Genomic DNA, 106,440 nt, shown 5'->3' with positions numbered 1-106,440 from the left:
CGGTACTGGGCAGGGCTAGGCGCCGGGAGGACTGCGCGGCCTTCCCAGCTGTGTCCGGCAGTTCCAGCCAGCGAGGCCCCGGGTTTCTCCAGCAGTTTCCAAGACAACGGCGTGGGAGTGGTGATGGGGTTGCCCCGGATGAAGAGAACTGCCTAGGCATTCCTTCACCGGGTCCATCACCGCCACTTCAGTGGAGCGGGACCCAACCCTTTCCAAGTTCCCCGAAAACCCTCTCAAACGAGACGTTCAGCCCCCGGATCTATTTCCTTCCCCGCTCAGGCCCCTCCTACCATTTCTGTTTGCCTGGTTGTCTGGGAGACGGCCAATTTCCGGCCGGGAAGTGGTGGGCGGAGCCAAGATGGCTGAGGAGAGACTCGCGACGGTGAGTTTAGAGATTCTCCTTAGGGTCCCGGCCGCTAGGCGGGGCAGGGCCGGGACGGGCGGAGCAGAGTGGCGAGTTAGGCTTGCGGGCGACCCGTGTCCCACGCAGCTGCCCCTGGGGAAGTGCGGAGCCGGCTCTGGAGCTGCTCGGGGTGCGCGGGGGCGATACCGACTCCCTCAAGGGAGCTGGTCCGCCTGGGACAAGGCTGAATTCTTTGCAGTGCTGGGCCTGGGCTAGGATTGTAGTCCTTCTTGGGGTGCGCCGGACGGAGAAGGGAGATATTCATCAGAAATGGGTCTTTTGCTAGTCCCATCTTCTCTGTCTCACGAGGTTTGGAAAGGAAGCACTACCATTTGTGCAGAGACAATTTTGTTAATCCCTTGGATTAGGGATTGAATATGACCAAGCTTCGAAGCTTTCGGCGTCACTGCCTTCTGCCGGTGGGTCGGGACCATGTTTTCTCTGTTGTGATTAAGTTTAGGAATAGCGCTGTTTGGGGATTCAGCTGAGGCTTGAGTTAAGGCATTGATTAAACTCCGCAGAGCTGCTCTTACAAAGTAACCCAGATGAATGCGGGATCACCCAGTGGTAGTTGTTTGTGAGGTGTATATATTTATAATTTGATCTGATTTCTGTAAAGTTAGCGTGAAACCTTGTCTACTTTGTTTTAGCGTTGGGTTTCAAAGCATGGTCCTCGCATTTGTTAGAATGACTTTATTTATTTATTTATTCTGGAATTTACTGCCCTTTGAAGAACGCCCTGGGAGACGTGGGAGACAAACATAGCAGGTTTTGGCTGAATGTTTTACGATTTGGTTTTGGCTTTTGAAGAGCAAGACCAATGTTGTCTGTCAGGGGGACTTGTTTTCTGTTCTCATTTCTAGAGAAGTCAAATTATTTTTAGTGTAATCGTACAACTCAGTACAGAGAAGGAGGCCCAAGGCAAAGACTTTTGTTAAGCCTCAAGTTAAAAAGAAAAAAAATTCAATAGCATGATTAGTGTTACTAGGTTTTAGATATTAGAAACATCAAAGGAAATACTTCACCTACATAATCTTAAATGTAAGGTGTAATGGTAACACGACACTGGTACAAATAGAGTTTATTCTCCAGTGTTTGTTGCAGGTAGAGAGATTGGTGCTCATAAACAGAATATGAACTTGATTTCTGTGATTTTAGAATTTAGAATTTTAGAGTCTATTAGTGTTTTAAAGAGAATGGCTGTTTCAACATGACTGTAGCACTTGAGCCTGAAGTTAACTGATTATTTTCATTATTGTCAAGTTTATTGCTAGCAGTGTTATATTTGTACTAATTTCATCTTTTCATGTTACCACTGCATGGAAATTTGAATTTCTGGCCTTTTTGGAAGTGATCTGATATGTTGTAATAAAATTAAAAGGGCCCAACAGTCTCATTCACTCAGTCAACAGACCTGTAACCCATTGAAATAAAAGCAAAACATAAGCATAAACCATTGCAGTATTGTTTACAGTGGCAAAATACTGAAAACAAGGTGAATGCCCATTAATAGGGTAATAGATGACTTCTGATACTTCCATTCTGAGGAATATACGTTTTTAAAGTTTTTTTTTTTTTTTAATTTTTTTTCCCAACGTTTATTTATTTTTGGGACAGAGAGAGACAGAGCATGAATGGGGGAGGGGCAGAGAGAGAGGGAGACACATTATCAGAAACAGGCTCCAGGCCCTGAGCCATCAGCCCAGAGCCCGACGCGGGGCTCGAACTCACGGACCGCGAGATCGTGACCTGGCTGAAGTCGGACACTTAACCGACTGCGCCACCCAGGCGCCCCAAAGTTTATTTATTTTGAGAGACAGAGTGTGAGTGTGCAAGTGGGGGAGGGCAGAGAGAGAATCCCAAGCAGGCTCTGCACCATCAGTGAGGAGCCCAACGTGGGGCTCCATCTGAGGAACAGCAAGATAATGACCTAAGTTGAAACCAGGAATCCAAGGCTTAACCGACTGAGCCACCCAGCCCCCTGAGGAATATTATGCAGGCATTAAAAAGTGTCAGAACCATAAGGGTGCCTGCCTGACTCAAAGGAGAGTGCAGCTCTTTTTTTTTTTTTAAAGTTTATTTATTTATTTTTGAGAGAGAGTGTGAGTGGGGGAGGGACGGAGAGAAAGAGGGAGAGAGAGAATCCCAAGCAGGCTCTGTGCTGTCAGCTTGGAGCCTAGTTAAGGGCTCAATCTCACAAACCATGAGATCTTGATCTCGGGGTCCCGAGTTTGAGTCCCATGTTGGGTGTAGAGATTACTTAAATAAATAAAACTTAAAAAAAGAACTATATATGTTGACATGGATGCTATACATTTTTCAAAAGCTAGATGTGGAGTGCAATGTTAACAAAATTTAACTGAGTAGACTTCAAAGGTCCTCCTATTGGCTTTATTCAATGATTCATGAATCAGGTGGCATTCATTCTAGCAGACAGGAACTCCGAAGAGCTGTACAAAATGAAAGGTTTTCATAGGTAGAAAGGAGTGGGAATAAGGAGGTTATACTAGACAAGAAGGTTGGTTATTGCAAGATCACTCTCCTTTAGGTGATGGTGGGGGGAGGGGGGAGGGTTGTCTATCAGGCATATTACCTCACCAGTACTGATTGGGCGATTTCTGATTGACTGGTTTAGGATTCTGTTCCTGGGAGAGGCAGAAAGAATAATTAAGTCTTGGTTTGTTGACATGGGACTTAATGTAAACAACTCCATTTGGGGCCTTTTTTTTTTTTTTTAACAGGTGTATAGTGTGTGATCTTAATTTTGTGACACAAAGAAAAACTACATAGATCTGTAGACACAGATATATAGATGTGAGGGAGAGAAGACTGAAAGACTTAACAGAAGTTTGAACAAATGCATAAGTAAAAATCTAAGAATGCTGTTGTAAAGGCCTTGAGGCCAGGAGACATCCCACTAAAATGGAGTAAAACTAGGCCAGTGTGGGACACACAGAATTTCGAATATGCTACCTAAACTACCAAAGATTATTACTAGTTCCTTAGGAAAACTGGGGACTGGCATTTGTATTTTATTTAAGATTAGGGGTGCCTCAGTGGCTCAGTCAGTTGAGCCTCCAACTCTTGATTTCTGCTCAGGTCATGATCTCACTGTTAGTGGGATTGAGCACGGACAGCACAGAGCCTGCTTGGAATTCTCTCCCTCTCTCTGTCCCTCCCCTACTTGCACGTGCATGTTCTCTCTCAAAAGAAATATCGTTCCAATTTTAGTATATGTGCTGCCGAAGCGAGCACTCTCTCAAAAGAAATAAACTTTAAAATAAAACAAAAAGTAAACATAGCTTTGTTGAAAAAAAAAAAGCTTTGTTGAGGTATAATACACATACCATAAAATGTACCCATTTTAAGTGTACAGTTTGATCAATTTTGGTAAATTTATATACTTGTACAGCTGTCACCACAATCCACTGACCTCCATCACTCCAAAAAATTCCCTTGTGTCCATTTGCAACCACTTTCTACTCTTCACCCCAGTTGACCGCTGATCTGCTTTCTGTCTCCAACGTTTTGCCTTTTCTGCAATTTCATGTAATCACACACTATGTAGTCTTAATGTATCTGAGTTTCACTTAGCATGTTTTTTTTTTTTTAAGTTTATTTATTTTTGGAAGAGAACACAAGCAGGGGAGGGGCAGAGAGAGGGAGACACAGAATTTGAAGCAGGCTCCAGGCTCTGAGCTGTCTGTCCAGAGCCTGATGTGGGGCTTCAACCCATGAGTTGTGAGATCATGACCTGAGCTGAAGTCGGATGCTTAACTGACTGAACCACCTAGGACGCCCCCACTTAGTGGGCTTTTGAGGTTCATCTATATTGTACATTGCAATTGTACATTGTATATTGGACATCTTCAACTTCGTTACTTGTGGGAAACTCGCAGGTGGTTATAACAATTTATGCTTCTACCATCAGTTCCTGTTGCTTACATCCTTGATATTGTTATAGCTTTAAATTCTGTCAGTATAGTGGAAATGAAATTAAATCTTAATGTGATTTTATTTTATTTAAAGGATTTATTTATTTATTTATTCATTATTTAAAAAAAATTTTTTTTTAACGTTTATTTATTTTTGAGACAGAGAGAGAGAGCATGAACGGGGGCGGGGGGTGTCAGAGAGAGGGAGACACAGAATCTGAAACAGGCTCCGGGCTCTGAGCGGTCAGCACAGAGCCCGACGCGGGGCTCGAGCTCACGGACCGTGAGATCATGACCTGAGCCGAAGTCAGCTGCTTAACCGACTGAGCCACCCAGGGGCCCCTATTTATTTATTTTAATGTTTGTTTATTTTTGAGAGAGAGGGAGAGCGTGAGTGGGAGAGGGGCAGAGAGAGAGAGAGAGAATCCGAAGTAGGCCCTGCATGACAGCAGAGAGCCCAATGTGGGGCTCAAACTCACAAACTGTAAGGTCATGACCTGAGCCAAAGTCAGATGCTTAGCTGACTGAGCCACACAGGTGCCTCGTAATGTGATTTTAACTGACATTTACCTGATTGTTAATGAGGTGGAGCATCATTGGTTGTCTCTTTTCCTTTTCTCTGCAGTGCCTCTTTCAAATGTTTTACTTGTTTTTCTACTTCACTGTTTTTCTCATTTTTTTTTTACTCTTTTATTTATGTATTTATTTTTGGTAGTTATTTCTAGTTTCTGGCTGTTAATCCTTTGTCTTTTTTTTTTTTTTTTTGGTTTTGTATTGCATATATCTTCTCTTAGTTTTCTATTATCACTTCCTTTTTGAAACAGGATTTCTTAATTTTAATGTAGTGAATATTTAGATCTTTTCTCAATTGGGTTGTGCTTTTATATCTTATTGAAGTAATCCTTCCCTATCCTATAATTTTTTCTAGAGGTTTTTTCCTAAAGGTTTTTAAATTTGCCTTGTCCATTTTAAGTTTGTTTGTTTTAATTTATTTTGAGAGAGAGCACAAGCCGGAGAGGGGTAGAGAGAAGAAGAGACAGAATCTCAAGTAGGCTCCACACCATCAGTGCAGAGCCCGATGTGGGGATTGATCTCACAAATCGTGAGATCATGAACTGAGCCGAGATCAAGAGTCAAATGCTTAACCAACTCTGCAATACCTAGGCACCCCTTGCCTTGTCCATTTTAGTCTTCCATCTATTTTAATTCATTTTCATTTTCCTGCGAATTCATTTCCTCTTTTCTGGGTGGGTGGGTGGGGGGGGAGATGAACAGAGGAAGACAGAGAATCCCAAGCAGGCTCCACACCCAGTGTGGACCCAGTGTGGTCTCCCAACCACGAGATCATGACCTGAGCCAAAGTCAAGAGTCGGACACTTAACTAACTGAACCACCCAGGCACCCCTAAAACTTTTTCTCTTGAAGTCTGTTTTGTTTAATGTTAATATTGCTACTTTAGCTTTATTTTCGTTTCTATTTTCCTAATGTATCTTTTTGCTTTTTCTTTGCCTTTATGTTTTATTTTTTAATTTTTTTAAAAGTTTATTTATTTTGAGAGAGATCAGGGGAGGGGCAGAGAGAGAGGCTCCGCACTGTCAATGTAGAGCCCGACACAGGGCTTGAAGTCACGAACTGTGAGTTGGATGCCTAACCAACAAGTGCCCCTTCTTTGCCTTTATGTTTTAGATATGTCTTTATAGAAGTAGCATTCATCAAGATTTTAAAAAACATCCATCCTGATCATTTAACTGGAGAATTTCATTTTTTCCCTTCATTTTCTTTTGTTTGTTTTTTTTTGGCTGAGTTTCTTTTTGTCTCTCTCATTTCATTACTTGTAGGTTATATACTCTATTCTTTAGTCTTCCTTTAGTGAGTACCCATTTTTTAATACATATTTAACTGAAAGTTCAAACTCAAAACTGAATAATGTAGGGATTATCAAATGCATTATTACCCATTGCCTTCTGCCAGTTCATGTTATTGTTGTTCACAGATTATACTTTTGTTTGCTTTATTCAAAAGTCAGTAGATGTTTAGAATACTTATGTATTTTACCAATTCCTTTGCTCCTTGCACCTTTTCATTATGGGGTTATTGTCCTTTTTCCTAAAATTATAAAATTTTTTTAAATATTGTTTTTTTTTAAGCAATCTCTATACCCAGTATGGGGCTCAAACTTACACCCCCAAGATCAAGAGTCTCATGCTGTACCAACTGAGCCAGCCAGGCACCCCTTAAAGTTTATTTAATGAGTCTAAAACTCTCAAATTTTATTTGTCTGTAAGTCTTTATTTGCCATTGTTCTTGAGAGTTGTGTTTTTTTTTTTAAGTTTATTTAGTAATCTCTACACCCAACATGGGGCTCAAACTCATAACCCCGAGATCCAGAGCCACATGCTCTTCCGACTGAGCCAAACAGGAACCCCCAAAATTAGTTTTGGTTTTTTTTTTCCAACGTTTATTTATTTTTGGGACAGAGAGAGACAGAGCATGAACGGGGGAGGGGCAGAGAGAGAGGGAGACACAGAATCGGAAACAGGCTCCAGGCTCTGAGCCATCAGCCCAGAGCCTGACGCGGGACCGCGAGATCGTGACCTGGCTGAAGTCGGACGCTTAACCGACTGCGCCACCCAGGCGGCCCAAGGAACCCCCAAAATTAGTTTTGAGGTGTAAGAGTTTAGATCTGAGTTGGCAAACTGTTTTTGTAAAGGGCCAGTAATAAATATTTTGGGCTTGTGGGCGAGGCTCTGTCACAAGTTAACTCAGTTATGCATTTATAGTGTGGAAGCAACCATAGACCATATATAAACATGTGTGTGTGGCTGTATTCTGATAAAATTTTGCTTATAGACACTTGAATTTGAATTTTATGTAATTTTCAGGTGTTACAAAATATTAAAAAATTTAAAAACTATTAAAAATGTAAAAAAAATTCTTAGTTTGTGGGCCATATAAAAATGGGCTGGATTTGTTTGCCCTGTGGGCCATAGTTTGCTGACCTTGTATTTAGATTAACATTCATTTTACTTAGCACCTGAAACATGGGAGTGATTTTTCTTATAATGTCTTTATGTGATATTATTTCCCATTTTTAATTGTTGAGACATCAGCTGTCAATCTAATTGTCCTTTCTGTGTAGGTTAGCTCATGATACTTTTTTCCTTTGGTTGCTTTTAAGAACTTCTTATTATCTCTAGTGCAGGTCCTTGTGATGTATACAAGCGTGGATTTATTTTCACTCAACCTGGTCAAGATTGGTTGAGCATTCTGAATCTAAAGATTAGTATCTAACATTACTTCTGGAAATTTTCTCAGCCATTGTTTTTGCTTATATCTTACTATATCATATATAATATAGGAGGTAGGTAGAAGAAAAATCCATCTGAATATTTTCTGCAAAGTTATGGTATAAGACAGTATTTATTATGTTCAATAATGTCGCTTAAAAAGAAAAAAAAAACCTTCCTCCTAGAATCGGGTGCTAGGCAATTTGTGTATAGATAACTGCATAAACTTCCTTTTGTCAAAGTTACTACTATTTTGTTTTGGTTGCTAAGCTATATGACGTTAAGTATAATCCTAATGTGTAGTGTCCAGAGCTTAGTACATTTATTTGTGCACATTTTATGCATTATAATTATACATCACACATTAAATATGCATTATAAATATGCATATGTGTTATTAATAGTTTGGATAGCAAAAGTTATGACTTGACATTTGTTTTTTAAACTGCGTTAAAAATTCTTTGTACCTGTATGTAGTTAAGGGATTAATTGCATGATTGGAGAGCTACTGATAATGGTTATTTGAATGCTTTTTTAAGTTAGCAAGGTTTATGGTGGTGCTTTAACATAGATTTCTTTCTTTTCAGAGAACTCAGTTTCCTGCATCTGCTGAATCTCAGAAACCTCGACTGAAAAAAGGTTGGTGTGCAGTTTCACTGTGTGTGTATATTTGCACAGATTTTCTATTGATTCTTCTATATGCTTAGAGCTTTTAAAAATGAGTTTTGGGGGAAAGCAGTAATAGTCTTAACTATTCTGCCATATATAGCTTTTATTTTATGGAGTTGTTAGATATTATGGGATTGATTTTGTCTGTAAAATGTGTTAAATGGTGCCTTATTATTATGTAAGTGTGTATTAATTTTCTGCTTGTGGAAAAACCACTCTCAAGTTCCCAGAGTACCTATCAGGCCTCACATAATCTCATGTATATGTTAAATAAGTATGAGGTTTTATAAAAATTGAGTCTGTGAAGATGAAGTAAGGGTATATATACTGTAAAGAGCTGCATTTAAAAATCTGATAGAGATATGTTATATTTTATTTAGAGGAACAGAATTCCTTTATATATTAACTTACAGTCTTAGGAAGGTTTGCATCAGATTGTAGTTAACTATATTGGATATTCTCTCATGTTTAATAAACATATCTAATGCCTAACAAACTCATCAGGCATTAGAAAATACCCAGTCTTTTTATTTAGCGGAAGAGACCATCTATTTTATTATTTACTCATTTATTTATTATTTTCTAGATGAGGAAACCAAGGCTGAGTGGAAGGGACATGACTTTCCCAGGGTCATGGGTATAGTTCTTATCTGCATTATGAGTTATGGTTACCAGGCAATACATCCTTTTGCAAAAAGCGTTTTCCTTTTGTCTGCTAAGAATTTTAAAGTTCATTTTACCACAATATTGTTTAGTTTACTTGGGGCATTTCTGTTCCTCTCTGAAATTATAATATAAATTGTTGGAAAATGTGATTGCCTTCAGAGTTGGTTTTCAAAGAGTTTTTCCGGGATACATCTTTCATTGAAAGGGCAGTACATCTGTAATTTAGATTATTTGTGAAATTTAGGTGTTTATTCTAATATCTAACATAGTTGCTAAATTTTTTACATCATTTCTGGATGAGAATCATATTGCTGTGATGTCTGTCACTTTGATTAATCGCAGGGGGGATTTGGCTGGTTAGGTGGGGCTAGTAGGTATTGTGATGGTCTCTCCAGTGTTCTTTCCATGCTTCCTCCAGAGTCAAATTCCATGGTTTGACTGACTTCCAGTCCAGGAGAGCTGTAATTAGTATATACCAATCAAAAATTGGCACATAACCAATTCAGGCTAATGAGTTGATAACTGTGGGGCAGAGTGTCACATTTGACAGTGCTATAGGGTCCCTTGCAATCCTTTCTCCCCATTTTCTGGTTCCTATTACTAAAGTTTAGTTTTTCCTGTTCTTGAACGCCTCATAGGTGAGTACTTACTCAGTTCCAGGACCAGTGATAGGTATCTGGGATACAAAGATAGACAGGGCATAGATTCTGCCCTTAGGAATTGACAGTCTTCAGGGCATATAGAATATAAGCAAATTATTAAAAAAATTTTTTTTAATGTTTATTTTTTTTTGAGAGACTCAAAGCACGAGCAGGGAGGGACTGAAAGAGACAGGGAGACACAGAATCCGAAGCAGGCTCCACCTGCTGTCAGCACCGAGCCCGATGTGGGGCTTGAACCCATGAACTGCAAGATCATGACCTGAGCCAACGTCGGATGCTTAACCGACTGAGCCACCCAGGCGCCCTGAATATAAGCAAATTATTGAAATATAGTATATGCATTCCAGTTTCTTCAACTCTTTTTATGTGAAATATCTAGAACTCTTTTTCCATTATTGCTTTTGTTCTCTGGTGAAATTCATTGGCCCCTTGGAAATATGAAGTTCAGGACTAAATAGAATATATTAGGTGTGAACAGGGCCAAGTGAAACATCTGGAAAATAAAAATCTCTTCACCTAGATCTTTTATTTCTTTTAGTCCAGCTCAAAGTCGCATTGCCTTTTGGGCAACTATTTTACACGTTTGCAATACTACTATATTTTACAATTTCAGGAATATCATTCATGTAGAATACAATGACTACAATATAAATGATACCTTTGGAGTTGTGCAAAGTGGTGACACAGGGACCTAAAATAATTTTAAGGGTATAACCTCTTAACCTGCCCTTAATTTCCAGCTTCCACAACCCCAAATTTTATTTTGTCAATATGGTGAATTCCATCGATGAATTTTGGAATGTTGTTCCCAACCTTTGAATTCCTGGGATAGACCCCACATGGTTATGATGTATTAACCTTTTTATGTTGCTGGATTCAACTTGCTAGTTTTTTGTTACGAGGTTTTACATTTGGGGGTGCCTGGGTGGCTCAGTCAGTTAAGTGTCCGACTTCAGCTCAGGTCATGATCTCAGTTTTTGAGTTCAAGCTCTGCGTCAGGCTTTGTGTTGACAGCTCGGAGCCTGGAGCCTGCTTTGGATTCTGTGCCTCCCTCTCTCTACCCCTCCTCCACTTGCACTCTGTCTGTCTCTCTCTCTCAAAAGCAAATAAATATTTAAAAAATTTTTACAAAAAAAAAAAAAGAATTTTTACTTTTGTTCATGAGGATGTTGATCTATAGGTTTTTGTTTTGTTTTGTTTTTTTTGGTATCAGGGTTGTGCTGGTTTCAAAACAAGTTGGGACTCTTCCCTCTTGTATTTCCTGGAGATTTTGTATAGAATTGGTGTTATGTCTTTCTTAAATGTTTGCTAGATTGTGACAGTGAAGTAATCTAGGTCTGGGTTTTTCTTTGTTGGAAGATTTTTAACTACAAACTCAATTTCTTTAACAGATCTGGGCTATTCAGGCTATACATACTTCTTTAGGGAGTTTTAGGTATTGTTTTTCTTTCAAAGAAATTTATCCATTTCATCTCAGTTATCAAATTTATTGGCATAAAAGTCATAATACTTCTATAGTTTCCTTTTAATGTCTGTAGAATATGTAGTGCTATTCCCTCTGTTCCTGATTTTGCTGATTTATGTCTATCATTTTTTTCTTGTTCAGTTTGGCTAGAAACTTATCTATTTTATTGATTTTTTTCAATATCTTTTTTTCTTGATCAGGTTGACTAGAAACTTATCCATTTTATTATCTTTTCAAGAAACCAGATTTTGATTGTATTTTCTCTTCTCTATTTTCTGTTTCAATTTTGTTGATTTCTGCTCTTCTCTAATACTGTGTTTAATTTGAAGTTTCTTGTTTCTTTTTGCAGTTTCTTAAGGTAGAAACTTAGATCATCCATTTGAGATTTTTCTTCTTTTCTGTTAGAAGCATTTAGTACTTTACATTTCCCTCTAAGCAGTGTTTAACTGGTTCATACACATTTCAAATGTCATATTTTAACTTTTATACAATTCTAAATATTTTCAGATTTTCTTTGTGTTCTCCTTTCCCATGCACAATTAAGAAAGGTATTGATTAATTTCCAGATATTTGAGGATTTTTCCAGATTTTTTTTTCTTACTGGTTTCTAGTTTAATTCTAATTATGGTTAGAGACCATACTTTATATGGTTTGGTTTAAGGCCCAGAATGTGGTCTATGTTGATGAATATTCCATGTGCCTTGAAAAGAATGTGTATTCTCTTATTGGATGGAATAGTCTAGAAATGTCAGCTCAAGTTTGATAATATTGTTCTTCTGTGTACTTATTGATATAAATATTAACATCCTTACAAAGAAGATACTGATATTCATAATGGAAGAAAAATATTGAATTATGCACCTGTAATTATGGGTTTGTCTCTTTCTAGTCCGAGACCTTTACTTTGTATATTTTGTTGAAGGTCTGTTGTTGGATGTGTATACATTTAGGATTTATTAAAAATTCACTCCATTCAGAAGAGTGAAGTGACTGTTTTATCATTATGTAATGTCCCTCTTTTATTCCTGATAATATTCTTTCTTTGAAGTCAACTTTGACTAATGTTTTTGAGGATAATAGAGCTTGTATTTAAGTATAAAGTTCTGGGACTTTTGATAAGTGAAATTAGTCAAATTAGCCACCACCACCATCACAATCAAGATATAGAACAGCTAGGGGTGTCTGAGTGGCTCAGTCAGTTTAACATCCTACTCTTGATTTCAGCTCAGGTCATGATCTCATATTTTGTGGGATCAAGCCCCACATGGGGTTCTGCGCTGATGGTGCAGAGCCTGCTTGGGATTCTCTCTTTCTCCTCCCCTGCTTGTGCTCTCTCTAAATAAGTAAACATTTGAAGAAAGAAAAGGGGAAAAAAGGTGTAGAACAGCTTAATCACCCTCAAAAATTCACCTTGACTTTGTAGTAAAGAATGTGTTCTATGTTGGTGAATATTCCAACTTCTACTTCCAATTGCTAGCAGTCATTGACTGTTTTCTTCTTATAGTTCTGTCTCTTCCAGAATGTCATTTAAATTAATCATACATGGGGCGCCTGGGTGGCGCAGTCGGTTAAGCGTCCGACTTCAGCCAGGTCACGATCTCGCGGTCCGTGAGTTCGAGCCCCGCGTCAGGCTCTGGGCTGATGGCTCAGAGCCTGGAGCCTGTTTCCGATTCTGTGTCTCCCTCTCTCTCTGCCCCTCCCCCGTTCATGCTCTGTCTCTCTCTGTCCCAAAAAATAAAATAAACGTTGAAAAAAAAAGAAAAAAATAATAAATTAATCATACATTATGTAACCTTTTGAATGGCTTTTTTCACCTAGTATAATGTTTTTAAGATTTATCCATGTTGTCGTGTGTCTGAATTTCTTTTATTATTTATTTATTTATTTATTTATTTATTTATTTTTTTAAAATTTTTTTTTTCAACGTTTATTTATTTTTGGGACAGAGAGAGACAGAGCATGAATGGGGGAGGGGCAGAGAGGGAGGGAGACACAGAATCGGAAACAGGTTCCAGGCTCTGAGCCATCAGCCCAGAGCCTGACGCGGGGCTCGAACTCACGGACCGCGAGATCGTGACCTGGCTGAAGTCGGACGCTTAACCGACTGCGCCACCCAGGCGCCCCTGAATTTCTTTTATTGAGTAGTATTCAATTGTATGTTTATACTGTAGTTTATTCATCCATTTACCAATTGAAGGACTTGAGTTTTTGGCTAATACAGATACAGCTGTGAGGAGTGGGGCGGGGGGACAAAAAAACAACCCCAAAATCAAAAAAACAAATACAGCTGCTATAAACATTTGCCTAGAGGGTTTTGTGTAAACATATTTTTATTTCACTTATCAAGTGCTTTGGAGTGGCATATCTGGGTAGTATTAATAAGTATATGTTTAGTTTTATTAGAAATTGCCAAACTGTTTTCCAAAGTAGTTGAACCATTTTGTATTTCCTTCTACAAAGTATGAGTGTTTCTTATACATCATAAATGATTTGGGGAAATAGTCTCTCCTTTTTTATTTTCTGGAAGGGTTTCTGGAGAATGGACTAATTTCATCCTTAAATGTTTGTTGGAATGTTTCTGTGAAGCCACCTGGGTCTGGAGTTATCTTTGTAGAAATTTTTTCAACAACAAATTCAATTTCTTCAATAGAGATAAAGCTAAACAGGTTACCTAGTTCTTCTTAATTGAGCTTTGCTGGTTATGTCTTTCAAGGAATTTTTTTCACTTCATCTAAATTGTCAAATTTTGAAGTTCACTATTTATCCTAAGAAATATTAAAAATACTGGGAATGCGAGCTGGTGCAGCCACTCTGGAAAACAGTATGGAGGTTCCTCGAAAAACTAAAAATAGAACTACCCTACAACCCAGCAATTGCACTACTAGGTATTTATCCACGGGATACAGGTGTGCTGTTTCGAAGGGACACATGCACCCCCATGTTTATAGCAGCACTGTCAACAATATCCAAAGTATGGAAAGAGCCCAAATGTCCATCGGTGGATGAATGGATAAAGAAAATGTGGTATATATATACAATGGAGTATTACTTGGCTATCAAAAAGAATGGAATTTTGCCATTTGCAACTACATGGATGGAACTGGAGGGTATTATGCTAAGTGAAATTAGTGAGTCAGAGAAAGACAAAAATCATATGACTTCACTCATATGAGGACTTTAAGAGACAAAACAGATGAACATAAGGAAAGGGAAACAAAAATCATCTAAAAACAGGGAGGAGGACAAAACAGAAGAGACTCATGAATATGGAGAACAAACAGAGGGTTACTAGAGTGGTTGTAGGAGGGGGGATGGGCTAAATGGGTAAGGGGCACTAAGGAATCCACTCCTGAAATCATTGTTGCACTATATGGTAACTGCTTTGGATGTAAATTTTAAAAAATAAAATAAAAGAAATATTAAAAATACTGTGAAACCTCTATAATTAAAACAGTACAGTACTTGTACACGATTAGAAGCGAAACCAATGGAAAGAACAGAGAAAGTCCAGAAAGAGACTCAAATACATCTGTCAATTTAGTATATGATAAAATATATGGTGTCTCAAATTACTGGAGTAAAGATGTGCTTTCTTTTTTTTTAATTTTTTTCCACGTTTTTTTATTTATTTTTGGGACAGAGAGAGACAGAGCATGAAGGGGGGAGGGGCAGAGAGAGAGGGAGACACAGAATCGGAAACAGGCTCCAGGCTCTGAGCCATCAGCCCAGAGCCTGACGCGGGGCTCGAACTCACGGACCGCGAGATCCTGACCTGGCTGAAGTCGGACGCTTAACCAACTGCGCCACCCAGGCGCCCCAAGATGTGCTTTTTAAATAAATGGTTCTGGGACAACTGGATAACCATTTTGATAAAGAAAAAAATTAGATTTATACTTCACATCATACACAAGAATAAACTTCAAATGGGTCAGAGATCTAATCTAAATGTAAAATACATAACCATGTAAGTGCTAAAAGAAGATATTGCCAGAGGCAATAAAAATTGATAAATATTACCTCATAAAAATATTAACTCACAAATTTTTTTTTTTGCATGGCAAAAGGCACAATAAAGAAAGATAAAGAGAAATAATATATCGGGTGAATATATTTGCAACATATATCACATAGATGGCTAATATCCCTAATATATAAAGAACTCTTTTTTAAAAAAATTTTTTTTACATTTATTTAATTTTGAGAAACAGACAAAGCGTGAGCGGGGGGTGGGGGCAGAGAGAGAAGGAGACACAGAATTTGAAGGGCTCTGAGCAAGCGGTCAGCACAGAGCCTGATGCGGGGCTTGAACCCACGAACTGTGAGATCGTGACCTGAGCCGAAGTTGGACGCTTAACCAACTGAGGCACCCAGGTGCCCCAAGAACTGTTAAAACTTGGTGTGGGGGATAAAAGACCAAACACTTAATAGAAAAATTGATAAAACATAATCACAGTTTATATACACACACACAAACACACAATATAAGGATGACCTTTGGGCATATTTTTTAAATGTTTTTATTTATGTTTGAGACAGAGAGAGACAGCCTTATGTTTGAGCAGGGCAGAGAGTGGGGGAGACACAGAATCCAAAGCAGGCTCCAGGCTCTGAGCTGTCAGCACAGAGCCTGACGCAGGGTTCGAACTCACGGAATGTGAGATCATGACCTGAGCTGAAGTCGGATGCTTAACCAACCGAGCCACCCAGGCGCCCCAACCTTTGGGCATATTAAAAATGTGATAAACCATGGGGCATGTGGGTGGCTTAGTCGGTTGAGTGTCTGACTTCAGCTCAGGTCATGATCTTGCAGTCCGTGGGTTGGAGCCCCACGTCAGGCTCTGTGCTGACAGTTCAGAGCCTGGAGCCTGCTTTGGATTCTTTGTCTCCCTCTCTCTCTGCCCGCTCATGCTTTGTCTCTCTCTGTCTCTCAAAAATGAATAAACATTAAAAAAATTCTTTTAAATAAAAAATTTTGTATGTTTTAAAATTAAAGACCCTTGCTATGAAGGAAGTTATTAAGACATTTTTTGAAATTTGAATAGGATGGTAAGGTAGATAATAGTATTGTATCGATGTTAGTTTTGATCATTTTACTGAGGAGTAAAGGGGTATCATGCCGGCAACTTTCTTTTTTTAGATTTTTTTTGCTTTTTGCTTTTTTTTAATTTTAGAGAAAGAGAGAGTGTGTGTGTGAGTGGGGGAAAGGGCAAAGGGAGAGAAAGGGAAAGAAAATCTCTGCACTGAGTGTGGAGTGTGACACGGGGCTCAATTCCATGACCCTGGGACCATGACCTGAGCCAAAATCAAGAGTTGAATGCTTAATCAACTGAGCCACCCAGGTGTCCCTCATGTCTGAAACTTTCTGAAAAATATTTCAGAACAAATATATAGAAAGAATGATAAACTGGGGTAAAATCTTCATATTTGGGGACTCTGGGTGAAGGTTTTGTAGGAATTCTTTCCAGGTTTTTTTTTTTCAGCTTTTCTCCAGCCTTGAACGTATTTAAACTAAGTTTTTTAAAAGGAGTTCCCATGGAGAAAGAGCTTTCTCACTCTGATGAAGCAGCCCAAGATGGAGACCTGCCACTTCCTGGATCTGAACATTACCTGGTCAGGATGTGATTCTTAGAGCTGCTGTGTTCATCTCACAAATGTTAACAAGAGCTCCCCCTGGCCTCTAGGTCCTCTCCACCTTTCCTTTCTGCACTGGATCCTTTCTATCTTTGTAGGCACCACCTCCTCTACTTGAACCTTAATCTCACAGGGCTCTATTTTGGACCCTCTTTTCTTCTCATCATGAATCCTCCTAATTATATTTTTTCAAATTGTGGGTAGCAACTCACTGTCAGGTCACTGAATCAACACAGAAGGCTGTGACCAGCACTGGGAGAAAGAAAAGAGTATCACCGAATATCACATGTGGCAGATGTCCCCCAGCAGATGAGCAGATTCCTCATGTCATCAGCCCTTCTACCATCCATACCTTGTCACTGCAGAATGTCAGTTGTCACCTCACCCCCAGCCTGCCCCAGATCAGCTGAAAAAAGAACATGAGAGAGCCCCTCTGTGTGCTTTATATCAGGCACAGAACGAGGGTGCTAGGGACATAGCAGTAAACAAGAGACAAGGTAGTTACCATCCAGTAGGAAGGTAGATGTTGGACAAGTAAATCTCAAGTGTTGAGAGTTGTTATAAAAGAGAAACCCAGTATTTACCCAAGGAATACAAAAACACGAATTCAAAGGGATACATGTACCCCTATGTTTATGGCAGCAATATTTATAATCATGATATGGAAGCAGCCCAAGTATCCACCAATTTATGAATGGATAAAGATGTGATATGTATATGCAATGGAATATTATTCAGCTACAGAAAAGAATGAAATCCTGCCATTTACAACAACATGGATGGATCTAAAGGGTATAATGCTAAGTGAAATAAGTCAGAGAAAGAAAAATACCATATGATTTCACTCATGTGGAATTTAAGAAACAAAACAAATGAAGAAAGCAAAAAGAGAGACAAACCAAGAAACAAACTCTTAAGTACACAGAACAAACAGATGGTTACCTGAGGGGAGGTGGTTGGGGGATGGGTTAAATAGGTGATGGGGATTAGGAATGCCTGTGTTGTGATGAGTACCCAGGTGATGTATGGCATTGTTGAATCACTATATTGTTCACCTGAAACTAACATAACACTGTATGTTAACCAACTGGAATTAAAAAAGGAAACCTAGGATACTGTCTCAGACTTTCGTTGGGTCAGGAGAGTCAAGGATGGCACTCAGAGGATGGGGGGCTTTGAATGAGTCCTGGATAGTGGATATTCAGTGTCTGCCAGGCACAGAGGAAGAGTGGCTGGGAGATAACTTATTGATAGGGTGTTTTGATTACATGGGGAGTCAAAGGTGTGTCCTGGGTTTCTGGCTGTGCAGACCCTTCCTTATGGCTCTTTTGGTTGCTTCTTTTTTGTTTGTTTGCTTATTTATTTTTGAAAGAGCACAAGTGGGGGAGGGGGAAGAGAGAGAGGGAGACACAGACTCTGAAGCAAGCTCCAGGCTCGCGCAGAGCCCAGCACAGGGCTTGCACTCATAAACTATGAGATTATGACCTGAGCCGAATTCAGACTCTTAACCAACTGAGCCATCCAGATGCTCCCTCTTCTGGTTGCTTCTTTGTTTTCCTTACAAGACAGAACTTTTATTTTTTTTATTTATTTTTTTTTTTTGAGAGAGAAAGTATGAGCAGGAGAGGGGCAGAGAGAGAGGGAGACACAGAATCTGACACAGGCTCCAGGCTCTGACTTGTCAGCACAGAGCACGATGGGGGGCTGGAACCCACAAACCATGAGATTGTGACCTGAGCTGAAGTTGGACGCTTAACTGACTGAGCCACCAAGACTGAGAACATCTTGAGGGCAGGGATTAAATCTTGTTTATTTAATCTCTGGCATCCATTATAATATCTGACATATCTGTACTGAAAGAATAAATGAATTCGGGATGTGGTGGCGGGTGGGAGGGGAAGGAGTTCTCATGGGAGATGACATTTCCAAAAAAACTCCACAAGCATATAACAGATTGTTTATTTTCATTCACATATAATTGGCCTCTTTTATTTTTTTAACTATACAGTTCACCCAGTTAAAGTATACAATTCAGGGGCATCTGGCTGGCAAGGTCTATTTTTAAATGTACAATCCAGTGGCGTTAATTACATTTACAATGTGCAACCATCACGACTATCTCCAAAACTTTCGTCACCCCAAACAGAAACTCTGTACCCATTAAGCGATAATTGCTCCTTTCCCCTACCAGTCCCTAGTACCTTCTCTTCTACTTTCTATCCCAATGTAATTTGTGTATTCTAGATATTTTATATGCTCAGAATCATACAATATTTGTCCTTTTGTGTCTAGCTTACTACATTTAGCCTAATGTTTTAAAGGTTCATCTATGCTATAACATGTTATACAGAATTTCATTATTATTAAAAAAATTTTTTTAATGTTTATTTTGAGAGAGAGACTGAGTGGGGGAGGGGTAGAGAGAGAGGGAGACACAGAATCTGAAGCGGACTCCAGGCTCTGAGCTGTCAGCACAGAGTCTGATGTGGGGCTCGAACTCACGAGATGTGAGATCATGACCTGAGCCGAAGTCAGATGCTCAACCGACTGAGCTACCCAGGCACCCCCAGAATTTCATTATTTTTTTTAAGACTGAATAACATGCCATTGTATGTGTATCTCACGTTTTGTTTATCCATTCTTTCTGTTAATGGACACAGGTCATTTCCAACTTTTGGCCTTTGTGAATAATGCCGTAATGAACATTGGGCACAAATTTCTGTTTGAGTCCCTGCTTTCATTCCTTTTGCATATATATCTAGGAATGGAATTACTGCATCATATGGTAATTCTATGTTTAGTTTTTTGAGGAAATGCCACACTGTCTTCTATAGCAGCTGCATATGCAGGGGCTCCGGTTTCTCCACATCCTTGCTAACCACCGTTATTTTCTGCTGTTGCTTTTTTATTCTTTTAAAAATAGCTATCCTAGTGGGTATGAAGTAGTATCTCATTGTAGTTGTGATTTCTATTTCTGTAATGATGAGGGCTGTTGGCCATCTCTTTTCATGTTCTTACTAGTCATTTGTACATGTTCTTTGTAGAACTGTCTATTCAAATGCTCTGCCCATTTCTACATTGGATTGTCTTTCTTTGTTGAGGTTAGGCCTATTTTATAAATTTTGTGTTATTTTTTTTAAGAACTTTTTTTTAAGTTTGAGAGAGAGCAAGTGTGAGCGGGGAGGGGCAGAGAGCGAGAATCAGAGGTAGGCTTCTTGCACTGTCAGCACAGAGCCCAACGCGGGGCTTGATCTCATGAACTGCAAGATCATGACCTGAGCTGAAATCAAGAGTACACTGCTTAACCAACTGAGCCACTCAAGTGCCCCTATAAATATTTTTTAAATGTTTTGTTTATTTTTTGAGAGAGAGAGAGAACACGAGCGCATAAGCAGGGGAGGGGCAGAGAGAGAGAGGGGGACAGACGATCCTATGTGGGGTCTATGCTGACAGGCTGACAGCAGCAGGGCTCCTGTGGGGCTTGAACTCATGGACTGTGAGATTATGACCTGAGCATAATCAGGTTGGACTCTCAACCAACTGAGCCCCCCAGGTGCCCTGAGGTTAAGCCTGTTTTAATAGTGATTGATTCTTATCTTTTTTTTTTTCCTTTAAGAGATGTTTGCTTCAGTTATTTCAGGATTTTATTCAAAAATTTGATTCAGAGAACCTTATTCAGCAGCACTTAGTTTAAAAAAAGTCAAGACTTTTTCAACATTCTTTTCTCTGTCTTTAGTCTGAAAAGGAAGACAGATTTAAAGGAATCAAGAATCTGGTATTGATTTAATTTTGGAGGTAAAGTTTTAGCTAGGTATCATCCTCTTTTTCCTCTGTAGGGTTTAGAGAACTAAAGTGATGAGTAAGTTATTTATACTTAAAAATCATCTGGGCACTCTTGTATGCAGAGAAATATGCAAGTATGAATTGACACAAATGCTTTTGAGTAAAAGTTTGTCAGTAAATATCAGGAGCTTTAAAAGCTCAGGGGCGCCTGGGTGGCTCAGTCAGTTGAATGTCTAACTGTTGATATCAGCTCAGGTCATGATCTTGCCTTTGTGAGACTGAGCTCCTTGTTAGGCTTCGTGCTGAGCAGAACTTGCCTGGGATTCTGTCTCTCCCTCTCTCTCTGCTCCTTCCCTGCTTGTGCAAGCTCTCTCTCATTCTCTGTCTCTCAAAATGCATACACTTAAAAATAAAAGTTTATATTATTTAACTTAGTACTTCGTATTCTAAGAATCTGTTCAAATAAAGTATTCTCAACATTTTTTGATTTTTATAAAGCAAAGATATTCATTACAGAAGTATTCATTACACTATAGCAGTGATTTATTGTAAACAACTTACACATTCAGCAATAAAACAAAGCTAAGTAATTATTTATTCATGCAAATAAATACGAACCAGCTATTTAAATTAATGTTTATTAAAAAAAATTTTTTTTTTCAACGTTTATTTATTTTTGGGACAGAGAGAGACAGAGCATGAACGGGGGAGGGGCAGAGAGAGGGAGACACAGAATCGGAAACAGGCTCCAGGCTCTGAGCCATCAGCCCAGAGCCTGACGCGGGGCTCCAACTCCCGGACCGCGAGATCGTGACCTGGCTGAAGTCGGACGCTTAACCGACTGCGCCACCCAGGCGCCCCAAATTAATGTTTATTTTTAAAAAGCAGCATTGAGGAGCTCCTAAGTGGCTCAGTTAGTTAAGTGTCTGACTTTGGCTCAGGTCATGATCTCAGAGTTCATGGATTTGAGCCCCGCATTGGGATCTCTGCTGTCAGTCCAGAGCCTGCTTCAGATCTCTCCCCCTCCCCCTATCTATCAAAAATAACTAAACATTAAAAAAAAGATTTTAAATTGTCTGTAGATAAATATCTCTCTTAAAATGCACATATAAAAAGATTAGGAAGAAATATGGTAAATTAATAACCATGATTATCTGTAAGTATGTGAACATGTGAGGTTTTTTGTTGTTGTTCCTTTCTATATTTTCAAAACTTCTGTGGTGAGCATGTAATTTTTCTAAGTTTCAATATTTTGATTTTTTTTTTTTTTAAGAAGCTCTACACTCAACATGGGGCTTCAACTCATGACCCCCAAATCAGGAGTTGCATCTCTGCCAACTGAGCCAGCCACGTACCCCCAAGATTTTATTTAAGGTTTTTTTTTATTTTTTAAGGTTTATTATTTTGAGAGAGAGATAGCATGTGTGATTGGGGGAGGGGTAGAGAGAGAACGAGAGAGAGAATCTCAAGCCAGATTCTGATATGGTACTCAAACTCATGAACCGTGAGATCATGACTTGAGCCAAAATCAAGAGTTGGATGTCTAACTGACTGAACCACCCAGGTGCCCCGAATCTATTCTTAATGTAAAAAGTTTGAACAACTTCAAGAAAGCTAAATACTCCTTAAATCACCATCCAGTCCAGTGGTAATCATTATTTTCAGTTAATGTGCTTTATTTAGACTTTTATACAGTGTATGTGTATATGTGTATAGCAATATAAGTATACAGCTTACTGTTGTGTAAGTGTTTTATATAAATGGTAACTATCATGTATTTTTCTAGGTTGATATATCTTGGAGGGCTTTCCATGTCAGTAGGTCAAGATCACTTCATTATTCTTAACTATACTGGTTCATAGTACAGATATATTACAGTTTCTTTTCCTTTTCATAGCATTTAAATTGTTTCTGGGGCGCCTGGGTGGCTCAGTCAGTTGAGCATCCGACTTCAGCTCAGGTCATGATCTCGCAGTTTGTGAGTTCGAGCCCCACGTCGGGCTTTGTGCTGACTGCTCAGAGCCTGGAGCCTGCTTCAGATTCTGTATCTCTCAGTCTCTCTCTGTGCCCCTCTCCCACTCGTGCTCTGTCTCTCTCTCAAGAACAAATAAACATTAAAAAAAATTAAAAAGTTAAATTGTTTTTAATTTTTCACTATTTGGTATAATGGCCATCTGGGAAAAGTATGCACACTTAAAATTTTAATAATTCTGCCAAGTTGCTCTACAAAATTACCATTTATATTTTTACTATTAACATGAGTATCTACAGCATATCTCTCCATATTATTTTTATGATGTCCACAAAATAATAGCAGTAAGAAATATGTAATACAGGATTGTAAGAGGGATGGGCTCATCTTTTTCAGACCTTGTTTTACCTGAGTTGCTTTTAGCAGTAAATAACAGAAAATCCAACTCAGTGGCTTAAACAATAAGGAATTTTTTCGGTTAACATAAGAGGAAGTCAAGAATTAGAATGGGCTCTAGGGCTGGTCAAGCAGTTCAGTGACATATGAAGCCCTGAGTTCTTTCTGCCTCTCGTGCCTGTATTTTCCTGAAGTTAAAGCTGCCAATGGCATTCTGGATCCATTTTCCCAATGCCAGAGATATGGTCTGGCTTCCCATTGTTCTCTTTTAAAAATAAGAAAGGCCTTCTTTTCCCAGAACCTCTTAGGAATACTCTTTTCATTGGATCAGATTGATAGGCCTGCCAGTCTTGGACAAGGGAGATAGGATTACCATTGATTAGTTTAATCAGCTGATAGGGAGTGAATTTTGAGGAGTCCAGGGGTAATCAATGCTGGTTGCAGAGCACAGACGCTCAGAGAAGTTAAGTGGTGTATGGATACAGGAGCAAATACGAATGCCCAGGAAGCCGTCAGACTCCTCCCTTCAACACAGTGTTTTTAGAAATCAGCTGCTATGATTTCTTGCTTCTGTTTCTGTCATCATCTGCTCTGTCTCTGTTTTTCTTTTTGGGTCTATTCTGACTCTCTGCTTGTAGTGCTGCTATTGATTACTTCTCTTTTACTTTCCTTTGCCTTTTATGATAAAAACATTTTATATAGTGTAAATATCTGAATCACACATTTTACATTGTACAGGTTTGAGAAATGATTGTGAAGAATAGGATATCAGAAAATTGTTTTGTATAAAACTTGGTTTAATATTACTCAGTAATTTCTCTTGAATTCTGATGTCAAATTGGGCTGCCAGTAAAGATGGTACAGTAAACTCAAATTTTGTTCACTCCTACTCCAGATACAGAGCAATAAAGAATAAAATGTAAGTAGCAAGAATATACAAAGCCCACCTGAAGGAAAATTATTTTTAGGCAAATAGACTATGAAAGAAAAAGGAAAGGACCCTGGTTTTTATTTTAAAATATAAGTTTATGGTTTTCTGATGAGAAAATCAGTATAACTTCATCATAGAAATTTGGAAAATATAAGGAAGTATAAACAGGAAAAATGTCAACCTTAAGATTTAATGAACTTTAATTGGCAAATTAAAAATTAAAGTAGTATTTTGAACAAAAAGCTTTCACATTTCACTGTGAAGTCTTTAGATGTCTTATTAACCTGTAGTTCAGATATTCTCAACCTTGGCAGTATTGACATTTTGGACATGATGAGTTCTTTCCTGTGGGAGAGGTCCTATATATTGTAGGATGTTAACAGCATCCGTATCCTCTACCTAATGCAGGTTAGTAGTGCCCAGTTGTGACAACTGAACATCTCCAGGTATTGCCGTATGTCTCTAGGGTGCAAAATTGTTCCTAGTTGAAAATCATTGCTCTGGTTAAATAAATAGTATGACACTTGAAAATAGAAGGTAGGAAGTTAATAACTTAAAATAAGGAATTCACACAGAAGTTGGATTAACAAGCAGAAAGACTTCATCTGACCAAGCAGTAATTGAAGGCATTTTGACTGAGAAGCTCTGTGTCTGGATTTGGATGTTGTCCCCCAACCACACCCCTCAGCCTGAGAGGCTCATATCCTGGTTTGACTCTAGTCTTGAGGGTAGTGAGTGCCAACTGTGGAAAGGGTAAACAACTTCCTATTTGGGATTTTTGTCCAAATATATCTGGACTTTTTCAAGAACAAGCAACTTCTTATTTGGAATTGTTTATCAGAATTACTTGATGGTTCTGAGAAAATAATATCCTACATGGGGCTACTTAAGTCCTCTTCATTTCTCCTTATGAATGACCTCAGGTGACTTTCCTCTGGCTTTCAATTGAGGACCTTATCCATCATTGAGGTGAGTGAATTGATTTCCTTCATGGGTATATTTCCTTTCTTAGAGGAATTTCCATTGGAGACCTTTTCCATTTTGGGGTGGCTATAGCCCAGGATGAGTTTTGTCTGCAACCTGAGGCAATATATTTACTTGTGAGAAACTTAACTCAGCTTGAGGTTTGCTTTCAGAGTATTTTTTTAATAGAAGAAAAAAATTTTTTTATTGTGGCAAAAGATATATGTAACCATTTTTAAGTGTACAGTTCGGTGGCATTAATTATATTCACTATGTTGTACAACCATCACCTTCTATTTCAAAACCTTTTTCATCACCCCAAACAGAAACTATGTACCCGTTAAATAATAACTTTCCATTTCCCCCTTACCTCTAACCCCTGCTAACCTCTGTTCTATTTTCTGTCTCTGAATTTGCCCCTTCTAGATGTTTCATATAAGCAAAATCATACAGTATTTGTCTATTTGTGTCTTTTTTATGTTCTCAGGGTTCATCCATGTTGTACAGAATTTCATTCCCTTTTAAGGCTGAATAATATTCCATTGTGTGTATATACCACATTTTGTTTATCAGTTTATTTGTTGATGAATATTTGGGTGCTTCCATAGAGTATTTTTTTTTTCCAACGTTTTTTATTTATTTTGGGACAGAGAGAGACAGAGCATGAACGGGGGAGGGGCAGAGAGAGAGGGAGACACAGAATCGGAAACAGGCTCCAGGCTCCGAGCCATCAGCCCAGAGCCTGACGCGGGGCTCGAACTCACGGACCGCGAGATCGTGACCTGGCTGAAGTCGGACGCTTAACCGACTGCGCCACCCAGGCACCCCCCATAGAGTATTTTTAAGTTGTCAGTAATTCTTAAAACCTTAAGGAATTTAAAGGTTGTGGAGGTTGGGAATGTTACAGATATTCTGGAAATAGGTCATTTCCTATACTATGTGTAACAATTTCTTTTACGGACTAATTACTATCTGTATATTTGGTTCTCAGTAATGATTTTATAGACATGCTTTAAAAAATTTTTTTTATTAATATTTATTTTTTTGAGAGAGAGTCAGAGTGCAAGTGGGGGAGAGGTAGAGAGAGAGGGAGACACAGAATCTGAAGCAGGCTCCAGGCTCTGAATTGTCAGCACAGAGGCCAATGCAAGGCTTGAACCCACAAACCATGAGATCATGACCTGAGCCAAAGTTGGACACCGACTGAGCCACCCAAGTGCTCCATATAGATACATGCTTTTGACTTAATTAATACATTTCCCTTTTTCTGTGTTTTAGTTCTTGTGTATAGAGAGTTGTAGAGTTAGAAGGTTATTTCGATGTTGTCTAATTTAGTTTACAATCCGCATGAAATTGCTCTCACAGCATCTTTCATTGACAGTTCTCTCACTTTACTGTTTCTACTGTAACAGTGAATGACTTTTATTGATTTGCTTTTTGCTTTTTGAAGGGATAGTTCTCTTGTCTCCATGTATTCAACCCTGTTTTCCTAGTCTATTGTAATCTGGCTTTTGCGCTGCCACTGCACTGATTAAATTGAGCTGAGCATTGGCATCTTTTTTATTGTGGTAAAATATATAGAACATAAAATTTATCTTTTTTTTTTAATATTACTTTTTTTTAAAACATTTTTTTTTCAACGTTTATTTTTGGGACAGAGAGAGACAGAGCATGAACGGGGGAGGGGCAGAGAGAGAGGGAGACACAGAATCGGAAACGGGCTCCAGGCTCCGAGCCATCAGCCCAGAGCCTGACGCGGGGCTCGAACTCACGGACCGTGAGATCGTGACCTGGCTGAAGTCAGATGCTTAACCGACTGCGCCACCCAGGTGCCCCTAAAATTTATCATTTTAACCATTTTTAAATATACAGTTCTGTGGCATTAAGTACGTTCACATTGTTCTGCAACTGTCACCACCATCCATCTCCAAACTTTTCCATCTTCTCCAACTGGAACTTTGTACCCATTAAACAATAACTCTCCATTACTCCCTTCCCTCAACACCTGGCAACCACCATTCTACTTTCTTTTTCTTTTTTTCCAGTTTTATTTTATTTTATTTATTTAATTTTATTTAATTTTTAATTTTTATTTTTTTCTTTTATTTTAGAGACAGCAAGAGCACTAGTAGGGGAGAGGGGCAGAGGGAGAGAGAGAAAGGATATCTTAAGCAGGCTCCATGCTCAGCGCGGAGCCTGGCACAGTGCTCTATCCCACGACCCTGGGATCACAACCCGAGCCAAAATTAAGAGTCAGATGCTCGGGGCGCCTGGGTGGCTTATTTGATTAAGTGGCTGACTTCAGCTCAGGTCATGATCTCACAGTTCGTGAGTTCAAGCCCCACATCAGACTCTGTGCTGACAGCTCAGAGCCTGGAGCCTGCTTCAGAGTCTGTCTCCCTCTCTCTCTCTGCCCCTCCCCAGCTCTCTCTCTCTCTCTCTCTCTCTCAAAAATAAACATTAAAAAAAAAAAAAAGCCAGTCAGATGTTTGATTGAGCCACCAAGGTACCCCTTCCAGTTTTATTGAGTTATAATTGACATACAACATTGTATTGATTTTAGGTATACAATATGATGATTTGATAGATACGTATATTGCAAAATGATACCGCAATAAGTTTAGTTAAAATCTATCACCTCGTATAATTACAGAATTTTTGTGTATATTTGTGTGTGATGAGAGCTTTTAAGATCTCATCTCTTACCAACTTTGAGTTGAGTTACTTGAGTCACTATGCTGTACATTACATCCCAGAACTTATTTGTCATATAACTGAACATTTACACCTTTTGACTCTCTTTATGCGTTTTGCCCACCCTCCACTCCTACCTCTGGTAACCACCAATCTGTACTCTATGAGTTCAATTTTTTTTTTTTTTTTTTAGATTCCACATATCAATGTGATCATGCAGTGTTTATCTTTCTCAATGACTTTATTTGACTTAACGTGCACAAGGTCAATCTATTTCACAAATGGAAGAACTTTCCTTCTTTTTTACGGCTGAATAATATTCCTGGTGTGTGTGTGTGTTTGTGTGTGTGTATCACATTTTCTTTATTCAACACCATTCTATTTTCTGTCTCTATGAATTTGCTTAGGTATACCTCATATAAGTGGAATCATATAATATTTGTCCTTTGTGTCTGGCTTATTATATTTAGCAATGTATACCTTCAAGGTTCATCCATGTTGTAGCAGGTGTTGGAATTGTATTCCTTTTTAAGGCTGAATAATATTCCATTGTATGTATATACCACATTTGGTTTATCCATTCAGCTGTTGATATTTGAGTTGCTTCCACTTTCTGGCTACTGTCAGTAACACTGCTATGAACATGGTGTACAAGTGTCTGTTTGAATCCCTGTTTTAATTTCATCTTTCTTTCTTTCTTTCTTTCTTTCTTTCTTTCTCTTTTCCTTCCTTCTTTCTCTCTTTCTTTTCTTTTCTTTTCCTTCCTTCTTTCTCTTCCTTCCTTCCTTAGTCCAGCTTTTTATTGAATATGTTACAAAAAAGTTTAGTCAAATAGACCAAAGCCCATGTTATCAGACTCCTCAGGTTCTTCCCTCCTTGCTTCACTTCTCCTCAGCTGAGGCAGCAGTAGTGGAGGGGGCAGGGTTTCCTGCGGGGCAGGTCCACCACCCTTTCACTGCAGATGAGGCTTCCATGTTGACGATGGTGAGAGCCTCTGCACACAAGCCTGGTCAGAAAGGTCCAGCACTTACTTTGGCTGCATTAATGAGAACATTCATCTTATCTCTGTAACTGTTACCTCATCATTATGCAGGATGAGGGGCCAGTAGATGCAGGTGAAAGTGTTGGGCTGGCAGCTGGCGGCCAGGCTATTCACAGGATGAAGTGAGGGCTTTACCCCAACATGGCCTTAGCTTCCTTGGAAGGACCAAGCACCTTAGCAGCAAATGCAGAAACAGGCTCCCTTCTTTCATTTCTTTTGGGTATCTACTCAGAGTGGAGGTGCTGGACCATATACTGTTGTTTGATTTTTTTGAGGAACAATGCTAAGTTTTATTTTATTTTATTTTTTATTTTTATTTTTAAAAAAATTTTTTTTCAATGTTTATTTATTTTTGGGACAGAGAGAGACAGAGCATGAACGGGGGAGGGGTAGAGAGAGAGGGAGACACAGAATCGGAAACAGGCTCCAGGCTCCGAGCCATCAGCCCAGAGCCTGATGCGGGGCTCGAACTCACGGACCGCGAGATCGTGACCTGGCTGAAGTCGGACGCTTAACCAACTGCGCCACCCAGGCGCCCCACAATGCTAAGTTTTAAATGGAAGTGCTAATAAGATCTACAAATCTTAAGTGCCCAGATTTTGAATTTTTTTTGAAAATTTATTTATTTATTTTGAGAGAGAGAGAGGGAGAGAGAGAATCCCAAGCAGGCTCTGCACTATCAGTGCACAGAGCCTGATATGGGGCTCAAACTCAACAAACCTGTGAGATAATGACCTGAGCTGAAATCAAGAATTGGATGCTTAACCAACTGAGCCAGCTAGGCACCCCATTGAATTTTGACACATACATATACTCATGTAATCATCACTCAGATCATTTTCATCACCCAGAAAGTTTCCTCGTGCCCCTTTACAGTTAGTCCTCCCTTCAGTTCTCTAGAGGGGGGTATTCTGATTTCTGTCCCTGTAAATTAATTTTGTGTGTGCTTGAACTTCATACAGAGGGAATCATATGATATGTACTGTGTAGCTTTTGGTATCTTTTCCTCAACATAGTGTTTTTGAGATTCATCCATGTTGCAATAATGTATCAGTAGTTTATTTTTTTAAAGTACTGTATAATGTGTCAATGTATAAATGAATATACCGTTTTATCCATTCTCCTACTGGTGAACATTTGTGTTGTTTCCAGATTTTGACTATCATGTAAAAGCTTCTATGAACATTCATTTACACATCTTTGTGTGTGTGTGGTAGGTGTTTTCATTTCTCTACAGTAAGTACCTAGGGAATGGAATTGCTGGGCCATATATAAAGTGTATATTTTAATTTTATGAGAGACTGCCAAAGTGGTTGTGTAATTGTACTGTCCCACCAGCAATTATGAGATTTCTGATTGCCCTGAATTTTTACTAACATTTGTTACTCTCAGTCTTTTTCATATTAGACATGCTGGTAGATATGTTGTAGTATCTTATTATGACTTTATTTGCATTGTCCCTATGACTAAGTGAGTTGAATGCTTTTTCATATACTTGTCATTTCTTTTGTGAAAGACATATTAAGGTTTTTGCTTGTTTTTATTTTTAATTTTTTTTTAACGTTTACTTATTTTTGAGAGAGAGACAGAGCATGAATGGGGGAGGGTCAGAGAGAGGGAAACACAGAATCTGAAACAGGCTCCAGGCTCTGAGCTGTCAGCACAGAGCCCGACGCAGGGCTCGAACTCACGGACCACGAGATCATGACCTGAGCCGAAGTTGGCCGCTCAACCGACTGAGCCACCCAGGCGCCCCAATTTTTAATTTTTTTAAAATTTGTATTTTAATGGTTCTGTATTTTTTGAGAGAGAGAGAGAGCCTGAGCGAGCATGGGGTAGGGGCAGAGAGAGAGGGAGACACAGAATCTGAAGCAGGCTCCAGGCTCTGAGCTGTTATGATAGTGTAGAGCCTTACGTGGGGCTTGAACTCATGGACCGCAAAATCATGACCTGAGCTGAAGTCGGACGCTTAACTGACTGATCCACCCAGGTGCCCCTTAACCTGTTCACTGCATTGAAGTCCCTCTTTTGTAAATTCTCAGGTGGTTTTTATGGTCCCTTGTTAGACCCTGACTGATAATCACAGAGCTCAAGTTGATAGTAAAAAAAATATCTTACATTTACATTTGTTTCAAGATGTGTCATCTTTCTTTTCTTTTAATTCCAGTGTACATGTACAGTGTTAATGTTAATTTCAGGTGTACAATATAGCGATTGGACAATTCCATATATTACTCAGTGCTCAACAAAACAAGTATACTCTTGGTGTACCAGGGTGGCTCAGTTGCTTGTGTCTGACTTTGGCTCAGGTCATGATCTTGCAGTTTGTGGGTTTGAGCCTGGCATTGGGCTCTCTGCTGTCAGCGTGGAGCCTGCTTTGGATCCTCTGTCCCATTTTCTCTCTGCCCTCTCCCACTCTCACTGCCTGGCTCTCAAAAATAGACATTTCAAAAATTAAAAGTATTTATTTATTTAGAGAGAGAGCGTTAGTGCCAGCAGAGAGGGTCAGAGAGAGGGAGAGAGAGAATCCCAAGTGGGCTCAGAGCCTGACGTGGGGCTCTGTTTCACAAAAGATCATAACCTGAGCCAAAATCAGGAGTCAGATGCTTAACCAGCTAGGTCACCCAGGCATCCCAAGATAAATGTACTCTTAATACTCTTTACCTATTTCCCTATTCCCCCACCCCCTCCCCTTTGGTCTATCCATTTGCTCTCTGTTAAGAGTCTGTTTTTTGGTTTCTCTTTTTTTCCCTTTGTTTGTTTTGTTTCTTAAATTCCACATATGAGTGAAATCATATGATATTTGTCTTTTTCTGACTGACTTATTTCACTTAGCATTATACTTTCTATATCCATCCATGTTGTTACAAATGGTAAAATTTCATCTTTTTTATGGCTGAGTAATATTTCATTGCATATATGTACCACATCTTCTTTATCCATTGATGGACACTTGGGCTGCTTCCATATCTTGTATTGTAAATAATGCTGCCATAAACATAGGGATGCATATCTCTTCAAATTAGTCTTTTTTGTATTCTTTGGGTAAATACCCAGTAGTACAGTTACTGAATCATAATGGTAGTTCTATTTTTAATTTTTGGAGGAACCTCCGTAGTGTCTCCTACAGTGGCTGCACCAGTTTTTATTCCCATGAACAGTGCATGAGGGTTCCATTTTCTCTACATCCTCATCAGCACTTGTTTTGTTGTTTCTTGTGTTGTTGATTCTGACAGGTGTGAGAATATCTCATTGTGGTTTTGATTTGCATCTCCCTGATGATGAGTGAAGTTAAACATTTTTTCATGTGTTGGTTGGCCACATGTATGTCTTTCTTGGTGAAATGACTGTTCATGTCTTTTGCCCATTTTTTAAATTGGATTATTTCTTTGGTGTTGAGTTGTATAAGTTCTTTATGTATTTTGGATACTAACCCCTTATTGGATATATCATTTGCAAATATCGTCTCCATTTCAGTAGATTGTCTTTTAGTTTTGTTAATTTCCTTTGCTGTCCAGAAGCTTTTTTATTTTGATGTAGTCCCAGTAGTTTCTTTTTACTTTTGTTTTCTTTACCTCAGGAGAAGACTTGTTGTATCTTTTCATGTCCCAAATTGAGATAGTAAAGTGTTAGAAGTCCTGTTATAACATGAAGAAATTAACATTTATTGAATGGCCACTTTCAGATTTTTCGTAGTTTTCCAGTGAAAATTATAGAGGGAGAAATGGAGGCCCAGAGAAGTTAAATAACTTGCTGTAGGTCCCAGAGAAGGCTGGTATTGAATCAGGATGGGAATTCTACATATAAAAACCATGCGTGATGTGTCTGCTTATCCGGGAAGAGATCCTTTACCAAAGAAGTGTTCATTTATAATGTACTTCTAAAAGTCTTAGTTATTTTAGAAGATTTTTCAGCTAAGAATTCAAGGCACAATAATTTTCTGCTCAGCTTTCATTTTTCTGGTATGTTATTCCCTAGCACTGATCAAAGTTTAAGATAAAAATTTGAGTTAGGGCCATTACTAAGAGACTTTGGCCCCTAGGACAAATTACAAGGGAGAAGAATTCTTGTACTGTTATGTTTATTTGGTTGTGTGATTGTTTAAGATAGAAGTCTGGTGTATCCTTAGAGGGGAAAGAAAGAGGAGAGATGTCACAAAAGAGTAGAATGGGGGCAGGAGAATAGAAGGGCCAAGGGAGTATGGTTGCCAGGTTGCCAGCTTTCCACCCCTACTGCCTCAGTGATGGTGGAGGGGCAGGGTGGGAACTGGAGATAGGAATGAGGTGCAGCGGCTGAAAGGCATTACCTTGTCTTCATCTCATCAGCCGGCCACCTGACCTCTGTGATAATAGAGGCTCTTGAGGTGTAGCATCAGAGATGACTGCCCTGCTCTGCTGTAAAATAGAGGAGGCTGTGCTTTGCCTTTACATGTCTATCTTTTTTTAGAGGATCTTTCACATAGGTAATTGTCATAATACTTGGTGAAAGCATGTAAGAACCAGTACCCCTGTTTGTAGCGGGAATTGGAGTGAGCAATGATTTGGGATACAAGAAATTCAACTTACACATTTACAGGTAAAATTCTAACATAGACTCAAGACTTACAGACTCTAGGGATTTCTAAGGCATCCAGAATTCCCTCATCTTAGAAAATAAATAATAATGCAGATATTAAAAATAATAGCAGCGACAGCTAACGCTTCTGTAGGTAGAGCTTAACTATATGCCAGAATTTGAACCTCTTTATATATATTGTTATTCAGTCCTCACAACTGTGTGAGGATATTTTATTCCTTGACCTTCCTATTTAAATGTGTAACCCCTTACCTGTACTCCTTGTCCTTCTCTGCTTTTGTAGAAAAATATCACTCCTATAAAACTTCCTTTATTATCATCTGCCCCTTCTGTTAGCACTCTCTGACTTACCCCCAATCTTGTCCCCGCTGATTTAAGGCAGGAGGTCAGTTTGGTTCACTTTTGTATTGTCAATGCCTAGAATAGGGCCTGGTACATGGTAGGTGCTCAGTGAATATTTGTTGAATGAATGAATGAATGAGTCTCTATTTTATAGATGAGGAAACTATATTTCCCAAGATCACACAGTTAGAAATAGGACAGTGAAATTCCAGTCTTTGATGAAGCTAGAATTCTCTTAGCTTTTAGACAAATTATATCTCCAGGAGTGTGAAATGACCTTTAAGCTAGATTTGGCGATGGCTTCCCTTCTTTTAATCCCTAGGTTTGCATTTCATGGGCCTCTGGGCTCTTAAATTATCTTACAGATTGAATATTTTTTTCCTCCATTCTTTATCCAGGAAAAACAAAAAATTACTCATCTTTTATTGTGAAAATTTAAAAATAGCAAAACTCTGATTTACATTTTATGAATTTTGTCTATAGCCTGAAGCTGTAGAAGCAATGATACTTAGTCATATTTTAAACTCAAAGGTTTCAGTGTCTCCTTTCACTCTTTCCCTTCAGGGGGCATGTGACAGAGGAATAGGCCATACAAATGAGACTTGGCCCAAGATTACTCAGTAATCCACTTGCCCCAGAACTATTCATCATGGTGTATTTCTTTACCCACTTGACATGTGTGCACGAGCACCCACACCCATCTCTAAACTTGGTGATCAGTATGGCCTTTTGTAGGAAATTTAATTCTGGAAGTGGTTAGGCAGAACATGAAAGGCTAAGATCTGACAGTTGAGGGAGCTTAAGGAAAGAAGGAAGGAAGCAGAAGTCATCAGAGAATCTCAACTAGGAAGAAGGGCAGTCCCACTCAGAGTGTGGGTTTTTGGAAGGTGAAGAGTATAGTGCTGTTGAACACTTTACCTTCTTTTCCTTTTGGCATATGAAACCATACCCATTCTTTCTGTCACAATTTTACCTTATAAATTCCATTGACAATCCCTGTTCTTGGGAAGGACTAAGCAGCAATACTTTGTTATTGTGTTCTGACACCATTAACTCGGGGTCACAGGAAACTTCTTTTCCTTCCTGTTATATTATGGACCTATAAGTGTTAGCTTTTGCCTTGATGTATCTCCTAAGATTCTGGAACAGAATGATTACAAATAATTAGAAATCATTTCCATCTTGTTTCCTGCTATTCCCTTTCTTTTATGTTTTTAAAAGGGAATATCTCAAATATATATTAAAGTGCATTAAAAAATACAAACATCTGTGTACTCACTGGCCAGATTTAACAAATTAAAAAAATGTAGTTATGTATACTTTAGAGATTTTTATTCTTTTTTGAGAAATGAAAGCATTAATGAGCTGAAGTCCCTCCTTTTTAACTTTCCTCCCACCCCCTTCCTCACAACTATTCTGAGGTTGGTATGAACCCTTCTCTTTCTTTCATAGAAAAATAACTTCTTAATGAATTTTTACCCATATTTTTAATCCTTTGAATTCGAAGGATAGTAACTCATTTTATGGTTTATCATGAATCATTTTCAGTGGCTCAAATAGATTTTTTTGGTCATTGTTGCCTTCTCATTCCTGGACAACAGTATAATGTTTTACCTTGTTATTGCTAGGACCATATTTAACTCTTTTTGGTCCTCTGATCTATCAGATGGGATGTTAACTGTGTTATGTATTTTTTTGTTGGTAACATTCCTGAAATATTTCTTAGAAATTCTTTGTATTCACCTTCAGTAACCAGGGAGAGAGAGAGAAGTAACAAAAGAATTATTTTATTTTTTTCAGGCCAAGTTACCATTTGAGAAACTGACACTATGAGCCACAAAAAACTGAGAAGCCTATATTCAATGTGTAATAGTAGGACAAATATCTATTAGTTTAAAAACCTGTACATTCTTGTGGTCAACAGCATGAAGAATTTAATGCAATACTGCCATAGGCTTATGGTTAAATGTGAGCACGATGCTAAAGGAGAAAATCTAACAATGGCTATTATGTTTGTTTTGTCAAAATATGCTCACCAGCTCAAGAGTTTCCTATTTTGGAGAAGCAGAACTGGTTGATACATCTTCACTATATACGGAAGGATTATGAAGCGTGCAAGGTGAGAGATTGTAATGACAGAGACCATGAGAGGCAGGCTTTGGTTAGATAGCTAACAATTGTGGCTCTTAAATCCCACTAATAACGTATGAATTCCTGTTTCCCCACACTGTGTATATTGGTTAGCTTTTGCTAGGATAATGCTGTTAACAACCTCAAAATTTCAGTGGCTTCTAACAGTAGACATTTAATTATTGCTCATGGGCCTCCAGATTGGCTGTGGGTTGGTTGGGTCTGACTACAGGCTGGGGGTCAGATTCATGTGTGCTCCATGTGTCTTCTCATTTCAAGACCAGGGTAAAGGAGCAGCCACTCGCTGGGACTTGTTGGTCTCATGGTGAATGGCCAGTGTTCAACACAGCGTAGTATTTAACTTTCTCATCTCTGGATAGGTGAAAAATGGTATTTCATTGAGTTTTATAATTCTCTTATTTTGATGAACTTGATCATCATTTGTATATTTAAAAACGATTTGTATTTCCTTTTTCTCTAAACTATATCTTTGGAAACATACTATATATGTTATATACTTGCTGGCAGACAATAGTATTAACATGCAAAATATATCCTTGAAACTGTCTTATGGCATTTGGAACTTTGTCATGCTTCTAAGGTTATAGTTTCAAAGTTTTACCCGTGGCATTTGTACCTATGGCAATGTATAGAACTAGAAATGGTTAGTACCAGTATGAATCTTAAAAGGGTTCTTTCTTTCCTTTTGTGATATTACTATCCTTTTCTTTTTTCCCTTTTCCTGTTGTTTTTTTTTTTTTTAAGTTTATTTATTTTGAGAGAGAGAGGAGAGACCATTTTGAGAGAGACAGGAGAGGAGGGGGAGAGAGAGAGAGGGAGAGACAATCCCTTGTAGATTACAGCGCAGAGGCTGACCTGGGGCTCAATCTCATGAACTGTGAGATCCTGACCTGAGCTGAAATCAAGAGTCAGATGCTTAATCCACTGAGCTACCTAGGCACTGCCCCTTTTCCTTTTTTGACAACTTTCTCTGTTTCCTGTTTTTGGCATCTCTTCCTTGTTTATTTCTTAAGCATTGGAGATGTTCCTAGGTCCTATCCTTGGCCCCTTTCTCAGCTCATTTCACACACCTCTTCCTGATCTTCAAACTAATCTGATACCTACTAATGCTTCACAAGTATTTCAAATTCAGCTCTTCTGTAACTGAATTTATCTGCTTTCCTCCAAACCTATTCCTTCTCTTGTACCCTGTCTCGGGGCTAGGTACCATCATTCACTCATCTGTCTGTCAGGCTCCTCTGACCCATTTTTCCTAATATAATATAGATAATCATTAAGTTTTGGTGATCCTTGTTTACTATCTCTTGAAATTGTCCACTTCATTCCCTCTCCATGCCTTAGTTAATTCCCATAATTTTTGTTTAAATTATCACAGGAATTCTTATACCGATCTTGCCTCCTTTCCATCTGTTTTCATCAGTGCTTCCAAAATGACTTTTCTATAGAGCAAATTGAATCAGGTTACCTCCTGTTTAAAACTTACCAAGATTCTCCCATTGCTCTCAACATTTTTAGCCTGGTGTTTGAGGCCCTTCTCTCTCGGACTCTCTTAGTCATCTCGGCTTCTCCTCCACCGCTGCCAACACAGGATTTGAAACTGTTTACTCCAGAAAGCCTTCTTTGATTCTCTAAGTTAGACTCAGGTGCTCCTATAGCATCCCAAGCTTAGCCTGTCGCAGGAGCAAGGAAGAACCTGTGTTTTGCTCATCAGAGAGCCCCTAGCATCTATAATGGTGCCTGGAAATCTTCCTATTCCCCTTAGCTTGCCTAGTAAGATTCTAGACAGGGGTTGACAGACTTTTTCTGTAAGGGCCAGATAGTAAATATTTTGGACTTTGTTGGCCACAGTCTCTTTCATATTCTTCATCTTCTCTCTCTCTCTCTCTTTTTTTTTTTTTTTATAACCCTTTAAAATAGGAAAATACTCAGCTTGAGAGCTGTACAAAAATAGTCCGTTTGGCTCAGATTTGGCCTGTGGGCCATAGTTGGCTGACCCCTGTTCTATAGTAAGTAACCATAAAAGAGTTGAGATTTAAAAAAATTCCAAGTGAACGTTGTTAGTAATTATTTATATACTAGATTTCTTATATATGCTCCTTGTCCACCTCTACTTTTCTTAAAAACACTTTAGGACACTGGGGCGCCTGGGTGGCTCAGTCGGTTAAGCGTCTGACTTCAGCTCAGGTCATGATCTCACAGTTTGTGGGTTTGAGCCCCGCGTCAGGCTCTGTGCTATTAGCTCAGAGCCTGGAGCCTGCTTTGGATTCATTCTGTGTCTCCCTCTCTCTCTGCCCGTCCCCAACTTGCACTCTTTCTCTCTCTCAAAAATAAATAAACATTAAAAAAAAATTAAAACAAAAAATCCACTTCAGGACACCTAACCATGACTTACCAGTATTTTTCTTCCTCTTTCAGGCTGTTATCAAAGAGCAGCTTCAGGAGACTCAGGGGTTATGTGAATATGCTATCTATGTCCAAGGTAAGACATAGTTCTCTTCTTGCTAGGAAAATGCATTCTTGGCCTAGGTTTCAAAAGAAGAGCAAACAACTTATGAAACACTTTAAATTCAAATGTTCTACAAAGATCTTATTCAGTATTATGTTTTTTGAAATCAGAACATAATTCTTATGCTGGATTTGACCTCAGAAATGACTAGTTCTGTTAGAAAAAATTTGCTGCCGTTCTTTCCCCCTTTTCCAGTGTCTGGCTAATGTTTTCAGAATGGATGTTAGGGTTCCTGCCTCAGGCAGCAGCTTCAAGCCCAGAAGGGCTTTTGGAACTGTCCTTTGTAGTCAGGCTACAGAAGATGACGGAAGCCTTGAGGATTTTTTATAAGGGCGTTAGGATGAAGAGAAGAAGCCTAGAGGTATACAGGATGAGGTGGAAAGTAGATGAAATTCATCAGAAACCAAATACAGGAACCACTGACTCTTTGGTATAAATGAACAGTTTTGTTTACCATTCAGTGGATTGGTAGTCTTCAGATTAATATGTAATTTTATGACATTTGCAGGATACTTGACACATCTAGGACATCATGGCAAGAAAAGTGCTTTTTTATTCCCAGTATTACAGGTGCCAGACTCACAGTGCCTCATAATACTTAAACACGAAAATTCTTCTGAAAACTCAGGCCTGGGAAAAATTACTGATTCCAATAGGTTGCGTTACTGAAAATCAAGTCTGAAATATTAGTGCATTCTTGGCCAGAATCTTTTTGATTTCACTTGTCCTGTTTGGGTGTACTCTGGAAACTCCTAGATGGAAGTCTGAATTATGATAAATAGAGTGTTTGACAGGGAAGACCAGGAATGTTCTTATTATGAAGAATTTGTGGGATAACTTTCAAGGCACCTGACTATCTGCATGGTGGGTACTGGGTAGAGGGGCAGGTAGGTTTGAGATACCTTTTTTTTTTTTTTTTACTTTAAAAAAAAATTTTTTTTTAATGTTTATTTATTTTTTGAGACAGAGACAGACAGAGCATGAATGGGGGAGGGTCAGAGAGAGGGAGACACAGAATCTGAAACAGGTTCCAGGCTCTGAGCTGTCAGTACAGAGCCCGATGCGGGGCTCGAACTCACGGACTACGAAATCATGACCTGAGCCGAAGACGGCCGCTTAACCGACTGAGCCACCCAGGCGCCCCTGAGATACCTTATTTAAAAAGGTTTTAGATTGTCAGCAACTCTGCTACTTGTTTCAGCCTACCTGAGGTCTGAGCTGATTGTATTAAAGATACAATTATCCAAAAGATTTCTTTGGTATGATTTCTTACTCCTCCTTCTTCAGTTTTTCTGATACCAGACTCTGTTCTTCCTAGAATGTGATGAGTTTTTTCTGTGTTTTCTATCCTTGGCAGCATTAATATTTCGCCTGGAAGGAAATATCCAAGAATCCCTAGAACTCTTTCAGACGTGTGCTGTTCTCAGCCCTCAGTGTGCTGATAACCTCAAGCAGGTGGCCAGATCTTTGTGAGTATTTGTTGCCTCAGAAGTCCTGGGCACTCACAGAGAACGATGTAAAATGCGTTCTCAGTCCGAGCCTGCTTCTGACAGCCTGATCAACCTGATACGTAGAGGGAGAGTGGCTTAGTAGATATATGGGGATCCCCTTTGAAGAGTGGATTAATTTTGAAACTTGAGAAAATAAGTCAACAAGTATAAAGGAGTTGAGTATTTTAAACATTGTATAGTCTAGTTTGATGGGGGGAACACTGATACTGTTTATCATATAAATAGGGACATCTTGTGCCCTCAGTCCCCTAATCTTATTGGCAACCCATGGAATGTTTTTCATGTACTGTTCCAACACTTGGTATAATACTTGACATAGTAAGTTTCAGTAAGTGTTTGTTGAGTGAATGCCCTAATGGTGCCTCCATGCAAGCAACCTCCAAAGTCTTTCTAAGCTGATGGGTACACTATTTTTCTACTCTGGAGCTGTAAAGTGTCCCATGGGGTTTCTACCCCCACTTTCTTACCTACCTTGTCATTCATACTTGCACTTCCTTTGTATAGAGCCCGGTTTGCCTTTGCCTCCCTCCAGAATCAAGGTTGAGGAAAGAGATTTAGTCTTGGAAGGGAAGGGCATGTCCCTATAATAGACGGTGATAATAAATGATGGCAGCTCCTGTTTAACTGGTATATATACCAGTTTGTTTCTTTTTTGTTCTACATGTGTGGTACATTGTGGAAAATAAATTATAGAAGACTTTCACTAAAAGTGGTGTAGAATGAGGCCAAGACCCTGGAATAGCTATCAGTGCAGTCCCTACCAAAAGAGCTTCTGTGACTGATAGAGACCAGCCTCACCGGCCAAAACAGCACAGCCAGCTAATAAGGCAGGGGCTTCCAGATTTCTCTGCCGGATGGAATATGAGTCAAATGGGGGACTAGTGGAGTTAGTCCTGTAAAACTTTTAGTTAACAATTACAGAAAATGTATTTCTCCCATAGATTTCTTTTGGGAAAACATAAAGCTGCCATTGAAGTATATAATGAAGCAGCTAAACTTAACCAGACAGATTGGGTAAGTAGAGAACTTTAAAGTTCTTTGTTATTAGTGACCTGCTGATGGTTCCATTTGTCATATGGCTGTCTTGTTACTGTTACTGAATTCCTACATGCCCCAAATGTCTTTATTTTATCCTCACACTTGATTGATGATTTAGCTAAGTATAAGATCAAAAACCAAACCATGTTTCCTCATAACTTAGCAGACATTGCTGCATGGTTTTCTGGCAGTCTGTTACCAGTCTGCTACTTGTTGATTAACTCCACTTTCCTCTCTAGAAGCTTTGAGGATTTTCTCTTTATCATTGGAGTTCTGAAATATCAATAATACTTGTGTAAAAGTGTTACCCCTCCCCCCCCATCCCCATCTGTGGACACTTAGTTGGCTTTCACTCTGAAGATCCTTGCCCTGTTTTGGGTCAGGGACATTTTCTTTGAGTAGTTCTTTGATTTTCTTCTCCTCCATTGTTTCTTTGTTAGGGATTGTAACTGCAACAGAAATTTTGATGGAACATTGGCTTTGCCAATTAGGGGTTTATTTTTTGTCATGAAACATATACCAGGTAAGTAGTTGCCAACATTGACTGGGTGGTCCAAGGACGTCAAAGCTGAGGTTTTTTCTTCATGGTCATAAGACGTCTACTGCAGCTCCAACATCACGTCATCATTCCAGGCAGAGAGAAAAAACAAGCAACGAAGAGAAAAAGATATAGCCTGTATTAGGAAAGCACAGCTTTCCCAAAAATCCCCAAAATACTGCCACTTGTGTCATATCAACTATCCCCCTTTTAAGGAAGACTGGGAAATGTAGTTTTTTCGTTGGACACATTGACACTCTGAACAAAATTAGGGTCTGTTAGTAACGAAAATGAGGAGAGTGGGTATTAACGAGTGGCATCTGCCACACTGTTTTCCACTGTATTAAAGGTGTTCTGTACTTGTTCTCTGTGTCTCTTCACTTGCATCTCACATAGTCCCGCTTTTTGTCATTTTGCTCTACATTCAGGGACATTTCCTGAATCCTATTCTCCAGATCATTTTTGTTGTTAGCTATTCACATTCTGTTATTATCTTATCCATTCAGTTATTTTTTATGTCAGTAATTATATTTTTAATTTCTAAGAACTTTGTCTTTTGTCTTCTTGCAATAGCCTCTCCATGTCTCTGACTCTTGAAGTTTTGTTCTGCTTTCCAGAATTACCTTTTGCTTCCTCTCTTTATTTTGGTTCTTCTTTCTTGTGCTGTTGGTTTTTTCCCCAACAGTGATGATTCTTGGAAAGAAATATGTATGTGTGAAGGATTAGATTGATTCGTACGGAGAGTTAGCATAGATTTCCTCTGCAGTTCTTATGACACCATTATTTTCAAAAAATTCCAGTTTCTTGGTCACTTCCATAGGTCTGAAGACAAATGCCACCAACTATTTTATAGCTAAAGGCCAAAGTGAAGCTGCAGATGAAGGATAATTCATTTACTCCTTCATTTAGTCATTCTTTCAACACACGAATGTTTGCTACGTGCCAGGCACTGGGCTGGGTCTCAGAGACGCACAGGTGGATTGGTGGGTTATGGAACAATCAGCTAGAATAGGAAATACAGGAAGAAAGAGAGGAGGATGATAACCAAACAGAGCTAAATCCTGTCTTTAACATTGTAGACTTGATGAGTTTTTGCTTCCAGTAGGGCATCTAAATGGAGACATGTCCAGTGCATGGCTGGATATAGAAGTCTGAAGCTCCAGTGTTCTGGGCTAGAGATGTACATTTTGGAGTCAAGAGTGTAAAGGTAATGACTACAAGCATGAAATTGGATGAGATCACTCTTCGGAGAGCTGAGGGCGGAACCCAGGGAAAAGTGTTGAAGGGCTGAGCTGAAGAGGAAAAGAACCGATAGAGGAAGATCGGGACAAAGTGAAACGAGAGCTCAGAGTCACACAGGAGGAATGGAGAGTATCTGCTAATCCTTCCAGTTGGTTGAAAGAGCTCATTTGGTATTACTGACCACTTGGGATGACCATTCCATTGGCACCAGGAGAGGTAGTCATGCCCCGAGCTGCTCCTCTGTGTCCTACTTGCTATGTGAGTTCCTGTGGCCCTACTTTATACCACAGTCCAGCTGCAACAGGGGGATAATAGTTCCTCCTGCTGTTACCTCCTTTGACTTCTGGAACAGCTTTGTTAAGTAGGGAGAATTTACCCGATTGGGCTGAGGGAGTGAGAAGCTGAGGCTTTGGCTAGATGGAGTGACTTGTTCAAGGGGGCACAGTGAGGTGGTGGCAGAACCAGAGCTAGAATTCAGGCCTGGACTCTGAGATTCCTGGCTTTAGGCCTATCATTTTTCCACTGTACCAGCTGCCTTTTGCAGGATGTCTGCTGGATTCCCTCATTCTGTGAAACACATGATTTAACTATTATTCTGTTTTCCTTCTCAAATTTCCTTTGTTGTCAGTTTAAGGCCTTTTGCTGCTGCCTTCTCAAGTAATATCTATGGCAAATGATTTTCTACTTTCGTTTAAGTTCATTTTACTTATTTTGAGAGAGAGCATGGGAGGGGCAGAGAGAGAGAGGGAGAGAGAGAGAATCCCAGCAGGCTTTGTACAGCCCCGGTGGGGGGCTCGAACTCTTGAACCACAAGATAATGATCTGAGCCAAAATCAAGAGTCAGATGCTTAACCAACTGAGCACCCAGGCACCCTGAAAATTATTTTAAAGAGTTGGGGGTTAGTTAGCTTTCAGGACATTTAAAAGACAAGCACAGATGCATTTCTTCTTTTTCTAGCTCTGTGTGTACATTGTTACGTGATAAAGGGGAAAGTATGCAAGTTTTGTAGGCAAGCCTGAGTTCGGGTCCCAGTGCTTTGCCGTGTGTAGACGTTATTTGGATTGTGATTTAAGGGAAAAAATTGTGTGTTTGTGAGACATTTATGGGTTTTATGTTTATTAAACATAAATCAGTATCTGATATGAGCAGTTATTATTTTCCAAGTATGATAGTGGTATTGTGGGTAGTCAAAAAAAACAAACAACCTTATCCTTTAGAGATACATATTGAGGGGCTCCTAGGTGGCTCCGTCAGTTAAGCATCTGACTCTTGGTTTCAGCACAGGTCATGATCTCACAGTTCATGAGTTCGAGCCCTGTGTCAGGCTCTGTGCTGATAGTGCAGAGCCTGCTTGGAATTCTGTTTCTCCCTCTCTCTTCCTCTCTGCCCCTTCCCTGCTTGCTCGCTCGCTTTCTCTCTCTCAAAATAAATAAAATTAAAAAGAAAAAAAAGAAATACATACTGAAAGGTTGTAGATGAAATGTTATGCTATCTGATATTTTATAAACTAGTGGGGTAGATGGGAGAATGGGTTGGATGGTTGTTGGGACAGAATGAGGAGTCCATGGTGATTCTATGTTTTGTTGGTTTTTTTTTAATTTTTTTTTAATGTTTTATTTTATTTTTGAGAGAGAGACCTAAAAAAAGAAAGAAAAATCCTAGTGCTGACACCTCCTGACTTAAGTTAGGCAAACTATTTAACCTCTCTGAGCTTCAATTTTCTTATCTATCAAATCAGAATCGTTACACCTGTATTTCAGATTTGCTGGGAAAATTATAGTAATGCATATATGAAAACCATCTGGCATAGAGCCTGATGTGAAGTAGGTACTCAATCAGTTTTCCCTATCTTGTTGTTATTTTAAGAGACTTGGAAGCTATTAAACCATTTGTCTCTGAGCTCTGGGGTCCATGGTTCTTCAGACAGGGATGTTTCTGGGCCTGGATGTGCTTCCGCATCTCTCCACTACTAACAGGAAGGTCCTCACCTTTGCTTTCTCCTTTCTCTCAAGCTACTGTAAATAAAGGGGGATTCAGCATAAGGGAACTTCAGCGATTTTATGAAACTCAAGGTCAGGGAAACACAGGCTTGTCTTACAGTGAACTAGAACTGGAAAACTTTTAGTGACCAAGGTGGCTACTCTGCATTTCTGCTTCATTTTCTCTTTCTGTAGATCAGCAGTTGGCAGACTGTTTCTGTAAAAGGCCTAGTGAATATTTTAAGCTTTGTGGCTTCATATAGTCTCTTTTGAACTACTTAACTCTGAAGTTCTAGTGTGAAAGTTCTGTAGACAATGTGTAACAAGTGATTGTGGCTGTGTTCTAATCAAACTTTATTTACAAGAAAAGGCAGAGGATGCATTTGGTCTGTGGGCCAGGGTTTGTAGACTACAGCTGTCAGGCTCCAATTACATATATTCCGTCTTAGTGGCCTCCAGATGGTGCTGTTGGTCCTCAAGTCCACATCATGTAGTCAATTCTGGATTACGAGGAAAGGGACTCTGACACACACATATATTTATTTATGTATACATACACACAAATTTCCTTCGGGTGGAGCACGGGCTGTGGCAAGTCTCTTCTGAGAAGAAAAGCTTGGGGTGAGTGGCTCGGGTATGTACGTCAAACACCCAGGAAGATCACCTGTTTATTCTGCTTTTATCTCCTATAATCTGAGTTTTTAAAGAGTCCATTTTGTGTATTTAAGTGTATTTAAGTATGGGGATGCCTGGGTGGCTCAGTTGGTTAAGTGTCTGACTCTAGATTTCAGCTCAGGTCATGATCTCAAGGTTTGTGAGATTGAGCCCCATGTCAGGCTCTGTGCTGACAGCATGGAGCCTGCTTGAGATTCTCTCTCTCCCTGTCTCTGCCCCTCCCCTGCTCATGCACACACTCTCTTTCTCATAAACATAAAAAATGGTTTTTAAATGTATTTAGGTATGAAATACCTGTTGTGTCATTTAAAATGTAAGTTTTGCTGAACAGTACAATCCCCAGATGCCTGATGTTTCATTCTGCTGGTAACTGTGGAATTTACACCTATGATATTTTACTTTCTTTCATGTGTAGGAGATCTGTCATAACCTAGGAGTTTGCTACATTTATCTGAAACAGTTCAAAAAGGTAATTGATGGAAATGGTGGTGGTGGTTGAGTTCTCGGCTGAGGGCTTCACTGAGGGTTCGCTGAGGGTTTTGTATTATTTCTAGGAAGTGCTTGTAGAGATTTGGAGAAGTAAAAATCCAAAGTGCCATGTACATTTATCCCCATATTTATTCTTATTTTTCATCCATCTGTTTTTCCCCCCATATTTTAGCAACAAAATGACAAACTCTAGAACTGTTACTAGGGAATGGCAATCTAATTGCTTTTCTCTCTTCTTCTCCACCCCAGTTTAATTTACTAGTATAGAAACAAATGTTCAATAAAACTTAGATATCAAAAAGTGAACCCTTAAGTCTGGAAGTGTTAAAAGTGTTAAAAGTCTTATGCTCTGACAGCAACTGATTTTAGTTTTTGAGGTCATTGGAAATGAATTTTAGTTTTAAGTGGATCTGATTTTGAGTTTCTGTTTTTAATGTTATTTTCCGTGTGAGAACTTTTATTTTTAGTGGGTTTCTTCAGGTTTCCTGGGCAGAGCTACAGTGTTATATGCTTGGTTAGGAGAGTTTTCTCCTCAGAGAATATTCCAAGCAAGTACATTTCTATTCATCAGATTATTCTGAGCCAAGGGAGAGATAAGATTGTTCTTGGGTCAGACCTGTACTTAGGAGAAGGAGAATTATATTTAGATTTTACTATAAAGCTAACAGAGCAAATATAATACTTGACATTTCTGTAAATACTTGTTGAATCAATGAATGTCTTAAATGAAGCCCTTTATATCTGTTAGGATATAAACTCTTCCAGAGCAAGGGGTTTGTTTTGTTAGCTCTGGTATCCCTAGTACTTAGAACAATAGATACTTGGTGGATACATGTTGAGTGAATAAATGAGAACAGTCCATTCATTCATTTATCAAAATATTGGTGAGGAAAATGCAGTCCACCCTGGGGAAGGTAATGCAATTGGTCAGTGGTGCAGCTGGGACTGAGTTCAGGGCAGTGCTGTCTTCTGTACTAAGACATCCCTTTGACTTATGAAGGCATGAGTCATGGGTATGAATACCAAGATGGAGAAAACACTCAAAAAGGTTAATCATCTTGTATGAACTCTCCCAAGTGGCTCCAGAGGCAGACACCTCATGTTGCCAGCTGTCCTGTCAGCAAGCAGTTTTGGTATGTTTTAGTTTTTTGGGTAGTGGGGGCTGTTTGCTGAGATGTGATGTGTCTGCGTTAGAAAGGGGGAGCTCTGTCTTTACGTTAGCCATACGAAGACATTGTCCTTTCCTATAGTGATTTGGTTCTCTTTACTCCATCAATCTTGTTAGGCACAAGAGCAGCTGCACAATGCCCTACATCTTAACAGGCATGATTTGACTTACATAATGCTGGGGAAGATCCACCTGCTGGAGGGAGACTTGGACAAGGCCATTGAAATCTACAAGAAAGCAGTGGAGTAAGTATGTTTGTTTTCTTTAAGGCAATGAGAAGACAAATGGGAGCAGACATATGAACCCCCAAGCCTAAGATGGATTCCTGTGACTATTAGTTGTGTGAGTTAGAGTACAGTTCAGGCCAAGGTTAAAAGCTCCCTGTGGCTTGCTTACATAAAAAGACTTGTGCTTCTCCCCCGTCAGTATGGCCAGCCTAGCCTAGCTGGACAGCTCTGCTCCCCAAGGTCAGTCAGGGATCCAGGTTCTTTATTAACCCACCATTTCTTACATTGTTGTCTTCACCTGCGTGGTGAAGCTGACTTAATGTAGCATCCATGTTTCAGGCTATGGTGAGGGGTGGTGGTTTGTGAGGGTGAGGTGGCCACTAGCTGCAAGGGAAGTGGGTACACATGTGCTCAGGAGGAAGGAGCACATAGATTTTGGAGTCAGCTGCTACTCTGCCATTGTGTTTTTCACTTCTATAGCAGATCTTTTTCCGGGGACATTGGGGTCAGAAATCTGACTCACTAATAAACATCTGGCCTTTATTAGCATGAAACCAATATGTTTTGTGGTGTTTTTTGTGTTTTTTTTTAAGTTTGTTAGAGAGAGTAAGTAGGGGAGAGGGAAAAGGAGAGAATCCCAAGCAGGCTCTGTTCTCCCAACACGGGGTTTGGCCCCATAAACTGAGATCATGACCTGAGCCAAAACCAGGAGTCAGACGCTTAACCAACTGAGCCACCCAGGCGTTCTCCCTACCCCTTCCCCAATATCTTGTGTTCTTAAAACATGATTAGGGTAGGCCAAACCCCTGTTGATAATGGAACTGACTGGCTTTCTCAGGATGCTGTTCCATATTTCTTCTCTAGGGACATGTACTATCTTGTCTTTTTTGTATAGGGTCTTGTTTGTTTTAAGTAGGATAAATGTAGCAAAATGTCATGTTTGTTTGGTCACTTAACAGGAAGCATGGCCACAAAGTCTATTATTCCTGATAATTAGTCTCTGAACTAAACTTAGATTTCTGTTAATTACCTTTGCCTTCTACCATGATAGTCACTTTTCTGGTTGTATCAGTTAAACACTCTCTGAATTGTCTTCAACCACATTTTATATCTACAAAGACATAAAAGTCCCTTGGTTTTTTAAGCTACAAAAGACTTTTGTCATCAAGAAGCTAAGTTTACAGGGATTAGAGGAAGGAGCCCACATAGCTTTTTTTTTTTTTTTTTTTTTTTTTTTTTTTTTTTTTAAGAGAGAACACCAGCAGGGGAGAGGGGCAGAGTGGGAGAGAGAAAATCTCAAGCAGGCTCCATGCTCAGTGCAGAGCACGTTGCAGGTCTCAATCCCATGACCCTTAGGATCATGACCTAGGCCAAAATCAAGAGTCAACATTCAACTAAGCCAGCCAGGCACCCCTCCCCCCAATCCATGTAGCATATTTTAAGCTTCTGTGGGGCAGGGTGGAAGCCTTGATCCCTGACTTCTGCCTTAAAAAAATTTTTTTTTGTTTAAATATTTATTTATTTTCAAGAGAGAGAGTTGAGGAGGGGCAGAGAGAGAGGGAGACACAGAATCTAAAGCAGGCTCCAGGCTCTGAGCTTTCAGCAGAGAGCCCGACTCGGGACTCGAACTCACAAACTACAAGATCATGATCTGAAGAAAAGTTGATGCTTAACTGAATCACCAAGGTGCCCCGCTGACTTCTGCCTTTTAAAGTTGGCTCTTTGAGATTAGCTCACATAAATCTTAAGGGTGATATTCTTCCAGTGGCTCGTCAAGGACTGAAGTCACCAAAATTCCCAAGGGAATAAGGGGACAGCTTGAGAATTTGGAACCTGAGAATGGAGACCATTGTCTGTGACTCATAGCTTTGGAGATGGTAGTCATGTTTTGGTGGGGAGTTCGGGGGGAGATGCCACCAGAATCATGAAAGTTACATAGTTGGTTTGTGGGAGGGAGGTGATCAAAATGGATATTTATTATGGCAGAAAGTGAAGGGCAAATATCCATTTGAACTGAGTAAGCTCTGTTCAGCTCAACCTTCCTCTAGTTGAGGATTTGGCCCCTCTTGTTCTGGTCTCTCCATGGGACCAGTGCTGGAGACAGTTCCTTGCCTTTTGCCATTTTCACTGTTGAAGCTGCTGATGGTCCTATAGACAGAACATCTCAGCTCAGTGTTGTTTAACTTTTGCGATAAAGGCAAGTGTCAGTGAGGGATTGGGAAAGCAAATAATCTTTTACTTAAGTCAGTGTTTAGTCCCCAAAGCCAATGGCTAATTCTTTCCTAGGGCTGGTGAGTATCTTCCTTCTTCTGTTTAGTTTGGCTCTTTAGTATGTGTTTTTGTTTAATACGGAGAGCAGAGCATTAGGGCCGTTGGGATCCTAAATTACACAGAGAACCCTGCTGGCTGGCATTGTCAGTACAGTGAGACCAGAAAAAAAAAAAAAAAAAATCCTACAAGAGGGAACTGGCTGTCGCTGTGTTGTTTTCTAGACTGACTTGATTTATGGAGAATCGGTCTTTAATTATATCAGTATAATCAGGACCGTCACAGAGAATATTCTATAAGTTCTTCTTAGGACTTTGGCCCTAAGGAGAAAGATCCTGAAAGGAGTCTGGATGCTAAGTCCCATTTCTTTCTTGCTGAGCAGTCCACCCTGTAGCCAGGGTTGAGATAACCTACTTTAGAAGGAAATTCCCAAAGGACTTCGGGAATGGTCATGGGGAGGAGGAGGCAAAAAGTGTCCGCCACTGCTCGTGAGGGCACGTCACTGTGCAGGTGTCCTGGTGTGTCTTGTACGCATCTAGTTTCCCTCTGAGCACCGATCTGTGTTGCAGGTTCTCACCAGAGAATACAGAACTTCTTACGACTTTGGGATTACTCTACTTACAGGTAATGAGAACCCTTTACTCATTCGTGCACTGGTGTTAGAAATGCTTTTGGATGTGTGTGGATTGTGGTTTCCCTGAATTTTGATTTTACTTTAACACATCTTCCTAACGGTCATGTGAACCTTACTCTCTGCATCTGATATTTTTTATCTGCTTAAAGGAAGTACTTTTCTGCATTCAAATCAGAAGCAAATAAGCCTGCTTGAGGCTACTTACCCATTTAAGGAAAGAGCATTTATGAGAAATGACCGGTCAGTGGGGCCGGCATGGTGTTGCTGGGGGGAGAAAGCCTGATGCAGGTTGGCGCTGGCCAACGGGCTTTGGGGCAGAGTCTGTTTCCACCCCTCCTTCCCAGCCGGATCTTACAGGAATGAGAAGGCAAAACACTGTCTCGAATAAGAAGTCTCCTGTCCCCTCCGTGTTTTCCTGAGCACAAATGGCATCTTTTTAGCGCCTCCACTTCTCTGTATCAGCCTGCGGATCCGAGGCCCAGGGATCCCTGAGGGTCTGTCCCTGTCCTGCCCCCATGAACTCCCCAAGTTCCCTGCTCAGCTGCTCCTCCAGCTATGCCTCTGTGGTGGCCTTTCTGGCTGTTTTGTTTTTCTTTAAAAGGAATCAGGAGCTTAACCCTAGGCCTTCCTGGCTTTGGCTTGGGAGGTTGGCCCCAGGGGAATGAGGCTAACCAGCCCCTTTCCTGCCAAGAGGCATTAGTGTGCAAAGCATGGCAGAGGTGGTTCCTGGCAGATAGATACTTTGACCTTATCAGGGGACAAATCAACAAATAAGGGGATTTTTAGTTTTCTTTTTTTATCTGGTATCTGTAGCTGCTTTTTTTTTTTTTTTTTTTTTTTAATCATGAGAACTCAGAATGTCAGTGTGTTTCTGTTCAGGGTGTGGTTGGCCAGACTCCTTAACTGCCATCTCCCCCTGATGTAATTCTCTGGTTTGCTTTTTCTCCAAGCTCGGCATTTACCAGAAGGCATTCGAACATCTTGGAAATGCACTGACCTATGACCCTACCAACTACAAGGTATTGCAGGCCGTCAAACCCCAAAGCCTTTACTCAGATGCTCCCACTGCTGCCAGGGGCGATCTGGCCCTAGAGAGCATTTTGGATACCTGAGAAACTACCTTTTCCTTAGAAAAGTTTTAAATAGATATGGCCCTTCTTATCTGAAGATGTTGTAAAACGTTAGCGCTCTGCTTTTGTTTTCTAAAAGAGCACGTGTTATAACAGGCCTGTAACTTCTGCAGAGAATGAGGTCGTAGTGCTGGTGAGGTTTGTGTGCTGCTTAGGGAGTGAGCAAAGCCTCCACGACTGCCGTCAGAGGTCATTCTGGTGACGTAACTTCTGGATTCTTAATGGACTGGCGATGACAACTCTCGTCCAGGTACAACTCTGGAGCTGAGAAGATCGAGTAGAAGATGAACATGATGGAGGGAGATGCAGCTGAACGGGTTTGATGTCAGACACAGACTCGTCCTGTCTGAGAAATCATAGAAGGCGTGTTAACTCCGTCAGCTACCCACCTTGACACCTTTCCTTGGACAAATGCAAGGGCCAGCCTGATGACGCCTGAAGCTTGCTCATCCTGTCCGGTGGCCAAAGGAGCTGTACCTTCAGTGGTCAAAGACAGGAGTTTCTGAATTGTCTAGAGCACTTGGGGTACCACGTAGGGAGTTCAGGGGGCAGATTAAAGGCTGTTTTTCCTCAAAGGGCTTTGACTCTGAAATGTTGACTTCCTTGACCAGAAGTAGGAAACAAATGAGCCAAGTAGGGTCACTGACATTTTCTCTTTTCTTTTTCTGGACTGTGCTGGAGAAAGCCACGGTGAGGTGCAGGGACATTCCTCATCAGCATTTATCCCAGTAGCTTAAATATACCTTTTGTGTCCCTGGAAGAAGTACCCTGTTGAGTACCTATACCCAGAATGTCTGCTTCACCACTATAGCCTTTTGGGAACGGCTGAATTACAAGTTGTCCATGTCCTGTGTTTGCAGGCCATTTTGGCAGCAGGCAGCATGATGCAGACCCACGGGGACTTTGATGTTGCCCTCACCAAGTACAGAGTTGTAGCTTGTGCCGTTCCAGAAAGTCCTCCACTCTGGAACAACATCGGAATGTGTTTCTTTGGCAAGAAGAAATATGTGGCAGTGAGTGTCTCCCCACCTTCCTTGTTCATGTTCATACACACAAGTTACTGGGTCTGCTGGGCCTACCCTGGCCTCTCATCTCGTGTCCCATCTCTCCTGCAGGCTATCAGCTGCCTGAAACGAGCCAACTACTTGGCACCCTTTGATTGGAAGATTCTGTATAACTTGGGCCTTGTCCACTTGACAATGCAGCAGTATGCGTCAGCTTTCCATTTCCTCAGCGCGGCCATCAACTTCCAGCCAAAGATGGGGGAGCTCTACATGCTTTTGGCTGGTAAGAGACACTTAGATGGAAAACCCCCTCCGTGGTTTGTGAGGAGGGAAAATGACTTAGAATCATAAGAGGCCAGTGGTTAAATGTCCCATAGAAGCCACTGCCTCACAGATCCCACAGGAATTTAGATTAGTGTCCTAAAGCCTGAAAAAGATGACAGAATAGCTAGTTGCTTCTAGCCTGCAGGCATTTCACTCAGAGACCAACAGGTTAAATCAAGATCATCCCTAGTTCATCTGTTACCAGTGGTTTTCCCTTGGCTGACAATTCATTTATATAAAGAGGAGGGGTGGAGAAAAAGAGTGAGAGTCTAGCTATAAATTCCAGATACCATCTAGTGTTAAGAGCTTGGGCTTTAGGAAGGGTCCCATTTCCACTACTTACTGGATTTCTAGTAGAGAGGGAAGATTATGTAATAAATAACCAGTGACTAGTAGCTATTGGTTTTGTTGTCACTGTATCATTGGCCTATTATTAATGTGAGTGTTACTATAACGTTGAAGTACTGATAATATTCTTTCTGGGGGTATTTCTCCACTGGACTTACTAAGTGTGAGCCCAAAAGCAGTTTCCTTATTCCCGTTGACAGGTGGTGGTGGTTGTTATTATTATTGTGGGGAACTTATTTATCAGAGAACGGTTGCAAAAGCAAATTGAATGGTGGTTAATTGGGGGTTGCCTGAATACAAAGCGAGCTCAGTTCTGTGAACAGACAGCCCTACTGTAAGGCATGAGCGACACTTCTAACTCCCAAACTAGAGCTGTCCTTCACGCTGCAGTTTGAAGGCTAAGCTGGAACTCACTGGCTCGGCCGTCGTGGGAACAAAGGCGTGCAGCCATGGCTGCACCATGTGTCCTGCGGCGAGTAGGCGGTCGTGTTGTGTGGTGTAGTGGGGGAGGAGTCAGGAAAGCTGGTCTAGGGCCACATGAAGTGGGGGGCGGGCAGGAGAAGAATGCTGGCACTCTGGCCTTTTATCCTAGAGGCCAAGGTTTTCCAACCGTATTCCTAGATCTTCTCTTAAGTGTCCAGGAGAGCTGAGTGTGTAGCTTGGTGGGGAGGTCGGGTGGGCCTGGCTTTCAAAACAGCTCTGTTTTTCTTTGTTTTATACATCAGGTTTCCAGAAAATGCTGATTACAAAGGAGAGTGTGTTCTGTTGCTATACAAACGTTTATAAAGATCATGGTTGTGGGTAATGGATTCTTAAGTAGGGTGGTGTGACACAGTCAGATTTGTTTGTAAGGCAGGAAGACTCCTGGCAGCTTGGTGGCAAAGTGGATGGAGGCAGGTGGGGACATTGCTGTGGGGAAGAAATGGAAAGCCTGAAACAATTTGCATCTGAACAAGGGCAGTGTCAGTAAAGAAAAGTACAAAAAACAGGATTTGCAGGACTTGGCTACTGACTGTGGAGAGACACCATCGAAGCAGGTGACACCGGGCATCTAAGCTGAGTGACCGAAGGTGGTCGTGCCAAGGAGCCGAGACGGCAAAGGAGGAGTTCAGTTTGGGGGTTGAATGAACTGTGGTCTTGAAACATTCCTTTTGTTTTCCACACGGGGCTCCCCAGTCACAGTGCCCACTTTCTTTGTTGCAGTGGCTCTGACCAATCTGGAAGACCCAGAGAACGCCAAGAGAGCCTACGAGGAAGCCGTCCGCCTGGATAAGTAAGCTGCTCCGTCAGGAGTGGTACTGGGGCGGGTCGGACTCTCAGAAGCCACCAGGTGGCGCCATAGCCCAGTTGGGGCGTGCGGGGCGGTTGTGCAGCGGCCCAGATGCCTGCTCTGGGGGTCAGTGGGGGGGGCCTGACTGCAGAAGGATGTGGTCCTTAAGCACACGGTGGCTCAGCGGGAACAGACACTGGCTCTTTCTGAGAAAATGTTTCCAGGAGCTGGCAGTGGGCTTCGGGTGCTGATAGCCATGGGCTAGCTGGAATATCAGATAGGACTCTGGACTTAGTTTAAGATCAACTTAACTCTCCTGGGATTTATTCTGCTGGCATCTGCCAGGCAGCAGGGTAGGGATCCCCTTTTCAAACCTGACCTGGTGGCCTCCGTTGAGGGCTGAGACATCACACTTGGTCCCAATACCTCTTGCTCTGCTGGTTGGGCAGTTACTTCCTTGATGCTTCTCCAAAGGTCCACACGGCACGCGTGTTCTTACCTTGCTGTGGAATAGAGAAATGTCTATGTAACCAGTTTTTGTTTTTTGTGTAACGAGAGGGATCTCTGAATGACCACTGGTTGCAGAGCCTGAGCCCCACGGAATCCGTTTGCCACAGGTGTAACCCGTTAGTAAACCTCAACTATGCTGTGCTGCTGTACAACCAGGGCGAGAAGCAGGGTGCCCTGGCTCAGTATCAGGAGATGGAGAAGAAGGTCCACCTGCTGCAGGACAGCAGCTCTCTGGAATTTGACGCCGAGGTATGTCTTTTATTAGCTCCTGGGAGGCTTCTGAATGAAGCGCAAATAATCCAGATATCAGGTATTCTATAGGTTTATGGCCATTTTGGCTCTGATGTTCCTGGCAGCATGAAATCTCCAATTAGGAACATCCTGAGAAAAAACTTCCCTAGAAGAAAATAGTAAGAGGAAGTTCAGGCTTACGGAGTTATGTTATTGATAATACAACTGATGTGAGGTCTCTGTCTCTTTGCAGCTTCTCCTCACTTCTCCTCATGTGGGAAAGGCAGGAGTTGAGCTCTGTAAGGCACCAAACTTGAATTGTTAGGTTTTGAGATCCTATATGTGCTCCCTTGCCGTCCACTAAGGGCAGTCTGTATTCTCTGCTGTTTGAGAATGATTTCCTTGCAATAAATACTTTCTCTCTCAAATACTAGTACCGTTAGACATGATTTCACCTGCACTCCCTGGTGGAAGAGGTGGGTAGGCTTCACTCTGCCGGTCCTCTCTGTGACTCTTTTTTCTTCCCATGTGGGGACAAGATGGTGGACATGGCCCAGAAGCTGGGAGCTGCCCTCCAGGTCGGGGAGGCACTGGTCTGGACGAAACCAGTTAAAGACACCAAGTCAAAGCACCGGACCACTTCAACTAGCAAAGCTGCCAGTCTCCAGCAGCCTCTGGGCTCTAATCAAGCCCTAGGACAGGCAATGTCTTCAGCAGCTGCATACGGGAAGCTCCCCTCAGGTAGGAGGCTGCGCACAGCTCCATGGAATCCTCGTGGGTACAAGCTGCATGTGCCAGCGAGAGATGACAGCTTTAAGTGAGGCTGACACTTCTCAGATTCAGAACACGTCCAAGTAGTATTCCTAGAAGGGGAAGAAGCCATATGCTGGCCAAATTGGCACTTGCTTCCTTAAGGCAAGTTGTGTCGGAGGGAACAGGCTTAGTCAGAGGTTTACAGTATTCAAGTTTAGAAATACATGACAGCACCTTCTGTTCTGCTAAAGCAGTGACAATTAAAGCAAGATCGCATAAGTCAGCATGGTGCAGGTAATTAAAGATTTTTTCAGTGAGTCATTGAAGGCAAACTTGACCGTTGCTTTCTTAGCGATGGTCTAACTTCATAGCTGCAAAGATACGTCACAGTCCCCGCTGGTCCTCAAAGATACAGGGTTTCTTTTTGAAATTTGACAATGTGATTTCTTCAAGAACCGTGGAACTGAGAATTCAAGCTGTTTGTTTTGTTGCTAGGTGCTGGAGGAACATCCCATCTCACAAAGCCACCATCTCTGCCTCTGGAGCCACAGCCCACTGTGGAAGCACATCCAAATGAAGCATCTGCACAAATAAGAGAAAAATAGGAGTAGGATGACCCCGGACTATAGGTTTCTCTGGTGAGGATGTAGCAGATTAGGAAAGGTCACGCGACACAGGCAGCACGGACACCAGTGTGTTCCCTGGGCACCAAGGACCGCAGGATGTGTTGTGATGACCCCAAGGAGCCTGAGGCCTAGCAGCTTCTCATCAGCCCCGTCAGCCGGGACCAAAGAGCAGGGCTCACGGCTCTGTGTTTGTAGCTTCAAGAGCCAGCAGGGCACGTGATGCTGTTTGCTTCTGAAATGACTGTCATCTCCTGGATGACTTCCTCCTTCCTTTGCGGAAGGAAAGTCTGAGACAGACCTCTACTCATTAGCTCTGTTATGATGAAGCCTTGGCTTAGCTGAGATGGTCTTCAGACTGGGGGGCATGGCAGCCTCCAAAGTAAACAAATCTTGGATTAATAATCCAGCTCTAACACTCTAAATTTAAGGGGAAAAATGATGAAAAAAACCTCTGTATATTGAGGTTGAATATTCCAGCTATGCTTGTCCAGGGGAATCCAGAACAAGGCCCTGTGGCTTGTTCTTGAGTGAGGTCAGAGTGTGGAGTCAGATCATGTCACTGTGATAAGTAGGAGTGAAGGGCTGGTCTGGTATCAGCACCAGCGATTAAAAGGAAAAGAAGAGCTTCTTAACTAATTTTTATTTAAGACCATCAATGATACTACTGGCCAGATGCTATCAATTCATTATATGTCCTTTTTAGAATAAAGATTATGTATCATCATCCCTTTGGGAAAAGTTGTTAACTTAGGTATAAAAATAAGAGATCACAATAAAAACTTCTTAAAAGAACCTATGATCACAGTCTTACTTCCAAAACTAGTTTGAAACTAGAGAAGGAACCTCAAGGCCAAGTTCCTGTGTAGTACGAACATAGCTTCTGCTGCAGCAGCCCCGACGGATGGTACGCCAGCAATTTGCTTGAGGGCCAGTCCCCATTTTGCACTTGAAGTGTCCTATAATTACCATAATTTAAAGGTGAGGACACCTATTGCCAAACCAAACTATGGAGTTTTTTATGTTATGACTCTGTCTGTTTTGACATTGAAGCAGCGGCTAAGTGAGCGGGGAAACTCTTCAGTTCTCGTATCTCAGAAGTAAACACCAAGGTGTCAGAAGCAATGCCCTGGCCCACGCAGCTGGTATGTGGAAGAACCAGGATTTATACCATGAGCAGCTGAGAAAGCTCACTTTTGTATCAGTGTGTAGTCTCTTGTGCCCATGAATGAAAAGGTCTTGGTGAGAAATGATTAGGGTATGAACTGAGAGATGGAGTAGAGGTGAGGGGGCTTAGAGTTTAGGAAGTGAAATCAGTAGAATACTATTGGGGACTGGATGTAGCAGGTTAAGAGGACTGTCAGAAGGGCATCCACTGCTGGGAGAGTTCCATAAACCAGGGAGGAGGAATACGGGGGACACCAGTGGAGGCTTATGGGGTCTAGTTTTAGACGTGTTTATCTTTGAGACCTCCAGATGGTGACACTAGACACTGGAATAGATTTCAGATGTGAAATCTGGCTTGAAGATCAAGGTGCAGGAGTAATTTAATTTGGGCTCTAGCTGAAAGCACAGATTTGAAAGGAGCCCCCAGGGAAAGCGAGGATGGGGGACCCAAGATGGGAAACCGTATTGTGACAGTGATAGAAGAGACAAAGCCAGGAGAGTGGTGTTGGGGAAGGCCAAGTAAGAAAAGGTTCAGGAAGGGAATGGTCACATGGAACCCTTCCAAGATACTGTCATCCCCACTCCATAAAGGAGGAAGCTGAGGTTGGGAGATGCAAAATGAATTTTCCAAGGTAAGTGGCAGGATCAGGATTTGAACTCCGATGCAAAGCTCCTGCTTTTTTTAAGCGTTATCCATGCCTTCGTGGCATACCTTTTTCTTTTTTTTTTTTTGATATTTCTAGGCTACATGGTTCATCTAAGTTTTCTCAAATTGCCATAAACCTCAAAAAAAACCTTTCCAATGTATTTACTGAAAAAAAAAAAATCCACATGTAAGTGGACCTGTGCAGTTTAAACCCAAGTTGTTCAGGGGTCAGCTGTACTAGGTTACACCTGCCCAACCTTTTGTGCATGTGGGTTTGCAGTTTCTCTCTCTGTGAGAAAGGAGCTTTTCCGATCTCTAGTTGTGGGAGTTGCTCTTGTCATAATTTTTCACAGAATTAGGAAAATGAGGCAAAGTACATGGTCACAAAATACAGACATGGTTTTAGATGGCTTGAAAGTATAGGTATGAACTAGCAATGGGAAAAGTGCCCTTTTTACTGAATAGTATTAGTACAAAACTTTGGAATATAAGATTACAGTCATTTTGTTTTTAAGGAAGAATCATTATCCGATAATGGCAGAGTAGCTCATGTTGATCAGTCCTCCACAGATAACAAGTGTAGTGGGTAAATATAAAGCACTATCTTGGTTTAATTTTTTTAAAAATACTGTGACTGGGGCAGCTGAGTGGCTCAGTTAAGCATCCGACTCTTGATTTCGGCTCAGGTCATGATCTCACGGATCATGAGATCAAGCCCCACATCGGGTTCCACACTGACAGCCAGGAGCCTGCTTGGGATTCTCTCTCTCCCTCTCTCTTGCCTAAATAAGTAAACATTAAAAAAAAAAATACTGTGACTGTTCTAAGCAAAAAATTATATTGTGAGGTTTAACATAAATGTAACTAAAGGAAGGGCGGGTACATGAAACTCAATGAGTGAAAAAGGTTTTTATATCTTCCATGATGTGGTACAAAGTTATTCCTAATAGTTTGTGAAACGTTAAGGATGCCTAGAGCAACCATTAAAAAGATGCAAAGAATTATAGCTAAAAAGGTGAGAGAAAAAATATTTTAAAAAATATTCAATTAACACCCTCCTCACCACTAACGGGCAGGAAAGGAAGAATAGAGGAACAAAAAAGGGAACAAAGAAAAAAATAAATAGCAAAATGTTAAATGTAAATTCAATCATGTCCACAATTACATTAAAATGTAATTAGACTAAAAAAAGTACTTGGACTAAACATTCCAATTGAAGAGTAAAGAAAGGATAAACCCAGCTATCTGCCACTGAAAGCGAAAGGATGGAGAACGTCGTATCTCAAGCTATAGGCCTAAGTCCAGAGTGCTATATTGATGCCAGATAAAGAGATTTCAAACCCAGGAGCATTACCAAAAATAAAGAGGGACATTTCATAAAACCGCTCAATTCAGTAGAAGAAACATATATAGTATATGCACTTAACAGCATTGCTTCAAAATACATGAAGTAAAAACTAAATTAAATCCCCAGTCATAGTTGGATATGCTGGCACTCCCTCTTTCCGCAGTTGTTACAATTAGGAAGTGTAAAAGTACACATGAACCACCTTGACCTAACTGACATTTAGAGAACACTAGACCCTGCACATAGTGCATTCAGCAGGACAGAGCATGTGCTGGGCCACATGACAGGTCTCAGAGTCGAAAGACTGAAATTTACACAATATGTTGACCACAGTGAAATTCTATTAGAAATTAACAAGATGTTTAGAAAACCCCTAAATATTTTGAAGCTAAACACACTAACTCACAAGCCAAGAAAGAAATCAAAAGAGAAAATACTTTTACAATGAAAACAAATCACAATTTGTGGGATTCAGCTAAAAGCAGTGCTTACAGGGAATCTTATAGTTGTAAATGCTTCTATCGGAAGAGAAAGGTAGAAAATCAGTGGTAGAGGTTCCTACCTTAAGCTAGGAAAAGAGCAAAATATACCCGAAATAAGAGTAGACAAATATTAAAAATCTACAAAGCCAAAAGTTTGTGGGGAAAAAAAATGACAAGGGGCACTTGGGGTGGCTCAGTCGGTTAAGTGACAGACACTTGATCTCTGCTCAGTTTATGATCTCATGGTTTGTGAGATCAAGCCCATGTCAGGCTCTGCGATGACAGTGTGGAGCCTGCTTCGGATTTTGTCTCTCCCTCTCTCCCTCTCAAAAAATAAGAAAGCAACAACAAAACCACAGCTAAACTAATGAAGGAAGAAAAGAGACAAATCACCAATAAGAGGGAACAGCACTACAGATAGTATGGATGAGAGAAAGATCAAGGAATAGGAACAATTTTAGAACAAAACAGACAACTTGTATACAACAAAATCTGAAAAATAACTTACCGAAATTGAAATGAGGGAATGTAAAACCTTAGAAGTCCTATTCAAGGGGCACCTGGGTGGCTCTGTCGGTTAAGCATCCAACTTCGGCTCAGGTCATGATCTCACGGTTCGTGGGTTCGAGCCTCGCATCGGGCTCTGTGCTGACAGCTCAGAGCCTGGAGCCCGTTTCAGATTCTGTGTCTCCCTCTCTCTGCCCCTCCTCCGTTCATGCTCTGTCTCTCTCTGTCTCAAAAATAAACATTAAAAAAAATTTTTTTAAAAGTCCTATTCAAGAAACTGAATTTATAAATCAAAACTTACCTGAAGCAAACTCGGCCCAGATGATTTAGCTGGTAAATTGTATTAAATCCAACTTGACAAAAATTTTTAGAAAATAGGAGCGAAAACTTCCCAACTTGTTTATGAGGCCAGTATAACCCTGATATCAAAACTGGACAAAGACATTACAGAATAAGGAAACTGCAGGCCATTCTGCATGAACATAGGTACAAAAGTCCTTAATAGCAAATCAGTACTAGTGCATCAAATCCAGCAATATATAAAAAGGTAACTACGTACATCACGACTGAGTTGGGGTTATCCCAGGAAGTTAAAACTCTTGGTTTAATATTTGAAAAAGTAGTTTCATGTGTTAACAAAATAGAAAAGTCACACAATTTCGGTAGATACAGAAAAAGCAACTTTTTTTTTTTTTTTTTTTTTAATTTTTTTTTTTTAATGTTTATTTATTTTTGAGACAGAGAGAGACAGAGCATGAACGGGGGAGGGTCAGAGAGAGGGAGACACAGAATCTGAAACAGGCTCCAGGCTCTGAGCTGTCAGCACAGAGCCCGACGCGGGGCTCGAACTCACGGACCGCGAGATCATGACCTGAGCCGAAGTCGGACGCTTAACCGACCGAGCCACCCAGGCGCCCCAAAAAGCAACTTTTAAAAAGCCATCATAAAACCCCAGCAAATCAGGAATAGAAGGTGGCATCAACTTGACAAATGGCATCTGTGGAAAAAGGTGCAGTATCACATTTAACAGTAAAATATTGAATACTTTGCCCCTAAGAAGAGGACCAAGGTAAGGATGTCCGCTTTTACGACTTTTGTTCAACATTATACTAGAGGTTCTGGTCAGTGTTCTAAAGGCAAGAAATAAAAAGGCATAGGTAGAAAAGGGCATGGTTATTTACATAGAAAAACCTAAGGAATCCTAAAAGCAAGTAAATGAAGGTGCCACCAGTGATAACTGGATCTGGCAAGGTCAATGTTCAAAAATCAATTGTTTTCCACCAAGGAACTGTTTGAAAATGAAATTCAAAAAAAATCCATTTACAATACCGTCAGATACTACTGACATGAAATACTTAGGGATGAATTTAACAAAATACATGTAAGGCCTGTACCCTGAAAACTACAAAGCACTGTAGTGAAAAAGACCAAAATAGGCCATGTTCACACACTGGGAAACTAACTCTTGTTGAGATCAAAATTCTTTCCAAATAGGTTCGTGGATTCCTAGAAGCCCAACAGGTTTTGGGGTAGAAATTGAGAGCTGGTTCTCCAATGTGAGGGAAATACAAAGGACTCAGCACATCCAAGGCTCAGCTCTTGAACAAAGTTGGAGGACTTACCTCACTTCCAGACTTGACCAAAATAGCAATTACCTGGTGCTGGCATGGGGAGGTGAGGGTGCAAATAGATCAGTAGGTCTTTTCAACAGTGCCAGAACGACTAGACAGCGGTGTAGAAAAAAGTGGATCTGATCCTAATCTGTTACCATCCACAAAAGTAACTCAAAATAGATGATGGACCTAAATGTAAAACCTGAAATTTTACAGTTCCTAGAAGAAAATAATGAGACTACAGGTAGGACAGGAATAGTCCAGTGCTTCAGACTAATAAGCCATGAAGAAAACGAGTATCAGACTACAGACTGGGAGTATATTCTGGGAAAACAGTCACGAAATATATCTGACAAAGAGTTTATATCCAGGATAAAGAACTCCTACAACTCAAAACGAACCACCCAATCAACAGCATATATAAAATAACCCAATTGTGGGGGGCAGGGAGTAGACATTTGCACATGTCACAAAGATACATGAATGGCCAATAAACACAAAGAATGTTATAGATGCAAAATAAAACTGCAATGAAATGCCACTCTGTACCCTCCAAAATGGCTACAATTAAACTGACAATTCCAAATCTTGGGGACGTTGAGAAGCCACCAGAGCTGTCCTACATCATTAGTGGGAGTAAAATGGTGTAGCCACTTTGGGGTGATGGGAACATTACGTACCTGGATAGGCATGTGGGTTAGATGGGCACATACGTTTGTCAAACCTACTCAATGGTACCCTTGAAATTTGTGTAGCTTCACTGTATGCAGATCTTTACCTATGACAAGACTCCAAAGTGAAATGTTAAATCATTGTGGTAACTTCTCAATGTTTTACAAACAGTTCTAAAGAGACCCAGGAAATCACCTGTTCAGTTTAGTAACAGTGACAATTCTTAAAACTTTTAAATATGCACCATGTACCATGCTATTTTGCACAGCATTCTCCTTTAATCAAGAACCCTAAGGATACAGACTACACCCCGTTTTACAGATGAGGAAAGTAAGGCTCAGCGCAGGTAACATGCCCTGTCACACACGTCATGTCAACACCCCGCATAGAATTTGGATTTCTTCTGATGACTCACCTTTCCCCACTAAACTCGACAATAAAATGCAAACTCAATCTGCAAGGTAGAGATTACCGATTTTTGGCCAGATTCTGATCTCAGTAGTGTTTTGTGTGCTGGCGCTATTCCCTGGCTTTAAATCAATTTCAAGCAAACGTAAGAGTGTTAGAACATTTTTAGGAAGGCTCATTTCTCACCAGGCACCCTTTCCTAGTCCAGTGGATCTTCACCCTTCTTCATATCAAGTCATATGTGGAAACTTTTGTAAAATACAGTTTGGAGCGAAGGGTTGAGAGGCCTGAGGCCTGCTTGTATCCTGCCCTGCCAGCTCACTTCGACAAAGCCTGTCCTAGGTCATGAGTCCAGTCTTCCTTCCAAAGATTAGCTGAGTCCTCTAAAGGATGGACGTTCAGAGGGGCGCATGTACGTTCCCGACTACACGCATTCAGGCACATGTAAAGATTCACAAAAAGAGTACTTGCCCCTGAGTAGGATGCATCTTGATACCTTTTGTGTTAACCACCAAATTGATTTCGTGACTATCAATACTTCAAGACCCATCTTTTGAAAAATATTGCTCTAAGGTACGCGCTGATTACACTTTATTGACAACACCAGAGCAAACTGGAGAACTCGCATAGACCAAGAGCAGGGGCCAGTAGACACAACTTCTATAGAGACAGATGGTAAGAAAAAGTCACATGGAAAACATCTCAGTGCTCTCCAAGTTTTAGGTTTATAATATAAACAAGGAGTTATTCCAATTCTTGGGAAAACAGAAATCTCTTCTCACTTAAGCCTAATACAAATAGGCTAGAAAGTAGGTGTTTATTTTTAACCTAAGTTGGAAGCAGAGACTGATGAAATAGCAGCCAGAGATTTCCTTAATAAGCTATTTGCTTTGAGTTTCAAGCTCTAGGCTTACATTTTCTTTGAAGGAGTAATCAAGCCTTTCCTTCTTATCCAAAGCGGGAAAGGAGAGGTCATAAATGAAGAATCTGAGATAGCTTTGCAGTTCTAGAAGCTGCTATGAGCCAGGTATGAAATGGTCACCCCTGACCTAAGTGGGCCTGCCACCCGCTGCCATATTTATACTGTTCTTTGAACTGAGAAGACTCACTAAACACTTTCAAACTGTTTCACAGCGGCTTTGCTGCTTGAAACTACTGTCTTCTGTCGCCTTAAACCAACAGAGGACAGACCTATATATAGCTCAGGCTCAGTGTGTGGGGCTGCCTGCCCAGTGAAAGGAAGACAAGATAACCAAACACCTGAAGAGCAGAGTAGGTCAGAATGATTCATACTTTACCTGGCTCCAGAGTGGTGGGGAAAGAAACAAAATCACAGACTTAGGATTCCTGAAATGTAAATTATTTTTAATATATTTAAAAGCACACAGAAATCTCCTTGACTTATAAAAAAATAAATACATGACAGATTTATTCATGATCTTGGGGCTCTTATGAGGTAAAACTTTTTAATGGATGTGGTGCATCGATGTAAAACAAACATGATCTGTTACACACAGAAGCATATTCCAGTTGTAAAAGCAAATTCCTTCAAGGATCCGAACGAACAAAGATCAGTCCTCCACTGTGGAAAGTGTGTCCAGAGCTGGGGGAGGGGACCGGGCCCAGGCTGGGGTCCTCTGACCAGCCAGCCTACAACCTCCAGAGCCAGGGCACGAAGACAGGGCCCAGCAGCTCCCATGGCCGCTCTGCAGGTCAGCCAGGCTTCTGAACAAATGACGAACTCGGGCCCCCGCAAAGGCTGCACAGGGCTCCCGGCCTCTGCTGTGACTGTGATGCACGGGAGTGACTGTTTTGTCCTCATTTGTGGCTCTGTCTTAAGGTTGAGAGCAGAAGACTCAGAAGGTGTGCTCATTAAATATTTTCATTGTAACACTGAATGGAAATCAAGATCCTGCCCATGAGCGCGGAGCCCAGAAAACATGGGACCCTCACGCTGGGCTTTACTGGAGCCGGGAGTTCGGGTGAGCGAGAATGTGCTTCCTCGGGGGCAACAGGGGAAGTGCTTTCTCCAGCTGACATGCTCTCCAGGGCAAAGTCTGGCCTAAGATACTTGGCAAGGCTGCGTAAAATGGGAATATGGGAATCAAGTTTTACCCCCATAACACGCAACATAAAAAACCAAAAATCCAGTCTCGTTAGTAGACAGCTAAATTTTGATTAAAACCTGAAATGTTTTTGTGAAATCTTCAACAGGCTGGAATGTATCTGATACAGTTTAATCTGTTGTCTCTTTGGCTATCTTTCAATTAGATCTAGAAACTGTTCTGACACCCTCCATCCTATTTTGCCTGTAGTTCTTACATCGGCTAGCTCTCCTCAGGGAAGTGACCCGTAGCCACCTCCCTAATAGTGAGGGCGGGCCTCTGAATAGAAGAGGCCTTCGGCAGAAATGGCATCTCCGAGGCCCACGGTTCGAACGGGATCTTTACACACCAGTACTGGTGTGAAGTGGAAGGATACCCCCTCCCTGTGCCACTCTGCGACCGGCCTGCTGGGGTCTATCACGATCCTGGAGCCGGCCTCTGAGTGGGAAGTCATGAACTCGCGGGGCGCCCTCAGGGACACTCGGCTGGCATCTATGGTCTCTGTCGCGCAGGCCTGTGTCCCGGCTACGCGAGCTCCCGCAGCCACAGCTGCCAGCTGGTTGGCCCAGTGTCCATCTACGGTTGCCAGGATGTGGTAGACCAGCGTGTGGAAATGGATCCTGGTGAGGTCTGAGGCTCTGCTTTTACTCCTCCCATGTTCCTTCAAGATCCAAAAGAGGATGTCGCTGACCATACCCACATCAGGGACACCATTCCAGGAAGAGAGGGACGAGTGAGGTCCAGATGCCGCCTGGCTGAGAAATAACAGCTCCTGTTCGTTCAGCCCAAGGGAAGTCACCGCGGGGAAGACCTGCTAACAGAAACAAAACGGAGGTTTCTTCCTGATGAACATCCAACTGCCAAGATGCCTCAGGACACAGCCAATGACTGAAGTCAGGGAAGGCAGGCAGTATGGCATCTTTCTTCCTACCACAGGACTCCCCACCCCTGATGCACACGCTGGGGAAGTGACGGACCACAGGTTGCTGCTCTTTGGCTACTGCACCTCTAACTACACCCTCATTATCACTTGGGATTTGACCAGAAAGTTGCAGTCACACCGTTTTAGGCTCAGTCTTCTGTTATATTCATCTAAGACAAAGGGCAGAGGGAACACATATTTCGTATTGCTTTCCATGGGCCTCGCTTTTGCCTTTGCATACACAGCAGACCCTCTTCCTACTGGTGGGACGGGGTTCCCAGTTCCTGAACACCAGCAGGTGCTGTACCAGTAAAATGAGGGCCCTACCAACACAGTCAGGGTCACATGGTTCCGTGTACACAACACCAAGAAGCAAGGAGAAATGTTTCAGGTTAGAGCTAAGCTTTTTAAGCAGGTGTGGGGTAGGGAAGACTGTATTCAGTAATAACCGTGTGCAAAAGGGTACTGAATGGAAGCCACTAAGCCTGTTTCTGTCTCAAGGGGAACCACTGTGTCTAACTCACTATCTCTTACTCAGCACTTCTCTCCTTAGAGCCAGAGAACTGCACATAAGGTTGTGCAAGAGAAAGGAGCCCCTGGAGGGAGGGCGGGAGGGGGAGGGGTATGTGTGGGTGCATGTGAATATATTTATTATTTAAAAACCAATGGTCTAGGGGCGCCTGGGTGGCTCAGTCGGTTGAGCGTCTGACTTCAGCTCAGGTCATGATCTCACAGTCTGTGAGTTCGGGCCCCATGTAGGGCTCTGTGCTGACAGCTCAGAGCCTGGAGCCTGCTTCGGATTCTGTGTCTCCCTCTCTCTCTGCCCCTCCCCTGCTCACACTGTCGGTCTCTCTCTCAAACATTAAAAAAAAAAAAAAATTAAAAAAAACACAAAACAACAAAAAGAAACAAAAAACCAATGGTCTGTACCTTTGCCAATGTAATAGGACCTCCATTTATGGCATGTTGTGTGCCGGGCCCTGAGTGGATGGCTTTATTTCGTTCCATTCTTACTGTAACCCTCTCAAAGGAGGGATGACCTCTGTTTTACAGATAAGGGAACTGAGGCTCAGAAAGGTTAAACAGACACACAGAAAATGAAATGAAAATGGCTTTTTTTTAAGTGAAAAGATAACCTCAAAAGAGAAATGCAAATTAAAAACTCTACTGAGAAATAGCAAGTGTGAAACCCAATGTAAACCGTGGGCTGTGGCGACCTGAGTGTAGGGTCAGGCACTCACAGCTGTGACACTGCAGGGCAGCGAGGTGCCGACGGGGGAGGTGGTGGGCTTGTGTGTGGCAGGTATATGGGAATGCACCACACGCTACTCACTGTTGCTATGAACTAAAACTGCCCTAAAAAGTAAAGTCTATTAAAAGAAGACACAAATATTCAAGTATTTTTCACCTATCAGATCGGTAAAGAATACAAGTTTCTAATCACATTCTCGTGGCAAGGAAAAGAGGGAATAAACACTTGTAAAGATTTCTAGCAGCAGGAAATGGGCACAGCTCTCATGAAGGGTGTCTTGGCAGCATTAAATTTACAAAGACCTTCTCTGCTCCACCTAACAGCTCTTCTGAGAATTCAACATATGTACCTACTTGCTCTCGGGGAAATGAAAATCCTGTACAAGTTTCTCCCCTGCACCTCCCGATGGGCCAGCAAAGGACAGAAACCAAGATGCCCAAGATGGTGCAGGCTAAGCAACCTGGGCTCCCTTTCACTGCCTGGCTGTGAAAAGACAGGATGCTTCCCAGGGGATGGTGGAGAAAAGGTCTCCAAAGCCCCATCAGTGAGAAAAAGCAAAATGCATAATAGTCTGTGTTCAGTGTGCTGTGCTATCTTTTGGGGTAAAAAAAGGACAAAAAAATAAGGATATATTCCCACATTTGCTTATACTTGTACACAGTGACTCTGGTAGTATACAGATAAAACCAAGAACGTTACTAACAGTGGCAGGGAGACTTCACTGTATCTTAGTATTTTTTGGGTTTTGAACCACATGAATATATTACCCATTAAATAGGTTAAATACTGAAACAATGAAAGGTTAAGTAACTTGCCTAAGTTGATAAAGCTAGAGAGCGGCAAACTGGCATCCCAACCCCGGCTTCCGAAGTCTGTGTTCAAGCACCACACTCCCAGATCTACCTAAGCACTGCTGTTGTCCAGAGGCAGGAGTTGAATACCTTGGTGCCTGGTGGTAAGGGAGTGAAGCTCCCCTAAAATTCTTCTCCTCTGAGCTTCTGGAATTTCAACTGAAAGCAGCTGAGCTGGACCTGTGGTTTTCTCGGAGTTCTACCGCAAAAACCATTCACTTTCAACTTCTCCACTCCGGGAGAAACAGGACCCACAAAATCCATCAGTTACGCTGCCATACTTCTAACCTAGTAAGAGATCCTGTTCCAGAATGGCCATGACTCCTTATCTGGATCTCCATGGCCCCAGGACTGCATGACAGAATATCCACACCTCAGTAAGCCGGCCCCTGAGCCCAAAGAGCTGGCCCCACTGGACAACGGCACTTCTCAGCAAGGCCCACGAGGGTGAGGGCGCCAGAGGGCCTCATGTGCTGCCCATGTGGTTACCTGATGCACAATGCTCCTCATGAGCTCCCTGTTGGTCATACTGGCCAGCTCTAGGTGAACTGGAATACCAGTGGGGATGTCAGAAATGGAGGTCACAACCTGCGAACAGAAGAGGGCAGCGGTGCCATTAAAGACAGAAGTCACGCAAGAGGGAAGAAAGGGTCAAGGCCGAGAGGCAGTGGCTCGGGTCACTGCCTTCTTTGCCTCATCATGAAAGCTCTAAGCCTCGGGAGTCACCACAGCCTCCAGACAGGGGACACTGTTCCCAACAGGGAGGCGCTGGGGTCACAGACTCAGGGCACTGAGAACCGCCCCTGTCTGCTCACAGAGCCAACCTATTCCTGGGGGCCTACATGGAGTGGCTGGCTCCAACCGCTGCAGAGCCTGCAGGAGCCGCGGCACAGCTGATGTGAACAGATGACACACACGACACAGGACGCAGACCACAAACACCGCGGCAGCCACGTCCAGCGTAGCGCAGGGTGCAGAGGCTCAGGCAAGAGGTCCTGCCCTGTCCTACTCAAGCTGCCGTCCGTGTGCCTGAAAAGAGCACCAGGAGGCAGGCCTCAGAGCCGGCTGCCACAAAGGGTCCTGCGGAGGCCAGGACCGAGGACCAGGCAGCGCAAGCTGCAGAGGCGGAGAGAGGCAGGAACCTGAGGAAAAACGCCAGCTGAGATCCGTGAGATTCTGTGACAGTGCTATTACCTCCAAGAGCCTCTTCCTCTGGAGCTCCTTGCTTTGTCCCTCCATCATGTGCAATCCAGAGAGGACCACCAGGTCTGGCTGAAACTCCTCCAGGCTAGACACAAACACCTCCAGCATATTCATGGCCCCGTTGGAAAGGTCGTGGGAGAAGATGAAGCGGTTGGCATGGGGAGCTTTTAACCGGCCCCACTCCTCCCCTAGAAAAGCCCAGTCAACACAATGGGAAGAAAAGGAAGAGGCTTTAAGTCTCCTAGCTGTGGGGGGCTAGCAGGGGCCTCACTGGAGCCCTGGCTCTGGGCATGCTGGCCGCTGGCTGCTGGCTGAGTGCAGCCGAGCTACAAGGGCCCAGCCAAGCACGGCGCTGCATCCAGGAGGACCGTGGCCAGTAATGAAACAAACAAACCAAACCCCAACCCCAACCCCAGAAAACAACACACGCGTCCTGGGTGCTCTATGCCTTTGGCAAGGGGCTGGCAGTTAGTCCCGGGAAGGCTCCACTGCCCGCTGAGCTCTCACATACAGGATACCTGTGTCTCTGCCTACGGGACATGCTGTCTTTCTTGAAGCACTTGCCGACTTGCAGCTGTGCCCCGACCACCTTTCAGTTAGCCAGGACCTACAGAGGCTGAAATTCCAAGAGTCAGGCTGACTGCAGCCTTTCCTCCCTGCTGTCACAGGCGGTTTCCCCGCACTTGATCCAGAAGGCAAGAGTATCTGGCTGCTCTAGCTTCCTGTGAGTGAGCTGCTTTGGAATAATGCCTGCTCCAGACCAAGGTTAAATGCTACTTCCTTCCTAAGTGGCTGCTGACTGCTCCAGCCTGAGGTGTATCCACAGAGATTTCCCTCCACATGGTTTGAATAGCATTTTGCTTTGAGCTATCTCTTCTACTTCTACTGTTCTGAACTAGTACTCAAACTTATACCATCCCTTAACTTCTTACACATTTGTGCCACATCTCCCCAAATGGAATGCCAGACTGTACGCCTCTGATTCTCGCAGTACTTGTCACAGGCCCCTGCGGAGAGTGCCACTCAGCATCTGCTGAACTGACGCCAGCAGAAGGAGGCCAGATCCACAGTTGGCTGGGTCTTCTGGTGGGGGGAAGGAGCTTAGGATCTGGGCCTACCCATGGGAGTGGCTCTCAGCACCTGCCACACATCAGAATCTCCTGGGGAGCTGAGTTTTAAATGTCAGGTGGTAAGGCCCACCGCTGGAGATCCTGACGTGTAGGTGAGTGGAGAGCTACCTATTAGGACTCCACAGTTGCCAAGCATTTGAGGAGTGCGCTATGGCTGGGAGTCCTGAAGCAGGACAGGCGACAGGGGCCCTCCTCAGGCTCACCTGTGAAGCCTCACAACTGGAGCACAGTGCTCTTTCTTCTCTCAAGACTTGATAGAAAATCTGGAAACTCAGTCAAGCCAAGGGCCGCTGCTACTAGGCTTGCTACTGCTTAGGGCAATTCCTAAATGAGCCCCTGCCAGCATGGAGGTACTTCTAGAGACTCCAGGGGCAAGGATTTATTATCTAGGCTTATACAGCTTTTCCTCCAAATGAAGGATTCATCCCATTTACAAAATTAGAGTCCATACGCTGAAGCCTGGTTTCATACTGGTTCTAACATATTTCCTGGATGTTCCTTTAGAAAGTTCTTCCCCAAGGCAGGCAGACCCAGCAGAGGGTTTCCTCCTACTGCAGGCTGATTAACGGACTCCGGTCAGCAAACTGCTTCCTCCTTTCTACAACAGGCCTCCCCAGACAGAAGCCTTGCCTCTCCATGGGGAGTGTGCATGAGTGTGCAGGGCTGACTCTGGGGCGGGTGCCAAGGTGGGGAGAGCCCATCCTTCCTTTGCTTTGAGTTCAGCTTTACTGAATCCATTTCTCTGAAAAACATATTCTAGGTGTATAAAAATCTACGAAAGCAGAAAAAGACATTTCCTATTTACTAAACCCCAACACAACGGTTATGTCCGTTAAAATGCCACATGCTTTCAATTCCTGGCCCCCAGCTTACTAGTTGTCCAAAGAACATACCCAATAATGGTCCACACAGCTGAGTGCAACACTCTCATCCTACCTCATCTTCAAAGACCCAGAGCAAGCACGGCCTCCCCTGCAAAGTCTGTCCTAACTCTGCCGATCCCAGTAGACTCGGCCGCTTCAGCCCCTGGGCCACTGCTGTAACTGCTTCAGGATGTGGCACATGATTTTGTAATCATCTGCTCAGGAGCCCATGCGCTGTCATGAGCTGTGAGCTGAGCACAGGGCCCATGTCTGTCACCAGCCCCTCCGGCCTCACACTGCCCCACATGCAGCTTGTGAACAAATGAAAGAGCAAAGGAACAAGCGAATGAGAGGAAAGACTGAGGACTTCAATGCCCATGACAACAAAAAATATGGATATGACTCCAAATCCCAACCACCATCCCCCAACTGACAAGACTCTGCACAAGGGGAGAAATCCACGCCAGCGTCCTGCAGAGGGCAAGACCTGGAACTGACCCTTAAGGAGCGAGGCTTCTGAGAGGCACTGCCTAACTTACCCCCAGAGAAAAAGCAACTTAGCATTCAAAGTAATTTCCCCAGGGAAAAAGGGAGAGAGGCAAAACACACAGGCCTCTGCAAGGCAAAGACAAGGAGGGAAGTGGAGAGCTGCTCCCTGGCTGTTCCCACAGGACACAGGACTGATGGAGTGGCCCGAGAGCGACAGAACGACTGGAACGCAGACAGGGTGAGCCGGGAACCTCCATGCCCCCCTGTTCTCACAGAGCTCCGAACGTGTTTCTCTAAGGGAGCCCTTCACTCAATTTACCATCCTGCCCTTCGGCCACGAGGTCAGCAAAACCTGTGCAGTGACTCAGTGGGTCCCGGGCCAAAGCCTGGAAACAAGCTTCTCTGGGCAAGTCTGGCAAAGGAGGAGGAGGAGGAAATGAAAGGTGACAAATCCTCTCTGGGAATTTATTCATCGAAATTTGAGAGAAGCTGGGGACGGACTTCTGTAAGAGAAGTGACCCGAGGGCTTCTGCCACCAGACTAGGTTCCCTCCAGGGCCAGTAGACTGTAACTTCATATGAAGTTCAATGGGAAGCCCTGCTTTGTTCTAAGAAAATAAGACCCAGAAAAGAAAAACTGAAGTGTGGGGTTCATAAACCCAAGGGTGGAGACAGTCTCCTTTCAAGACAAGCTGTGCCATCTTCTTACCTCCACACGAGGCAGAGCTGTCAAATCCAATAGCAAAATCATACTGAAGAGAGCAGTCTCCCCACCCTGCGGTCAACAGGGAACATGACAGAAACCAGGAACTAGAAAGGTCCCCAGTTCACCATGTGAGCGCCAGCAGGGTGCAAGTGACAGGACCCCGGAACTGGCAGCAGCAGCAGCACCTCAAAGGCATTGTTAGCTCTTCTAGACCCTTCCAAGTCAACAGTCCTGTTCGTGCCTTCCACTGAAGGAGCTCACAGTACACAGTAACCTCTTAATCTTTACCACAATCTTCAGGCAGTAAGAATGATCATTCTGAGTTTCTGAGAAACTCAAAACTTGTATATGATTAAATGTGAACTGCCCACTGCAACACCTTGTCCATAATATTCAGATCTTACCCTTCCTAAAGTTAGGAAGCTTCCTGCTCCCAATAAGCACCCAAGAGAGAACCAGAAACAATTCCTTTTTTCATACATGGAGAAAAAACCAATTTTTAAGAAACACTCTATTTCATATCTTAAAGTTAATTACTCTAGAAGGTGAGGTTCTCTTAATTGACTTGGAAGCAGTTCACTGAAGCTTATTAAGTACTGCTTTAAGGGACCAATTAGTCTGTTTATATGCTTGAGTCTTTAACTTAATAATGTGTTGAATCAGAAATTCAAGAGTCTGAATACCGAGCAGAGAAAAGATCCAACAGCAAATACACAGAATTAAATACAGTTAAAATATGTTTAGGTATTTAGGATTCTCTGAGAATCTGATCTGTAGTTTATGTAATACGCAAAATCTACTGGGAATGACACCAGATGAGCTGGATTTGGACTGATAAAACACTGGAATATTATATAATGGGAAATAATATAAGTGTTGTGAAATACAAACACTTCCACTTACACACCCAAGGGAAAATAAAATGCTTCAAAAGATGTTTGCCAGAGGCTTGGAATCAATCAATCCTAAGCAGCTTGGAACAGCTGGCCAGAAAAGCCTAGGGCACAATCCAGCACAGTGTTGAACAGATGTTACCTGCCCTTCTCTTTCCTTAGTAATAAAGAAAAACTTTGTATATTTATGTTTAACACATTTTCGCTCAAGATGCCTACTTTCCTATAGCCTGATTTCTCTTGGGTTTAGATCAGTTGTTTGTAGATCTGAGAATTTTCTTCAATATTGGAATACTCCATCATTCTTGAGACAATGGCCAGTATCAGCTCAGCAGAAGCAAGAGGTCAGGAAACTTTCGGTAAAGCAAGAAAGGGTCCCACCAATTTACAAAGATAAATTTCCAGCATAGTCACATCCCAATCTGACAACACACGGTTCCCTGTCCAGTCTCACACCATTACTTAGTCATTTCTCTTACCTGCTTGATACTCTAAAATAAGGTGGAACTCATCCACTTCCTGCAATGACTCTGGTGGAACAAATACATTATCATCAAGAAGTTCATGTAGCTTTGGGCCAACTGGACCGCAAAGAAGAACCTGGAGACAAGAAATAGGAAACCTATCAGAAGACCTGTCCCTGTTCCCATGGAATCTATACAGTAACAGAAAAGGTACATCCAGACCACTTCTATTCATTTCAATAAAAAACTAGAATCCAAATCTAAATTCTAAAGTTTTTGGTCTGGAGGGGCTATTACCAGGACTTAGGCCTCTGGAAGGAATGGCCACCAGAAATGAGGGGCTGACAAAAGACCCAAGTAATACAGGTTAGGTACCTATGTAGCTGCTGAATCTCCTACACCCTGCTAGGGACTGAATATTTGTGTCCTCCTCCAAATTCCTATGTTGAAGCATAACTGCCAATGTGATAGTATTTGGAGACAGAGCTTTTAAGAGGTAAGTAAGGTCAAATGAAGTCATATGGGTGGGGTCCTAATCCAGTAGATTGGTGGCCTCCTAAGAATGGGAAGGGGGAGATAGAGCTCTCTTTCCAGCATACCCACTGAAGAAAGGCCATGTGAGGACACAGCAAGAAGGTGGCCACAAGCCAAGAAAGCAGCCCTCAGAAACTGGATCCTGTTGGAACCTTGATCTTGGACTTTCCAGCCTCAGAACTGTGACAAAATAAATTTCTGTTGTTTAAGCTGCCCAGCCAATGCCATTTTGTTGCTATGGCTGTCCAAACAACCTAAGACCCACCCCACCTCCACTTTCTTTACTCACTCACGTCCTGTATCAGCAAACTGATACAGGATGTTGTCTGCTCAAAGCTGCCAGATAAAAGCAATTGTTTGACTTTTACACAATATAGAAAAGAGCCTCCCTAATCACAGGACCCAATTTGTGCAATCGGGCTCTTTATTGCACTCAGCTGTTATGTGAGCAGGCTAGCCTTCCAGAGATGGGAATTAAAGAGCACCTCAATTCAGCAAGCTGGGGGGAAGGTGCTCTGCAACATTCCCCAAACCTTTTCTTCAACTCTAACCTGGGCCTCTCCCTGGCTATTCCTTCAAGAAGTCATTTCACATCTGCTGCTCTTCCTCAGTTCCCATAAGCTGCTGCTCCTGCCCTGACAGGTCTGGACCCCACTCCCAGCCAGACCAACAGGCTCAAAACCACCAAACAACGAGGGCTTGCACAGGGATGTAAAGGAATGTCCTCAGAGATGATCAACACCACTTCAGATTTAATATGCTCCACCCAGAAGCTTCAAAAGGCATTTACTTGCTAATTAACTGCTTGTTGGTACAACTACCGCTTTACTTCTTTTCTCTAATTCCTGGCCAGAGCTTCAGCCTCCAAGATGAGGCAACAAGGGCCAAATTTACCCTCCCGCCCAAAACAACCACAAAAAACAGACAAAATACTTGGAAACAATGGTTTTCAAAAACACTTAAACATTTAGCAACAAAGGACAATGAGCCATAACAGGAAAGAAAAATAAACCCAAAACAGAGTAAAACGTACAAATGCCCCATCAATAACCTTAAAAGATTTTCCAGATATACACAATCTGAAAGAATTCATTACCAGCAGACCTGCACTACAAGAAATGTTAAAGGAAATCCTTCACGCAGAAGGAAAATGATACCAGATGGAAATAAAGACCTAAACAAAGGAATGAAGAGCACCAGAAATGGTGACTCTGGATAAGCACATAAGACCTTTTTCTTATTATTTAAACCTCTTCAAAAGATAATCAACTGCTTAAAGAGCAATACTAACAACACAGAATGAGGTTTACAATATACACAGAAGTAAACCATATGACAATAGCACTATAAAGACCGGAAGGGAGAAATGGAAGCACCTAATCTACTATAAAGTATTTACATTATACATGAAGTATGATATCACTGACAACAGACTGTGACAGCTAAAAACATACACTATAAATCTTAAGGCAACCACTATAATAACAAGGAATTATAACTAATAAGCCAAAGAAGATAATATGAAAGCTACAAAATAATTCAAAAGAGTGCAGAAAAAGAGGAAAAAGGGAAGATAAAGAGCTTGGACAGAGAATAATAACAAGATGTCAGATTTAAAGTTATCTAATCTATTAAGAAATACATTAAATGCAAATGGCCTAAACAGTCCAATTAAGAGAGACTGTCAAAGTGGATTAAAAACCAAGCCCCATGTGGTGCCTGGGTGGCTCAGTTGGTTAATAAGTAGCCGACTTTGGCTCAGGTCTTGATCTCATGGTCCATAGTTTCAAGCCCTATGTTGGGCTCTGTGCTAATAGCTTAGAGCCTGGAGCCTACTTCAGATTCTGTGTCTTCCTCTCTCTCTGCTCCCTCCCCTGCTCACACTCAGTCTCTCAAAAGTAAATAAACATTAAAAAAAAAATTAAAAAGCAAGCCCCAAATATATGTTGCCTACAAGAAATATATTATTTATTAACTAAACTATGAAATCTAAGTCACCATTTTATTTACTTTGCAACTACTACTATGTTGTTTTTATCTGGTTACATTATTACTATTATTTTTTATTGAAGTTTGGTTGACATACAATGTTACATTAGCTTCAAGTGTACAATATAGTGATTCAACAAGTCTATGTGTTTTGCTATGCTCACAAGTGTAGCTAGCTACCATACCTCATCCAGATGACGCTATAACAATGCCATCAACTAAATTCCCTATGCTATACCTTTCATCCCCATGACTTTTTCTTTTTTTTTTTTTTTTTTAATTTTTTTTTCAACGTTTATTTATTTTTGGGACAGAGAGCGACAGAGCATGAACAGGGGAGGGGCAGAGAGAGAGAGGGAGACACAGAATCGGAAACAGGCTCCAGGCTCTGAGCCATCAGCCCAGAGCCCGACACGGGGTTCGAACCCACGGACCGTGAGATCGTGACCTGGCTGAAGTCGGATGCTCAACCGACTGCGCCACCCAGGCGCCCCTCCCCATGACTTTTTCATTCCATAACTGGAGGCCTGCACCTACCACTCCACTTCACCCATTTTGCCCATCCTCTCACTGCCCAAGCAATACATTTGAAATAAAGACATCAATAGGGAAAAAAGAGAAAAATGGGAAAAGATATATCACACTAACACTAATCAAAAGAAAGCTATGATAGCAAATTTTAATCAAAATGGGTTTCAAAGAATATTTCAAAGAACATAAAATGACTTTCCTTATGCTTGGCAATGATAAAGGGGGTCAATTCATGAAGAGGATATAACAATCATAAATAGTTATACACTTAACAACAGAGCTTAAAAATACAGAGCAAAAAGGTATAGAACTGCGAAGGAAAAAAGTCTACAAGTACACATGTAGATGTCAATACCTGCCCCACAATAATTAATAAATCAAATAGACACAAAATCAATAAAAATACAGAAGACCTGAACAACATTCCCAACCAACTTGGTCTGACATTTATAGAACATTCCATTCAACAATAGCAGAATATACATGCTTTTAAGTGCACACGAGACTTCACCAAGATAGACCATTTTCTAGGCCATGCAAAAGTCTCAATAAATTTAACAGGTGTCAGAGAAGCACATTCTCTGACCAGAATGTAATGAAAATAGAAATCAATAAAAGAAAGATATCTGGAAACACCCCAAAATGTTCAGAAATGAAATCACACACTTTTAATAGTTCACGGATGGGCTATCAAACAGCCCATCTCAAGAAATCACAGGGGTATTAGAAAGCACTATGAACTGAATGAAAAGAAAAACACACTGTATGGACATCTGAGGATGCAGTTAAAGAAGTATTTAAGGGGAAATTTATAGCACTAAATCCCTATATCAGACAACAGGAAAAGTCTCAGATCAATGACCTGGGCTTCCACCTTAAAGTAGAAAGAGAAGAGCAAATTAAACAACATAAAAACTAATGAAATAAGAAAAAAATAATAGAGAAAAACTGATAAAACCTAAAGCTCATTATTGATTAAAAAGATCAATAAAACTGATAAACCTCTAAGCAAACTGATCAACGGAAAAAAAAAAAAAAGGATCATGAGGGGAACTTGCAAAGTATAAAGATCCTGAGCTCACCTCCTCCCACAGATACACCGAGGCTGCAACTGCATATAGAACAACTCTTCCTGAGAATGACCTGAAGAGCAGCAGGAACAACTCTTCCACATTAAAGACATAAAGAAAAAGACATACTGAGAAGAGCAGAAGGGAAAGAGACACAGCCTGGTCGTGAACCAAATCATCGATGTGCTAACCCGCAAGTGGGAGGGATATCACAGATGTGGCGGTCTTCCCTGAGGAGTGAGGGGTTCAAACCCTACACTGGGCACTCCTTGCCCTATGGATCTGCATGGGAAAGAGAAGCGTCCGTAGTATCTGGCTTTGAAAATCAGAGGGGCTTAACTCTGGGGGAACAGGAAGGTTATAGTAAATGGAGACTTCACTATTAAAGGGCCTGCACAGAATCTCAATCACTCCAAGACCCAGTGCAGAGGCAGCGGTTTGAGAAGCACCTGAGCCATGGAAGACACTTACTAATTTTAGGACATGTGCTGGAAGGACAGGGATCTGCAGGAACTTTCTCTGGGAACAGAAGCTTAGCAGGTACCATTTTTTTGCCCTCCTTCAGCCTAGCTGGCCTGACACTAAGGACAGCCTAGCTGGCCTGACGCTAAGGAGCAAAAGTTCTAACACTATCTATCTACTTTACTACAACTGCTCACCCTGTTCCCACATTCTCCTGCAGACCTCTTCTGCCCAGCCTGCCCACCCTGGCAGGCACCTGTCTGAAGTGGCTCTTGCCCACCACACCTGGTAGGCAGCCTCAGCTGGGATCTGCAACCCTCCAAAGCGACTCCTGCCCCAGGTAGGGGCAGGCCACCCCAACCACCAGTACCCCTCATAGGCTAGGCCTCTGAAATAGCTAGGCAAAGCCCACCCACCAGGGTGCCTACAGCAATTGCATCCCAGACACAATGGGTGGATGCGTGCAGCCCACAAGGCAACGCTCCGGAGTGCCTCTGCTTGACCAGGGGTGACTGTACTTGTGGGCCCCGAAGGATACCTTCTACATAAGACCACCACCTTCAAGAGCATAAGATGTGGCTGAACTACCTAATATATAGGAACAAATACAGAGAGACAGAAAATGAGACAGAGAAATATGTTCTGAAGAAAGAAGTCAAGACCTCAGAAAAAAACTAAGTGAAACAGAAACAAGCAATCTACCTGATAAAAGAGTTCAATGTAATGGTCATACAGATGTTCACTGAACTTGAGAGAAGAGATGAACTCAGTGCAAATTTCAACAAAGAAACAGAAAATAGAAAAAAGAACTAACCAGAACTCAACAACAGCTGTGATGAAACATACACTAGAGGGAATCAACAGCAGCTTGGAGGTCACAGAACTGATCAATCTCAGAAGAGACAAAGGGGCAGAAAACCTATTTGAAGAAATAACAGCTGAAAACTTCCCCAACCTGGGAGAGGAAACAGACATCCAGGTCCAGAAAGCACAGACATCCTCAGACAAGATGAAGAAGCCAAGGAGGTCCACACCAAGAAGCATAATAATTAAAATGCCAAAAATTAAAGGTAAAGAGAGAATCTTAGAAGCAGCAGGAGAAAAGCAACAAGCACAAAGGAACATCTATAAGAATATCAGCTGATTTTTTCAGCAGAAACTGCAGGCCAAAAGGGAGTGACATGATATATTTGAAAAGCTAAAAGGAAAAAACCTACAACCAAGGATATTCTACTCAGGAGAATTATCATTCAGAACTGAAGAAGATAGTTTCCCAAACAGAAGGAGTTCACTATCACTAAACTGACCTTCCAAGAAACGTTAAAGGACTTCTTTAAGTGGAAAAGAAAAGGCCGTAACTAGAAGAAAATTATGAAAGAAAAAAACCTCACTGATAAAAACAAACATACAGTAAAGGTAGTCGACCAGCCACTTATAAAGCTAGTGTAAATGCAAAAGACAATAATAGTAAAATAGTAAGATCAACTATCAAACCCTTGGTTTGTGGGTTCGAGCCCCGTGTCAGGCTCTGTGCTGACAGCTCAGAGCCTGGAGCCTGCTTCAGATTCTGTGTCTCCCTCTCTCTCTGCCCCTCCCCCACCTGTGCAAGCTCTGTCTCTTAAAAATGAATAAATGTAAAAAAACAAAAACCAAAACCATTTTTTTAAAAAAAACTAATAAATAAAAAAAAATTGCATAGTAAAGGAAATCAAAAGAATGAAAAGGCAACCTACTGAATGGGAGAAGATATCTGCAAGTGATTATCTGATAAAAGGTTAATATCCAAAATATATAAAGACCTCAGGGGCACCTGGGTGGCTCATTCGGTTGAGCGTTCTGACTTCGGCTTAGATCATGATCTCAGTTTGTGAGTTCAAGCCGCGCATCAGGCTCTGTGCTGACAGCTCAGAGCATGGAGCCTGCTTTGGAATCTGTGTCTCCCTCTCTCTGCCCCTTCCCTGCTCATGCTCTTTCTCTCAAAAATGAATAAATGTTAAAAAAAAAAAAAAAAAAAAAAAAAAAAAGAAAAATGAAAAAAAAAAAAAACCTTCTACAACTCACACCAAAAAAAAAAAAAAAAAAAAAAAATCTGATTTAAAAAATGGGCAGAGGGGGGCGCCTGGGTGGCTCAGTTAAGCGGCCAACTTCAGCTCAGGTCATGATCTCGTGGTTCGTGAGTTCGAGCCCCGCGTCGGGCTGTGTGCTGACAGCTCAGAGCCTGGAGCCTGTTTCGGATTCTGTGTCTCCCTCTCTCTGACCCTCCCCCGTTCATGTTCTGTCTCTCTCTGTCTCAAAAATAAATAAACGTTAAAAATAAATAAATAAATAAATAAAGGGCAGAGGACTGGAACAGACACATGAAAAGGTGCTCTACATCACTAAACATCAGGGAAATGCAACATAAATCAAAATCACATGAGATCATCTCATGCATCTCAGAATGGCCAGGATCAAAAAGATAAGAAATAAAAAGTACTGACGAGGATATGGAGATAAAGGAACTTGGGCACCACTGATAGGAATGTAAACAGGCAGGTGCAGCTACTGTGGAAAACAGTACAGAGACTCCTTAAAAAATTAAAAATAGAAATACCACATGATCCAGTAATTCTACTTCTGGGTACTGACCCAAAGAAAATGAAAACACTAATTCAATGTTTGCTGCAGTATTATTTTCTGTCAACTATACTTTAATTAAAAAAAAAAAAAAAGAAAACACAAAAAAAACAAACCGAGATGGGATGCCTGGGTGGCTCAGTCTGTTAAGCAAGTGACTTGATTTCAGCTCATGTCATCATTTCACAGTCGTGGAATTGAGCCCCGTGTCAGGCTGTGTTGGGCATGGAGCCTGCTTCGGATTCTCTCTCCCTCTCTCTGCCTCTCCCCCACTCGTGCACGTGCTCTATCTCCCTCTCTCTTTCAAAATATATAAATAAATTAAAAAAAAAAAAAGATGAACTTCTCCCCAAAAAAGACAACATAAATTACCAATATGGAGAATGAGAGAGATAAGATCACTACAGATTCTACAGACCTTAAAAGGATAAGAGATAATCTTATGCCAATAAATTCAACAATTTAGATGACATAAATTCCTTCAAAGATAAAACTATCAAAGACAATACCAGAAATACAAATTCTGAATTTCTCTGTATCTATTAAAGAAATCAAATGTGTTGTGAAAAACCTTTCCACATCAAAAACTCCAGGCTCAGAGAGTTTCACTGGTGAATTCTACAAACACTTAAGGAAGGTTATCATACCAAATCTATTTAAAGTCTTTTTAAAAAATATTGAAGTATCTCCCATCTCATTCAGTACTACCCAAATACCAAAACCAGGCAGATACACAAGAAAAATACAGACCAATATCCCTCATGAAAATTGATGTAAAATTTTTAAGCAAAATTTTAGTAAACTGAATCTAGCAATATATAAAAAGGAAAATACATCAGAACCAGGTGCAGTTTATCCTAAGGACACAAGGTCAGTTTAACATTTGAACACCAGTGTAATTACCACATACCAAACTAGAAAAAGAAAACCATACAATCATCTCAATAAATGCAGAAGCAGCATTTGAAAAAATCCAACATCTATTCCTAATTCTTGGCTAAATAACATAAATACACTTACTAAACGCACTCTTTCTCCTTGCAGTCTGGTTTCTATTCCACCATTCCACTAAATATGCCTTTGCTAAATTCACCAGGGTCTACTTCTGAAACACAATATAGCATGGTGATTAAAGAGTGTGGACTCTGGAGCTATACTACTTGGGTTCAAATCCCAGCTCTGTCCCTTACCAGGTGTGTGACCCTGAACAGCTGTAATTTCTCCATGCCTCATTTTTCCTATACACAAAATGAAGATAATAGTAAGACTTCCCTTATAGGGAGTTATGAGATTAAATGAGTTAATATATATCCAAAGCACAACAGTGAATGGCATTTAGTAAGAACTATGTAAGTGTTAGCTATTATTGTTACCTTTGGAAAATACCTAGCACTTAATCTCTGGTTGTTCTCAGAGGATCACTCTGCCCATGCTGAGAAGCATTTCAGCAGTTTAAAGTAAATCTGAGAGTGCAGTGTGAGCGGTGAGGTCATGGCAGAGCTCGAATGTGAATCCTGGCTCAATCATTTACTGGCTAGGTGTCCTGGGGCACACTGCTTAACCCCTCTGGACCTCTTTTGTCATGTGTAAAAGGGTAATAGTACTTTATTTCTTCAGATTGTTGTGATGATTATGTACATGTCTCTTTTCTGGCCTCAATCTCCTACTAAGGCCAGGCTTATTTTACCAGGATGCCTTCCAGCTGGACTGGGCTCAGGCCCAGGTTTTCCAGAAACCAACAGTAAATGCTCTTCTCTGAAGAGGTCAATGTTGAAAGGTCAATCTTGTATTCACCCAGGACTTCTAGGGTGTTGTCCTCCCAGAGGCCAGAATGACATCTCAGGGTTAGGAGGGTGGCCTTTTAGGAACCAAGATTCTGATGGGAAGAGCCTGGGCCCTAATGAGCTTATAACTGATCTTTTCTTCTATCTATTAACTGGTGATGTTTCTGTAAGTCAGCTTTGGAATTTGTCATCTCTATTTGAGAGTTAATTACCACCCACAAAGACAAGTAGCTGCAAAAAATCTGTATTTTCACCCTCATATTTCATGAGAACTTTAATTCTTTTTAAAATGCCAGTGTTCGGGGCACCTGAGTAGCTCAGTCGGTTAAGCGTCCGACTTCAGCTTGGGTCATGATCTCACGGTCCGTGAGTTCGAGCCCCGTGTCGGGCTCTGTGCTGTCAGTTCGGAGCCTGGAGCTTGCTTCGGATTCTGTGTCCCCTTCTCTCTCTGCCCCTCCCCCACTCAGGCTTTATCAAAAAATGAATAAACGTTAAAAAAAATTTTTAAATGCCAATGTTCACACTTTAACATGCTCTCCACATCTTTGCACATCCATCTCTTGGTGTACAGTGTGGCTCCAGATGAATTTTTTCCCCTCAAATAGCTGATTATCTGTATTTCTGAATATATCCCTGGGGTCTTGATTCCGTGCCCCTGACCCATATTTCTATTTTCAGGCTGGTTCTCCCAAACTTGAGGACTGTTTACAGTCCCCCCCAACCCCCACCCCCCATCATCAGTAGCCATATCTATTTTGCACTTCTCAAGTTTGCTTACTCCAGAATCATCATTGTTAAGTCTATCTTCTGTGTCCTCACATAGAAGTGATTCCATTTCAGTAAGCTTTAGATATGTCGTTTCTCCCCTTCTGGCTGCTCTAATCCAAACCTTAATCATTTTACAGTAGGACAACAGCGATAACCTTGCTGGCCTCCCCCTCCCACTAGACCTATTCCACTCATAACAGAGAACTCACTGACTCACGTTATTTCGAACAGAGCAGTAATTTTGAATTCTATTTAAACCAAATGTTTTAAGACTTGAAGACACCTCCTTACTGACCTTCACCTGAGGACTTCATTTCCCAACACTCTGGATCCAGGCTTATCAATATAGTCATCTACATTTTCTCTCATCACTGAGTATTCCCCAGTCGTAGGTCCTGATTCCAGAGCCCACAGGCTCTTAACCATCACATGATATAGTATTTAAGAATGTGGGCTGTAGGGTCCTAGGTTAGAATAGTTCCATTTCTGATTAGCTGTGTCTTCTCTATGCCTCAAGCTTTATGTGGAAAGCAAGACAATTAAAGTACCAACAAGAGTACCAACTGGTCTCAGCTGTTGCCAGGACTGAACTAACCTATGTAAAGCTCTGTCAGGCACTCAGTAAGCACTGAAAAAACATTAGCTATTACACTAGCATTACTATATTGCCTCCTAACAAGACACCAAGGGTCTGGCACATACTAGGTGGCCCATAAATTGAATATTCATTCCTACCCCTAAATTTATTGAAAACACTAGTGAAAGATAGAAGTTTTAAACTGGGAATTTGACCTACCTTTAAATCTGAGTTGGCTGCAAATTTCTGTCCAATTAAAGCTGCATTTCCTCCTACATAGTGCTGTAAGATAGTTCAAAGTTATCAGACAATATTTTAGCACAACTATGTTACCCAAGCTTAATAATTTTTTAATTTATTGAATTTATAGTCCATTTTTTTCCCAAAACATTTTGAGGCTACCTTATAACAATGCCACACAGATGAGGTTCATAAGATCATTAACCTCATAGGTTAACAATGAGTTACAAGCAAAGGTGAAAAAAAAAAAAAAACCCAAATATGCCAACCATGAAAATCAATATAACTGTCGTAACTGCAGATCAAATCTGGCCTTTGGTATGCTGGGGTGATAGTCTGAGGTCTCTGGGCCCACCACTGCCTCTTACTCCATGCGAACCTCAAGAAATATCTGGACCATGTGGGCCCTCTAAGCTCTCTCCATCTCTGACAGGTTCTACCCCGTAGACTGGGGATTCTCAAAACAATGTCTTCAAAACAACAGCATCATGTAACCAGGAAACTTCCCAGAAGGGAAGTAAATTCTTGAGTCCCATACATCTACTGAATCAGAAACTCTGGGAGTGGAGCCCAGGAAACTGTTTCAATACCCCCTCCGAGTGATTCTGTGTTTCATGTCTGAGAACCACTAATCTAAACCAGCAATTCTTAACCAGTCTGCTTCTCTCCTCTCCCTAACCCTGGAAACTGACCATGTCTGGAGACATTTTTAACTGTCACACCCAGGGAGGGAAGGGAGTGCTACTGTCATCCAATGAGTAGATGCCAGAGATGCTGCTGAACATCTCACAATGGGCAGGACAGCCCCTACAACAAAGTATTAACCAACCCTAAGTGTCAGTAATGCTGAGGTAAGGAGCCTGGCTCTGGAACACTAGAGCAGAGGTGAAGATCCAGCTCTCCCTTGCCATGCAAAAGCTACAACTAGTTCTCTGTGCATTTGGCCTTATTCTGCTCAGGAAGGACTCAGTCATACTACAATTATTCCATGTTATGAGCCACAAGCAATACCCAAACAAGTTAAGAGGTAGGTATCTTTCCCACCTCTTAATATGAAAAAAGAGCAATTTAAGGGATGAACCAGAACCAAACTCTTAGTAACTATGCTTCATAAATACTGGCTGAATTTAACTGACTGGAAACAGTGGAGTTAATGGAAGTTCAGATATACAGTCCTACAAAAAGGGAAAACACTGCAGAACTGGATTCCCAACAATCACATTTGGGAGAGAATGAAGACAAAGCTTATCAGTTGCTTCTAGGAAGCATACAAAAAGGTATCTTTCCCCACCTTCTCTTAATTTACTGCTGGTGAACCAAACAGACCTGGGCTCCTGGGAGCTCTGATGCAATTTGGGCAATGTCATGGAAAGCTTCCTTATCACTGAAGAAGCGCTCAGCTGCCACTCCCTTCCCCATGAAATGAATGAAAGCTTCTTCCAGATCATTCCTTGAATGCAGAATGGTGTGATCTTTCCCATTCCCAGGACTCAGACCAAGCGCCTCCAAGAGCTTCACTCCTGAGAGCACTACATCCACACAGGCATTGACTCTGGAAGGAAGGAAGGAAGAGGCAGTGTGAAAGAGAAAACCAGAAGTACCTATTCTGCATTTAACAACAGAGAAGTGTTTCCAGGAACATTTCAAACAGATAAACAGACGAAGTGGATCTGAAACCTTAACTGGGAAGTACACAGCATATGGCAGAAGAGTCTTTTATCTGGACGTATGCCAGAATATTTCTGAGGATTGGAACACAGGATTCTTTTCAATAGGTTGGCAAACCTTTGCGAGCTACAAAGAGAAGACAAGTGCTCAGCATTTTAGAATAAAGATATCATGATAACACAAATACAGCATTTCTGAGAAAATGCTGGCAGAGCCAAACTGTCTGGATTCACACTGGCTTTGTGACTTGGGCAAGTCAAATTTCTGTGTCTCAGTTTCCTTATTTATAAAATGGCATAATATGGGTATTTAACTTATAGAACTGTTTCAAAGATTAAGTTAATATATGCTTAGGAACACTGGTGCAAAGTAAGCAAAATGTAAGTGTTGGTCAAAAGTCAAGTATCTGATAGCCTACCTCCAAAGACACATGTGGAAGGTGGTAAAACACTAAATACCTAAATGTGTAAATACTCCCAGCTGAAACTCTTAAGAGTTAAGTGGTATCTTAAAGACTCAGGCACACCTGCAGTCTTGTAACGACTCATCACTTGGCAGGTGTTCACTGGACCAATCCATGACCTTAAAGGGCTCCTAAGAAATCAATGCTGCATCACCTGGTTGGCTCTGTGGAATCAAATTATAAAGAGTTATGGTTGTCTGGCATGGCCTCTCTCCTATGTGTGCACAGAAAAGTTCTGGCTTATATTTTTAATGTTAAAAAGCCACCCCTTAAAAGAGAAGGGTCAAATAATTTGGGTAGCTAGATGAGGACCTTCTGCCCCCCAACCCATAGTCACCTTTATTTTTGCTTCTATTGGGGATGTCATTCTTGCCAATGGGGCTAGATGACCACACAGACAGCTTGTAAGCCTCTGAGAGAACCTAGGCCCACAGAAGGCCAATAAATAGCTCCCGGTGAGAAGGGGGCTGGGCTTGCAGGTGAAATCCAAGCAGCTTCAAACCAGAAAGTATAATCATCAATAAAGAAGGACCGAAGGACTGGATTCTAGTGTGGAATATAGCTACAATGTTTCCCTTCTAGTCTCTTTAAAAAAAAAAAAAAAAAAATCTCTGGATCTGGAAATTAACAAAGTCATTAATGGTGGTAAACCCTAAGAGGAATGAGATTGGGTAAGAGAGGAATTTCGTTTTTCATTAGATTTCTAATTTTTATAAGCATGTATTATGTTTATAATTGAAAAGCACTGTAATTTTTAAAAGGTTCATATGTAGACTAGATATAAGGTTTACAATGGCAAGGAAGAGACACCTCTCCTAGTGATACAAACTGACTACACCCTCTTCATAAGGATGCTTTATTTTTCCCCTATGAATCCCATGCTTTAAAAAAGATTTCTGCCTACCAATCAGCATTTAAATATTCAAATTTACTTATTCTTTTAAAATTAAAGATACATACATACTCTGGTCAACTGGAAAGGCATAATCTAAGAGTTACTATGCCCTTCAGTGCATAAAACACACCGACATTCATGTGGCAGGAGCTTAACGGTGTTTAAAAAACATCCCTTTCACAGCCCTGCACGATCATAAACCAAGCAAACCTTATAAACCAGTCTCAATTCCACCTCATACAGGGTGTTCTTTATTTCTACTGGATGCAACATTATATATCTAAAGGGTAGACTCTTAACACATCGCCTTCATATCCAGTGGTGTGCTGAGACCTTGAATAGAGTTTGATTCTTTAAAGATGGGAATGGGGAAAGTTTGCAAAAGTTACAAAAAAACCAAAAGGAATAATGTTCAGCATACTTTGCAATACAAGACAAAACTCAACAGAATTTTGATTTAAAAAAATGTAACTACCATAGGAACATTTTCCACCCCCCCAACTTAATCATGCCATGAATACAAAGGGGAAAAAATCTTATAAAAGGAAAACATTTTATTCAGTAGCTTTTAGTAAAAAGGGATCATTGAACATCTCTGTGCCAGACACCAAACTAAGTACTTCTCCATGTGCTTTCTAGTCACCCTTTAACCAGAGCAAGAATCTTCCTCTGCACTTACCTCAATTCAACAGCATCTGAAAATGTAAACAAGCACATTACCTACGTCGCTTTATTACCAGCGGAATTAGAGAGAGGGAGGGAGCAAAAGAACCAGAAGACAAAATTATGCTCATTTGACTTCAGGCAGAATTTCACAGTTGAGTACAAAAGGTATAAAAGATTGTAATGTGAGTTTGGAGAAAAGGAAGACACAGATGCAATAACTGGAAACTAAAGCAAGGCAACAGATACTGAATGTCCAAACAAGAAGAAGGACTAGAAGGACAGGGAAGCCTGGGCTTCCATGACCTACTGCCAGAGGTTTGTTGGGGGGCTGGGGAAGGGGGCACAGTTCCCCTTCTAGACTGTAAATTCTTTAAAGGCAAGGATGGTGGTTCTTTTTTTTTTTTTCCGTTTATTTATTTTTGGGACAGAGAGAGACAGAGCATGAACGGGGGAGGGGCAGAGAGAGAAGGAGACACAGAATCGGAAACAGGCTCCAGGCTCTGAGCCATCAGCCCAGAGCCCGACGCGGGGCTCGAACTCACGGACCTCGAGATCGTGACCTGGCTGAAGTCGGACGCTTAACCGACTGCGCCACCCAGGCGCCCCAAGGATGGTGGTTCTAATCACCTCCCTTCTGTTTCATTATCTGTGAAATGTTTCCTTAAGTTCTTCCTAGCTTTAACCCTATACCTGAGATATTTACAATGGGTAATCATAATCACCAGAAGGTGCAGAACTGCAGAGAAGAGACATCCAAAGGTGCAGGGGCACTGGTCCCTGCGCTGAACTCTGGATGGTGCTCTGGTCAGAGAGAGAAGGCTGGTATTTCTGAAGCAATGCATGTGAGGCAGGTGTTTTCAGAGAGATCACACCAGTTTGCAAAACACGGTAAGATAGGCAAGTAGTTCTCACTGCTTTCAGCTGAGAAAAGCTGAGGCTGGAGGCTGACTGACATTCCAAAGGCCACAAATGGAGGAGGCTAAATTCAAACCCAGATTTATCCGATACTGAAGCCCTTGCATGCAGTGTGCACAAGCACAGGTGCAGATGAAGAGATTAACTTTACGTGTGGATACAGTAAGAATGTGGATCTAGTTAGAACGGAGAGCTGAAGAGAGGAGTGGAGCATGACAGGCTTCAAAGGCCAGGGAAAAGCCAGGTATTGGGGAATGAACACTAGGTTCATGATTCACTCAATGGGTCTCAGGCACCAGAGTCCGATTTTGGAGCAGAGGAGGTGGCACATTTTAGAAAGGTGTGGTAGCGTGCCCACCCCTGACCATCTTTCTTGAAACATGTCCTATCCGTTTTTTCTCTGGGTCCTTTCCACCAGCCCCCTACATGCTGGTGCCTCCCAGAATTCCACCCTTGCCATTTACTTTCCTTTCTTGCTCTCCTCCGGGGCAATCCTATCCAGTCTCTGACCTCAACTTAACCATTGGCATCTCCAAAGCCTGCAAGCCTGCTCCTCAATATGCTCCTAAACTTCAGCCTCACTGTCAGCTGAAGGCTCAGTTTCATTTGAAATCCCACAAGCAGGCACAGTGCCCCCTCCTCTGAAATCCAACCTGTTACTTTTCAACACAAACTTGATCTCTTTTCTTAGTCTCATAGCAGTCATGTGGCACGAACAAGATCGGAGCCAGAAACCGGCTTATCTTGTGACTCTGGTAGTTAACAGCTGTGTAATCTTGGGCCAATCAATATTTCTAAAGCTTTGGTTTACTTATCTATGAAAACTGGATGACAATATTTGTATCTATGTACATAAGGTTATAAAATGCCCGATGCTAAAAACTTGTCATTCTGGACTGCCTTTCTTTACCACACTCAACCTGTTAACAAATTTCACATTTAGTACACTGCGAATGAAAAAAGGCTCTCCTCTCCCTTCACCCAGATCTTACAACGGCCTCTTAACTAAGGTCAGGATGTCAAGACTTTCCTCCTTATCAACCACACTACATTGTGCATCCAGAGTGCAAGTGAAAGTGTGTGTTCTCCTGAGAAGTCAAACTGCAACATCCCCTCCCCCAAAAGAAATTCTAGTTCAAGTACTGCAACTTCTCTCACCTACTCCTTGCATATCACCATCTTTAGGGCTAAATCCCTGTGGGTAATGAAAAATGTTACCAACGGATGTCTGTTACCCACAAAAGTGATGTGAAACTGTCAATCGGGTTACAGCCGTGGCTCAAAACCCACCCTTTACGTTCCTACCAGTTATTCTCAGCAAAAAACTTAGTCTTATTTACCTGCTTATAAACCGTTACTGCTCTCCTACCACCTACCCTGATATGAAAGGCCCTTCTCAGCATCGTTTACTCACCTCTCTCTACCATAAGGTCCTTGCCCTCAAAACAGGGCCAACTTGCTGTTCCTAAACTGTGTACTTCACATTTGGTTCTCTCTGCTTAGGTGGTCTTATCCCCCCACCCCACCCCACTTCTGTGAAGAAATCCCATTTTTTCTCCAGGGCCTATCCCATGCAGTCACTATAGCAGATTATATTGTCCAAGATGGTCACAAGATGTTCCATCCTTTTTACAATGTGATGTTGACACTCCTTCCATCAAGATGTGCTCTAAGTCCCATCCATTTGAAACCTGCTGGACCTAGGACTGTGGTAGAAGTAACACTGTGCTTTTAAGATTAGGTCGTAAAAGGCATTAAGGCTTCTGCCTGGTCGTCTTGGAACATTCTATTTACTCTGCTATGAGAAACCTACATAGCTAGCTGCACAGAACGCCTGTAGGTGCTCAGGACGTAGCTGAGGCTGTAGCTGACAACCACAATCAACCTTTAAAGAGGATTCCAGTCCCAGACACCATCTGACTGAAGCTGCCCCTCCAGTGAGAACTGCCTAGCAGAGCCTAACTGAACCTGAGAATCAGCAAAGATAATAAAATGACCATGTGTTAAGCTACCGAGTTTTGGGGTGATTTGTGATTTAATAAATGTGACATCACCTTCTCAGAGCATTTTCCAAAGCCTCATCCTGGGAAGAATTAGTAATCCTTTGAGACACAAGGCTACCTTGTTTTTAGCCCTAGTTCTGCAAAGCACTTCTGATAACTGTTACAGAGAGCACTGTGTGCCCCTGTCCCCCACCAATTCGTATGCTGAAGCATTTACCACAAATGTGACTGTTTTTGGAGATAAGGACTATTTAATCTAACAGGGCTAAAGTCCATATAAGAGGAAGAGACACCAGGAGTGTGCATGCACAGAGAAAAGGCCACATGGGTACACGGTGAGAAGGGGGCATCTGCAAGTCAGAAAGAGAGGACTCACTAGAAACCAATCTTGCCAGCACCTCACCTTGATCTGAGACTATCAGCATCTAGAACTGTTGAGAAAATAAATTTCTGTTGTTTAAGCCACTCAGTCTGTGGTATACTGTTATGGCAGCATGAGCACTAATAATAAATATATCTCTTTTCAACAAATGAGGCGGGGATCTTGCTTCACCCATTTCTGTATCAGAACCTAGCACATACCATGCAGTTGATGATTTTTGTTGAATGTGCATAAAACCAGGGAGGACAATTAAGAAGCTGATAAGGAAGTTGGTGAAAGGGCCTGAACTTGAAAGAAGAGATAAAAGGGGATATATCTGAAGAAACAATACACTGGTATTAAAAAACAAAACAAAACGAAAAAACTAGCTAACGTTTGAGTGCTCTTTACAGCAGAAGGCATGCTAGATTACACGATTATTTTGTCTAACCTTCAGGATAACTTGGCTCTCTACCTTAGCCTTCCCCCAGCACTCACAAAAACCTGCAGAATATTTCATAGATGGCCTGCTTTTGTATGGTGCTTTAAAGGTGAAGACAAGATATTTAAGTCGAACTGAGACAGGGTTTAAAGTTTGTGTGAGGAGAACAAATACATTTTTTGGAGAGGAACACAAAGAAAGGAGGCGCTGTGAGCTGGGAGAACCTTATATATGCCATGTCACTGAAGTCAGGGGAAGAAAAGAGTTTCAAAAAGGGAAACTCTTTAGCGCGTGCAAGACTGCAGACAGTTGGCAGTGAAGACAAAAAAAAAAAGGCAGTTGAACTGGAAAATCAACAAGTCACCAGTGAGTTTTCAGAGAGTAGTTTCAGTAGAGTGGGGGTCTCCCGGACGTTCAGGAAGCGAAAACAAGGGAAATAAAGTCAGCAGTTAAAGGCAGCGGCCACGCCGCTCACTCAAGAAGTTCAGAAGCAAGAGGATGAGCGCCGTAAGACCAGGTGTCTTTGACCGGAAAAAGGCAGACGAGCCGAAACAGGAATGAAGGAGACTGGAACATGAGGGTGTCAGGCTGCGCGGGATTTGCAAGAAGCTATTAGGCTGGTCCTACCAAGACGAGAGAAGGATGCAGAGGCTAGCCGAGAGCAAAAAGCAGTCTGGTGAGTCCTTGCAGCAGCGACGAACGGGGCTCGTCCTAGACGTCTGACGCTTCTCGTCAAGGAGGCAGCGTGGACACCAGCGCCGAGGGGCCTCCCGGGGACATTTGGGAACCCCTGTTTCCGCGCGGCTCTACCTCCCAGCTCCCCAGCCGCCCGAACTCCGCCAATGTGACCCTAAGAGGCCCGGAGCGCCCGCACCTCCTTGGAGAGACCCTGAGACTCAGGCCCCGCAGGCACTCACCCCACGGCCACGCGGCGCCAACGCCGGGCCGGCCGTACAATGAGCGCGTCCCAGGCGGCCGCCAAGCGGCCCTCAGGGGAGCCGGGTCCCGGGGGCGCGGGCGCCAGCTGTAGCGAGCTCCACAGCGAGCGCAGCGCCGAGCCGGGCAGCTGCGGCTCCAGCAGGAGGACACAGCCCACCGCCAGCGCCAGGAAGCCGGCGTACGCAGAGCCGCGCCACAGCGCCATGGGGACCGAGGCGCCGCAGGGTCCAGACAGCTCCTTCCCCGGCCCGCGCCTCTTCCGTCTCTGCGTGCGCCGACGTCCACACGCGCCACGTCACGCCAGTGCGCCGCGGCCCCCGGGGGCGGGCTGGGGGCGGGGCTCCGCGCCTCTCTGCAGGCGCCAACTCTGGCGCTGGGGGGCGCGGTTGCGAGGCCCTGCAGAGGGTTGGACAAAGGTCCGAACGCGGAGCCGGGAGGCAGGCCCCGCGCGTGCCCCCACCTCCCAGCTCCATCCCGGACCCCAAACCAGAGGGGCGAGGGCACGTTTGTTGTTCCAATACGAGGAAACAGACAGATTATGAAGAAGCGGGCCAACCTCACGTTAATCTTTGAGCCGGTCAGTGTCCCCGCTTGAGCAGCGCCTGCGTTTGCCGGGAAGGACACCAGTTACACTCCCCGTCTTTTAAGCCATCCCTCCGCGTGTGTCCATCCTCCACCGCTGATTTAACAATTCCTCTTCCTCCCGGAGGGAATTAGCTCAGAGGGCAGCAGCGCCGCAGCGAGCCCCTGGGGCGCGCGTGGCAGGGGATTCTGCTCCTTTAGAGGGTAGCCGAGGCCTTCGGCCACTCGAGGCCCATTCCAAGACGGGAGAGCCAGCAGTGTTCCTCCTCTAGGGATGATCACATTCAAGCCTTAAGATAATCCTCTGGGGGGCGCTGTTCCCTTTAACAGTATCAGAAAAACGCACACAGGCACACAATCTTGTGTTAGGGAGGTTATGGACTTGGGTTAAGAAAGACTGGTTTCTCTTCTTTTCCCTTGGTGGTAGGGCTTCAACCCAGGTAGGCCCTGTCTTCCTCTTTGGGGCCCTCTTTCTGCGAGCCCACATTGAAACCAGTGAAGCTAGGCTTGTTGCCAGTTCCTTCTCAGTGGCCACCATGCACCTCCTGGTTTTCTTCCCTGGCTTGTTGCCATTTTTTCTCCTGACTGGCTTTGTGTCCGACTTTCCACTCTGCCTCTGACCTTTGGACTTGGCAATGAAACTTAATTTCCCTAGCTTTGATCTTGGGCTATAGGGTTTATTCCCCCACCTCCCACACTCCCCAACCCCCACATCACCTGCTCTTCCCCCTCCTGGCCATCTACCTTCTCCTAGCTCACCCCATCCAGCCCACCTGATCCCTGATTGTAGCAGCCTTTTCAAAGGAGATGTTCACACAGGAAGAGATTTGGGCTGCTATAGGAAAAGAAAGAAGCCAAGGAGCCAGTAAGATTTGCGTGGAGCCACGAAACTGTCTTCTTTAGAGTTTCGTGTCCCTTCTCTCTCCTGAGATGTGTCAAATCAGTTCCTAGAGAAACTATTCCCTCTCATGGCCCACAGTGGGCATGTTTCCCTACCATCCCAGAGATGACTGAACCAGCACCTAACTCAAAAGCAGGGAATCCACCAATGGCAGAGAACACTTCTCAATTAGCAATAATTTTGCCTCAGATAAACCTCATTGGCTATGATACTGCCCCTGCACAAAGCTCACAGAAGACTTCTCTCTACTGAGAATTTGGACCAAGAGTCAAGAGTCCGTGGCTAGGTGTGTTTGTTTGTTTTTCTTTTCCTTTTCTGGATCCGCAAGGTCACATAGGCTTGATGGTCAGATAGAGTTAGTTAAATATATTTCCAAGATGAAGTTTTGGGGGCACTCAGGAAACTGTGGGAGGACCATGGAGCAGACAGGCCTAGAGATACAGGGAAATGCTTCCACACCAGAGTCATGTGGAAACAAAGCTGCCTGGGGCCTTACCTTCTGGCTCCCAAGGTAGCTGCTGAACTGCCAGCACTTTGAAACTAATGCTTCTGCTTCTTTCCAGGCTTGCCAGAACTACCCCCACCCCCTTAACCCCTCAGTTTTATTAAGATATAATTGACATGTCAGTTATAACACTGTATAAGTAAGGTGTCCAACATAATGATTTGATACATGTATATACTGCACCATGATTACAATAAGTTTAGTTAACATCACTACCTCGCATAGTTACAACATTTGGTTCTTTGTATTTAAGTTGTACTCTCTTAGCAGCTTTAAAATACATGATACTAGGGGCACCTGGGTGGCCCAGTCCACTCAGCATCTGACTTCTGCTCAGGTCACGAACTCATAGTTCATGAGTTTGAGCCCGTGTCGAGCTCTGTGCTGACACCCCAGGGCCTGGATCTTCTTCAGATTGATTCTCTCTCTCTCTCTCTCTCTCTCTCTCTCTCTCTGTCCCTCCCTGCTCATTCTCTGTCTCTCTCTCAAAAGTAAATAAATGTTAAAAAAAAAATTTTTTTAAATACATTATACTAGAACTTTGGATTTAGCCACAGAAACAAAACTACAGCAGCTTGAATAAAATGGAGATTTATTTCTCATGTAAAAGTCCACATGGGGTGCCGGTACTCTGTGGGCTGCAGCCATCTGCCCATTGTTGAGGCTGGTCTGGGGCTCTTGCTGGTTGGTCGCTCAGTGTAGGTTTGTGTTGTGGGTGATGGCAGGGCTGGACAAAGAGCCCAGAGTGTGGACCTCAGTCCCAACTGAGAACAGCAGGAGCTATAGGAAGAATACCAGTTACATTTGCCAGTCGTGGCAGAGTCTGATGTGACTTCTGGTCACCTGTACAATCACAGTGGCCTTAAATTCCCTCTCACTTACCAGGAGCTCAGGGGTGAGCATTCAGCTATTTTTGGTGCTACGACCCCGCTTAAAATATTTCCTTAATGAAAAATAGTCATTTTGGATTCTGATAATCTTATCTGTTTAGAGAGTCTGAAATGCATTGCAAGCAATTTTTCTAGAGGTTAGATTTCTGGGGGCAATTATACAAAAGAGCCCAGAATGGGCAGCCGTGGCTCCATTCTCTAGGCTGAACAAAGAAAAAGGGGCTGGGCAGGCCTCCAGACACCCCTTCCCCCCACTCAAATTGCTTCCAGACATGGCCTTTTGCAGTTGGTTCTCTCTCTTAGGATCTTGAAATGAGAAAAAAAAGCAATTTGGTTCCAGAAAATTCAGAGGCAAATGGAGGCCCCAGGTGTCCCCCCCAAGACCCTGACCTGGAAGGCCAAGGTGCAGATCCCATATATCTACAAGGAATTAGCAGAGTGCTATCAGTTCCCAAATTAGCCTGAAGCTTTGGCTTTGACAACAACACAAGTCAACACCACACATGTGATCAGAGGGGTTTTAAGGAGCAAGTTTGTTCCCACACTGGAACAGAAACTAAAGTGGTACCAAATAGTCCTTATGTAAGCTGGGCTAACCCACTTTTCCACAGTTGCAGGCCTGTGGAGTTTCATCCAAGCTGCTCTCTGAAGTCCACACTGTGTCAAGGCCTTTGCTCAAGCCAGAGACACAGACCACCACAGGCCACACCCAAAGGCCAGAGTGAGAGCTCAGCTTTGAAGATTGTAGAAAACTCTAAGGAGACAAAAGAGAAGGGATAAAGGATCCTAGGATCTGAAAAGAGAAAGTTTTATGTCTGCAGCCATAGCCCTGGGCAATCAGACACCCTCCTCCCTAATCTGCCATCAGGAGGGCACTAGAAGAGCTAGGAGGATAGGTTGCTGAACAAGGAAAGGCAGAGTGTTGAAGGCATAGGAGCCAGGTGACATGATGTCAGCTGCAAATCATGATAGTTCATGGACATTAATAGGACCTCCTACATAGATTAGGGCAGAGAACTTCTTAGTTTGTGGGGATGCAACAGTGTGGTGGCGCTGGATTTCTTTGGGCTTTGGGATTAACTGCTTTGGGCCAGGAGGAAGTGCTGAGCGTGGGAAAGTGGGAGGGGCAGAGCTGCCTGGGCTTCTGTCTGGCAGGGGCCTATGAGCTTCACAGGGCAAATGTGTAAGGGGGCTGTGTGAGGCATGCTTCTGGAACATAGCTGTCACACTGGCTGCTGTAGCCTGTTCACACTAGGGACTCTCCAGCTTGGTGCTCCTCTGCAGGCTGTATAAACCAGCCCTGCTGTAGGTCCTGGAGGATGATACAGCCATCAGATCTGGGTTCTGTAATATTTGCCGTGTATGTTTAGAAGGAAATGGAAAGTTTGCCTTTTAACTGCATTTCCTCTCTTTTTATTTATTTTTTATCTATCTATTTATTTATTTATTTTTAATTCTTTTAACATTTATTTTTTTTAATTTTTTTTCAATATATGAAATTTATTGTCAAATTGGTTTCCATACAACACCCAGTGCTCATCCCAAAAGGTGCTCTCCTCAATACCCATCACCCACCCTCCCCTCCCTCCCACTCCCCATCAACCCTCAGTTTGTTCTCAGTTTTTAAGGATTTCCTCTCTTTTTAAAAAATGTTTATTTATTTGTTTTCAGAGAGAGAGTGGGAGAGGGGCAGGGAGAATCCCAAGCAGGCTCTGTGCTGATACCCAGTGCTTGAACTCATAAACCATGAGATCATGACCTGAGCTGAAATCAAGAGTTGGATGCTTAACCAACTGAGCCACCCAAGCGCCCGTAACTATATTTCCTTCTTGTTTCAAGAACCCTAACAATTCTATACATATTAATGCTTATTTATTTTTGAGACAGAGAGACAGAGCGTGAGCAGGGAAGGGACAGAGAGAGAGGGAGACACAGAATCCGAAGCAGGCTCCAGGCTCTGAGCTGTCAGCACAGAGCCTGACGTGGGGCTTGAACCCACGATGCATGAGATCATGACCTGAGCTGAACCTACTGAGCCACCCAGCAACCCTAACCCTAACAATTCTAGGACCACTTAGTCCAGTAGCTGTTTTCCAAAAATAAATAAAGGAGAAAATAAAAGGAAGCAAAAACATCCAAGTGGTATGGCATGTCTGGGCTGCTCTGGAGCGGCCGGGGGCCCAGGCTTGCTCCGTCTTTTGCCCTGCCATCTGTAGGGTGATGGCATAGAGGGGAGGGTGTGCCATGATAAAATAGGGGTTCGGAAAGAAAGGAGAGTTGGCACATGGCCGTTGCAAGGCAATCAACACCTCTACTCCAGTGGAAGGAATGTGGGATTTGATGCCTGTTTTTAAATCTCTATTTCTGCCACCCAGTCTCTGTGCATCTCAGGCAAGTCATTTAACCTTTCTGACCCTCAGTTTCCTTGCCTGCAAAATAATTCCTACCATACCAAATGGTTGTGAGAGGTAGACATATCTTAAAAGAGCCTAGCACAGTGTCTGCTACATGTTGCTACATGACAGAACATTCCCTCCCATTGCTACAATTGGTTCCTAAGAAGTCTATTTAATTTTCTTCTCAGCCCTGCTGGTCTGCCATTTTCTCACTATAAAGAGGACAGTCATCTCCACATAGATCACTGTGCAGTGGCCTTTTCTATTTTTTGGTTGTTCGGCATCTATGTAATATTCCATTGAATAAAAATACTATAATTTATTTGCCCAGTTTATGGTAAGTAGAACACTTGGAATTTCCCCAAGTTTTTACTGTTCCGTACAACATTGCTATGTACATACTGCTGATACGCATGCATGTTAAGTTTCATCAGGCTGTCAAAGAGGTTCACCAAGAGTAAAATTTCTGGGTCATATGAAACACCTGTCCTCAACTTTACTAGATAATGTCAGACATCCTTCCAAAATGGTATGCCAGCTCTCTCACCAACTCACAGCATATGAGATTGGCTGTTGCTCCACAATACACACCAACAGGTTCTTAAAGCTTTGCCATTCTGTAAGATGTCTAGTGGCGTCTCATTGTGGTCTTGACAACATTTTTGTTAGTTGCAGATATTTTGTCTTCTACCCCTGTCCCTTGTGTTTTCATTCTCCTTATAATACCTTTAGTGAATAAAGTTCTTAATTTTAATGCTGTTAGTAACTTGTTCCTTTTTCTTGCGGTCTTTTCCATTATCATTAGTGCTTTGTGTTACTTGCTTAAAAAAAAAAAATCTTTCCCTACCCAGGGTCATGAAGATCTTCTCCTATACTATCCTCCTACACTATACTAGAGAAGCTTTATACTTCTCAGAGCTGTATGATTTTGCATTTCATGCTTAGGGAGTTAATCCACTTTGGAGTTGATTTTTGTGTATCACGGGAGGAATCCTTATAGATACTCAGTTGACCCGGTGTATTTTACTAGCCATTTCTCAATGACCTGCATTCCTATCTCTGTCCAATATCAAGTGTCCAGATATGTTTGGACTAGTTTTAGGGGCTCTTTATTCTCTTTCATGGATCTATTTATTCACCCTTGTACCAGCACCTCATTATCTTGATATCTGATAATGTAGGTTCTTTGTATCTTATTTTTCTTTCTTTTTAAAAAATGTTTTATTTTTTGAGAGAGAGAGAGAGAGAGAGAGAGAGAGCACACACACACACACACACACACACACACACACACACACATGCACGTGCAAGTAGGGGAGGGGCAGCGAGAGAGGGAAACAGAGGATCTGAAGCAGGCTCTGCACTGACAGGCTGACAGCAGCAAGCCTGACGTGGGACTTGAACTCACTAACTGTGAGCTCATGATCTGAGCTGAAGTCAGATGCTCAACTGACTAAGCCACCCAGGTGCCCTATCTACCTTATTTTTCAAGAGCATCTTGGCTATCCTTGGCCTTTTTCCATTCCCATATACATTTTCAAATTGACTTATCAAATACAAACAAACCAGTTAGGATTTTGATCCGTTTCGGTTTGGGGAGGATTGCCATCTTTACAGAACTGAGTTGTCCAATATAAGACTATGGTAGATCTCTTCATATTTAGATCCACCTAAATGTTTCACACTAACATATTCAACTTTAGTATAGAGGCTTTGCACATCTTTAGCATGACTTATTTCTAGCCACATAATATTTCTTAATACCTCTATAGAGGTAAGGTTGACATACAATAACTGTATAATATTTATAGTGTATGACTTGGTAAGTTTACCATACATACCCGAGACCATCATTACAATCAAGATAATAAATATATGCATCACCCCCAAAAGACTCCTCATGTCCCTTTGTAATCCTTCCTTCCCAAACATCCCCCCTGTCTCCTCTGTACCCAAGCAATCAATAACTGGCTTTCTGTCACTCTAGATCAGTTTACACTTCCCAGAATATGATATAAATTAAATCATGTAGTATGTACTCTTTTTGATCTGGTTTCTTTCACTCAGCATAACTGTTTTGATTCATTTAGGCTACAGTGTGTATCAATAGTTGCTTTTTAGAAAAGGCTTTTTATTTTGAAATAGTTACATATTCACAGGAAGTTGCAAAAATAGTTCAGAGTTTCCCTGTACCCTTTACCCAGTTTCTCCTCCTCGATCTTTGCATGCCTGGGTACTTTCTGTCACTAATATGTCTGCTCAAGTACAGCCTGCTCTGACCAAACAATATAATCTCGTCAGCTGGTGGGTCTCTACCACCTCTCCCTCTGTTATTTTCTGCCTAGAACTTACTAACAGCTGATTTTTCTCATTTGTTTATTAATTTCTGTATTGTGATCTCACCCTATTAGAATATGAATTCCGTGAAAACAGAGGCCTTGTCTGTTCCTAGTCAGTGACTAGAATACAGCCTGGCATCAATAAATCATTGTTGAATAATAAAATACTAAATCTCCCAGCAACTGCATAACATGGATATTGTTCTCTCCATTTTACAGATGAAAAACTGGGTTGGGAAAGATAAAGTGTCATGCCCTAAACTGCACAGTTTGTAGTAGTGGTGGTGGGGATATTGGGTGCTGAGATGTGAATCTCTGATTTATAAAGACACCCTGTTTTTAAAAAATTCTGAGACAGGAAGCAGGGCAGAATGAAGCTGGTTATCTCTATGTTCTTCTATAGCAGTAGTCCTTGTTCACACCATAGACTCCGACCACAGTGCCCAGGCCAGTGACAGCTAACATCCCAAGTGGTCAGCCCTTGGGGTCACTGGCCCCAGCAGCAGTGGCAGGGCTTACAAGTCCCAGCATGGACTTCCCTACTTCCTAGAAAGAGCAGGCAACTAATTTCCCCCATCCCCATTCATGCTTATGTTTTTTTTTTTTTTAAACGAATTAATACTTCTAGCATTTATTTCTAAATCTTTTTTTAAAGAGGCATTAGAGTTCATCACCATTTATTGCAAATTGATTTCTTTAAACAAGTCAGTTCTGATGTTGAAACTGTAATGCATGATTTTTTGTTTGTTTTTTAGTTTTTTTTGGCACTATTTATCATTTAGAACAATAGAGAACAACTTTTAAAATAAAAAGTGGATAGCACTTCACTGAAAAACTATTCCAAGAAACAGATTTTACTTTTATGCCCCAAATCTACATACTTTTAGTTAAGCTATATTAAAAAGTTAATTTCCAAAAAGACACAAGCTTATGAAATCATGATGAAAGTTAGCTGGATTTTCTTGAGAAATGAAATTAAAAACAGACGGCACTGCTTACTTTTCAGCAAATTCTGCTTTGCCAAGTTTCGAAAGGAAAAAGCCTAACAGAGTTTTCCATGTTGTCTCCTTGCCTGGGAGAGTCTGGAGGACGTGTTCCTTTCTGACAGCCTACTTTGTCATCGCTGCTCCCAGTCACAGCTGAATCTGTCAACATGATGGCTTCACCTACTCGCCATGCACAGCCTAGAGCTGCAAATCCCGGTTGGAGTAGATAAATCCCCCGCCTCTTCGATGGAGCTGTGGATTTCAGGTGTTGCTTTATGTGCTCCAGTCAATTTGCATGAAGCTAGTATAAGAAAGGAACCACATCACTTACGTCTGTGAACTTTCTGGAACAAAAATCTGGCACATCAGTCGGTTACTTTATCCATTACAATGTGAGTACCCAGTAGCAATCTTTCTTCCAGAGCCTCTGATCCGTAGCCAAATGTATGATCCGTCAGTTGGGTCATGTTGCAAACTTTGTGTTATAATCAACACTTTGGAAAATGTATCATCACTGTCCTATTCTTCAGAAGCATGATTCCTGGGGGGTTAGGGAAAAGAAAAGCCCCAATAAATCCCCTTTCCTACTGCCTTGAGCCAACTTTTTAAGCTGCTCTGTCCTTTCTGGGGTGGATAAGTGAACACTGGGCCTTTTCTGCTTTAAAAAAAAAAAAACACCATAAAAACAAGACATGATCAGCGTGTATGTATCATTTAGAAAATACAGAAAGATAGACGTTTTTTAAAAATCACCCTTTGGGCGCCTGGGTGGCTAAGTTGGTTAAGCCTCCGACCCCTGATTTTGGTTCAGGTCATGGTCTCAGGGTCATGGGATCTCTGCATGCTCAGCAGAGCCTGTGTGGGATTCTCTCTCCCTCTCTCTCTGCCCCTCCCCAGCTTGTGAATGCACGCTTTCTCTCTCTCTCTCTCTCTCTCTCTCAAAATAAGTAAACTTCAGAAAAAAAAATCACCCTTGATCCTACTGGTCAATGTTAGTTTTTTGGTGTACATCTTTCAGATTTTTTTTTAATGTGAGCACATAGACACACATCTTCACAGAAATGTTATTTTATTATCATATATGTTGTCTGGTAACTTTCTAAAAACAATACAGTTGAACATTTGGATATATCACCAACATTTTTTATCTAACATGATTTTTCATGGCTGCATAGACTATTTAACCTATGGGTAGAGAGGCTGTTCACAAGTTTTGGCTATTACAAACAATGAGAGATGAACAGGCTCATCACAAAATCTTCTCTGTTTCTTTACTTGTCTCCTTAAGGACAGTCACACAAGTGGAAAGGCTACAGCCAAGGGCACGCCCGATGCAGTTCTCAGGCTTTCCTTGAGTAACCCTATGCCACACGCACTCCTGTCCACACCGCAGCCCACCCAGCCAGCTTCGGGAAGTACGCGCCAGACGACTGTTCTGGCTCCGAGGAACCTGGGGTAGAGAGCGCGTAGCGTGCACAGCAAGCCGTTGAGTCTGTGGTCCCATCTAAGCCCTCTAGGGCAAAGGGAGGTGTCCCCAGGAGAAGAGAGCACGAATGAGGCTGGGCCTATGGAAGGAGTCACCTCTTGTCCCTGCGTGGCACAGGCTCTGTCTTTGAACCTTGATTTCCTCATCTGCGGAACGGATTCCCTTGGTGATGGAGACGCGTGGATGCGGCGCCTCCGGGGTGCACAAAACCGAGCCCCGCCTGCGGGAGCGCCCCGGCGCCTGCAGGAGGCCGAGGGCCAGGGAGTCACGCCACGCCGGGAGAACGGCTCCGGGCCTGCAGGGGGCGCCGCGAGCCCACTGCCCGAGCTGCAGCGGCGGGGGGCGGGGCCGCCGAGCCACCAGGGAGGAACGCGCCGCCCGGCGTTCCGCCGGGACCCACGCTGGGTCTTCATCTGGGGGGATTTCTTTTCCCGTGCAACAAAAACGCCAGCAGCCTAATAGGTCCTCGCTTGGCTTTTCCCCTCCCCGCTCAGTCCAGCGGTCCTGAGCTCCTAGTCTTGGCTCCAGGGTTTTCAAACCTCCGCGGGGAGGCTTCGCCTCCAGGGAGCCTTGCTGGACTCCCCCAGGGCTCAAAAGGCGTGGCGCCCCGGGCGGCGCCTGCTTCCGCGAGTGTGCGGCCCACTTCCTGGGTTTGGCTGTCTCTGGGGATGGGCGCTTTGCTTCCCTACCGGGACTCGATCCCCTTATTGCTGCACGCAAGCGCCACTCGCCTCGGGCCCATCGTTAGAAGCGAAGGAGCCACCTCTTCTCCCCGCAGAGCGCAAAGGTCCTCGGAAGGGGCTATGCTGCACCTCCCACCCTTTAGCCAATTTGCTAAAGGTCCCAATTGGGGCGTGCCAATTGTGCGTGTGTGTTGGGGGCGGGGAGGGGGGGAATCGTTGTGCGTCTTTGTGGGAGTTTGTGCGGCCTGTCGGCTGCGTGTTTGTGCCTGTGTGACTGTACACGTACCGTGAGAAAGCATCTTCTAAATTAACTCAGTGTATGGAGTAAGTATTCAGGTGGAACTGGAAAAGATTCTAATCCTTGTTACTTGAGGATATAGGTAAAACAGCCAAGAAATCTGAGGGCTGGGGATTAATACTATATTCGCAACCATAGGCATCTAACCTTGGGCAAATCTCTTCCTTAACTGGTCTTCATTGCCACTTTGGTAAGAGATAATTGTTTAAATGGAAAATCTCTCATAAAAGTATGAAATGACCATGTGTCAGATTTTAACTCCTTAGTTAGTGAGAGAATAATATGTTGAAAAATCAGCTCAAAGGACAATACAAAGGCTGGACACACATACCATCAATCAGGAATAATGAAATGAATTTGTTAATTGATACAAAATTGGCTCCTTTCCTGGGGCGGGGGATCAATTACACCTCCACCAGACAAAATTTATTTGCATTGCGATGAACATGAATCATTTGTATTATTTTCAGTTTTCTACAATTTATAGACTCAAAGACAAGAGATGGTAGCCTGGAAGGGCACACTAGCCCAGTATTCAATAGGGCATTTCCCCCTCCCCACCCCCATTTCAAAGATCTCTCACACTTTTTCCTGGCAATTTGTACAATAGGGTTGGGTTGCATAAAGATTTTCCAAAGTTTTTAGTAGTGCAACTCTTTTTCTAAGTGAAATCTTGCAGGAAATCCGTGTGTGTGTGTGTGTGTGTATGTGTGTTTATGTATATATGTGTATACATACATATATATATTTTACTTTCTAGAATTTATTTTTTTATAATTTACATTAAAGTTAATTTGCAAATGGTGCAACAGTGATTTCAGGAGTAGATTCCTTAGTGCCCCTTACCCATTTAGCCCATCCCCCCACCCACAACCCCTCCAGCAACCCTGTTTGTTCTCTATATTTAAGTCTCATGTTTTGTCACCTCCCTGTTTTTATATTTTCGCTTCCCTTTTCTTATATTCATCTGTTTTGTCTCTTAAAGTCCTCATATGAGTGAAGTCGTATGATATTTGTCTTTCTCTAATTTTGCTTAGCATAATACCCTCTAATTCCAACCACGTAGTTGCAAAACGGCAAGACTTCATTCTTTATGATTGCCGAGTGATACTCCATTGTGTATATATATACCACATCTTCTTTATCCATTCATCCATCGATGGACATTTGGGCTCTTTCCATACTTTGGCTATTGCTGACAGTGCTGCTATAAACATTGGGGTGCATGTGTCCCTTCAAAACAGCATACCTGTATCCCTTGGATAAATACCTAGTAGTGCAATTGCTGGGTGGTAGGGTAGTTCTATTTTTATTTTTATTTTTATTTTTTATTTTTTTTTCAACGTTTTTTATTTATTTTTGGGACAGAGAGAGACAGAGCATGAACGGGGGAGGGGCAGAGAGAGAGGGAGACACAGAATCGGAGACAGGCTCCAGGCTCCGAGCCATCAGCCCAGAGCCGGACGCGGGGCTCGAACTCCCGGACCGCGAGATCGTGACCTGGCTGAAGTCGGACGCTTAACCGACTGCGCCACCCAGGTGCCCCGGGTAGTTCTATTTTTAGTTCTTTGAGGAACCTCCGTACTGTTTTCCAGAGTGGCTGCACCAGTTTGCATTCCCACCAGCAACACAAAAGAGATCCTCTTTCTCTGCATCCTCACCAACATCTGTTGTTGCCTGAGTTATTAATGTTAGCCATTCTGACAGGTGTGAGGCGGTATCTCATTGTGGTTTTGATTTGTATTTCCTGGATGATGAGTGATGTTGAGCATTTTTTCATGTGTCGGTTGGCCATCTGGATGTCTTCTTTGGTGAAGTGTCTATTCATGTCTTTTGCCCATTTCTTCACTGGGTTATTTGTTTTTTGGGTGTTGAGTTTGATAAATTCTTTATAGATTTTGGATATTAACCCTTTATCTGATATGTCGTTTGTAAATATCTTCTCCCATTCTGTCTGTTGCCTTTTAGTTTTGCTGATTGTTTCCTTTGCTGTGCAGAAGCTTTTTATTTTGATGAGGTCCCAATAGTTCATTTTTGCTTTGGTTTCCCTTGCCTCTGGAGACGTGTTGAGTAAGAAGTTGCTGAGGCCAAGGTCAAAGAGGTTTTTGCCTGCTTTCTCCTTAAGGATTTTGATGACTTCCTGTCTTACGTTCAGGTCTTTTATCCATTTTATTTTTGTGTATGATGTAAGAAAGTGGTCCAGGTTCATTCTTCTGCATGTCGCTGTCCAGTTTTCCCAGCACCAGTTGCTGAAGAGACTGTCTTTATTCCACTGGATATTCTTTCCTGCTTTGTCAAAGTTTAGCTGGCCATATGTTTCTGGGTCCATTTCTGTGTTCTCTATTCTGTTCCATTGATCTTAGTGTCTGTTTTTGTGCCATGTATATGTATACATTTTAAATCTCAGTTAAAATCATTTACTATACAGTTAATACATGCTCATTGTAAAATTGTGGGGAAATACAGAAGGTCACTAAATAAAAATTAGTCTTCCTTCTCTTCTCCCTTTTCCCTCTCTCCTTTCAATTCCAGAGCTACCTACTATGAAACATTTTTGCATACCTCAGAAGACACCCTCTTCACGTGTACAAACATGTGGTTTTTAAAACACAGATGAGATAAAAACAATTTGCTCTTCTGTACTTTCTTTTTTTTTTTTTTCAATTAAAAATATACTGTGGACATAGAGGCCCAC

The 106,440-nt window shown here is 42.1% G+C and overlaps 2 protein-coding genes and 1 non-coding gene across 9 annotated transcripts; 1 reads left to right on the top strand and 2 right to left on the bottom strand.

Annotated features, from left to right (window-relative positions):
• The first annotated feature begins 343 nt into the window (after positions 1-343).
• BBS4 (Bardet-Biedl syndrome 4) lies at positions 344-56,831 on the top strand. Of its 3 annotated transcripts, XM_047863693.1 has the most exons (16): positions 344-382; positions 8,213-8,264; positions 35,456-35,535; positions 37,983-38,046; positions 39,431-39,542; positions 40,526-40,598; positions 45,473-45,526; positions 46,832-46,959; positions 49,779-49,833; positions 50,794-50,862; positions 51,834-51,986; positions 52,089-52,260; positions 53,853-53,922; positions 54,537-54,678; positions 55,200-55,401; positions 55,909-56,831. In XM_047863693.1, exons 1-16 carry the CDS (start codon positions 359-361, stop codon positions 56,016-56,018), a joined length of 1,560 nt encoding a protein of 519 aa, XP_047719649.1. In that variant the 5' UTR covers positions 344-358; the 3' UTR covers positions 56,019-56,831. The 3 variants fall into 3 exon arrangements, with proteins under 3 accessions (XP_047719649.1, XP_047719650.1, XP_047719651.1); XM_047863694.1 differs by lacking the exons at positions 344-382; positions 8,213-8,264 and adding an exon at positions 32,740-33,074; XM_047863695.1 differs by lacking the exons at positions 344-382; positions 8,213-8,264; positions 35,456-35,535; ... (1 more) ...; positions 39,431-39,542; positions 40,526-40,598 and adding an exon at positions 41,084-42,367.
• Positions 56,832-64,223: 7,392 nt separating this feature from the next.
• On the bottom strand, positions 64,224-92,933 carry ADPGK (ADP dependent glucokinase). 5 transcript variants are annotated; one of them, XM_047863191.1, is made up of 8 exons: positions 92,658-92,786; positions 86,522-86,622; positions 85,654-85,879; positions 84,307-84,369; positions 73,772-73,892; positions 69,204-69,400; positions 68,499-68,597; positions 64,224-65,798 (listed from the first exon to the last, which is right to left on the bottom strand). In XM_047863191.1, the coding sequence occupies exons 2-8, from the start codon at positions 86,572-86,574 to the stop codon at positions 65,244-65,246; spliced, it is 1,314 nt and encodes a 437-aa protein (XP_047719147.1). In that variant the 5' UTR covers positions 86,575-86,622; positions 92,658-92,786; the 3' UTR covers positions 64,224-65,243. The 5 variants fall into 5 exon arrangements, with proteins under 5 accessions (XP_047719147.1, XP_047719145.1, XP_047719146.1 ...); XM_047863189.1 differs by lacking the exon at positions 86,522-86,622 and having other exon boundaries at positions 92,658-92,933; XM_047863190.1 differs by lacking the exon at positions 86,522-86,622 and having other exon boundaries at positions 64,224-65,795; positions 92,658-92,933.
• Positions 92,934-94,246: 1,313 nt separating this feature from the next.
• LOC125169120 (U4 spliceosomal RNA) lies at positions 94,247-94,391 on the bottom strand. The gene has a single exon (XR_007153457.1). It is a non-coding gene; the product is annotated as a U4 spliceosomal RNA (small nuclear RNA).
• Positions 94,392-106,440: the final 12,049 nt, after the last annotated feature.

Source organism: Prionailurus viverrinus, chromosome B3 (genome assembly GCF_022837055.1).
Source record: "Prionailurus viverrinus isolate Anna chromosome B3, UM_Priviv_1.0, whole genome shotgun sequence".
NCBI lineage: Eukaryota > Metazoa > Chordata > Mammalia > Carnivora > Felidae > Prionailurus > Prionailurus viverrinus.
The sequence above is the reverse complement of the archived record's forward strand: the minus strand, read 5'-3'. Positions and strand labels throughout refer to the sequence as shown.

Coding starts and splice junctions, on each gene's coding strand:
- ADPGK (XM_047863189.1), bottom strand. CDS start 92,884: ATGGCGCTGTGGCGCGGCTCTGCGTACGCCGGCTTCCTGGCGCTGGCG. Junction 68,598..69,203: donor AGAGGAAGAGGCTCTTGGAG/GTAATAGCACTG, acceptor TTCTGTTCGCAG/GTTGTGACCTCCATTTCTGA. Junction 65,799..68,498: donor TGAGGAGCATTGTGCATCAG/GTAACCACATGG, acceptor TGTTTCTGTTAG/CAGGTCTTCCCCGCGGTGAC.
- BBS4 (XM_047863693.1), top strand. CDS start 359: ATGGCTGAGGAGAGACTCGCGACG. Junction 383..8,212: donor CTGAGGAGAGACTCGCGACG/GTGAGTTTAGAG, acceptor CTTTCTTTTCAG/AGAACTCAGTTTCCTGCATC. Junction 50,863..51,833: donor ATGACCCTACCAACTACAAG/GTATTGCAGGCC, acceptor CTGTGTTTGCAG/GCCATTTTGGCAGCAGGCAG.